Genomic DNA, 112,157 nt, shown 5'->3' with positions numbered 1-112,157 from the left:
GGGGCCACACATCCACAGCTCTGGCTGGGGATGCCAAATCGTGCCTTGTGCTTGAGAGAGAAGTTCTCTCCTCAGCGGTATTTCTCATGGAGGGCCGTCTAATATTTCTATCATCTCTGGAAAACAGGACTGATTGGGCCATTTCAGCGCAATTAACAGAACTGTTTCCATGTCCACTCGGACTTTGCTGATGACAGAATGAAGGAGGCGCACCGGGAAATGCATACTTGCGTTTCACCCAACAGGCCATGGTACATGGAGTACCAAAAGGGACAGTGGGCATTCCCTGCGGAGGCGAATAGGTCGTCTTTGGGAATATTTCCCAAATCTTCATCACTGTCTGAGGATGAAGTTACCCTGGTAATGCTCCTTGGCGTGACAACAGATCCGCTCCGAAATTCAGACGACACGGGACATGTGTTGCATGCAATGAGAGTCTTCCACAGTGTTGACAAAGAGACCGTCAGGCAACACCGGGGTCTCGAGGAGGGCGGCTTTCTCTGCATCACGCATCTCTGTGAGAGTTAGCCAAATATGCCGGTCCAAATCCACCAGGTTGCTCATCGCTTTACCGATGGCCTGAGAGGTAGCTTTCATGGCTCACAGCGCCAAATCTGTTGTGGTGCGGAGCTCATGAACAGCTCTGGATTGGGGCCTTGCTCATTCTTTTGTTTGAGGAGCTTAGCTTGATAAACCTGGAAAACCCACATGCTGTGGAGTGCTGAACCAGATTGGCCCATGCTGTATAAGCTCTTCCAGCCAGTGTGGACATCATTAGACATGGCTTGGAGGGGTGGGCAGGGTGGGATTTCCATCCCATGGCAGTATTATGGCAGAGGTAAGCTACGACTGCCTGTTCCAACGAGGGAAGCTTTGAGTAGCCTTTATCCTCTGTGTGGTCCACTTTAGTGAGGACTGCAGCACCTCCAACCTGATGAAGAGTAGGGCACACGGCAGGTCTTTTTGAGCTCCACCTGGACCTCAGGGAAGAATGGTGTGCTACTCCGGACCACGGTCTGTTGAAGACATCTAGTTTTCAAAACCCATTCATCCAGGCGAGACTTTTTTGGCTCTTCTGGAGGGGACCACTCAAGACTGAGCTCTTCAACTGCCCTTGCGAGGATGCAAAAAAGCTCCTTGTTTGTGGCATGTGCACGTTATTCACCCTCGCTGGGGGAAGGGGCGGCAACATCTTCCATGGACCACTCACCTGAAGCTGTGAGTAACACAGCATCATCCCCATCGTCAGAGCCGCCAAACGTTATGAGGCCGTGCACTCAAATAGAGGGCCGGAGCTCGTCACGCTCATATTGCACAGGTGAGGACGTTAGATCGGAGGTTCGGGGGACTCGCAGGGCTTGCGCTGGCACAAGATCCTCTAATTCTTCCAGCTCAACCTCACTGCCCCGCCGTGCCTCCTCATGTGGTCCCTTTGGACTTAACACAGAAGAAGCAGGTGGGAGGGCGCGAGAGGCTGAATCTTCCCACAGAACGAGGTCAATCCTAGGGCACAACATCTGGAGATTCATGCTGTCGCAGTGAGGGCAATCTGTCTCCAAGAGAGCTGCTTGTGAGTGGGCCCAGGCAGTGAACACAGCTCTTGTGCTCATCAGGCGGCGGGATGTGCCTTTCGTTATAAAGATGCGTCTCACGCAAACGGCTCTTTAGTGTATATATTGTACACTGGCAGCCAAAAGTTTGGAATAATGTATTTTGCTCTTATGGAAAGAAATTGGTACTTTTATTTACCAAAGTGGCATTCTTCCATGTGTATATATATATTTACATTTATGCATTTGGCAGATGCTTTTATCCAAAGCAACTTACAGTGCACTTATTACAGGGACAGTCCCCCCCCAGAGCAACCTGGAGTTAAGTGCCTTCCTCAATGACACAATGGTGGTGGCTGTGGGGATTGAACCTGCAATGGTCTACTTACCAGTTCTGTGCTTTAGCCCACTACACCACCACCAGATTGCTGTGGGAAGCAGGTAGGAGTTTCGCTGAAGTGCTGCATTGATCAACGACGAGCATCTGAAGCGAAGAATGCATTCACCGAGAGCGTCTTTGACGGCGATGTGGAGAACTCCTCACCAGACCACACAGGGGAGCAGTAAGTCTCTCGGTGCAGGAGCTGAGCACAGGTGACGAGTCATCCTGTTTGCGTTTGGCTGAGAAGTTCTGTCCACTGTAAGTGTATCTCGATGGCGAAGCAGAGAGGGTTCCAAGACGAAGATGAAGTTCGCAGTCTTAAAGGAAAAAAATTCAGAAGAAATGGTGACTGATCGCCTGCTTATATAGGCTAACTGCGTGCCTGAAGGGGCGGGGCTCAGTCACCATTGCCAATCAAAAGACTGGCATGATTGTATAAGGGTTTCAGCAAGGTCATGGAGAAGGACACTCCCCATAGTGCTTACAGCAATGTTGAGTGAACTGAATCGAAAGGGAATATGACACTGCAGAGGAAGTGATGATGTTTTTCGTAGCTGTCTAAATATGCAAATTCTGGTTGGCATCCGACTAGCCATGTTAAACCAACCACTATGTTAAGGCTCAGTGCTTTGACTACAGTGTAAAAAGTAAAACTATGCAGCTGTTACCTTAAAGGGGTTGTTTACCCAATTCTGTCATTATCCAGCCACCCTCATATTGTTCCAAACCCATCTGACTTTGTTCAGTAAAACACAAAAAGGAGATGTTAGGCACAATGTTAGCATCAGTTTCCATTCACTTCTTATAGCATCTTTTTTTTTTCATAGAGTGAAAGTGAATGGTGACTTTGGCTAACTATCCCCTTTTGTGTTGCACAGAAGAAAGAAAGTGATATGGGTATGAAAAAATATGACAGTGAGAAAATAATGGCCGAATTTTCATTTTTGTGTGAACTATACATTTAAGGACCTATTTCTACCTGTTCTGACCCTTAAAAATTACTTTTATTAGCGTAACCTAAGATAGTTTGATTAATATACTATTTTTGCCTTGAACAAAGCCATTTAATTTAGTTGTTACAACATGAAGCACATTTTAAACATAAAAAAAGTCACCAAAACATAAACGTTACTAGATATTTACATTTTCTGAAGAAAATTTTAGCGATGCAAAACTTGATGCTAGGATGTTCTGAGTGGTTGCAAAGACGTTGCTATGCAGTTGTTAAAGTGTTCCAGTGTTTTTAGCGCATTGCTATGAGTGGTTGCTAGGGTATCTAATGCAATGACATTCACATATTTTTAAGTGTAACATAGCGTACATAGACTTTTGGGGCCACTGTAACAGGTAATGGAGTAAGCACCAATAATTACTCAAAGAGACATGTAATGTGTTTTTGAGATACTGTGAAATTCTTTGTATATTAATTGTAAAAAATAAAAAATAGACAGTTTAAATAGACAATAATAATAATTTAAAAACATTACAACTAATACAAATAGCATATTTCCTTTTACCTTGTTGCTGTGGTCCTCTGCTCTCATGCACAGAAGCGAGCCACCTGTTTGAAAGCAGCACATAGAGATCCAGGCTTATTTGCAAGTCTCGGGTCTGTCATGCAAATGTACAAGTTTTAAATGCACATAAAACAGTTGGCCATCTAATGCATGATGCACCATAGGAGGCGTAGCACTTAATTGACAGCAGAGTTTTCAATACTTCTTTTAGGCTGTGAGCTTCCTCCCTTTCTCTCTCTTTCTCCAACCATGCCTCCATATCTAAGGGCAACAATAACCTGGCAACCATTACATGAGGCGCTTGATCCTCTGGTTTAAAGCACTTGGCTAACCATGGACTCATTGTTCTACTTCCTTTAGAACCGTGTATCAAGTGGACAGCAGTCTTGCAAGATTGACCAGATCTTGTGATGCTCATGATCAATAAAGTTCAATTAATGCTCAGAATTTACCCACGAGACAAATCCAAGAAATGACCAGCTTTCATAATTCATGGCATGGGTTAAAGCCAGGTCATGCTAAAAAAGGAGCCCCTTCACTGCCATTCAACATTAACCATAGACGTCTCCACTTTTAGTGCTTTAAGAGAGAAAACAAGCTGAAGGATTTATGGAAGAGTCTGTTAGATATTTAGAGTGTTGTTAGAAGAGCTCTTTAGTATGATAAATACCGACTCCTTATTATGGACTACACAATTAACAGACTGAACAACTGGCTGGTTGACATCATTATGATGATATAATGCCCTGATATGATGACTTTTCATAATTTCATTGACTGCAATGGTGCTCTATTATACCATCTTTCTTTTACATTACTTCAATTATGTCTTAGCCTGATGAGGTACAAATGCTTCCAATTGTATAATGTCAAACATTTTTGGTACCTGACCCAGACAAAGTACTTTTGAGAGCCAAAGCTGAACAAAAGAAATCGAATATAATACTACATTGCCTGTTTTCAAAAAGAAAAACTTTCATCAAAGATTACAAAATGGTTTTAAACAGACCACAAGACCGAAATGCTTGCTCAAATGCAAATGTGCTCTTATGGGAACAGGCTTTTCTGTAAGGTGAAATAATCAAATAAATGCTTTGCATAAACCTTTCAACCCATAAAAGTTTTATTCTTTAGAATCTTGTTGAATTTTGTGTATGCACTACATAAAGCAATATTTGCAAGCTATAAAAACACAAAACACCCATTGAGAGAGAAACATGAAAAGTAATAATAATGGTAATACTTTACAATAAGGTTTCATTTGTTTACATTATTTAATGCATTAGGTATCATGAAAGCCATCTCTACCTGATCTGACCCTTAACTTATTTATTTTTTTATTGGTGTAATTTAATGTTGTCATGTTGATTCAGTATATTAAATAATACTTTTTACATTAATCAATGAATTTAGATTTAATCACATTTAGTATACCTGACAAAACATGCAGTGTGAAAGAAAGTTATTATAAGGCTTTATATTATTATTGTTATTATTTATTTATTTTTACTAGCTTTTTAGTTTTACTCAAGCAAACAAGTTAATTTCTGATACCAAAAAAAAAAAAAAAAACATTTAATTAGATCATGAAAAAAATAATCTACTGAGTCTGATCAAAATTATGCTGGAATTTTTATAATTACAAAAACTATTTAAAATATTTAAATGGATAGTACACCCAAAAATGAAAATGCTCTCATCATTTACTCACCCTCATGCCATCCCAGATGTGTATGTCTTTGTTTATTCTGCAGAACACAAACAAAGATTTTTAGAAGAATATTTCAGCTCTGTAGGTCCTCACAATGCAAGTGAATGGTGACCAAAATTTGAAGCTCCAAAAAGAACATAAAGGAAGCATAAAAGTAATCCAATTTTTACTATCAATCTCCACTTTTACTTTTAATTTCTTCTTTTGTTTTTGGCAATTTGCATTCTTCATGCATATCACCACCTACTTGGCAGGGAGAAGAATTTATAGTAAAAAAAAAAAGATCTGTTTCTCACCCACATCTATCATATCACTTCTATGGATTTAACCTCTGGACTCTTATGGATTACATGTATGCTGCCTTTATGTGCTTTTTGGAGCTTGAACATTTTGGTACCCATTCACTTTGATTGTGAGGATCCACAGAGCTGACATATTCTTTTAAAAATCATTGTTTGTGTTCACCAGAAGAAAGAAAGTCATACACATCTGGGATTGTGAGTAAATGATGAGAGAATTTTCATTTTTGGGTGAACTATCCCTTTAACTTTGAAGTTAAAATTATCAAGTAGATTATTTCACATAATGGAGGATTATGATTTTTTGTTGAGAGAGTGGGATTAAAAGTATTGTTTTAGAAACCTTCTGTACCTACATTTGATGCTATCACAATGAAATGGTTATCAAGATAAGCCATAGAAAAGTATATTAGAGGCGACCAGGATGTTCAGTCATATTATTGCATGTCTGTTTCACCTCGCTGTGGACTACTTATTTGATAAGCAAATGAACACTATTTAGCACCCGGGAAATTAGCAGAGAGAAGAAGGGCAATAAGATAAACTGGAAAAACACTGTTTGTATCAAATATGCACACATACACAAACAAAAAACAAAAAACTAACACAGCAACTCCAGCATTTTCACCAACGTGATTTAAGGGATAGTTTACCCAAAAATGAGAATTCTGACATAATTTACTCACACTCATATTATTCCAACTCAAATTACTTTCTTACCACTAGGCAGTCCAAGCTGCTTTACCCCAGGCCACCATTCACTGCCATGGTCATTCCATGATCAGAGACAAAGCAGCTATGACATTCTGCAAGATAACTTCTTTTGTGTTATACAAAAGAAAGAAAGTCATACTGCTTTGGAACGCCATGAATGCAAGTAAATGATGACAGAATTAAAATTTTTGGGTGAAGTGTCCTTTTAAGCTCCTTTCGTGTAAACTGAGCATCTCTATTTCCTAAAACTGCAAGCAGCACAAGAAGCAGCTGCACTTGGGCCAAAGCCACAGAGCTCCCTATAGACACTGCAGGAAGAACATTACACCACTGGACAACCCATACACTACACATGTAAAAACGTTAAGAACTCATTCACTGTTACAGTGCGAGCAGATGCCATTGTGTACACAATACACTAATAATTTTAATAATTCTTAAAACTATTTTTACTACTTAAGGGAATAGTTCACCCAAAAATGAAAATTTTATTAGAATGTATTCACCCTCATGTCATTGAATACCTGTATGACTTTTTTTTCTAATGAAAAACACAAAAGGGCATGTTTTAATGAATATTATGGTCTGTTTTAGTGTTAAACAACACAAGTTCTCAAGTAAACATGCACGAACATGCAATAGACGTCAAGATTTTCACAAAAAGACTACCACCCCTGGAGTCGCGAGTTCGAATCCAGGGCGTGCTGAGTGACTCCAGCCAGGTCTCCTAAGCAACCAAATTGGCCCGGTTGCTAGGGAGGGTAGAGTCACTTGGGGTAACCTCCTCGTGGTCGCCATAATGTGTGGTTCTCGCTCTCGGTGGGGCATGTGGTGAGTTGTGCGTGGATGCCGCGGAGAATAGCGTGGGTCTCCACAAGTGCTACGTCTCCGCGGTAACGCGCTCAACAAGCCACGTGATAAGATGCGCGGATTGACGGTCTCAGACGCAGAGACAACTGAGATTCATCCTCCACCACCCGGATTGAGGTAAGTCATTAAGGATTTAGAGCGCATTGGGAATTGGGCATTCCAAATTGGGGAGAAAAGGGGAGAAAAAAAAAGATTTTCACAAAAAAGTACTTGTTGTTGACCAAAACCTAACGTGTGCCTTCAGAAGGCTTGGAATACGATGCATGAGTTGCATGGACTACTTTTATGATGGGTGCTTTAGGGTCCTTCTTAAGCTTTAACCTCCTGAGACCCAAGTGTGACTGCTGTGTGCATTTTCCATTTCCCTTTTTCAGTAGCACCTAATAAACATGCAAAAATATATACTGCATATATATTTATAGAGCAAATAGTTTTCCTAAAAATTTATGGCAACATATGTGGACAGCAGGACTAAGTGGTGAAATTTTTAATAATACTAAGCTATAGAATTTTTTTTTTATCAAATTGTCAATTATGTTTCCAGCAATGTTGCTCATGTTTCATGTTATTCATGTTTTTGAGACATTACAGACATTACATCAGAAATTAGCATAATTAATTCTGATTCAAAGTAATGGTGAGCATCATCCAATCACTGCCAACCATGTTAAAATTAAATTATAAATTATAAATTCTGAATCTACGTACATACTGATTACTACTTGTCCCATGTCTGCCAAATATGTTGAGTGGTCCAAACATCATCTGCAGTCTGAAACTGAACTTTTGATAGAAAATTTGGATTGAATGCACTTAGCTTCATAGAGAGCTATAGGTTGCTCCCTTGCTCCCTATTTAGTGAATGAGTTAACCTCCAGTGTGCTGTCTGTCTGCACTGGTCTCAGAACAGTTCGAAATGCACCTTATTTTCATCCTAACTCCATATAAAGCCTTTGAAAGCTACATTTTTCAGCTTTTACATGAACCCATTGATTCTTAATGTGATAATGCACAGTAAATAAAGGATTTCTAAGGAAAAAATGCGCTGAAGTACACATTAGTGTACATTGTGTTTAGCAGCATGGCATTTCGCTAAAATCGCTCAAATTTAAAAAATGGTATGTCAGATTAAACTAGAAAATCTAATCTTCAAACAGGTTTCAATGTAAAAACTTAATTAGGTTTCTTACCAGATGTAGTTTTGTTGGCATTTCTTCCAAAGACAAACTCTGCTGTGGTCAGCGCCATGATTTTTGTCACATAACTCTGTGCGTCGAAAATTTAATCCTTTACTGACAGCACAGAGTCTCCTGAACTGAGATCAGTCAGTTTAAATAAATGTAAATTATGCGTTGCGTATAGCGAAGCCAAAACACAATGTCCATGCATGTGTACGCTGGGTTGCATGAGGTTAAAGTGAGGCAAAATTCACTGCCATTGTATTGAAAAAAAACAGACCAGGTAATTCGTTAAAACATCTCCTGTTGTGTTCCGCATAGCAAAGCAAGTTAAATAGGTTTAGAACGACACAAGGGTGAGTAAATTTTGACAGAATTTTCATTTTTAGGTGAAGTATCCGTTAAAAGTTAAATGAAGATGACATGCCTCTGAGAGTGTAGTTTTTTAATTGCAGAGGTAATCAAACGATACCTTTTACTGATAAAAATGGAGCAACGCCGCTTTCTATTATTTTATTTATTTTTTATTTTACCTTTATTTTACCAGGAAGTCCCATTGAGATAAATAAATGACCTGGCCAAGGTAGCAGCCATACAAACTCACAACATATTAAAATGTAACCTATAAACATCAACATGAACAGCTCTTTAAACAGAGTGGTCTCTCACGAAAAACAGTCACATGCCTCCTTCAAAATATTCTTTATGATGCCCTCAAATTCATCAATGGATAAGTTTTATTTTAGATCTTTCCAAACATGTCCAAGGAGCATAGTAGGAAAATGCAGTTTTCCCCAGATCAGTCACAACACATGGTACATTAAAAAGCAACCACTTGGATAAGTGCAGTTGATAATTACCAATGCTGAGACAGAGAAGGGTACAGAGGGAGACTGGATGTTTACCTGGTATAGCTTTATAGATAAAAATATATCAGTGCTGTTGTCTGCGATTGGTCAGTGATGTCTAACCCACTAAATTATAAAGAATACAATGGTGAGTAAGAGACTTTGCATTTGTAATGAAACGTAGAGATGCATGGTACATTGAATCAAGGCTTTGTAACTTCGAGGAGGCTGCATGCAAATACAATATATCACCGTAAACAATCACTGGCAGAAACGTGGCTTCCACAAGTTTTTCTTGGCATTAAAAGTAAAGCAAGATTTATTTCTAAAATAAAAGCCAATCTTTACTTTGAGTTTCCTAACTAGATTAGCAATATGTACATTAAATAAAAGCATAAACTTTTTTTTTTTTTTTTTTTTTTTTTTTTTTTTAGCATTCAAAACCAATTTTAAACTCTGCAGAGAAGTTTGTAATGACTGAAGTGCAGTCTGAAGCTCTTGCACTGCCTGCATTATGGAGGGAGCATATGTATAAATGACAGTGTCATCTGCATATAGGTGTAATTTTGCTTGAATGTCGTTACCCAATTCATTTATAAAAATGGAAAACAAAATAGGTTCCAAAATGGAACCCTGGGTGATACCTTTAGTTATCTCAAGAAAAACAGATTTATGGTCCTATGCATAGACACACTGAGTTCAATCTACAAAATAATTTCTGAACCAATTAACAGCCTTAGTGTAATGTATGCTGGCAATGACAGGCAGACGATGATGATGTGAGGAACCCAAGTGCAGTTTTTACATGAAGAGTGAAATCCAAAAACATGAATACAAAACAAACATAAATGACTTGACTTGACTTGACTTAGCTTAAACAACATTACACCAAACAATACCTGACAAAAGACAATGGCAAACATGAGGGCTTAAATACATGGACACGGGTAACTAGACAACCAACCAACAGACAGAACTGTAAACGAGATAACAAGACTAATAAACAAGATAATTAAACAATGAACCAATGAAAACAAGACACATGAACAGGGGAAACACATGACAGGATCACATGAGGGAACAGTAATTCACATGACAACAAAACAGGAACTAAACTTCCAAAATAAAAGACATGAACACAAAACATGAACAAAAACACATTATAACATAACATATATCCCCCCCCCCCCCCCAAGGGGCGGCTCCTGATGACCAAACATAAACACAGAGTTAAATAGGGAGTGGGGGGGGCAGGATAGCGGGGTCCTTGAGGCGTGGCCTGGCAAGACAGGGCGTGGGGCGTGGCCTGGTGAGACAGGGCGTAGGGCATGAGACCAGGGCAGAACCAGTGGAAGGTGGAGCCATGAGAGCCTCGAGGGGCGAAGCCAGGGAAGGTGGAGCCGTGAGAGGCTTGAGGGGCTAAACTGGAAAACTGGGAGCCCGGAGAGTAGCTGAAGGCTCAAAGGGCCAGGGTGGGGCCGGAGGCTCGGAGGACCAAGGCAGCGCCGGAGGTTCGGAGGACCGAGGTGGAGCTGGGGGATTGGAAGACTGAGGTGGAGCCAGTGGGGCTGAGGACCAAGGCACAGCCGGAGGATCAGAGAGCCAAGGCAGAGCCAGGTGACCGACAGACCAAGGAGGAGCTGGAGGGACGAGGAACCCCGGTAGAGCCGATAGGCTGGAGGACCATGGTGGAGCCGAGGGATCGTAGAGCTGAGGTGATGTCGAAGGATTGAAGGGCCAAGGTGGAGTCCAGGGCTCGGAGGGTCTAGATGGAGTCAGAGGGTCGGAAGTTCTCCTTATCTAGGATGTCACAGGGGGTGATGGTCGAGCCGGTGACTTGGGGGGAACCGGCTGACCAGGAGAACTCAGGGTGGGCACAAGGGCGGGAACCAATGCAATCTAATAGCCCAGTGAGAGCTGGCTCTGGGATGGACGAGGCTTGCAACGCTGGCTCATTGGCCGTGGCAGGCATGGGCGTTGGCTCGTGGACCAGAGGCGAGCCTGTGACATGTCATGGAACAGACTCAGGCGTGGCTGTGACATGGCATGGAGCAGACTCGGGATCCGGCTCATCAGTATATATAGCTATAATATGTATTGGTGGAGCTTCAAAGTTTTGGTCACCACTCACTTGCATTGTATGGACCTACAGAGCTGAAATATTCTTCTAAAAATCTGTTTATGTTCTTCAGAAGAAAGAAAGTTATACAGATCTAGGATGGCATGGGGGTGAGTAAATAATGAGAGAATTTTCATTTTTGGGTGAACTATTCTTTTAAGCACAAATTTAAAATTTGCATTAAAATAGTTATATGGAAACCAGATTAACATTTAATGCAACTTACCAGTTATATGTTTTTTTAAGGTGGATCCTGATGCCTGATTGTTATCCTCAGGACCTCTGAAAGGCAATGTTTAATGCACTTAATAAAATCTCCCCTTTCAATTAGTTATGCACTAACCCTATATATTGTTTTATAAAATTACCATTTATGCATTTAGCAGCCACTTTTATTCTAATCTACAGCCATTTTAAATAATTGATATTATTTTTAAAGTATAAGAACAGTAACTGAAATATAGGGGCCCTTGTTTCTCTCACCTATATTGGCAACACCGTGCAATCCACTATCTCATGGTGGCATGGAACATATCCCTGCTAACAGGGGGTCTCGTTTCTCTGGCTCCAGCATGTGTCTCAGATTGGTCAGCTTTTCCTGGCCAGAACTTTGGAGAGTCATGGCCTGGAGATACTACACCACAGTGGAGGCCAGCACTTCTCCTGTAGGCATAAAAGAGAAGTATATGGTGTGCATTCAAGTCTGCATTTGCATATTTACAACTACAGAAAGAGAAAATTGTACCTTTGCCAGTGGTATCACATGCTTCAAAAGTTATGTTTAGGAGTTCTTTCTCTGAAAAGCCACTTGTGTCAGCACAATCACACAGAGCCCTGTTATCGGATATAAAATCTGTGGCAATGTAAAACTGTGGTGAGTTGATGATAATGACAGAGCAACCTGATAACAATACTAATAAAGTCTTTAGGAAAACATGATATCAGGACTTCACCTTCACTGCTCTCAAGCATCTGGCAAGGCTCCACAGAGTAGGTTTCAGAATCATCTGAAAGTCTTGGGACTCTGCATCCATGATGTTGTGATATATGATGGAGAAAGTGGAGATGGGGCTCAGTGTCCTCCTCTGAAGAACTCTGGCTCCCAATCAGCTTCTCTGAGACCATTGCCACTGTAGAACAAAGAAGAAATTCAGATAACACTGCACTCCTCTGATAATGTTACTCTAATCATATCTTTCATTACAATTCCATATAAACTTCATTAAAAACTGAACAACAATGTACTTACATTTTGCTGAACTACTAATATTTACATACTTCAGAGAAGATCAAATGATGTGTTATGGGTTTAACTTGGGTACTGGGTAATCTTCAACACAAAAAAATACAATGCAATACTAAAAAGCAATACAAATGAGACATAAGAAATGATAGTATGAAGAATATGTATTTACACTCCTTATTGGACATGAAATGCAAAGATAAATGACGTACCTTTTTAGATGAACATAATCCATTAAAATGACTCAAGAATGTCATGTTTAAAACAACATGAATGATCTGTGCACAATCAAACATGTAATGTATTCTTGGTCGTGTTTACACTGTCATTTAGGCTATGTATGTACAACATCCTTGTTGCTTGTAGATCTCAATGCATCTAAAAGCAACAGCTGATCTTCAGAGAGTGTTTGCCTCTTTTCATCACTGAACACACAGCAACACATCAAAACCAGACATACAGTAGCTACCTCCCCCTAACGCCCTCCATTCAATGCCTGTGTGCTTCTAACAGGACAGAACAATGTTGTAATGGGCAATTTTATTTAACATTCAGCAGTTTTCCATATCAAATGATTTAGGCCAGTACTCATCATCACTAGTAGCAACTGTCCTTGTGCGGCTCTCCAAATATGTCCAGGTTAGATGGTCCAAACTCCAGAGCATTTGTTCTGAATAGAAGTGAACTGATTTCAAGAATAAAATAACTGATTCAAGTTTCTTTTAGTTCTAATAAATAATTCGTTTAATTGGCATTCAAATGTTCCAGCTTTTTTCTATTATTGTCAATATATTATTTTTATTATTAATTAAAATAAAAATCAAGGTTTAAATAAAATGTTGAAAATGTTCAATCCTATAGCTAGGAATATAGAGACAACCTCATTGTTTGGTATACAAAGTAGCAAAGCTATCTCTTCCAAGAGTCCTTGACTCGTTATGTTATGAACTTTCTTAAAGGAATAGTTCACCCAAAAATGAAAATTCTCTCAATATTTACTCACCCTCATGCCATCCCAGATGTGTATGACTTTCTTTCTTCTGCAGAAAACAAAGATTTTTAGAAGAATATCTCAGCTCTGTAGGTGCATTCAATGCAACTGAATGGTGGCCAGAACTTTAAAGGTCCAAAAAGCACATAAAGGCAGCATACAAGTAATCCATATGGCTCCAATTGTTTAATCCATGTCTTCAGAAATGATATGATAGGTGTGTGTAGGAAACAGAACAATATTACTATAAATCTCCACTTTCACATTCTTCTTTTTTTGTTTTCGGCAATTAGCATTCTTCATGCATATCGACACCTACTGGACAAGGAAGATAATTTATTTAAAGAATTTTTAGAATTTATCAAATCTAAAAATTACTATTCTTTCATCATGTATCACCGTAATTTTCCTAGCATTTTTATTGTGGTCAACAGTCATAAATATTTCCTACTGGTCATGAAACAGTATTTTGCATACTTCTTTATTAAAATATATTTTTGCCCCTGTGACGATGAAATTATTTGTTTGCTTTGTTGATTATTTGTGACAAGCAACAAAGGTCATAATGTCTGTGTCGGTCACAAAATTATATTTATATAATTATATATTATACAAATATTTGTGATTTGCGGTTTTGTCTCTAATATTTGTGTTTTGATGGCTTAATAAGTGGGATTTTCCACATTTATGTCACCAAAGGGGGGAAAACCTTTAGGCATACTAGACATTTTCCACTGAGGTTAAAGATTTCCGAAGCCATGTGCGAGTTGGAAGAGATGTTTACCGTTTGAACTGAATCGCCCACGTCATCTACATTAGTGACATAGACTGGCAGTTCTAACGAAGTAACTGGCATTTGACGTTATTCACTCAATTTTTTATTCGTTTTATGCAGTGTTTGGTGTAATGCATTACTAAGTAATTAATTACTGTAATTAAATTACTTTCTCATTGGAAAAAAGTAAAGTAAGGGATTACTCTTAATTTTTCAGTAATTTAATTACAGTTACTTCTGATGTAATACTGTATAGACTCTATAACAATTCTATATAAAACAATAGTGAATTTAAAATAGAAATGTAACATCTAATGTTAAAATGTGTTTTCTAATTTAATGCTGCCCCCTTAAATTCTTTGGCCAGTTCATGAATAATTTCTTTGATTTTATATGATTTATTTGAAAGAATTAAAAGAACAGTGTCAGGTCTATCCTTGTATTTTTCATCTGGTCGAGGTTAATCAGGGTTTTAGAAGGTAATTAGTAATAAGTAATGCAATTACTTTTCAGGCAGAGTAATTAGTAATCTAATTACAATGTAGAAGATGTAATTAGTAGTTAGTAATTAATTATTGAGTAACCTACCCAAAACTGGTTTTATGTTTCAAAGACAATGTTTACTAGCATTTGATTTGGCGCTTGGCCTCACTGATCGCGATTCGCGGCACTTCTCGTACTATTAAATGAATCGCTCCTTTTTGTAAACAGTGAACAGTGTTGGGTAAGTTAATTAATCTAAAAAGTAATTAATTACCAGGGTTGGGGAGTAACGGAATACATGTAACTGGATTACGTATTTAAAATACAAAATATAAGTAACTGAACTCCACTACAGTTACAATTTAAATCAATGGTAATTAGAATACAGTTACATTCAAAAAGTATTTTGATTACTGAAGAGATTACTTTGTATTTTATTGTCATTTGTTTCATTTAATATTTAGTCCTTTCAGATGGAAAACATTTATACATATAAATGATGTGATCCAAAGTGCATTTGAACAGCAGTGAAACGCTTTCTTATGATGTGTTACATTCATACGAGCAGACAGAGAAGTAAGTTTGAAGTAAGTTTGGAGCAGAAGAAATATAAATAAACCTTGTGTAAATTGTCAGCTTTACACTAAGCTAAAATGCTATTTCTAGCCATTTTACATGCACGTTACCAGACATGATCATATTTCTTTATCAAGAAAATTCACGTTGGATCATAATTTATTTTTTCTAGTAAGACCTGGCTTGCTGAGCGTGTTACCGTGGAGATATAGTGCGCGTGGAGGCCCACGCTATTCTCTGTGGCATCCACGCACAACTCACCACATGCCCCACCGAGAGTGAGAACCACATTATAGCGACCACGAGGAGGTTAACCCAATGTGACTCTACCCACCCTAGCAACCAGGCCAATATGGTTGCTTAGGAGACCTGGCTGGAGTCACTCAGCATGCCCTGGATTTGAACTTGCGAGTCCAGGTATGGTAGTCAGCGTCTTTACTCGCTGGCCCCAAAAAATTTATTCTTGATAATAATTGTTGTATTGTTTTCCTGTAAAAATATCTAAAAATCCTTAAAACAAGATCAATTTGATTGATCTTGTTTTAGAAACAACACTGCATAAGATATTTAGATGTTTCAGAGAATGTATTTTTAACATGTGTATTTTGTCTTACTGGACTTACTGGAGTTTTTCTAGTCAAAACAAGTGAAATAATCTACCAGTGCTGAAGAAGTAATCCAAAGTATTTAGATTACGTTACTGACCTTGAGTAATCTAACAGAATACATTACAAATCACATTTTACAGCATGTACTCTGTAATCTGTAGTGGATTACATTTCAAAAGTAACCCTCCCAACCCTGTTGATTACTAACTACTAATTACATCTTCTACAGTGTAATTAGAATACTGTACTAATTACTCTGTCTCAAAATAATTGCATTACTTATTACTAATTACTTTCTAAAACCTGATTAACCTTAACCAGATGAAAAATACAAGGATAGACTTGACACTGTTCTTTTAATTCTTTCAAATAAATAATATGAAATCTAATAAATTATTCATGAACTGGCCAAAGAATTTAAAGGGGCAGCGTTAAATAAAAAAAACATACATTTTAACATCTGAAGTTAAATTTCGACTTTAAATTCACTGTTGTTTTATATAGAATTTTTCTATAGTCTATACAGTAACACAATTACAACAGAAGTAACAGTAATTAAATTACTGAAAAATGAAGAGTAATCCCTTACTTTACTCTTTTCAAGGCAAAGGTAAATTAATTACAGTAATTAATTACTTAGTAATGCATTACACACAACACTGACAGTGAATAATATGATTGTGGAAAATATTTCATTGTACTGTCACCAATAAACACCGTCCTCAATTAGACGTCACAATACATTTAGGTGACACCTCTACAGAACAGTTTTTGAGGACTTTTAATTTGAAGCGCTGGGAATTGTATATTATTGTTCATGTTCAACGTGTGTGAGGCAGATGCTGCTTTTGAACATCGTCACTGGACACGAGCAAATACAAACTAAAAACTGCGACATTGGATTTGAGGTCTGAGTCGCCACCATGTCTCGGGGCTCCATTGAAATCCCCCTACGGGACACAGATGAGGTACGGGCTCGTTTTGTCTATGTGTGGTGCTCAGTATGGTTTTACAGTTTCTAGCTAACGTCTGCTAACATGCTATCACTCGCGCGGTCTTGATAAGAGTGCATAAAATAAACGAACTAAACGAAGGTGAATGACAGAACTGCTTCTGGGAACCATGAACAACCTAGTCAAATCACAAAGGGGATGTTTCTGAACATGGTTCACGCGATAAAGTAGCGTGGAAATAGTTTTGTTGATGGTGGGTCACCTGTCCTGCCAAGTGACATCACAGAAGTTTCTCATTCGTCAACACTCCTGCTGTCGAAGTGTATTTATGAAATGCACAACAATACAGCATGCAGCAGCAATTGCTGGCAATATAGAGGAAGCCAATGCAATGCCAGGTCGTCGGTCTTATTTAAACGTTGCGATCACTCTGCAATGCATGAGTATAATTTTTATTTTGCCATTTAACAAGTTCCTTCTAATGAACTTTTTAGCCAGTGACTGGTTTGGCATTTTGACTCTCATTCATTTTCTCACTGGATGGTTTGTACTTTCTGAATGTGCTTCTGTTTCAGGTTATCGAGCTTGATTTTGACCAGCTTCCTGAAGGAGATGAGGTCATCAGTATCCTCAAACAGGAACATACACAGCTGCACATATGGATTGCACTTGCTGTAAGTGATATACAAACTTGTGCATAGTAATATTCAGGGTCCAAAATTAACTTGTTGCCACATCCTCCAGTGGATTTTTTTCTTCCCTGACAGCACGGGCATACTCCAGGACGTCAGTGCCAAGATTCTTCGTGCTCAAATTGTGAAAGAGTGGTTCAAGGAGCATGAGAAATCATTTTCACACATGAATTGGCCACCACAGAGTCCTGACCCTTAACCCTATTGAAAGTCTTTGGGATGTGCTGGAGAAGACTTTACGGAGTGGTTCGACTCAACACCGTCAGTACCACCTTTAGCTTTGATTATGGCACCTATTCGTTGTGGCATTGTTTCGACAACCTCAAGCAACGTCACGACATTTATTTCCGTCCATAGTAGCAGTCATTTTTGGCCGAGATCTTGTATTGATGACAGGAGAGTCGAACAACTCCGTAAGGTCCTCTCCAGCACATCCCAAATACTTTCAATAGGGTTAAGGGTCAGGACTCTGTGGTGGCCAATTCATGTGTGAAAATGATTCCTCATGCTCCCTGAACCACTCTTTCACAATTTGAGCCCGACGAATCTTGGCATTGTCGTCCTGGAATATGCCCGTGCTGTCAGGGAAGGAAAAAATCCATTGATGGGATAACATGGTCATACAGTACATTCAGGTAAGTTTTGAGCTAATTGTTTGTTTCTTATGCTGAAAAATCTAAATATTTGATAATGTTTCTGTTCAGTTGGAGTACTACAAACAAGGAAAGACGGAAGATTTTGTCAAATTGCTGGAGGCGGCACGCATCGATGGAAACCTGGATTACAGAGATCACGAGAAGGACCAGATGACCTGTCTGGACACACTAGCTGCTTACTATGTCCAGCAGGCTCGTAAAGAGAAGAACAAAGATGCAAAGAAGGACCTCATCAACCAGTCCACTCTCCTGTACACCATGGCAGACAAGATCATCATGTATGATCAGGTAAATGAACAGTAGAGTTTGTAATGCCTCTGAAATATAACTTCACACTCTACTCACAGAGATCTTTTTAACTGAGTGATGTTCGCTATTATGATTATTTCAAATTTTCACAGAATCATCTGCTGGGAAGAGCTTGCTTTTGTCTCCTGGAAGGAGATAAGATGGATCAAGCAGATGCTCAGTTCCAGTTTGTACTTAACCAGTCAACAAACAACATACCTGCACTCTTGGGTAAACAAAATGAGATATCACTTACCTAGAACAACTTATTTAAAGTCAATGTGAAATCAAAATGGACACTCTTTAATTTCTTAATACACATACCATGTTTTCTTGTGCACAATTCAACAGTGCACATTATTCTAGAGAAGATAAACATTTATGTACATAATCTTTCTCTTTTTGACCAAAGTTACCTAGGCCTACCCATTGGTTAGTGTCAATCAATAGCCAAATAGCCGTTTAGGCTACTGTTGTAGGTAATTCAGACTTTCTAAAATCTTTCCAATAGTTAACACAGTCATTTAGTGCCAGTTAATGTAGTAAAGGCCATGGCAAGAATAGCAAATAACAAAAATATTTTAAGAAGAAGTGCAGTGTTTGCCGTAGGATTTTTTTTGGCAGTGGTGGTGGTGTGCGCGTGTCCACGAGACTGCAACGCCGGAGCTGTATTTATGCGCAATGATGGAGGAATAGCTTATAACGACCTTAGAATCATTATAGATGGGTCATTCATGTTCACCTTGTCATTTGTGTGTTTATTTACTGGGAGCTTTTGACAATTAAAGGGCTCTGGAAGCCCCGATGTAGTAATAACTGTCAAATAATGAAATGCCTCAATGCAGAAAATTACGTACACTATTTTTATTAAACGTAAATACAAATAGATAATATAAACCGGGGCGATTCTAGGAGTTCAATCTTAGGCAGGCTCAGCCCCCAATGACACTATAAGATGTGCATATTTAATGTATTCTACTCTGTTGCATAGATGTTGTTTTGTTTTTTTACATCAATTATGCTAGCTAGCTAAGATTCATTCAGAATATTGTCATTTTATTATAATAAACATTTATAAAAGTTATAAAAAAATAACCAAAATTGCTTGAAGAATACAGACAAACCATATACTACTGTCTAGTCCTTGAGAGTACATTTCAACTGTCGTAATCATTTTTTTTTTTCTCTCCGGTTATTAAGAAAAATGATTGTGAAATGCTGTGCATGACTATAATAAAAGACAACAATATTAGCAATAATAGATGATTCAAATACATCCTGATGTCATTATGTCATCGGTCACTTTTACTCATAATTCATCCAGCCACTTTCTCTACTTGTTGAACAAAGTCAACAAGTATGGAGCATATGGAAGTGAACGAGAACAATTTGTTCACTTCAAAGATTCATTCAAAAAGACTGATTTGTTTATGAACAAAACATCACTACTGCGCACAGTGTAGAAAGCTCACAGTTGACTGGGGCTAGCAAGTGTTGCGCTGCGTGAAGAATATTAATGGACCATATGAAATTTCATTTAGCAGGTGCGCTGCTGCTGATTACATTTAGGGGAAACACTGAAGCGTTTGTCATTGGGATATGTCACAGTGCTCTTGATGAACTTGACCTTTAGCATATACTGTGCATCCTGGGCCTCATACCTTTTATGTTGACTTTTCAGAACTATGTATTAATGTATATTGTCTCTAATAATTGACCTATTATGTCCATGCTGCACAGGTAAGGCGTGTATCTCCTTCAACAAAAAGGATTACAGGGGAGCTCTGGCTTACTACAAAAAAGCCCTTCGCACTAACCCTGGCTGTCCAGGTGAGCTTGCCCAATGTGTTGAAAATAGTTTATTTTTTCCTTTAATTAATGAAGACTTGCTGAGCTCATTTCTGGGTAAATTGTCTCATTGTAGCTGAGGTGAGGCTTGGCATGGGCCACTGCTTTGTAAAGCTCAACAAGCTGGAGAAAGCTCGCTTGGCTTTTGGCCGAGCCCTGGAGCTGAATTCCAAATGTGTGGGAGCGTTGGTGGGTTTGGCTGTGCTAGAACTCAACAATAAAGAAGCCGACTCCATCAAGAACGGAGTGCAGCTGCTGTCCAGAGCCTACACCATTGACCCAAGCAACCCTATGGTGCTCAATCACCTCGCCAATCATTTCTTTTTCAAAAAGGTAAATCTAGATCCTAATCCTGAATAAGAGCCACAATTTAGAATTGGAGCTCTTGATCTTTATCTATATATTTGTTTTTCAGGACTATAGCAAAGTGCAGCATCTGGCTCTTCATGCTTTTCACAACACAGAGGTTGAAGCTATGCAAGCAGAGAGCTGCTATCAGTTAGCTCGTTCCTTCCATGTCCAGGTAAGAGAGAAATATCTCTTGGTTGAAACAGTTGTTTCAGTGGCTGATGCTGATATCTAGAGCAGTGGTTCTCAACTTGGTTTGCTTCGGGACCCAGATTTTACATTGGACATCATGTGGCAACCCAACATAATAAAAAAAAAGTAATCTGTATTTAATGTAGCATGGGTCACTTTTTTAAATCTTGCAGTTTTATTAATGGTTTAAGTATAAGGGCATGTGTCAAGTGACATATTTTTTTATTAGTGATATTTGTGATATAAGTGATATTTTGTTTTGTTGATGTCATAAGTCTTGGAGGTCCAGATTTTAAAGCCATTTATATACTTGCCCTTAAATTTACAGTGCAATACCATATAAGCATATATAAAACCATGGATGGCTCCTCATTACTGTGGTTAGGTTAGTGTAGGCAGTCTTTCTAAAAAATAATAATAATATTAATAAGTTATAGTGTTGTTTATGAAAAAATAGTAGCCTATACACATTTAGAAACTTAACCTACAACTGCCACAGTTAAAATGAGGTTTAATAGATTCTACCCAATAGATTTAATATGAAACTATAATATTTTTGTTAAAATACCACAGTTACTGTTACTACTGTAAAATCTGGATAAATTTGATTAAGGATGATGATGTGTAATTTTGTAAAAACCTTTATGCGCATGGCACAATGTTGTATCTTTTCCTCAGTGCTATTTAACATGTATACCTGTCTACTTCTTAAGAGGTTTAACTTCCTCCATTGCAAATGGGTCGCATCAGTTTTGTGATCTGCACTGTGACATCAAGGGAAGCCTGGTTGATGCAGGAGCTGTGTAGCATATTCAGACAGGAAAGGTCTGATTTTCCTGATGTTGTAAAGCGCGAATCTGCAAGACCGGGCGGTTGATGAGATGTGGGCAGTGAAATTAAGCTGGTCATCTACCACCACTCCCAGGTTCTGGGCTGTTCTGGTTGGTGTTAGTGTAGTTGAACCAAGATGAAAAGGGAGGTTGTGGTCAACCGATGGGTTGGCTGGGATCAGGAGGAGTTCTGTCTTGGCAAGGTTGAGCTGAAGGTGTTGTTCCTTCGTTGGCATTTTGTCCTGGAGATACGAGCTGAAACAGTAGGGTCATCAGGCTGGAACGACAGGTTGAGCTGTGTATCATCTGCGTAGCATTGGTAGGAAAAGCCATGTGCCTGAATGACCGGTCCGAGGGATGATGTGTACATCGAGAAGAGGGGTCCAAGCACTGATCCTTGAGGAACCCCAGTAGTCAGCTGGTGTGTCTTGGACACCATTCCTCTACAGGAGACCTTGAACTATCTGCCAGTGAGATATGACTCAGACAATACAAGTGCAGTTCCTGTGATGACCAGGTCAGAGAGGGTGGACAGAAGGATCTTGTGGTTCACTGTGTCAAAGGCAGCAGACAAGTCAAGGAGGATGAAGACGGATGATTTAGAGTTAGCTCTCACCAGTCACAGAGTTTCAGCTACTGACAAGAGGGTAGTCTCTGTTGAGTGACCTTTCTTGAAGCCAGACTGATGTCTGTCGAGTAGGTTGTTCTGTGAGAGAAAAGCAGACAACTGGCTGAATACGAACCTTTAAAGAGTTTTAGACAGGAAGGGTAGGAGAGAGACCGGTCTGTAGTTGTCAACTACTGTGGGGTTATGTGTTGTATTTTTAAGCAGTGGGGTTACTTGAGCCTTCTTGAATGTATTGGGAAAGTTTCCAGTTGTGAAAGATGTGTTGGTAATGTGTGTGAGTGCGGGTAAGATCGATGGAGAGGCAGCTTGCATAAGATGGGAGGGGATAAAGTCAAGTGGACAGGTGGTAGGACAGTTAGAAAGAAGCACTGGGATGGGATGTTGGAAGAGAGTAGCTGTGGGTGTTAGGTGTAGAGAACTGGCTGTTGATGCTCACTACCTTTCAGTAAAAAACATGGCAAAGTCATCAGCAGTCAGAGAAGAAGTAGGATGTGGTGGAGGAAGATGGAGAAGAGATGAGAGTTGAAATAGTTTACGTGAATCTGAAGTGTTACTGATCTTGTTCTGGTAGTAATCAATTTTAGCACCAGAAACTCTAGTGGAAAAAGAGGAGAGAAGTGATTGATACTTGCACAGGTTAGTGCCACTTTCTCTCCGCAGCCCTCAACTTGGTTTGGTGATCACAAAGTGTCTTCAAAATCAGGGGCTGGAGGGTGTGGCATGTGCTGGCCTGGAGGTAAGAGGACAGACACTATCAAGGCAAGAAGTTAATGTTGAACAAAGAGCATTTGTAGCTTCATTTAAATCAAGAAAAATGGTTAGTAGTAAAGAAAAATGGTTAGTATGAAAAAAGATGCAGAGACTATGGAAGAGAAGCGAGTGGGTGAGAGAGAGCAATGGTTGTGGCGGAAGGAGACCATAGGTGGAGTAAGAGGTAAAGAAGAAGAGAGAGTAACAGAAAACTGGATGAAGAAACGGTCAGAGATTTGTAGAGGGGTAACAAGGGGATTATTGGTAATAAAATTACGTGTAAGTATGAGATCTAGCTGTTTCCCTGCTCTGAGTTGCTGGGGTGTGCAGTCTTGTAAGGTCAAATGAGGTCAGAAAAGCTAGAAAGTCAGCCGGCAGTTCCACTGACTGGCAGTTCCACTGACTGGCAGTTCCACAGTCCAACAGAGATGGAGAGGGGCTGTGGAGAGGCAGTGCTAAGTGACCTAAAGTGCTCTGGAGTGCATAGTTTACAGCATGTGCATGTAGATTTTCACCTACATGAAACAACAGGAATGTACTGAAAACATATTACGTAAAAAAACAAAAATAAATGGGCATTAAATATTCCAGAGAGCTGCATAATATAACAAACAGAATTTCATGATAGCATACAAGATTTACACTATTTATTTATTCAGAAATATTTGATGACAGCCAATGTGGACTGAGATGAAACATAGGCCGAATCGTCCTGGCTGATATATTGTTCAATATTTTGAAATTCCCTGTACTAATTTCAATAGCAATAACCAGCACATGTCTCTTTGTTTAGGAGGACTACGACCAAGCCTTCCAGTACTACTATCAGGCCACTCAGTTTGCCTCATCTACTTTTGTACTGCCCTTTTTTGGTCTGGGCCAGATGTATGTGTATCGTAGAGACAAGGAGAATGCTGCACAGTGCTTCGAAAAGGTCCTGAAAGCGTATCCCAATAATTATGAAACCATGAAAATCCTTGGGTCACTTTATGCCACATCGGATGACCAGGAGAAGAGAGACATTGCTAAAGTAAGACATAGTAAATAAAAAAATTCAGATATGATTTATTTATTTATTTATTTTAACATTGATTACATTGATTTTTTGGTGTCATAGGAACATCTGAAAAAAGTCACAGTACAGTATTCCGATGATGTGGAAGCCTGGATTGAGCTTGCCCAAATTTTGGAACAAACAGACATTCAGGTAACAGTGGTGCCTCTTTGAGACAATGTTGGAGGTGTTTTGATTTGCACAACTAACCCCAAGGCCCATGTCTCCTGCAGGGTGCTCTGTCTGCATATGGCACTGCCACTCGCATCCTCCAGGAGAAGGTTCAAGCTGATGTTCCTCCTGAGATCCTCAATAATTTAGGGGCTTTACACTTCAGATTGGGAAACCTAGGCGAGGCCAAGGTACAGTGGAATTTTTAAAGATAGCCAAGCAAATTTGGACCATATTTACTTTCTTCATTCACATTTCTGGTCTTATTGTGAACGATTTATCAGTTCACATTATTCCAAAGAAAAGAAAAAAAAAGGTTTTCGTATTGTTTCTTCAAAATTGTATCATTTGCTCTGCCTCTGAAAAAGCTTTCCTTTTTGGCTGGCATCACCTTAGCTGTTAAATAATGTTAGCCAATAGCCAAGTAACTATTTACACTATACTAACAGTACACTAATTTCTAATTGGATGAGCTATTGTTGTTAAATGCACATTATTATTATTATTATTATAAATAAATGCTTCTTTTTATAGAACAACAGTGTCTTTATTATGTTACTGTTGCCGCCCTTTTATCAAAGCAATAAGCCACCCCTATGAATAAAATCAAGTCGTGCCCTTAATGTTTTCATGTTTAATATCCTGATTCACTTGGAAATAAGTCACATTATGGACATAAAGTGTGTTGCGAATGTTGGGTTTTCTCTCAAATTGAATGAAACTGAACGTATTTGTTAATTAATGATTATATACACCGTCCTTTTCCTTTTAGAAATACTTCCTGGCTTCTTTGGAGAGGGCCAAAGCTGAGGGCGAGCATGATGAGCACTACTACAATGCCATCTCTGTCACAACCTCCTATAACCTGGCTAGACTCTATGAGGCCATGTGCGAGTTCCATGAGGCTGAGAAACTCTACAAGAACATCCTGAGAGAGCATCCCAATTATGTGGACTGTATGCATCATCAGGATATTAGTTTTGTGGCTATGTGGACTTTTGTCTAGAAACTTTGTTAATTTGCTTTTATATTAATTGGTTACAGGTTATTTGCGTCTTGGAGCAATGGCACGTGACAAGGGAAATTTTTATGAAGCTTCTGATTGGTTTAAAGAAGCCCTTCAGATCAATCAGGTGGATAGTTCTTGCATCACAACTATCTTAACATTTATTTTAATTCTCCTAGAGCCTTTTTAATAAAATGTGTGTTTTGTAGGATCACCCTGATGCCTGGTCGCTGATTGGTAACCTCCATCTGGCCAAGCAAGAATGGGGTCCCGGCCAGAAGAAGTTTGAACGCATCCTTAAGCAGCCCTCCACTCAAAATGACACCTACTCTATGCTGGCGCTGGGTAACGTGTGGCTTCAAACGCTGCATCAGCCCACTAGAGATCGCGAAAAGGTTAGTTGTCAAAAAAAGCAATGTTGATAGTGTGACACTCTATGCTCTCAGAATTTGTTGTCTGATCTGCTCTTTTGCTTTTTGCAGGAAAAGCGGCACCAGGATCGAGCACTGGCGATCTACAAACAAGTCCTGAGGAATGATGCCAAAAATCTATATGCTGCCAATGGCATAGGTGCCTAATCTACTGTTTAACTAGTCTCTCTTAGTCAGACTCTCATAGTCTTAACCTAAGAATAAACTCTTGCCATTTTTGAGTGTAATATGCATCATATGCATAATCGGAGGCTAGTAGTACTGATTGTCTATCACAATGGTTTGGTTTTAATTTTTTAGAACATCACCATTCCTCTCTTCTGTCCACCGCAGGTGCTGTATTGGCACATAAGGGTTATTTCCGAGAGGCAAGAGATGTTTTTGCTCAGGTCAGAGAGGCCACAGCAGAGATCAGTGATGTCTGGCTGAACCTTGCACATATCTATGTGGAGCAGAAGCAGTACATCAGTGCTGTGCAGATGGTGAGACATTGAACAAACTCAAGAGGTCCAACTTTATATTAGGTGTCTTTAGGTACCATGTACTAATATTAAAATACATACAATACAATGTACTTATTGTGTAACTACATGTTGTTCTGCAAAATTTTCACAAGATGTCGCACATTTGCTGCCACTGAGGTTGAAGTTTAGGGGTAGGGTTAGGGTTTCCAATGAACATGCCGGGTTTTGTGTTGGATCGAAACTCACGTTATGTTATTCTGTGTCTCTCCAGTATGAAAACTGCTTGAAAAAATTCTACAAACATCAGAACACAGAGGTGCTGTTGTATCTGGCCCGAGCGCTCTTTAAATGTGGCAAGCTGCAGGATTGTAAACAGACTCTTCTGAGGGTGAGTACATTTTAATGCAACTTTTGTCATTTTTATTTTTATTTTTTGTCTGCGGACGGAAACGCCTTGTTGATGAGAGAGGTCAACGGAGAATGGCCAGAGTGGTTCGAGCTGACAGAAAGACTATGGTAACTCAGATACCCCCTCTGTACAATTATGTTGAGCAGAATAGGATCTCAGAATGCACAACACCTCAAACCTTGAGGCGGATGGGTTGCAACAGCAGAAGACCACATCGGGTTTTGGTGAGTCTTTGCCCATTGCAGCCTCAGCTTTTTGTTCTTAGCTGACAGAAGTGGAACCCGATGTGGTCTTCTACTGTTGTCCAGTACAACATCAGGGGTCTTGTAGAGTCCATGCCTCTGCGGGTTGGCGCTGTTTTGGCGGCACATGGAGGACGTGCTTAGGGAGGACCATATTAGGCAGGTGGTCATAATGCTCATAAGTGTATACATATATACAAATGTCAGAAAATGATTATCCATTATATTTTAGTCTGTTGACAGCCTAAATTATAAATGTTTATGCCTATTTCACATTCTCTGATTTTCTTTTCTTTTGGTCTCTTTGTGGATTCTCAGGCTCGTCATGTAGCTCCCAGTGACACAGTGCTGATGTTTAATGTGGCACTTGTGCTGCAGAGGTTGGCCACACTTGTTTTGAAGGATGAAAAGAGTAATCTGAAGGCTGTACTGAGTGCAGTGAAAGAGCTGGAGCTGGCTCACAGGTGAGTGAGCTTCGCGACCCTACTGTTGACCTAGAGCCTATAAAGCACAGCCTCTGAAGCTCTCAAATGTGTCTTTTATAACTTCCTGTTATTTCTTTACAGATCTTTCAGCTACCTCAGTAAGGCTGGAGACAAAATGAGATTTGACCTTGCACTGGCCGCAAGTGAAGCCAGGTTAGTAATCTCCAGATCTGTAATCTTCATTCTAAAGTTTCCTTTTAAAGTGTGTCCTTACCATTACCATGTGTGATGTGACAAATAATCTTTCAATCCACACTGAAAGCGAAAATGCCGTGCGAAAGAACTGCCAAGAATTCAAGCCTTTTCATGGGGTCTTTAAGCAACAGTCTTGCACATGTAATGCGTAAATTGTGGAAATACAGTAAACTCATCTGTATGTGTTTGCTTTCTCAGGCAGTGCTCTGACTTGCTAAGCCAGGCTCAGTACCATGTGGCCCGAGCTCGTAAACAAGATGAGGAGGAGAAGGAGCACCGTGCTAAACAGGAGCAGGAGAGAGACCTGTTGCGACAGCAAATGAGGAAAGAACAAGAGGAGAAGAAGAACAGGGAGGCTGAGGAGCAGAAGAAGCTTCTCGAGCAGAGAGCTCAGTATGTGGAGAAGACTAAGAACCTTCTCTCCTTTGCAGAAGGAATGAAAGAATCAAAGGAGAAGAAGAAAGGGGGCAGTGGAAGAGTGAGTTTGAGATTACATTTGAATATCACTGAGCTCCAGAATACAGGCTGTTTTAATAATTTCATTTAAAACTGGTGTAATTTCTGCACCATTAGCATCACCTAATGGAATTGCGAAAATAATGATTTTTTTTTAAACCGTTTCCTGAATCCAGCTGCCATTGGTTGTTCAAATGGATAGTACCAAGTGAGTCCCAAACTCACGCCATTGGTTAAGCGAATGTTGCTGTGTCGGGCTAGTCAGGATGCTCAAACAGAGCAGTGTTTTGATAGTGGCAGTGTTTACAGTTTTCAGGGGAATCGGCATGTTTAACTTGGATATGAAAAGGTATTTTAACCCTCTCTAGAAGCTAGAAGCATGCAATAAGTTTATGCTTAAATGGTAAAAGTCCCCAGATACATTAGTCACTCATATTTGGTACCATATGAACTTTTCAAAGAATACCATAACTTTTGCATTTACTTAAAATAGCAAAATATGCGTTTCAATTAAGCGCCACCTAAAGGTGTAGAAATGCGTATGAACAGATTTGTTTTCTTTCACATAGAATAAATATGCAAGTCATATATCAAATGAAAGCTCTCATTCTCAGGAATGTGACTGTATTTTGTCGCCCTAACACCACAGTTCGAATTATCAAATTGTGATTATCAATGAATCTGATCTATGAAATATGATCTCTGTAAGACAATGACAAATGTCTCATGTCTGCTCTGATCACCTGCTTCTGTAAGCCCCAAAAGTAGCCAAAACTCCATATCAGCTCTTACCTTCATTTGTTTTCTTCAAAATAAGCCATTTTTTACTTGTCTGTGAGCTTGTTTGGTAAAATAATCCAATGTTATATATCAGATGTCCAGAAAAAATTGCAGTCCAGCAGAAAAAGCATGATAAACAAATTATCTGCAAAATATGTTATTAACTATTGATGAAGAATTTGTCAACACAAAACTAAGGATCTTGGCATTCCAACGACCCCTAGATTGAGCTTCTAGTCCATTCAGAGGCCGAGATATTCGATGAAACAATGGGGAATATGCATGTGACTGGATGTCTGTGGTGTGAGTGCTCAGCTGCGTTAGAGTGCCACATACATTTCAGATCTGTATTTTGTGAAGGAAAAAAATTCCTAGTGCTTTCTGCCATCTAGTGGAATTAAATAATACTTTTTGTAGGGAGATACAGCAAACAGAACCTGAATTACATGCTTACAAATTTAGGACAACAACAACAAAAAGAGATTTTTATTTTAGTACATTTTTTTATTTTTTGTTCATCAAAAGATTGTAAACGTATACAGTATCTATTAATTTTTTTTATTTGAGGGTTTTTCTATAAAATGACACATTTTTTGCAATTAGTTCTCCGTATGTGTGCAAGATGAGCTTTAAACTTGGGAGTGAAAAATTGCAGATGGCAGCTAAAAAAGCACCAGAGTTAAAGAGGTTAACTTAGAAATGTATGTGTATTACATTTTATGTTTTATTCATTGTTTTACTAGCGCAAGAAAGGTGGTGACTTTGATGACTTTGTCAATGATGACTCTGATGAGGATCTGCCACTCAAGAAGAAGAAGAAGAAGAAAGCTGGGAGCGGCAGTGAAGTTGAGGATGAAGGGGGAGAGGAGGGAGAGAAGAAACCCCGCAAGAAACGAAGAAGGTAAACAGTTCTAAGAAAATTTCTTTTGAAGTATTAAAAAGCGTACACAAAAAAAGTAAAGCTAACCCTAGTTGAAAGGGGTCTGGTTGAAACCTGATTTCAATCTGTTCCTCTTGTTTCCTCAGACCAGCTAAAAGAGATGATGAAGGTTCAGATGATGGAGGCTCAAGGCCCAAGAAACAAAGAAAATCCAGAGAGCGCAAGCAGATTGAGAGGGTACTGATGTTTTGAGCACAGAACTCATTTTCTCGGAGAGATTACCTTGACGATTATTGTAATTACATTTTCTCTTTTTTTCAGCCTAAGCCAGAGCGCATGCCACCGTCTCTTAAAGGAAAGATCAAATCAAAAGCAATCATTTCATCCTCTGATTCCTCCTCTGATGAGGATGGACTAAAAATAGCAGATGACAGGTAAGACATAACCCTTGAGATTGCTTGCGTTTATGTAGGTGTTGATTTTCTTGCTAACGTTGTCATTTTTATGTCCAGAAACCCCCGGGACAGCGGCTCGGGCTCTGACAATGACGAAGGCCACAGGAATCGTATTGCTTCTGACAGCGATTCCAACGAGGAGCGGAACCAGTCGGCCAGTGAGGCCGGCAGCCCCCAGCGCTCTGGAAACTCAGATGATGATGACTCTGGCAGTGAACGACCAATGAAAAGGAGACCGCAGCAGCAATCCGACTCCGAACAGTCGGATAATGAGAGCAAAAAGAGCCGCTCTGAGGAATCTGACAATGTTTCACCGGCTGGATCTCCAGCCGGATCTCCTGCCGCTGCGTCAGACCGGGGGTCAGACAACGAGGGGTCTCCACAGAGGTCTGATAATGATTCTGAGCCTGAGGGGTCCAATAATGAAGCTTCTAACAGAGGCTCTGATGATGATAGTGACTGAATTTACTAAATCGCCCGTCTGTCATATCTGTTGAGGAAAGCCTTCATACTTTTCGTCATCACATACATTCTTGCATACGTTTCTCAGATTCTTATGTTTGGTCTTTTGAATATGAAATGTTCAAAGCCTCTCTTGCTCAAGTTTTTTGTTGTCAACATATTTTGAGCTCAGTAGCCTTAAGGGACTATCACAAGCTGTCATGAGTTGGTGTACATTATAAAATACCTTTTGAATAAAAAGTATTCTGAAAAAGTTCTCTTCTGGAGTATGTTCTGAATTCTCGCTTGTTTATGTGCTTTACACTTTAGTGATTTTTTTTTTTTTGCAGCTCTACTAAAAGCATAACTAAATGTTCATATGAAGTGCTCTCAAACAGTTTAAACTTACTAAACATCCGTGATCCTCGAAGAAATTCCTTAACAATAGGTTTGTGGACAGAACATCACCACACCATCTTATTTCCCTTTATTTGGAAATTTTGCATGGCATCAACAATACAATAAATAGCCAACTTTTGATGGAAAGGTCCAAATACAAATGAGATAAGAACAACACAAAAAGGAATTAAATATGTAAATATTGAGACATCTCATGGCCTGAGAGTAAATTGACAATTTTTCTTTACAATTAAGGATTTTAAGAATGGTTTCTGTTCATTGGTGAATGAGGAACCTTTTATTGTAAAGGTTATTACAAAGAAGCTGCAGAAATCCAGATTACGGTCGTAAATTTATTGCTAGCCAGTTTACTTAAAATTTTTGTTTTTAAAGTGCAAATTAAATTTACACTTTTAAATAAGTAACATTTGAAAACATGTGAAAAGACCAAATTTAAGCAAACAAATATGAATGCACTTAAAGGCTTGTTTTAAACATGAAGACCAGATTAAAAAGACGCATTTTGACCATAAAAATAAATTTGATAAAAAAAAAAATTGCACATTAACAATGCACCAATACGCTTCTCAAAATATTTGAATATTCTATTAAAGTTTAGTCCATTAGTTTGATACAGGTTTGTCATTTTGCACATTATCATTCAATAAAAAAAAAAACATTGACTGAAATTAAATGTCATTCATTAAAATTAAGTCCATTTAAAGGTACTAGAAAATAAAACAAGCACTGTTCATTCTTCAAGATTTAAACTCTAAATTGGTGGAGAATCGTCTGGCAATAAAAACATAAATGTTTAATGAAATTACTAATACTCCCCATATATGCATGCCCAAGCACACATTAAATAAAGGCCAAATAAATGCTGGTGTGTAACTTTATTGAAAGCAACAGTGGTACACTGAACATTCAGAGCTCTTACACCTTTACAGTAACACTTTTAAATAGCAAGTCATTGTACAGGATGCCACACGAGTGAGTCACCATTTGTCCTAGCTATTGCTAAAGTGTTGTTTTCCCCTCATGATTCAATAAATATCTTGAATATCCATATTAGACATAATGGGAAAGCACACTGTTAGGTTATAAAAACAATGATTTGTAAATTGAACATTCATACCAATTTTTCATCTTGTTTCAACTTTATTTTACCAATTAAAAATGTAAAAAAAAAAATCTAATTTCTGTTTGGATCAAATCATTGCATCTAAACAGGCCATGTTTGCCAGTCCCTGAACATGCTGTGAATAAAATAAAATTCAAGTATCAGCTCATCAAATCGAGGTGTGGGACATTCACGGGTTGGGGAAAAGGAAAAGGCAGCATCATTTCATCTCTCCCACATGTCTTTGTTCATATAGTTACAAAAGACAGGAGGGAAATTTAAAAATACTGAATTTAGAGCATGAAGTCTTACAATCAGATAATGAGCGGAAAGTAAACAATTTTTTCCCTGTTTCACAGACTCGAGCACCTCTGGAGTAGTCATTTTGAAGGACCCGATTACACTACTACTGCAACAGTGAGGTATAAACAAAAGCAACAACTAAAAGTGTTATGGTAACCAATGATTACAATTGAGGATTCTCTGTAACAAACAAAAAATAATATTTTGCAGCAACTTAATGACACGGAGCAAAAAGTGCATTTCTATTGTTTTGTGCTGAAATGAACAGCAAAAGGCCCTTGCAAATACATGTTGTTAAAAGCAAAAAAATATATATATTGGTTCTTTAGTCAGCTTCTTCCTCAGACTCCTCCTCTTCTGCCGTCTCCAGCCAGGTGAGCCACTGGTTGACCTAAATAATGAAGAAAATAAAATTCTCACGTAAATGGCGTGTCTTCCAAGGAAAAGGTGAATCATTGTTTACTGCATTAAACTGCATCACTGTGCATATTACCTGGAACAAGGCTTTTCCTTTCCCTGGAAATTCCTGGGTAATATCTTCTTTCCATGCTAGGAAGGCCTCTTCTTCAATTATCTCCATATCGTAAAAGTTAACAAAGTAGCGTAGTAACATTCCTAAAGAGATAAGGGAAGATTAAAACAGGAAAACAAGCATTTTCTCTAATTAACTAAATTTCTTTATCAGTAAACAAACTTCAGGTTCCCACATCTTTTGACTTTTCCAGTCTTTCCTAATTTTTGGAGAAATCACAGAAAAGGACATAAAAATAATTTTTAATGAGACTTCTCTTTTGTGAGTGCACTTTCTAGCAAATGAAATAGTCTTAGTATTTAAGAGCATAAATAGAAAAACATGCACTATAGAAATTTCCAAGACCAAAGATCTTATAGATCCTTTAATGTCAGATGGGCCGAGAGAAATCAATTATCAAAATATTAATAACTACAGTCTTAAACACAAAATAGGTATCGTTCAGAAGCTCTACTTACAATGCATGTAGGCATTTTGACAATTTAAAGACAAATAAAGTGTTCCATTTTGATTATTAATAAATTTAAACTGTACATATTATTGTAATCGGTAAAATCATCAAACTCAAATAGCCATGTATCATATTGTTGGAAAGCTCTCAAAGACTAGAATACAACTAGCCTATTTGTTTTATTCACAGACAAAAATATAACAAGTAATAGCCAGGTATATGTCTCTGACATTGTTTCATGTGAACACGTGTTGCTTATATGCCGCATTTCCACATATAACTCCATGAAAAATAAACGGAACATAAAAGATCACATTCCATTACTTAAAGGCAGCAATTAGCTTTGAAAACGAGCCTGAACAAGCTAATCGGATGCAAAGATCATTAGATAATTCACACAAAGCACAATGTGCACACAGCATTAGGCAATCTGGCTGAAAACACGTTGGCCTTCCGGGATCAGATGACGTCATCGGAAATGTAGCGTTATAGAATGCTAAACCAATCGGATTGGGTTCAGATTGGTGCAAAAAGTCATCCATAATTGGGCAGAGAGACGTGATTGATGACTGTAATATATGGCCACCATGAGATGGCGCCAAGTACATAACACAGACTCAATGACTAAAATGGCACAGAATGGATCTCATTCTGTGAAATCTCATTACTAATTACTTTTGGACACTAGGATAACTTATTTTTGTAATGCTATAACTGTTGATTGCTTCGTCGTATCAGCACAAAATTTTAACTCTGTTGATATGATTGTGATTTTGTTTGTGATTTCAGTCTCTTAGGCCGAGTCTCAGAATTGATCAATCTATCATTATTTACGTTTTCTTAAATTATACCAAACACTTGACCCTCTTTTTTTTTTTTCTGTTTTGTTTCAAGCCTTTACATTTTGTGTATGCCACTGAAACAGGAAATCTTTAAAAACACCCTCAGAGCTAAAATGGTTAATTTCCATGACTTTTACAAGCCTGGAAAATCACAATTTTAAAATTCCCTTTTATTTCCTCTCATTACTTACATTTCTATCTTAGTAAATAAAACTCCAGCAGTCACACACCTTTTGACCAATGATTTTCCATAATTTTTCTCTTTTATAATTATTGGGATAAGGACTTTTAAGATCATTTTACAGAGAATGAACAAAGAGAAATATTTAGACTTCTTGATATCAACATCTTTTCCATGACTGTGGGAACCCAGAAGCTCAGATAGGATTTGTCAGTTTTACTGCATTTGTTTTTTAGACATACCTTTGGGAAAAGCATGGGCATTGCAGTGGACTTGCAGCGCATACAGCGAACTGACTTGCAGTTCCACGTGATCATGCAGGAACTTTTGCATCACCGGTTTGAAGGCAAGCAGCAGCTGATTCTCCTGGTCGAGCTGTTCTTTCGTTGGTGCAGATAATTGGTCTTCTTCCTCAGTGGAATACATCTCGTGGAAAATGTACTGCAAAAAGCTACAATTGTTTGGGGGAAATGGTTTAGGTTTATTAAAAGAACAGATGTGTATATCTTTCTTCTGCACAAAACAAAGTTTTTTTTGAGAATATCTCAGCTCTGTAAGCCCACACAATGCAAGTGAATTGTGACCAAAACTTTTAATATCCAAAAAGCACATAAGTAATCCATATGACTCCAGTGGTTCAATCCATGTCTTCTGAAGTGATCCAGTTGGTTTTGGGTGAGAACAGACCAAAATGTAATTAACTTTTTGTTGTACATCTTGCCATTGCAGTCTCTAGGCACAATCATGATTTCAAGCTTGATTACACTTCCTGGTGCTTGACGCATGCGCAAAGTGCAAGATGGCGCTAGGAAGTGTAATAGAGCTTGAAATCTGGCCACTGCAGTCTCCTTGGCGATCATGTTATAAATTAGTTACTTTTTGGTCTGTTCTCACCCAAAACCAATTGGATCACTTCAGAAGACATGGATTAAACCACTGGAGTCGTATGGACTTCTTTAAAGCTCTAAAAAGCACATAAAAGGCAGCATAAAAGATTGTCACCATTCACTTGCATTGTATGGACCTACAGAGCTGAGATATTCTTCTAAAAATCTTTGTGTTCTGCAGAAAAAGTCACATATCTGGGATGGAATGATGGTACGTAAATGAGAGAATTTTCATTTTTGGTTTAACTATTTCTTTCAAGAGGTAGACATGTGAAAGCACTTATTTTGAATGTTGCAGACAGCCAGTCCACGTCCATACCTGGTTATCAGGATGTTAACAAAACCCTTATCGGTGTGCAGTTTTGGAGAAATGTTGTCCTTGATCCACTTGTAGATGGTTTGCGGGGCTGGATCAGCTTTAATTTGCTTCAGCAGTTCCTTCTCCAGCTTCATAAGGGGAAATAAAAAGCTCAGGCCCTTCCCCTCCAGAATCTCCAACATGCGGTCCTTATTCTGATCAATTTCTGTGGGCAAAGGCAGGGATATGGCAAGTGAACAACTGTCCATACGTTAAAAAAAAAAAAAAAAAAAAAATTATATATATATATCACACAACACAAAAAACTAACACCTGATACCAACTTTTCCTACAGGTTATTGCATTTAGATTTAACAATACTACATTTTTCTAAATGCATTAAATAAAATTCTAAATACAAAACAAAAATCCTTTATTATGAAGATGACTTTTTGGCCATGCCCCAGTCCCATTTCCATCTCTTTAATGTATTAGCATATTATGTACATTGATTAAATTAAATTAGAGAATCTAATTCGAGAATCTTTCGATTTTAGTTGAGAATGCATTAAAGACGAAGTTGTGCCCCCAGGTTATGAATCAACTTGGTTACCACTCTATAGAGTTTAACAGTCTGGTTCCAGAAGTAAAAATCCCATTAACTTTTTCCATAGACAAATTGATTTAAACCTTTTAACACCAACCTAACGTGAGCTCCGAGGTCGTTCATCGATAGTATAGGGCCTTAAAGCCATTAGTCCACATTATTTCAAATTCATTGTTTTAATTGTTTAATAGCATAATTCCTGGCGAACAACTACACTACCCATGGTCCAGCACAGACAGATCCACCAATGAAAGACCCGCAGCCAAACAAGTTAAGCAGCGAGCTGAACTTGAGGAAAATACATACAAATACTTCCAGAACCCAGACAGCGGTAAAAGTGGGTGGGCACCGTTTTGCTCCATTATATTTCCCATTAAGTACGGTTTTCTGGAAATTAAGTAAAAAATTAAGCCGCTTAGCAGCATGTCAAGATGTCATGCAGTATTTGGCCTCGTTTTAAACAGAAGCACCTGCTTTTAAAGCCACGATCCGTTTATAAACTGTGACTATGCTGTATATGAAAAAAAAACAGCTTTAGGTTTGACAGTGCGCAAACTCATGAGTGGTGAAAAAGTCATAGCAGATGTTCCAGATGTATAATTTATATTGATTTGTTTGTTGTATTCAAAGCTTTAAGTGTTTAAGCTTAGTGACCCTTTCAAGTGATTTTAATAAAGAAAAATGTAGAAAATTTTACCGAACAATTTGGGGAAATTAGCTTCAGAAAAGGTGACTTTGGCTGAAAAGTGAGTGGTTTGCATGCGTGCTGACACAATGTTGGACACAACGTCTGGTGAAAATATTAACGATGCGTCAGCAACCCCTTCAGTCGATGCCACAAGCGTACAGCAAGATGCCATGGAGGTTTAAATGTTCCGGAATCTTGCAGAAACCTAATTCTCGACTACAGCGTTGTATTCCGCACACTGGCAAAAGCAGTCTGCGATATTCCCGTTTCACGTGACCGCATTTAGAAGCTTCTCATTTCAGAATCACATTAAAACAGCCTTGCATTGCCATCTTGTGGTGAGAAGGACACCAGGATTATGTGAATCTCAAATTGTAGGGAAACACTGGACATATTTGACTTCACTTTGGCAGCAAAACGATTTTGTGCTATGAAAAACAGAGGAACATTCACTGACTGAATGTTTTTACTATGAGTGTGATGAAACATTGTGTGCATATGAGGAGTTGTTTTTGACAACGGTCTAGAGTTTGTTAGAACAATATCGTGATGGGACAAAATATTCACACTGGTTGCATGAAGTACTTTGTAAAGCAAAACACTGCGTATAGGCTACTTAAAACGCTATTACCATCTCTATAAATTATGCTTTCATATGTCTGAAGCAAGCATATGCATTTTGGTTTGCAGCGTGTTCGACCAGCTGATATCATTAAGTTCTAAATCACGTAAAACGAGTTACTTCGGACTCAAGTTGCAGGAGTAAATGGATTATTCAAATTGAACACAAGATGCTATTTATTTTCTAATACATTTATCATATGATTGTCAGGAGAGGACAATGTTAAATGTCAACCCTGTTATTTTGTATAGTACACAATAGACAAAAATAAAAATAAACTAAAACAGCTCTCTAATAGGCATCTTGTAGTTTCATTAAATGTCAAATTCAACTAAACAAAATCAAAAAAAAATTTTTTTTATTCTGACAAAATACCTGGAAGCATCTTCTGCATGTTGACCTTGCTCTGTTGGAACAGGTCAGTCAGCCACTCCCGATCTTTCAGTTTGGCCATCTGCTGCAAGCAGAGGAGGAAAAGAGGGAAATGGGTGCCGTTCTCCAGAGGGTGGGCCAACTCTGCCATGCTCACTAGGTCAGCAATGATTGCCCGGGCAGCAAACTGAGCCAGGTAGGACTTCACCAAGGGAATGTCCACCTCGATCTTGGGACACTGGTCCAGAACATTAAGGAACGCCTGTGAAATGGGTAATACGATAAGATTTGATGAGTCCCAATTTGAGCAAAGATGCATCAGGGTGACTTTGAGCCAAAACGTGCAAGCACCTGCATGAAGTTTTCCCCAGTGACCAGTCCCTCCATACGGAGCGTGTTGATCAGAGTGCTGACATGCTCGCGGTCGTCATCTGGACTCACCAGTGAGCAAATGATCATCTTACTCAACATCTCAGGCAGGAAGTGTTTAGGAGCTCTCATCTCCCTCACTCCGTTCACTGCATCATTCATGTTCTTGCTGCTCAGGTAAGTCGTCACAACCGTTTCCTAAAAGACAATTCTTGATGAGCGCCAAGTCACTCCAACACAAGTAATGGATTTTATGAAACACTGAGTGGTACGCACAGTCATCTTAAGCAGTTCCTCTTTAGCTGGAGGTGGTTTCTTACTAGTCTTCTGTGGCTTCTCCTGGATGGGAGGCGGGTTGGTTTTCAGGCCAAGCTGCGGTGGCTGCACAGAAACAGTAGTATAAAATGCCATTTAAAACTAAAGGAAAGCTTCTTGTGTTCCTATATGAAAAATATAGTACTGCTTACCTGTCCCAGTGGTGGAGTGGATGTGCGTGGAGGCTGAGCACTGGGAGGAATCATGGTAGGTATCTGTGGCTGCAACTTTGGCATTTGGTTTTTGTTCAGAATAAATGACTGAGCCGGTCTCAGGCTTATCTGAAAGATGAAGGGAGAATTTTTTTATTCTGGCAACTTTAATTTAAAATTTTATTTACCCCTCCCCCTTTCCATTATTTTTTTGGTGGTCATGTGTTAATGCGTTTATCTCTGTTTTTGCAGCTTGTATTCAATAAATGCCCTATTCCCTTTGGAATATGGAAGTTGTGAGCTTTTAAAGTTACACTATTTTAGGCAAAAATGGGACAATACAAATCACCAATTTTATGTGCTTTGACAGTGCAACACAAAAGCTGTGCTCTGCAATCGGTTAAAAAGCATTCAAAGCCGGTTTTGGTTAATAATGATCTGATGGATGAACTCGCACCTCATTTGGACTCATTCATTTAATAACGCAGCATGTGAGACGACATGCCGGTGTTATGGACATCACAATCACTGATATTTACGTAGTCACTGTCACTATGGTTTCATATGTTATACTTTGAGCTTGACTTCGGTTGTTCGTTCATATGGACAGTATTCAAGCCGCTATTGTAAACTGTTGTATGCACAGGACATTTCAAGACTCACACCTGTAAGTAAATGCGGTTGTCAATCCCAAACACTGACTGTGTGAACGTAGCGCAAATATGTTCAGTATGCGAACTGAAAACCGTTTATACCTCATCAGCATTGAGCTGTCCTTTCTTAATAAAACGTGGCGGCATATCCTTGGACTGAGCTTGCTGTTGAGATGAATGAGTCTGGTTCTGGAAAAGCAGATTCTGCCCCTTTTAAAAAACGATACACATTAATCTATGTAATTCAGGCAATTTCAATGGCTTAAAAAGTAAAATCCTCAGGCAGTTGGTATTTACCTGGTTAGATTTCATGAAAGGCTGGGGTGCAGGGGCCATGTGCCCACCATGTCCATTAAAAAGCGGGTTTGTACGACGGCCCATGGTAGGGGAATATCTGTCCTGAATGACCCCAGGGCCAGTACCAATCCCACTACCTGCAACCAAACAAAAGTTCATACATCTGGTAATGAACCATAGGGCAATTTAAGTCATGCACCACCTGGTCCACAAATGTCAATGCACTTCAGGACATACCTGGCATCTGCCCAAACATATCCGCTAATCCCCCAAGAGTCTCTCGATCAGGTTTAATTCTCGTTGGCAAGAAAGGGTTTTCTTGAAAGAAGTCGGTCCTCATTCCTTGAGTCATTGGTGGAATAAAAACACCCAAATCCTGCAAAGAAAGAAAATGCAGATGAAAGTCTATGGGGATAAATAAAATTAAAAAAAAAAAAAAAAAAAAAAAAAAAAAGTTTAATTAAGATGGGTTCACCCAACCACAATCAGATGACTTTTAGGCGGCGCTTACAAAACATTCCCCCGTTGAGAAAAAAAAAAAGCTACATGGCGCACAAAACTGAACAGAATTCAAGGGTCTTGACACGTTCTTAAAAGTTGGACTTTCTTTAAGGGGCTGTTCATAAATGCATTTTGCATCCGTCTGTGTGCAATTGATATATACGTATGTGTATATATGTATATGTATATATCAATTTTATTTTTCCAGAATTCCATGTTTTAAGTTTCATTTAATTTCATCATCAAAATGGTGTCTAATCAAGTTCATTCTTAAAACTTTCAAAAACTAAGTAAAAAAGAACAATTACTTTAACATACCATTGCATTTTTACAAACTTTTCAGTACAACAGCACTCTTGCTTGTGATATATTGCTTAACTTGTATTATTAATTTACTATTATTGTTCTTATTAGGCTTTTACTACAGTGTATTACATTTTACTATACAGTTGTAAAATAGATCTTGCAATTTCTTTTCATGCGTGTAGCTTTTATTTTGAATCTTGCTTATATTTTGACAGGTGGTTTTGGTGGAAGCTTCACTACTTCTGATGGATAAACACTCCACTACATGGCCCAGTGTGATCATTTAAGCGCCAATGCTGTGATTTAACTATATAAATAGTCTACATATGCTGTGAGGTTCAGTGGATTAGTGCTCCGGCTCATACAACACAAATTATTCTCCATGTCTTGAGTTTACAGTGTACGAGCGGTCTGCTTCACACATTCAATTAAAGCACACAGCTCATGCAGACAAGGGCTGTGTCTCGTTTGAAAGGATGCCTCCTCTGGAGGTTGCATTTGTCTGCCACATACGTCAGAGGCGGTCTCGTTTCAGAAAAGCGAGTAGGACACTTCGAATGCAGCCTTCTGAAAAAAATTACGCCAATTTGGCCGTAAACATGATGTTCAAACGCAAGGAATGTTAATTCCCAAGTTGAAGCACCTCAGTAGATGGGTGCAGAGTATATAATATATAATTATATTACTATATAATTAAAATAAAGTATAAGACTAAAAGTACACCTGTAAAATCTATTTTCTTTTCTCTTTACATCATTATATCTCTCCTAAAATGTACCTCATACATTTCCTTCCAAAGGGAATTTGTTACCTTCTCACTCAAAGCACTGGCGCTTATTAAAGAGTGGCGTGCTGTCATAGCAACCGTGTTACGTTACGTTTGTCCTACGAAGGCAGTCTCGTTTAAATGAGACTTGTTTAAAGGAGGATGCTCGGTATACCGCAGCCTTCAAAGGATGTGTCCTACCTAGCATGCAGCCTTCCAAATAAGACAGCCAAAGATTTCAGCCTTTCACAGTTTCATAATTACACAAGGACAGATCACGATTTTTTTTTATCAAGGTCTTTTTATTGATAAAAGAAAAATGTAACAGATGTATCATAACTCTTGTACTTAGAGAGAGAGAGAGAGAGAGAGAGAGAGAGAGAGAGAGAGAGAGAGAGAGAGAGAGGAAAAAAAAGGCGATAACATCAGACTGGGATCTGCTTAAGTTAGCATCCTGACTAATTACTCCAAATACTGCGGTAGACATTGTTGGAGCAATCGATTGACCAAACATTTGTAGGGCTTTACTGGTTGTTTAGATCAGTGTTACTATCAGAAATAATTAATTATTTCTGTAGTTATTAATCAATATTTAAATTAATTAATTGTATCTAACTCATTAAAACCTCATATGGGACTCCAGTAAATGTAGTGTGCCAGGTTTAGGAGCAAGTTTGGTTATTAGCAATAATTAATAATTATCAAAGATAATTATTAATTATTAAAATCAATAGAACATTGATGAGAATCAATGTTAGCTTTTTTAATCCTTTAAATCAACAGTTATCAAAGATAATCGTTAATTGTTAACGTCGATGAAACATTAAAATTAACACTCTTATTGATCATTCAAATTCAATCAAAGATAATTATCAATTATCAAAAATCAACAGAATATTAACAAGGATTAACATTGACGGGGCACCACCCTGGAATCAGGACTAATAACCGAATATTAAAACGGTCTCAATATTAGATTGTTTTCTTAGGAAAATCGGCATCCAAAGAAAATCGATTTTCGGGAAAAAAAAACAAAAACAATGAAGGTTTGAATCCGAGCACTGACATCCCGTCAGCGTGACACAGGCGTATGCAAAACAAACCAAAACACGTCTCTTTGTAATATAAACGAAGTTTATTTATGCAGTAATATCAATTAATAATTAATACAATGCAGTCAATGAACTTCCGACTTACAACTACAAACTAAACAGTGATATGATTAGATATGGAAATCAAAATAATCCTATAACACATAAGGTGTGTGTGTGACAGTGTGTGTGTGTCAGTGTGGTTAGTGAGAGAGAGAGAGAGAGATGATTAAGTGACAGCCCGAAAGCTGATTTCGCGATAGCTGGAGATAAAGCAGCCGTGTTCATCACTCAGAGACGCGGTTTTACGAGCAGGGCTCGTAAAAGTCCCTTGTTATTTGACTCTTTAATGGATGAACTCAGTTGCTGTCTCACCCGCGATGGCGAAAATGCACAACAGTCCAATTTGGTTGGACCACAATACAGCAAAACAAATTCGTGATAATTAATACCCTGAGTATTAATAATTAGCGGACATGGCGGTCTGTAAACTGTACAAGCAAAAACCTTGAAACACAAGAATAACACACTATAATATTCTGTCTCTGCCCAGACGTAAACCTCTTACTTGAATCGCATGAGGACACAGGTAGAATGTGTTTTCCTCCATCCTTTAACTTTGACCCGGTTCCTTGAGGCTCGGGTGATGACGGGGGCAGTTTCCTCGCGCTGTCGGCGGGCGGTACGGCTGTTGATTCTCGGCGGGCTGGCGGAGAACTCAGACATGTCGACTTGATTGAAGATGGAAGAGAAATCTTTAATCTCTTCACTTCTGTAGGCCAACGGATGAAGATGCGAATTGCTCGGCGGTCTCCTTCGGATCCGTTAGAGTGTTCGGTTGAACACAGATTAATCTCAACTCGTCCAGCGAGATGGAGATTGTATGGCTACAGTTTCAAGTCGGACATTACTTCCTTAAGCCACGAGGTTGCACCAGAGAGCAGCAAAAAGCTACGTCCGTATTCGGTGAACGAAGTCGCTGGAAGCCACTTTGGAAGCATTTCAGAATTATTTGAAGTCCTGATGATGTCATGTTTGAGGGATGTTCTGTTGTGTGCCTCATCCAATAGGAGTTGAGCGCTCGATCCTTTAGTGAGCAAGGCTTCATGGATCTGTAGTCTGTTTTGGACTCCCTTTGTTTGATTTTGGTGCGATTTTTATCAGTAAAATTTACGACTTAGGAGGGGGCTTGAGGAATGTTTTTATGACTGTTAGGCCTGCCTTTGTCTTCTATCTGAATACATGAGGCCCAACACATTTTAGAAAACATCTCAAAAGATCGAACCCCAGTAGTTTAATAGCTTCGGACATGACCAGAACATATGATATAAAGTGGCTGCCGATTGTTTGCATCAGTCACATGTAGGATCAAGATCGCTCCTGATCTTAGCCAATCTAGCCTTAGACCAATGGAGGCGATGTATAATTTTGAACTGAATATCCGTTTGCCCAAGACTGATGGAGGATGAATATATTCTTTGGATTGCTAAGTGCCATGCATAATCTAATATTTGCGCTTACATTTCTTTTTCCCATTTTTGTTTTAAAGAGTCTAAACTGCGATATTAAGAAGTTCATAAATTTTATGCTCCAGAACAGAGTCTACGAGAGATTGGGTAGGGCAAGAGGGGAAGCAACTGGAATGAGAGGTCACAAAGCTTCGAAGTTGTAAATATCTATAGAAGTGTGTCTTAGGGATAGCAAATTTCTGAACCAACTGCTCAAACGAGGCAAATGCTCCTTCCATATAGAGGTCATATAGTGACATGATGCTGTTTTAGACCATATATCAAATGCTGCATCTATTATGGATGGGGTGAACATATGGTTTTTCCATTACTGGTGTGGCAAATGGAAGGTTAAGTGCAAAATGATGCCTGAATTGGTACCAAATCTTAATAGAGTGCAACACAACTGGACAGGATGTGAAACTAGACACAGAATGTGCCAATAGCAGCTTAGTACATAATACTGATAAAGGGTTGAAATGAATGGATGTTCTTTCCATTATTGCCCAGCTGGCTGTAGTATCTTTTATCCAGTAGAGTATTGCCCTAATATTCGCTGACCAGCAATAATAAAAAAAAAAATTGGAAGTGCCATACCCCCGAATTTGCGAGGTCTTCGTAATATTCTGTCCGTTACCCTGGGGCGCTTTTTATTCCAGACAAAATTTGTAATCTGAGCATTTAGATTATTAAAAAGAGACTTGGTGAGAAAGACTGGAAGACACTGGAAAAGATAAAAATTTGGGCAAAACACTTTAATCCTTCTGCCTAGGGAGAGACACAAGGAGTTCCATCTTTCAAAATCCTGTTTTATATGAGACAGAAGAGGCTGGTAGTTAGCTTTGTAAAGATATTTGTAATTGTGTGTAATCCAAACCCCCAAATATTTGAGTTTAGTAGCAATCTTGAAAGGGATTGGGGAGAGGGAAATATTTGGAATTGCGGTCCCAATTGATATTAATTCACTTTGACAATTGACTTTATAGCCGGATAGCTGGCCAAATTCATTGAGTAGATCTACTAAGTTTGGAAGACTTGAGGATGGGTCACAAAAATATACAGTAACATATTGTCAGCATAAAGTGATACTTTATGCTAAGTTTCCCCTCCACACACCCTTGATATTGGTGGATGTCCTCAAGGCTATGGCAAGTGGTTCGACTGCCACAGCAAAAAGAAGTGGGGATAAAAGGACATCCCTGTCTTGTGCCGCGCTGTAATTCAAAGAAGGGTGATGTTATTGTTAGCACAGCAGCCATTGGGGATGCATAGAGGATTTCAATCCATGATATAAATTTAGGACCAAAACCAAAGAGTCTAGAAAAGAAAATCCCATTTGAACCAATCAAATGCTTTTTCAGCATCTAGCGATAGGACCACTTCTGAGGTACTGGATGCAGAAGAGCCATAAATGACATTTGCAAGACATCTAATTTAAAAGAAAGAGTATCGGTTCTTAATAAAAAAAAAAAAAAAAAAAAAAAAAAGAGTTTGGTCAGGCGAGATAACCAATGCGAGGATTCCCTCCATTTGCCGAGCCAGGACTTTTGCTAGGATTTTAGCATCAGTATTCAAAAGTGAGATCGGGCCATATAAGCTACATTCAAGAGGATCTTTGTCCTTTTTTAAAATTAAAGAGATGACGCATGCTTGACGCATAGTTTGAGGTAAAGATTGAGATAGATGAGATTCTTCAAAAACTGATAGTAATAATGGGGAAAGTTGAGTATAGAATTTAAACAATTCAGAGGGGTATCCATCTGGACCTGGACATTTACCATTCTGCATACTTCTGACTGCTGAATTTATCTCAGGGATCGTAATTGACAAATCCAGGTCAGCAGCTATTTCTGGGTCTATGGATGGAACATTTAATTATTTTTTTTTAAATCATCTAGAGCTAATAAACTAGAAGGCAGGCTTGAGGAATATAACGATTGATAAAATCTATGAAAATATGAATTAATCTCTGCATTGTCTGTATGCTTCAAGGCTTGGGCATCACGTATCTCAGATATAACCTGATGAGCTGTTTTTTGACGCAGTTGAAGAGCTAAGAGTTTTCCAGCTTTTGCTCCGTGCTAAAAAAAAATACACTGCAATTTGGAGACAAGATATTCTGCGTGTTTAGTTGTCAAGGTTGTATTCAGTTTGTAACAACAGATGCTGTTTAAGTATTGCTGGTGATGGTGAGTAACTAATCAAGCTCCAAAATCTGATCCGTCAACTGCAGGAGTCAATCACTCCTATCTTTTCTCTAGCTTGCAAAGAACGAGATGATTTGACCACTTAAGTATGCATTCAGTGCCTCACAAGGATTCTATCTCAGATGCAACATAGTTCACAAACACTTCGTCTGAGAGAAGAGTTGGATTATGCCTCCAAGGACGATAACTCAGCTGTTTGGCGTGGATATGTAACATTACGGTCAGTGGGCTATTGTCCGATATGACTATAGCTTCGTAATTGCATTCTATAACCGATGAAAGGAGGCTTGTCCATAAATATGTAATTTATTTGTGAATATGAGTTATGTACCAGGGTGAAAATAGAATAGCCTCGGGCAGTAAGATTACGAAATCGCCATACATCAGCTATTCCATATGCTTTGAGGAAATACTGAATAGTATGTGCCGACTTGGAGGCAGGAACAATCCTGGGTGAGCTACAGTCTAAGACAGGAGAAAGGACACAGTTGAAATCACCTCCAAGGGTCAGACTCCATGCTTGTTGCGACAAATGGTGTATTCTTACTAATTATTATAGCCGCCCCTCTAGCATTTGATTGAAAATTAGAATGGTAAGCCTGGCCTACCCATCCTCCCTTAAGTCAACTGTGATCTCCTGAAGAAATGCAATGTCGGTCCTAAGGCGTTTCAAGTGAGTAAATATCTTTGTGTTTTACAGGATGATTGAGAGATTTAACATTCCAACTCACCAATTTAACTGAGCAACCATTTGCCTGAAATGAAGTATTAACGTTGATCATGTGGAGCTGAGAACAGTGATGTGTTACATAAGCATCTCCTGATGTACACGGAGTTTGATATTAGTACACACAGATATGGAAAAACTAGTCTGGCATTTCCCCTACCCTTGTCATCAAGATGAACATGATGAACCAGGAACCCCTTACAGATGTATCCACACATGTGCTTATTTGGGTAACATCTACACTAATCCAAGTTGAGCTCCCACCCAATTTGTCTTAAATGAAACCGCAATATATAACAATAACCCCAGTTTTTCATAAACTTAAAGACTAAGTAGTAGCCTCATTAGATTAGGCAACAAGAGCAAGTGAGTGTTTTTAAATCCAGTATATTTTGCCCTCACGCTTCTATTGACCGATAGGCATCTAGCCTGCAACTGATAGGATACCTAGATTCACTTGCAGTTTCAAATCAGATTAATTTGAGACTTAAAATATTTAAGTCTTATTGCTAACTTGGAAATCTTCCGTCCGCTTAAATATAGTTAGTTTTATGTCTTTGCTATCCAAACATAAAATAAATCTGAATATTCACCCACTGATGTATTAGGTACACTGTTTTATACAAAGTCTATACTTTAGATGGGAGTGAGAGAATAGCTTCCTATCTTTCCTTTTAAAGGTCTAAAATAAACATTACATTGGATCGGAATAACCTTTAAGACGAAAACAAACGCAGTTAAATAGAGTAATTAATATAACATAACACCGTCTTTGTAGGTAATTGTGAACATCCCACCGGATTTGTATTAGAGACTAACAGAATGTTGACGTCCTCAATTATGCCCCGTTTTCTCCTGCCGTGATGATGTGCTTGTTAACTAAGCCTTGGCTTTGTCCGGGTCCAGGAATTTATGTCTGTACCGTAGTGAGTAATACGCAATCGAGAAGGAAACCGTATGCCGTATCGGATGCCTCGTTGCTCTCGCAGTAATTTCCTGACATCTGTGAATGCGGCTCGTGCCTTGGCGACACTGGCAGTATAGTCTGGGAAGATGGCGATGGGATCATCCTTGAACCTGAGTGGAGCTTGATTACATGGTTGACGTAAAACCTCAATAGTCCTGATAGTAGTGCAGCTTTGCTACAATTACACATGGTTTACCACCATGGGTCCTTGGCCTTCGGCTGTGATGAGAGCGGTTCACAATAATGTCTTTATCCAGTTTAAGCACCTCTGACAGCAGCCTAGAAATTGACTCAGTGGAGGCGGATCCAGGCCCCTCTGAAACCCCCAAAATCCGAATGTTGCATCTCCGCATCCTTCCTTCCATGTCCTCACATTTATCTCGTAGCTCCATTAGCTCAACCTTCAAGGTGGTCACGGTACTTTGTAGTTCTCAGTCCATGTTGACATGCCGCTCTCCATGTCCTTAATTGTAGCCTTCATTTGATCAATCTGTCCACGTTAGCGCCGTGTTATTGGCTTGCTCCGTTCTGACTGCCTAGAGCTCACTTTTTAGGTAGATAAAATCTTCTGTGAGGGAATTCTTAAGTTCTGTCCTTATAACAGAGGAGATGTCTGCTTTTAAGGCCAATAGGATCTGGGATTTTAAATCTTCCATATCCGTTTCACCTGGGTCCGTGTTGGGAGGAGTCAACAGTTGAACTCTGCATCGAAGGTGTTGGGCCTGGAGTTAAAGGATCCGCTGTATTTGTATTTTCGAAGATTAGAAGCCATTACTCTAAATGAAAATAGCCATCACTTTCGCTGGGTGTATGAGTATATTTTGTGATGTTTTGATAATTTACAAAAAAAGCACCGATTCAATAACGATATAAAATAGATTAGGCAGGAGCTCAGCCGGACACGTTCTACTCCATCACCTGCTCTCTAGTGCCCCTAAACCGATATATCACGATTTTAATTTGATTAATTCCGCATTTGTTTAAAAAGGAGTAACCAAGAACACGCGAGCATTTGAAAGCTGTCGTGTGTCAGTCTGGCAGGGTGCGGGTATCGGATCGAGTCTGTGCTTGGTACTACCGATTCTGGAGAACCGCTGGTATCGTTACATATTTTTTTTTTATTTTAGAACCGACTTGGTATCGAAGTACCTGTACTTTTGACAACAACAGTATGGCTGTAGCATCAGTGCTTTAAAGGGGGATGAAATTAGTTTTACAGTGTAAACCAACAGCCAATGAAGAGAGAGAAAAAACAAAAAACAAAACAAAATGACAAACATGTCTGCCTCACTAATCGAATAGTTGACCGTTGTGACCCATTTCTATTAGGGGTTTTACCTTTACTGCATCCTGACGGATCTGGTTGATAGTCTTCGGTCCATTATCAATAAAAGCTTTCCGAGGTACCCAGTTGTTCTCGCGCAACTCCACTGTATCCTGAAGCAGGAAACGAATCCTAGCAGGCAATTCCTTGTTGTTCATTAAGGATCGCATACGGCCAAAGTACTGACCCATTAAAGACTGCAAAAGAAGGGGGTGTTAGGAAATACCATTGTGCCTGAATGCATTAAAAATCCCAATAGCAGTCTTAAAGCAGCTTACCTTGGCTTTCTCATGATCAAGTCTCGGCCCCACAGTTCTCATTATCTGACAGAGGCACTCCAAATCCTCCCCCATATCCTTGAGTTGGACTCTTTTCTTCTTTTCCAGAAGCTTTAACAATTAAACATTAGGATGGCCATTGAGTAATTACCATAAAGACAATATTTTTATGCATGATGTAGGCCTGAGCGGTATGACTGTGTATATACACACACCAGTAAAAAGCAACCAGTAGAGATTGTTATACTGCTTATAACACGGCATATGTATTTACACGTTTGAAAGTGAATAGATCAATCAGAACTGATCATCGTTTTGTTGGTTTTGCGTCCAGATTTTTACTCAAATCAAGTGTTACATTATGTGAAACCATTTTAAGCTGATACCAGACTTTATTATTCATATGAAGTATAACTACTGCAATATAAAATTATCCATACTGTATGCCAGTGGTTCCCAACCCTGTTCCTGGAGGCCCACCAACACTGCACATTTTGTATATCTCCCTTTTCTGACACACCCAGTTCAGGTCTTGGAGTCTCCAGTAGGTTTTGATTAGGGAGATATCCAAAAAGTGTAGTGTTGGGGGGCCTCCAGGAATAGGGTTAGGAACCACTGCTCTATACGATTTTGGTCGTACCACCCTCCCTTAGTTGGATGTATTAATAACTCACTGTTTTGATGCATTTATGAAGAATAGACTCATGAATGAGATCAAGTTTGCCGAGTTCTCCAATGAATTTGATGTTGCCCAGCATTTTGATCTTAGCAATGGCACGTTGCTCTTCCTCCTCAGAGGTAAGAGGGCTGTCATTTTTATCATAGACTAATAAAAAGAGAAGAGAAAAGCACACGAGTAAACATCTAGCAATTTGTAACAGTCAAATTAATTTCATTAGCATATTTCACAGTCTACTTACGGTCAACATTTCTGGTGCGGTTTTCAAATTCATCTTGAAGCTTGGATATCAGAAGTCTCCTGAATGTCTGTAAGAATAAGATACAAGAACACATTAAATCTAGACACCAAATATTATATAATTGTGCTTTTTGTGAATGAACAACTGAAACTCTTAGTTGCAATCTTACAGTGCTCTGCTTTTGTGATAATTGGATCTCTGTTGATGGGCCATCAAAGTTTGGAGCATCCTCTGCCAAACGCAGACATAGCTGAGCATATAGCGAGCTATACTTGGGCTCTTCGAGGGCTTTGTCTACAATCTGGTTGATGAGAGTGCGCACAGAAAAAAAAAATTAAAAAAAATGAACATTTGACACACTAAAGTGTTTTTTTCCGAGTAAGCAGCAAGCAAATGTCTGCATGAACACTGAACAAAATCCTCACCAGCAAGATGATTCCTTTAAGGACGAGCTTTGAATCTACGCCCACATTCAGGAGCTCAAGGCATAGCTTGTCAAACTTCTCAGGGGTCAGTTTATTCAGTATGCTACACACACACAGAAAACACAGCTTCTATTTTCAGTCTTATTCACTCAAATCCAAAACCGCTAAATTGAACTACCAAGTTGAAAGTTAAATTAACTAGTAAGCTTAAAGACCTTACCCTCTCACTTTCCTGAAGATTGCATCATGTCGTTCTTTTTCATTGGAGGAGTTGACATCTCGTCTAGTGCTTCGTGAAGGAACCCATCTCTGAATGCTAGGCCCTGGGGTTTTCCCCAGGAACTCGCTATAAAACATTTTTATGAAACTTCTTTTTAAAAAGCAACATAAGAGACACTTTATGTATAGGCCTTTGTGACCTACTAATGTCAGTGACTAAGGACAGTTCACCCAAAAATGGTTACTTAAATACTGATCCTTTTCTCACCCACACCCATCATATTGCTTCTGAAGATATGGATTTAACCACTGGAGTCATATGGATTACTGTTATGCCGCCATTGTGCATTTCGGACCTTCAAAGTTCTGGCCACCATTAATTTGCATTGTATGGACCTACAGAGCGGATACATTCTTCTCAAAATCTTTGTGTTTGTGCGAAAAGAAAGCCATGCATCTGGGATGGCATAAATGAGGGTGAGTAAATGAGAGGAAAAAAATAATTTGGTGAACTATCCCTTTAAATATTTTAATACCCGTGTTTTATTACGTGACTTTTGACACACAAAAACAGTCAACATGAAATCAAAATGGACCTCACTTTTTTTTTATTTTTTTTTTTTTTTAAAATGGGGATTCCAGGTCTTTATAAAATGAAAATGTACTAAGAGGTGGAGCAAGTTAAACACCTTTCATTTTAGGATGACATCACCAATCCCTTACAAATCTGGTATGTAACACCCACTTTATCAATTCTTTATCAATTTACAACAAAAGTCAATTAAGTAAATTAGTCAAGACTATCATTAATACGATATGGCTGAATTACATCTGTTAATATTAATATTTGTGCATACGTCCATTTATGTATCCAAACTCCATCTTCCCAAAATAGTATCCGAGATTAGAATAAGGGGGTCGTGTTCAGAATGGTAGACTATCATACAACTCTGGCATGCATAGATATTACAAAAGCAGTAAGAGTAGTATGCCATTCCAAACTCGCCTAGGGTGTTCCAAATCAAAGTACGCTGAAATGAGTGTCCCAAAGTTGCCTGGATGGTCTACTATTTCCAGCAGATTTTCAAAGTGTGGATCAGTGAACACTTTTTCGGATAATACTGGCCACAATCCCTTGCTTGAAGAGTAGTTTGGCCATTTGCTTCAGAACTACAATTGTCATGTATAAAACAAGGCGGTGAGACCATCAGTTCGTCACGCTTTATACAACATAAAACGTTACACAAGTTTGGTTGAACGCTGTTAAGAGAAACTTTTGTTCTCGCTGTAGGACAAAGACGCTGATTTGCTCATTAAATCGCAAACGGTCAAGCGGCTCCATTTACAATGATCATAAAAGGCTACGAGAGATTAGTAATCCTCATTTTACCATCACGCATCTACAAATACAGTCCATCTACTTTATTTGTACTGCTTATTGTGGATGCTCGTGTTCTTAAGAGATTCTTTCTCAAAAATATTCTTTAAGGAAAAGTGTCAGCACACCATATCGTTAAAAAGAGCAATATCACAAACATATATAGCGGAGGTCAAAATAAAAAAAAAAAAAGTTCAGAGTGCAAAGCAAAAAACTACATTGCAATTTGCCACATCTTTTAGTTTATGAAGAAAAATTTAAATAAATCATTAGGTTATGTCATAATTTCTCACCTTGGCAAATTTCCTTGGCTCTTTATTTTTATGACTATTTTCCTCAGATTTTTCATGGCACAAAAGCGTTTTGCTGCCGAAGTGAAGTTAAATATGTCCAGTGTTTCAATACAACTTGACATTCACATAAGCCTGGTGTCCTTCTCCAAAAGACGGCAACGCAAGGCTGTTTTAATGTGATTCTGAAGAAAAAAAACACTCACTGTTGGCCGTCAAGATGCGACTCGGTCAGAAAGCAGCTCTCAATAGCGACGTAATTTCCCAGCAACGCTTGTGTAAATAACAAACATGGCATTCAAGAAAGATTCCGTTAATTTATTATCTGTTGCTTCGCTTTATTTCCAGATACTCCCGAGACATTGCTGTGTTGCCGTTTCCTTAACTTTTGATATTTTACATTGGTGTGTATAAATGGGTATGGTTTATAGTGCACTTTCCCTACTGTTCTCCCAGAAATATTAAATTCTTGTTGTTGGGCTCCATCCCATGACGATGTTATCCAGCCTGTTCACGCACATGCGCACTCCTCAAAAACCTGTCAGAACAGCGCTTGTTTACATGGCCAGATAAGCCGCGTTCTCCGGGAGAAACCTACGTGTTAAACCGCTTTCTCTTAATGCATTAAACGGTGTAATAAAACCAGCATTCTCATTAACAATGGTATTTCAGAACGCCACTTTCTGCAAAAACCCTGGAATAAATGGTTTTAAGCGCATTTAGGGTGTGTTCACACTTGTAGTTCGGTTCTATTGGTCCGGACCAAAAAAAGAAAATGATACATTTAGTCCTGGTTCGCTTAGCATTCACACTGGCATTTTTAACATCGAACCTAAAGCTACAAAACAAAAGGCATCAGGAAAGTCACAACCCGATTAGACAGCTTTTATGATGTATATTTTGCGACGAAACTTGCCGAAGATCCAAAAAAATGCTGGCTGCTGGGCAAAATGCGCTCGTTAGATTTATATATGGTGGTATTTTTACCAGCTGAGAACAAACGAAGTGCTATCCTCTAATAAAGGAAGTCAATTCCTCCGTTGCGCACACACAAACGAAGATATGCTGCAAGGTTGGCTGACGGCAGTTCTGACGCCTGTACTGAACTGTAATGGGCAACATAGCTCCTATGATGAGAAGCAGGTATGCTTGAGGTCAGTATTAGGCAAATGACTTCCCGTTTTTGGTCCATGTTGCATTCATGTATCAATCAAACTGCACCAGAGTTCCTTTGGAAGCGGACCGAGACCCACTATTCCGGCGGTCTCGGTCCGCTTGTTTGGTGCGCACCAAGGTTCAGATGGCAGTGTTCACACTTGTTCAAATGAACTGCACTAACAGAACAATCGCACCAGAGTTCGTCTTAATTGAACCAAACCTGCCAAGTGTGAACACACCCTTAAACACGGTCAATTATAATAAAAAAAATAAAAACAAATCTTTAAAGAGGACTCATGTGAACACCCTACAGACCAACTCTTATATTGGCAGTAAAGCAAGTCAAAAGGAATAATTTACTAGTTTGTAAATTTTTACACCTTGTTCAACATGCGAGCTGCTGTTAAATTTTATTATTTTTCTCTTTTAAAACTGATTTCAAAGCAGTGGCAACATTGATATTTGTTGTTCTCCAAATCGTGCAAACCTGTAAGTAGGTTAATCAATTACAAGTATGACACGTGAAATGTATTTATTGCTTTATTAACATTTGCACTCACCCAGGGCTTAGAAACAAATGCTGACTGCATTAGGGTAATGCACATACCTGTAAATAAACTCTACATAAAAGGCCATCACATTTGATAATTTCACTTATTTTAGAAAAAGTGGTGAAAGTTGGCTTTTTATAAAAAGTGCTCTTCCAGTGTTCAGAGATTTGACACACATACTGGTGAGTTTCTTGTACCGCTTAACGTTTTCTTTCCACCATCAAAGCAGATGCTCGTTCGCTGATTTGCATGACTCCAACAAGAAACAAATATCAAGAATAGAATTAAGAATCAAAATATTACAAATATTGGTAGTGCTACACTAGGCTTTGCTTTCAAAAGCACAGATGACATAATTACTTCTCTCACCAAACACCGATACACATCCACAGCACCCCCTGTGGACTTAATTGTAACTGCCAGATTTGGTGAGATTCAGAGGGAAAGAACAGTACTCAAGCACTGCTCACAACAGGCAAATGGGCACAGAAAAATCTATTTGTAATTGAGTAGTGTTTTTTAAGTCTACTAGCTGGTGCAGAACGAAAACTCAATTAGTCGATTACTCGTGCATATCCCTACAAGTAATTTAAAAGGATATATATTTCTCAAGTGACAGAATAATCGTGATTAAAATTGAGCAAAATAATCCCAATTATTATTTTAACCATTGTCGTGCAGCCCAAGTGTGACAAACACAGAACATCAAAAACCCTTCCAAATAATCAAGTACTCTTGGAACATACCTGTTGCCAACAGACTTGGGATAGTGCTGAGGTGCACCCCGACCTCCTCCTCCACCCGAAGAAGCACTACAAAAACCCCAAAAAGTTGAGTTTAGATAAGTGGTCGACCAATATAGTCGCCGCGGCCAAGAAATCGGCCAATATTTTGTATTTTTAAATTATCGCCTGCTATAGTTTACCATTTGGATGATTAGTTTAGCAATTTGCACCACCACCGAGAATCACTTGTTTGCATGTGATGCAGTTGTTTGCTTTTACGTGCTATCACGTTACAACAATAGACCGGCGTGCAACACAGTCTCTTTTAAACAGTAACATCGGCTCAGGAGACGTGCACAAGCTCGTGATCGTAAGTGCGCTCGCATTCATTCTCCCCCCTTCTCCTTATTAGTTCCCTATAACTTAACTGCCTTGTCCAATGACAAAAAGGCTAATAGTACCAAAACCTATATTATAGACAAATGTAATTCACAAACCTTATAATACTTGCACATACCCAGCGATTTCTTCCTGTGGAGCGCTCATAGACCTTCCTCTGAAACATGCATAACATCAGCCTAGAACAAAACTGTGTCCCTCTGACTTACAAATTTGCATTACGGTCAGTCCGTGACAAAAGCAGGCCATGATCCGGGTTGTTTAAATTGGAAACGGTTCGTTGCAGACGCTGAATCTGCACGAGAGAGCAACTTTAAAAATCAAAGGGTTTCAAATGCACTATTTGTAAATAGCCGCTATGGGTCATATTTAGGGCTGGACGACTAATCAAAATCAATGACATATTAATTGCAATTATTAAACTGCAAGGGCTGCAATTATATGAATAAATATTCTGCACGTGCTACGCTTAATGTACGTGTGCAGATCGGTTCTCTGTAGTGTATTACACATACTCAGAGCATACATGAGGCTCATGATAGTGTTATAAAAGCAGTTCTGAGCTTTAAAACACAAATTCCTTCTCGTGCTCAGAGTTAACGGAAGTGCTGGAGTTCAGTGTGGTGTGCCAACAGGCACGGAGAGCATTATAAATACAGTGCTCTAGATTCAATAATTGCACATTTGCATAACTCAATATGTTTGGTCGCTAAAACTATCCAAATCTAAAATAAACCCATAACACCAGTTTTTGTGGATAGAAGAATGAACGAACATTTCACTGCATTAAAAGGCCACCATCAACTCTGCTAAAAACAGAAACTCAAAAATATTTCCCTCAGTTTTCAGAAAGAGGCCTGAGTTTACCCGGACTGCATAGCAATGCCACATGCAAGTTATTGTGTCAAAATATTATTATTAGCCATTTTCATCATTGTATTAAGGCTGTCAAATTAAAATGATTATTCGTTGAATTTAAGATAAAAACGCACAAATGCTCCAAAGAGCATGTGTGTGTGTCTCGAGACTTATTTTAAAGGCACAGTCCAAAAAAAATAAATAAATAAAAAAAAAGCATTGTTACTACACGAGACGTTAAAAAAAAAAAAAAAAACCAGCAAGACACGACGCAAAGGTCAAAGACATCCGTCTAGCGTATACATGCATAAGACGTATGCGTTTGAAGTGAACAAGAAATATATAGCTGGCCGCAGGCCAAACTCCAAAAAGGGGTGCAAGCTCCAAACCGTCAGCAATGATATATGCTGCGTCCGAAACCAAAGTAGCAGTCTTGTTGCCTCGCTGCCCTATTAGTCAACAGGTGTGTTCGAATTCATGCAGCACTGTGCGCATACCGATCGGCGCTGGACTTGATGCATGCCGGTTAGAAATTTTGTCTGACTTGAACCGGCGCCACCGCCGCGTCACCTTTACATATGCCATCAAAGTACCGCAAGAGCGATTCGAGAGCAGCCGGCTGGTGCAGCCTCTGAAGTTGCTCCAGAAGCTGCACAGGCTCTGATGACGACACAGCTCATTCATGATTGTCCAGACTCACAACGTGACAACAGTTACGTGTTTCACGTGCTGCGTTCGCAATTTAATACTTTACATACTACTCTTTCAACTTCTGCTACACTATATTGCCAAAAGTATTCGCTCACCTGCCTTTACTGCCATATGAGCTTAAGTGACATCCCATTCTTAATCCATAGGGTTTAATATGACGTCGGCCCACCCTTTGCAGCTATAACAGCTTCAACTCTTCTGGGAAGGCTTTCCACAAGGTTTAGGAGTGTGTTTATGGGAATTTTTGACCATTCTTCCAGAAGCGCATTTGTGAGGTCAGACACTGATGTTGGACGAGAAGGCCTGGCTCGCAGTCTTCGCTCTAATTCATCCCAAAGGTGCTCTATCGGGTTGAGGTCAGGACTCTGTGCAGGCCAGTCAAGTTCTTCCACACCAAACTCGCTCATCCATGTCTTTATGGACCTTGCTTTGTGCACTGGTGCGCAGTCATGTTGGAACAGGAAGGGGCCATCCCCAAACTGTTCCCACAAAGTTGGGAGCATGGAATTGTCCAAAATCTCTTGGTATGCTGAAGCATTCAGAGTTCCTTTCACTGGAACTAAGGGGCCAAGCCCAGCTCCTGAAAAACGACCCCACACCATAATCCCCCCTCCACCAAACTTCACAGTTGGCACAATGCAGTCAGACAAGTACCGTTCTCCTGGCAACTGCCAAACCCAGACTCGTCCATCAGACTGCCAGATGGAGAAGCGTGATTCGTCACTCCAGAGAACGCGTCTCCACTGCTCTAAAGTCCAGTGGCGGCGTGCTTTACACCACTGCATCCGACGCTTTGCATTGCACTTGGTGATGTATGGCTTGGATGCAGCTGCTCGGCCATGGAAACCCATTCCATGAAGCTCTCTACGCACTGTTCTTGAGCTAATCTGAAGGCCACATGAACTTTGGAGGTCTGTAGCGATTGACTCTGCAGAAAGTTGGCGACCTCTGCGCACTATGCGCCTCAGCATCCGCTGACCCCGCTCTGTAATTTTACGTGGCCTACCACTTCGTGGCTGAGTTGTTGTCATTCCCAATCCCTTCCACTTATTTATAATACCACTGACAGTTGACTGTGGAATATTTAGTAGCGAGGAAATTTCACGACTGGACTTGTTGCACAGGTGGCATCCTATCACAGTACCACGCTGGAATTCACTGAGCTCCTGAGAGCAGCCCATTCTTTCACAAATGTTTGTAGAAGCAGTCTGCATGCCTAGGTGCTTCATTTTATACACCTGTGGCCATGGAAGTGATTGGAACACCTGAATTCAATTATTTGGATGGGTGAGCGAACACTTTTGGCAATATAGTGCATGTCAGTCTATGGCGGAAATAAGAGTATATTAGTATGCCATTACCATGGGGTTTATTCTGGCACCTTCAGTTCGGCGAAAACTCACAACTCCGTGTTTTTATAACCGTACATCATGTTTATATCGTGCTATATAAATATTATGTTTATTCATTAAAAACCATTCAAAATGATTACAAATACTGACTCCTTTATTGGTATTAAAATACAGGCTTTTATTGTACTTGTACAACCAACAGGCACTGTATTAAGCAGCACAAACATTTCAAATGAATAATGTTTCTGATTATTTTGTATAAAATTCAAGCATCCGTCTATCTGAATCACATTTTGTCTGCAAACATCGCATGGTGATCTCTGACTGATGTAGATTCAGCAAACGACGGGAAGAGCAAAGTGTCCAGCTTGGCTGCTGTCTTTTCAACTCCACCCCCGACTGCAAACAGCAAATCTCGCCAATCGGTAAGACAAGCCGCAGTCTAACTCGAACACACCTAATGACTCAGACAGCGTTTGCATATGAAAGTACCTCCAGAAACTGGTTTTGGACAGGCTACGGAGGCAGCATAACATCACATTGTTTGCTAGGATACCAGCAACTGATTATTACCATCTGGCGTACACTAAAGTTAACGCATCTGCTTCATTCAGTCCAACCGAACCACAAAGGTCAAATAATCTAGAACAAAATCAAGAGAGTTTTGTCTATAACCAAGTGTATTTAATAACTACTACTTTCTCACTAGAAATGGTATAGCTGGAAAAGTGAATAAAAAATAAAGTCATTTTATGCACAAATTGCGGGCGGATGACACGTGTGCATTCAGTGCTCGCAAACTCTGTTGACGAGATTTAGCGTTCGCGTCTGACCAAAGTATACTTTGGGTTTCAACGTGTGTGGAAGTGTCGGACCCTTTTGGAGTTGGCCAAACCCCCTTCTGGAGTTACCACACCCTCTTCAGTAATTTTCACTCCCGCTTGGAGATCTCAGGGCTGCAGCAATACCTACTTGGAGTGAATGGCCCTCAGAGGTGGAAGTTTTATCTTTGGTGGTTGGGTCTTTACTACGCCTTGCTGTTATCAGCATATTTAATAAAAATAAAAAACACTGATACCACCGGTATTATGAAGCTTGGTTCTGTGGTTGTACTATACACCGGTATAGGCTAATGTGCAACACTAAGTTAACACAGAACCGTCTACTAAAGCGTTTTTCTAGTTTTACTTAATATAATATGAACCCATTTTACGCACGTTAACAGTCAGATATGTTCTTTGCAGTAGACAAATCGCTACACTATGCTGATTGGTTTATATTGATGTTATGCCCTCTTGTGAATGTAGGGCACAACGTAGATATAAAAATCATCTGTCTTTTCCACCCCAAAATTTGAATGTAGCTTTTCAGCCCTGTTGGCAGCCCTAGATTGTTTTAGGTCTTTTTGTGAGAAAATGTGACTGCGCACATACCGTCCATGGTGACTGGATTACTGTGCACTGTTGTTTTTGCCTTCTTCCTTTTATGTTGTAACAATTTCTTCATGTATATGCGATGACTAAACAGAAACCAAGAGAAGCTGCTATCAACTATATAAAAGCACAAACTTTAAAATAATTAAATTATTTTAAAGTTCGTGAAATTGAATAAATATTATGTTAAAATAAAGTTAACTTAATTTGTTAGCAATCATATGTACATGTCATTTACTGTGCGTGATATATCAGCATTGGCCATTGAAAAACAAATCAGTTGATCACTAGTTTACATTAGGTTGGGATTTTGATGGGTGAAATAATAGAAACACCTTTTTAAGCTAGATCCCACAGATGCTCACAAACATCAAAACCTGAATCTGCAATACATTTTATTTCAGATTAGGGCTGGGCGATATATCGAATATTAACGATATGATCTAGATCATTTTGTTGATGATGATGAGATAAAAAAAATGGACAAATATTAAGAATATCATGATGATTTTAATGTGCTTTCATTTGGTCATTAAGTTTCATAAAGAGCACATCAGTAAACTAATTTCATGATCCTTCAGTGCTGCACAATTAAACAAAATAACATCAAAATTGCAAGTTGGTAATATGCGATTATTAATCCACAAAAGGCTGTGATTTAAAACCGGATAAACATGATCCGTGTATGATTCAGAACAAACCAATGATGCATGTCCAAGCATTCACGCAATTCCAAACATTAGTAAAAGTTACAAGTTATTATACAAATCTACAAACACGGCACAGAAGAGGAGATTATGGCGTTTCAGGAAATGCAGAACATTGTAAACGGTCAAATACACATTGCCTTTTGTGTCAAAATAAAAGCTCCTTGTGAAGTTGAAGTAAACAGGACAGAATGTATTACTTTTGTATAAAGCAAATCTAATAATCAGATTAATAATGATAATTCAGCATTATATTATAATCAACCTGACGTGTCCCACAGTAATAATTTAGTACTATGCAATGTTCAACTGGGGTTTCAAAAATAAGTCAGTGAAATAGCTTTGCGCAGTAAAAACATTTGAAGGTAAATAATGCTTATTAAGCTACTATGTATCATTGCGTATGAAATATAAAAAGCGCATATCAATGAAAATGATTGGATTTGATTCTCCCTTGTGTTTATTTAATGAAAACCTAATTATTAGATTTGTATTTCCTGTCTTTAAAATATTGAATCTACTCGGCTACAATGGCTGTTTGGATGAAATGATGGTTCCTCTGATTAAAAAAACATGTTTGAGCCATTTTAGAGCAAATACATAACTATCGAGGTATATATCGAATACCGTCAATAGGCCTGAACAACATCGAGGTATAATTTAAGACATATCGCCCAGTCCTATTTCAGACCAACACCTAATTTGACAAAGCCATTAAAAAGGCTCACATATGTATTTGCACCTCAACTGAACATGCCAACTTCCTCAAATGGCCTAAGGTCCAGCAAAACCGTGTTTGGTAAATACGTAAATAAATTCAGAAGTATACCTGAAACGAGAAGCACCCCCCTCTGCGATCACACTCTCCACTTTGGCGGCTTGACAATGAAAGATCCTCGAAAAGAATGAGACTGAAAGGGTGGGGGGTGTAGAAAAATCGGCCTAGGAGAAGAAAGGAAGAAATAACAGAGGTTAGTCATCTCACATGCATAATAAAAATCACATCTGGCTTAAAGTCATCTTTACTTCCTGACATGTATATGGAAAGCCTATCATGAGGACTGCTATCAAATCTGAACAAAGCACAAGGCCTCTCTGCCTTTGGCTCGGATTTCACAAGAGCCTTGATTAAAAAAAAACAAAAAAACAATGTGGTTTGGCATTATAATTCATTTATTTTAAGGTTTAGAGTAAAATGATAGGAGTCAGAATCTACACAGTCTAAAAAGCTGTATATTTAGGCATAATAATGAGCAATAATAACAACACACACTCAGTTGTTGTCATAAAGCTCATTCCATGCATTGGCATTCGGGCTAATTATCTGACACAGGAAAACAGCGGCTATCGGGACACTTAACATTTTGATTCAACTAAATAAGAAAGTAGAAAACAAAAATCATAACGGATTACTTGTTGTAAGATTGTGGACAAATGTGCCATTTACCGGCAGGGTGGAGCGACCGAACAGCTGATCTAATAACCAGACGCCATTTTCTCTTAAGGAGAATAAAGCGAGTCAGTCCATCCACATATAAACCACACAATATCTCAGAATCAGTATCGATCTTCTGGGTTTAACTCTGTAAGGCCCGTCAACACAACAGGATAACGGACTGTAAGACGTTATGGACTTAGTAAACAGTACAACGCAAGAACATGCTAGCAATTGGAGCCATTTTACAGACGTCCACGGTCTAATGCAAGTCAGATAAGAATAATCTTACCTTTTCTAAAAGAACTTCAGCTTTGGTTGTGTTTTGGTACCACAGAAGAAAAGAAAAAGACGAGAAAAGTTCGCGATTTTTCGGAGAATGTTGTTAGTAATGATGCGATTGAAGAACAGTGCGCCTTGAGGTTTACACTGGCCGCACCGGTAAGGAGGAGAACTCTGATCTGACGTCACGGCCAGCCGCATCTTTATTCGCTGGAAACGCCAAACATGCTGGATGTGACGTCATCATCAAGTTTCACTGCACTTGCACTGAAGAGAGAGAAATGATTTTTTCTTTTTTCTTTTTTTTTTTGATGGCCATCGCATCTATGAGATCACCTGGAAGACATTGGCTATCACAAAGGGTAATGTAAATTTTACTTTTAACAAATTATGTTTTTTTTGGGGGGTGGGCTGGGTAGCTCTGAGTAATGACACTGACTACCACGCCTGGAGTCGCCCGAATCCAGGGCGCGTTGAGTGACTCCAGCCAGGTCTCCTAAGCAACCAAATTGGCCCAGTTGCTAGGGAAGATAGAGTCACATGGGGTAACCTCTTTGTGGTCGTGATTAGTGGTTCTCGCTCTCAATGGGGCACGTGGTAAGTTGTGCATGGATCGTGGAGAATAGCATGAACCTCCACATGCGGCGTCTCTGCAGTGTCATGCACAACAAGCCACGTGATAAGATGCGTGGATTGACGGTCTCAGAAGCGGAGGCAACTGAGACTTGTCCTCTGCCACCCGGATTGAGGTGAGTTACCGCGCCACCACGAGGACCTACTAAGTAGTGGGAATTGGGCATTCCAAATTGGGAGAAAAGGGGATACAAAAAAAAAAAAAAATGATGGTTTGTCTAAAAACATCAGGACACTAGCTAACATTAAAGCTGCCGTAAGTGGTCAGGACTGTTTCCAAACAGGTGTCCCGATCTGTCTCCCATTAATCGGCAAACAGGTAGCCCCGCCCCAAAATATGCCATTGGCATAGAGTCGCCTTTGTGTTTTCTGATTGGCTAACACATCAGAGATTTGTTGTTTACAAAGACTAGCTTGAGGATGTCACAGGGACAAGTGTGATTTCACAGGATACCTGTTTCAGTGTTATGTTTAAAGGTGCATTCAGTAATTTTTACGTCATTAAAAAGTTGAACTCCTAAAGATATTAAAGGTGCACTCAGCTGCCAAAACAAACACACCTCCTTTGGAAGGTGTGCTCCTTTGGAAGCTCCGCTCCCCAAATTCATGCACGCGAGACGGTTTTACGCACACCAGCTCCAGACACTCACAACTCTCCTGCTACTAAATCTAACATCACAACAACAGCATATATGGGTTCTATGAAACATAGCAAAATTTATGTTACCTACCTATTGTGAAGAAAAAGAGCAACTTCTGCATTCGTCTTCAAGCCTTTTACCTCTCGGCGGTCTCTCCACTGCTGAAAAGCCTCACCGATGTTGACGCAGCTCTTAGCCCTCGACTTAGCCATCATAATCCATCTTTTTTAGTTTATATTCGTCTGACCTTTTTCTCTTGGTCTGTTTCTCAGCCATTTGTCCTCCTTGGAGTTTAGAAAGTTTGCATCAGCTAGATTTGCCATCACTCTTCTAATGAATTTCCCTCTCGCTCTGCCCCCACCCCCCATCCTGTGCACGTGCAAGAACCACCCCCTGTTGATGATTGGCTGGAGTAGTGTTGTGTAGATCAGTCTGATCCACTTTGTTTTTGTCCCATTTACAGTGCCAGGGCTGTGTACAAATACTAGATTTTTTTTCAGCCCACCCACAGAACAGACAGCTAGCAGACTGTGAGGAGATATTTGCAAAATTTGACAAAATGTGTATTGGATTCGAATGACTGAGTGCACCTTTAACTGTAATTTTGCAATATATGTATGAAATCATGACCACTCAAATTAAAATTAAGACTTTAATCATATCAGTAAACCTTCTAAAAGCTGTTTTATTTTACATGGACAGGGTTCAACCATGGGGGTTGGCTGATGTATTTATGTTGGAATATGTTAGATGAATAAGGTCTTGTAAACATGATTACTTGATTGTACTTGCTTTATGACTATGTGTTCCCCTGTTAAATATAATTTTTTTTTAAAAACCATGGGGGCTGCCATGTTCGAATCACATGACCAGCCTAATACAACTCGCTTAAAGGGATAGTTCACCCAAAAATTTAAATTCAAAATCATTGTTTACTCATCTTTGTGTTGTTATAACCCTATATGACTTTCTTTCCACGTGAACTTAATTGTGAAAAAAAATTTGCACAGTGATGTCATACAATGACAATTTATGGTGACCACCTCTTCAAGCTTCAAAAGAACGCAAAAGTATAATTCAGAAGTCTAATAAATTATTCCATGTGACTCCTGATTGTTATGAAAGCATACGATAATGTTTGGTGAGAAACAAACCGAAATCTAATGTATTATGTAGTGAAAATGTTCACTGACCGTTGATTTCCCGTGAAAGTTTATGATAGGGCATGAGAGCAACAGTTTACGCAGCCCCTTCGCAACACTGGGGGGGGGGTTCAAGCGAAAACTTGTTTATCTAAAAACAGGTCCTCCACAGCACAACAGAACATACTAAGCATTTCTGAAGAGTTTGTAGTTGAAGAATTGATGCATTTCTATGCCCAGCCTTATTTTTTTGAAAGTTTTTGGACCAGTGCCAGTTCACACTTGAAAATATAAAACAAGCGATCGATAGAATGTACCATCGCTCATCACGGCTGGTTAGGACAAAAACTCTGATTACCATAGAAAATAATCCTTTTATCGCGTGTCGTTTGCCGTCATGTTTGGACACAGTGTGACTGTGGCTGCCTGTAGCCTCCTCTATGTTTCTCTTTGATTTCCGAGTACTCCATTAAAAAAAATAAGGCTGGGCGTTGAAATGCATAAATTCTTCGACTACAAACTCTTCAGACATGTTTAATAAGTTCTGTTCTCTGTTTTGTGTGCAGCTGTGTGGGTGTTCTGTTGTCGCTATCGCTGTGGAGGCCTGTTTTTTAAACAAAAAATTAATCGCCCTAATGTTGCGAGAGGGCTGCGTGAACTGTTGCTTTCGTGCCCTATCATAAACACGCAAAATATCAATGGTCATTGAACAATTTAACTAAATAATACATTAGATTTTGGGTTGTTTCTCACCAAACCTTATCATATGCTTTCATAACAATCATGAGTCTAATAGAATCATTTATTAGACTTCTGAATTATACTTTTGCATTCTTTTGAATCTTGAAGACGTGGACAACATAAACTGCCATTGTAGGACATCACTGAGCACAACATTTTTTCACAATTTTCTCCATTTGTGTTGAAAAGAAAGAAAGTCTTATAGGGTTATAACAACACAGGGATAAGTCAGTCAAAAATAGTTCATTTTTGGGTGAACTAATCCTTTAAGGAAAACATGCTTTTTTCTGGTCACAAAATGTATATCAACATTGAAAAATATATTTACTTCTATTTAATATTGATTGAGTAACATCATTTGTGTGAAAATAAATATTAACGGAAGGTTGTTTTTTTTATTAATTTTTTTTTTTTTTTTTTTTTTTTAAGTGGCGAGGGAGACTTTTACCCTACACTTGGGGTAAATGGGCCACTGAGGGGTTAAAATTATATTGTGTAAATATAGGGACAATAGTTGTAGAGCAAAATTTGTCAACTTAATAATTTTGAGACAGCAAGATGCTTTTTTGAGTCACAAATTAAGATAATACTTATTCAGAATAAACACTTCAGAAAGGGGTTTACCATTTTCTGTTAATTTCAATCGCATTTGGCATTTCACAATATCTCATATATTCTTTAAACAAATGAATCTCCATTGTGATTGGATCAATCAATGTGAGCCCACTTTGAAAAATTTTCATAACAAATCTATTCACCACACTTAAGAAAAACAATGTGTTTAATAGGGGCCTTTAGCCCCTGCAACAGGGGGATTTTTACACCAAATACTACCCTTTCACATATTGGATAGTTATTAAGAAACGTTTGAATTAATGACCTTGAAATAAATGAAAAATGACAAATAAGGATTTTAACCCAAAATAAATTTGATAATTTCAGGGATTTTCATTAGCTTCATAAATTTGCAAGTTTTTAAAAACTATTAAATATTAAATATTAAATATTATCAAATGATCTCTAAATCAAACTTTATGCATTGCATGCAATGATCTCATGGATCAGGAATATTTTGTAGTGTAGTGTATAGAGACAAACAGGTGTTAATGAAAGTACTGTGGAAGTTTTTGTTGCTGTTTAGAGTTTTGGGAGAAAATTAAATAAAAAATGCCTTTTTCCCTGGGGGAACTTTAGCCATGTTGTACCCTATATTATTTATATAATTTTGGATTTTGAGGACAGGTTCGAAAAAGTATATTGCATAATATGATTTAGGACATGTTCCTGCATCAAAATCCTTCTTGGTCTGGGAACCACATTCTTATTAGCCAGTCAGATTGTTGTGTTAGGTTTAGTGCTGGAGTTAAAGACCTAAAAAACATTCTTTTAACACTAATCCTTTGCCTGTCATTTTATGGGTTAGGTTAGGTTAGGATCCAGGACCAAAAAAAGGATGTTGATCCAGGAATATGTCCTACTTGAGTAAATATGCTGTGCTGCCTGTATGTAACGTATAGGCAGGCGAGCAGGACAAGAAAGATGAAGAAGAACCCAAATGCAGTTTATTAACTAAAAACATGAAAGCATACAAAAAAACATAAAAGAAACAGAATCTAAACATGAACCAAACAGGACTAGACTATGACTTGACTGAACTTGACTAATGAAACCAAAGACTATGACACACCATTACAGGATAAGACAATCATAATACTTGACAAAGGACAAAGGCAAACATGAGGGCTTAAATACATAGACTAGGGTTAACAAGGTAACAAAACCACCAATGACAAGACTAAACTAATAACAAGATAACAAGTCTAATAAACATGAACCAATGAAAAGACAAGACTAATAAACCAAGAACCAGTAAGAACAAGACACATAAGACATGAGGGAAACAGGAAACCACATGACTAAACACACATAAACAAAAACAGGAGGTAAACCAATTTCAAAATAAAAGACATGAAATCAATACATGATTCAAAACATGAACAAAACACACATAAATGTGACAGATCCCCCCCTCGATGGGTGGCTCCCGATGCCCAACAATAAACAAAAACAGGAGTTCAATAGGGAGCTGGGGGGGGGGGGGGGGCTTTGGGAATCAGACAAGGCTGCAGACCACGGGGGACCAGATGGGGCTGGAGACCACGTGGGGACAGAGGGCGCTGTAAACCATGGCGGAGCAGAGGGCAGAGCCGGCGAAAGACCTATACACATCTTCTTCCTGAGATGGCTGAGGAAGTTTGGAATGAACCGCCACATCCTCACACGGTTCTACACCTGCACTGTAGAGAGCATCCTGACTGGCTGCATCTACGGCAATAGCACCCCCCACAACCGCAAAGCCCTGCAAAGGGTAGTGCGAACTGCCAGACACATCATCGGAGGTGAGCTTCCCTCCCTCCAGGACATATATACCAGGCGGTGTGTGAAAAAATCTCGGAGGATCATCAGAGACTCCAGCCACCCGAGTCATGGGCTGTTCTCACTGCTACCATCAGGCAGGCGGTATCGCAGCATCAGGACCCGCACCAGACTCCATGACAGCTTCTTCCCCCAAGCAATCAGACTTTTGAACTCTTGATCTCCCACGATCAAAATACATCAGCACTGCACTTTATTACTCTTACTCTTATATCTCACACTGGACTGTCATAAATTATATTATTATTATATTATATTCTCTTAACAACTTACTATCAACCGACAGCCTGAATGTCAATACAGTACAATACAACCTACTGTACATTCTATTTATACTACTATATATACTTTTTTATATATTTTTTATTTTTATTGAATAATGTGTATCTATATTGTGTGTATTGTACTGTACAGTGTATGTTATTATTTGTATATTGTGTTTTGTGTAATTATGTGTATATTGGACTTTAAATTGTGTTGTGTTAATTTGATGTTGTTATAAATTGGTATATGTCTCATCACTGTCACGACTGCTATGTTGAACGGAACTGCACCCAAGAATTTCACACACCATTGCACTTGTGTATATGGCTGTGTGACAATAAAGTGATTTGATTTGATTTGATTTGATGTGAGGATTTTGTTTGGTCAAGAAGCCAACTTGGACAAGCGTTGGATTCGACTCGACGGATCTGTTTGGGATTATATTTCTTCCTGCTTGCTGGATTCGTTGCTGGACTAAGGCTGTGCGCTCGACTGGACATTAAAGAACTGGTCTGATCAACTGGATTATAGGTACGTTTGCTGTTTGAATACTAAAATGGCCATATGATATTATGTGTGCACACAGTTGGGTTAAGCGTAATTCCAATGCATTGGTTGTCAAAGACTGACTGATGTTGCTTATGGGTATAATTACAGTTGTGCTCAAAAGTTTGCATACCCTTGGAGAATTGGTAATATATGTACAATTTTTAAAGAAAACAGTGAGCAGCCAAAACTAATTTCTTTTATTTCTTATGGGATTCATATTCAACTGTAGGTTATAACAGAATGGCACAATCATAAAACAAAACATGGCAACAAAGAAAAAAATGAAATGACCCCTGTTCAAAAGTTTGCATACCCTTAGTTCTTAATACTGTATATTGCCCCCTTTAGCATCAATGACAGCATGCAGTCTTTTGTAATAGTTGTCTATGAGGCCCCAAATTCTTGCAGGTGGTATAGCTGCCCATTCGTCGTGGCAAAATGCCTTCAGGTCACGCAAAGTCTTTGGTCATCTTGCATGAACCGCATGTTTGAGATCTCCCCAGAGTGGCTCGATGATATTAAGGTCAGGAGACTGTGATGGCCACTCCAGAACCTTCACCTTTTTCTGCTGTAACCACTGAAGGGTCAACTTGGACTTATGCTTAGGGTCTTTGTCATGCTGGAAAGTCCAAGAGCGTCCCATCCGCAGCTGTCATGCAGAAGAATGCAAATTGTCTGCCAGTATTTTCTAATAACATGCTGTATTCATCTTGTCATCAATTTTCACAAGATTCCCCATGCCTTTAGAGCTCACACACCCCCAAAACATCAGTAAGCCACCACCATGCTTCACAGTGGGGATGGTATTCTTTTCACTATAGTCCTTGTTGACCCCTCTCCAAACATAGCGCTTATGGTTGTGACCATAAAGCTTTATTTTGGACTCATCACTCCAAATTACAGTGTGCCAGAAGCTGTGAGGCGTGTCAAGGTGTTGTCGGGCATATTGTATCCGGGCTTTTTTGTGGCATTGGTGCAGTAAATGCTTCTTTCTGGCAACTCGACCATGCAGCTCATTTTTGTTCAAGTATCGTCGTATTGTGCTCCTTGAAACAACCACACCGTCTTTTTCCAGAGCAGCCTGTATTTCTCCTGAGGTTACCTGTGGGTTTTTCTTTGTATCCCGAACAATTCTTCTGGCAGCTGTGGCTGAAATCTTTCTTGGTCTACCTGACCTTAGCTTGGTATCAAGAGATCCCCGAATTTTCCACTTCTTAATAAGTGATTCAACAGTACTGACTGGCATTTTCAAGGCTTTGGATATCTTTTTATACCCTTTTCCATCTTTATAAAGTTCCATTACCTTGTTACGCAGGTCTTTTGATAGTTCTTTTCTGCTCCCCATGGCTCAGTATCTAGCCTGCTCAGTGCATCCACGTGAGAGCTAACAAACTCACTGACTATTTATACACAGACACTAATTGCAATTTAAAAAGCCACAGGTGTGGGAAATTAACCTTTAATTGCCATTTAAACCTGTGTGTGTCACCTTGTGTGTCTGTAACAAGGCTAAACATTCAAGGGTATGTAAACTTTTGATCAGGGTCATTTATGTGATTTCTGTTATCATTATGATTTAAAAAGGAGCCAAACAACTATGTGATAATAAATTGCTTCATATGATCACTATCCTTAAATAAAAGACCGTTTTTTTTGCATGATCTGTCATATTTTCAAAATCAATGCCAAAATTTCACAATTTCTGCCAGGGTATGCAAACGTTTGAGCACAACTCTATATGTTTGTCCATAATTGTTTGCAAAATGTAAAAGTGTATGAATGCTGAAGGGTTTGAGTTAAATCAAAGCCTGCCTGACTTGTGGAAGACGAGTCTGAAAGAGGAAAAAGACCCGTTAAATTAACAGCTAAATCTTTGGTGGAAAAACCTAGCCTTTCTTAACTTTTGCAAAGTGTCAAGTTAAACAAAGCTCAGAAACTAATAGAGTCTATTAACAGGTTAATATACTGTATGACGACAAAGAATACAAACCTGAGGTACGTTTGATCTTTGAAGATTTTATGAAGGTACACTACCGGTCAAAAGTTTTGAAACACTTATTCATTCTTTATTATAATTTTTTTCATATTTTAGAATAATAGTAAAGTCATCAAAACTATGGAATAACATAAATGGAACTATGGGAATTATGTTGTGACTAAACAAAATCCAAAATAAATCAAAACTGTGTTATATTTTAGCATCTTCAAAGTAGTCACCCTTTGCCTAGAATTTGCAGACATGTACTCTTGACATTTTCTCAACCAACTTCTTGAGGTATCACGCTGGGATGCTTTTTAAACATTATTGGAGTTCCCATCTATGTTGGGCACTTATTGGCTGCTTTTCTTTATTATTTGGTCCAAGTCATCAATTTCAAAAACTTTTTTTTAAATTCCATTTTAGTTTTATAATGAAATAAATGAATATGGTAGCACAATTATATTTTTTTCAAACATTTAAGTATACACCTTAAGATCAAAAGATTTTTAAGATCATGAGAAACATTTCAGTCAAGTGTTTCAAAACTTTTGACCGGTAGTGTATGTTCAGAGGTTAAAGAAACACATGAATCATTGTTGATTATTTTACCTGTTGATGAAGCTGAAAAACACGAAATATGGTTTCAAGCAAAGATGATACTAATGAATGAGTTCAGTGAACGTGTCAATAGATGGTTATCAGACACAGCTAAAGGTCAAAAAGGCTCTAAAATGAGTGATGTTGATCCTAAAGACAGCATCTCAAATGTGTCTTATACTACCTCCAAATGTAGTAAACACAGCTCATGCAGCAGTAGGAGTAAATCCATTGCATCTGCATGTATTCAGGCAGAAGCAGAGAAAGCCACGCTCATGGCACGCGCTGCTGCATTAAAACCTAAACATGCTATTGAGGCTCAGGAGGAGGAATTGAGATGGAAAAGGGAACAATTGGAAGTGGATGCTGAAATAGCAGCTTCAACTGCAATGATCGCTGTGTTGCAATCTTTTGATAATCAAAGTGAATGTTCACAGAGTGGAAGTTCAAGTTCAGACTCAAAGCAGAGTGAACAAAGGGTGACTAATGTAACTGATGACCTCAATTTTGATTCTTCAGGGTCAAAGGGTTTGAATCCCAATGCAAATGAATATGTGCAAGTGAATTCAATGAATAGAGCTGGAGCAGCTGGTGTCTCTACATCACAAGTCATAACAGAGAAACAGAGAAAAGGATGGAAAGATCAAAAAATATTCCACACATTAAAACATCCTGAATTCCATTATTCGGCTCAAATGCAACAAGGCAATAGAGGAGTCCATCAAGTGACACACATATCACCTCCGCAGGGTGATCCTTTGCTTGAAGTCTTGAGAAGGCAAGAGGAATTAACAACTTATCATCTTCAACAGCAAGCAAATCCTCATATCTTACCAAAAAAGGAGATTCCAGTCTTTGATGGTGACCCATTGCAGTATATTCCATTCATCAGAGCATTTGAACATGGCATTGAGGAAAACACTACCAATGAAAAGAATCATTTGTATTTCCTCAAGCAGGAAGATGTTTACTAGGGGACAGTCTAAAGAACTGGTCTGAAGTTGCCAGCATCTGACCTCAGGCAGAGGTTATGCAATGGCTAAAGGTTTATTAAGGAAACATTTTTGTAATGAGTTCAAAGTATCTATTGCCTATTTGGAGAAAGCCTTGGGCTGGCCCATTTTAAAGGCTGAGGATGTGCAAGGTTTACAGGCTTATGCTTTGTTTCTGCATACATGTTGTAATAGATGAACTTTCATATATTCAAAAACTCAACATGCCCATCAACATGAAAGTTGTTGTAACGAAATTACCCTACAAGTTAAGAGAGCAATGGAGAGCAAAGGCTTGTGAGATTATGGAAACCAGTCAAGGCAGAGCAAAGTTCTGTTGAGTTTGTTGTAAAACAGGTTAAGATGGCATCTGATCCTGTGTTTGGAGATATCCAGGAAAAAAGAGGCAATAATAAATCCAACAGCCAGGTATGCAAAACTTTTAGAGGGAATATTTTTGCCACTGATGTTGTTGTTTCAGTTCTGGCTAAGAAAACCAGCAATGTATTAGCACAATAAGGATACAGCTCTGTATTTAAGTCTAATGGAAACTGTTTGTTCTGTGCAAATCAACATCCATTGGAAAGGTGTTTTGCTTTGAAGAAAAGGACTCAACGAGACAAAACCGAATTCCTGAAATCCACGGGAACTAGTTTTGGTTGTCTAAAGACAGGACATTTGAGTAAGGAATGTGACAATTGTTTGATTTGTAATGTTTGTGGAGAAACACATCCAAATATTCTTCACATATATCGTAAGAGGGTAATTGTGAAGGAGCTAGAGGAGAAGCGCAAAGTAGTGTCTGCTCAAACTTGTGGTATTACAGGGGCCTGGAATGAGAGAACACTAATGCCAATCATACCGGTTCAAGTGAGATCTATTAAAGGTAACAAATTGATGCAGACATATGCTTTTCTGGACCCAGGAAGCTCAGGTACTTTTTGTTCAGAACATTTAATGAAAGAACTGAATATGAGTGGTAAGATGGTCAATATTCTTCTTTGTACTATGGGTCAGGAACAGTCTGTGTCCTGCAATGTTATTGATGGACTAGAAATCAGTGGTATCAACACCAATCATTTCTTCTCACTTTCTGCTGTATACACGCAGCAGAAGATGCCTGTTAACTCAGAAAACGTAATTACTCGAGGAGTTATCTAAATGGTCATACTTGTACAAGGTTAAGATACCATACATTCAAGCAGGTATTGATTTGCTGATTGGAAGTAATGCTTACAATGTGATGGAACCATAGAAAGTATAAACAGTCATGGTAACGGGCCATTCGCCATTAAAACCTAATTGGGATGGGTTGTTAATGGGGCCACGGAAGGAAATGGTGACCACAAGAATGAAATTGGTCATTCTGCTGTTACTGTTAACAGAATTTCTATTGTTAAATTGGAGGAGCTGCTTAACAATCAGTTCAATTATGATTTCAGTGAAAGGACTGCTGATAAAAGAGAAATGTCAAGGGAATATCTTCGGTTCATGGACATAATGAACAATACAATCAAGCTTTAGGATGACATTATACAGCCTAAAATTACTGATGATGTCATGTTACCTGACAACCATTGCATTGCTAAGCAACGAATTAATGGTTTGAAAAGGAAATTGGAAAGAAACCAAGGGTTTCATGAGAAGTATACTAATTTTCTTACTGATGTTGTACATAAAGGTTATGCAGAGAAGGTGCCAGCTCACCAAAAAGAGCCTGTGGATGGCAGAGTTTGGTATATTCCTCATCACGGGGTGTTTCATCCTAAGAAGGGATCATTGAGAGTCGTGTTCGACTGTGGAGCAACATATAAAGGGACATCACTTAATAGTCAAATGTTGCAAGGCCCTAACCTTACTAATTCTTTGGTAGGTGTATTACTGAGATTCAGGCAAAAACCAGTAGCCTTCATAGCTGACACTGAAGCAATGTTTCATCAAGTCAAAGTGGCTGAGGAAGATGTGGATTTTTAAATCAAAGATGTGGATTTTCATTTTTTGTGGTGGCCTGATGGAAAATTGACTAGAGAACTCCTGGATGATGGTTCATCTTTTTGGAGCTGTGTCTTCTCCAAGTTGTGCTTGCTATGCCTTGAAACAGACAGCGAAGGACAACCAAGCAGACTTTCCAGCAGAGGTAATTGAAACCATCAACAACTTTTATGTGGATGACTGTTTAAAGAGCGTCTGTTCTGAGGAAGTGGCCATCTCTATGATTAAAAATCTCACTGCTCTCTGTCAGAAAGGAGGTTTCCGTTTGACAAAATGGATCAGCAACAGTCGCAAAGTTTTGCAGTCAGTTTCTGAGGAGCACCAATCTAAGGATATACAGCAGCTAGATCTGGATCAAGATAAATTGCCTGTTGAAAGAGTTTTAGGTCTTCAGTGGAGTGTGGAGACCAACACCTTTCAATTTAAGATTTCTTTGAAAAATCAACCATGTACAAGGAGGGGTATTCTACCTGTAGTAAGCTCTGTCTATGATCCTATGGGATTTTTAGCACTGCTTATTCTGCCTGTTAAAGTGCTTTTGCAGGAGTTGTGCAGACAGAACTTGGGCTGGGATGATGCCATATCATCAGTCCTCCAGAAGCAATGGAAACACTGGATTTTCAAATTGGACAAAGTTGCAGAGTTCCAGGTGAGCAGATGTTTTAAACACATGGATTTTGGACTACCCACTCATGCTTGTCTACATCACTTTGTTTATGCTTGTGAAGTTGGATATGGTACAGTCACCTATCTTAGGTGCAAAATAGTGCAAGCATGGTACATGTAGCTTTCTTGTTGGGAAAGGTTAGAGTAACACCGTTGAAACCGGTGACCATACCTCATTTGAAACTAACAGCGGCTGTCTTGGCAGTCAAGGTTGACATCATGTTGAAGGAGTTGCAACTCAGATTCAGTCTTTTTGGACTGAGAGCATGACTGTCCTTAACTACATTAGGAACCAGAGCAAATGGTTTCATAAATTCATTGCTAATAGAATATCTTTCATAGGAGACGCGACACAACCACAACAGTGGAGATATGTTCCTACTAAAGAAAATCCAGCAGACGATGCATCTCGTGGATTGAAGGTGGAACATTTTCTGAATAATTGATGGGTTGATGGTCCTAGCTTTCTCTGGAAGCCAAGCGAAACTTTGTTTCTCACAAGTGATCAGACTTTGAATGATGATGACCCAGAGGTTAAAAAGGAGTTGAAGGTAAATGCTATGATCTTGCAGAATGGACAGAACGCCACAAGTCAACTTATCAATTACTTCTCAGAATGGAAACATCTAAAGGTTGCAGTTGCCTGGTACTTGAAACTGCAGAAACTTCTGATGGAGTTGTAAAAGAAAGGAGATATCTTTAGAGCAGATTAACAACGTTGCTGTAGATGCAAAATTACAGGAATTTAAAGCATCTCTGGGAAGACAAGGTTTGTCTGTAGAGGATCTGTCTAAGGCTGAGATTAACATCGTTCATTTCAGTCAACAGGAACAATTCCAAGAGGAAATTGCTGAACTCAAGGATGGAAGGATTGTTGTCAAAAGAAATAGTACTGTTTACAGTTTGGATACTGTATTACACGTTGGATTGTTAGTAGTTGGAGGAAGACTTGATAAGTCAGCCATGCCCATTGAAATGAAAAATCCCATCTTGTTATCTAAAGATCAGTATGTGTCATCTCTCATACTTCAAGACATTCATGAACAATTGGGTCATGGTGGCAGAAAACAGATGCTTTCCAAGCTCCGGTACAAGTATTGGATTACAAATGCTAATTATGTTGCAAGAAAGATCAATTCCAAGTGTGTTATCTGTAAACAATATAAAGGGAAATTGGGTGAACAAAAGATGGCAGACCTTCCATGGGAAAGGATTAACCCTGATCTACCAACTTTTACCAACATAGGAGTGGATTTCTTTGGCCCCATCGAAGTAAAAAGAGGAAGGAGTAAAGTGAAACGCTACGGAATGATATATACTTTTATGGCAAGTAGAGCAGTCCATTTGGAAATGGTGTACTCACTAGATACGGATTCATGTATCAATGCTTTTCGCAGATTTGTCTGTTGTCATGGACAGGTGTCTCATATGAGGTCTGATAATGGAACGAATTTCATCGCTGCTGAGCGGGAGTTAAAGGAGGCTCTCATTGGATTAAACAACGAAAAGATTCGAAGCACCTTACTGCAAAAGGGAGTTCAGTGGAGCTTTAACCCTCCAACAGGTGCTCATTACAGAGGAGTATGGGAGTGTATGATTCAAATGGTGAGACAAATTCTTTGTGCAGTCCTTCGACAACAAACATTGGATGACGAAGCACTGCAAACTGTCTTGTGCGAAGCAGAAGCTATTTTGAATGATAGACCTTTTTCTAAACTATCCAATGATCCTAGTGATCTGGAAGCCCTCACTCCAAATCACATCCTGCTTATGAGAGGAAATCCAGCATTGCCACCTGGCTTGTATGAAAGATCCGATCTTTATGCCTAAAGGAGATGGAAACAAGTGCAGTACATTTCCGATCTCTTCTGGTACGAGAATACCTACCCTTGTTGCAAAAACGACAAAAGTGGAATAAGGAATGTAGAAGCTTTAATCCTGGAGACATCATGATTATTGCTGATTCTATGGCAACACGTGGCTCATGGCTACATGGCAGAGTTGTGGAGACTTACCCAGACAACAAAGGTTTAGTACCTTCAGTAAAGGTTCAAACCAAAAATAACATTTGGGAACATCCAATTAACAAACTTTGCCTTCTATTAGAAGCAACAGACTAAACTAGGGCATACAGTATTTTGTTTGGTGTTTGAATTTACTGTTACCTATATGCATTTGTACAAAATATTGAATGGGTATGTATGGATCCAATTTGTATGATTTTGTAATTGTTATGTCAATGTGCCATAAGCAATTAAGGGGCCGGTGTGTAGGAGCCATTTTGCTGTATATTGAAATGTATAAATAGGTACACATGGGTTGGAAGGGCAAGTGTTTCTGGGAATGGAGGAAGCACACAGTTTTTGATTGTGACCGTGCTTGTAAACGTGAACAGGTGTGACCAGGAGTGAAACATGCTTGAACATGTGCTTTACCATGTGTGTGACCATGAACGTGAACTTAAGCGTGTATGTATTTCACTGTGTTTGATTTGGATTGTATTCTACTCGATTGTATTCAACGATGTAAAGTTCGGGGTTGGCTTGAACATACTGGAATTGTGGAACTAACAAATGACGACTTCAAACTACTGGTGAGATACATTGTAAACGGTTCCTTTCTACAAATAAAAGACAAACAAAGAGTAATGAAGAGAACATTTGCTTTATTGACACGAATCAATTACTTGCTCACTCTTCGAACCCAATTCACCTCTGGCTTTAATGGAAAGCCATTACAACCACCAATGACAAGACTGAACTAATAACAAGATAACAAGACTAATAAACACAAACCAATGAAAAGACAACACTAATAAACCAAGAAAAAATAAGAACAAGACGCATAAAACATGAGGGAAACAGGAAACCACATGACTAACACACATGGCCAGAAACAGGAGGTAAACTAATTTCAAAATAAAAGACATAAAATCAAAAACATTATTCAAAACAAGAACAAATCACACATAAACGTGACATTGTATGCATATCACAAATTGTGCACATGCCAAGAATAAATGCCTTTTTCAAATCCAGTCAGTATTTCTACATGCTAATCGTTTTAATGGAATTATCCCTCCTAATCTAATGCAGTTTTACTCCTCTATATTCATTTAAATTGCACATGTCATTGCCAATACTGTAATTATTGCAGTAATAACACTGATTTGAAATGACTGAAATTTATTGTGGATAGAAAGATGTGGGCAGCAAATTCAAAAGCGCAGGGGACATAATTTTAATAAGAGATTGTCCATGGATTATTTCCTCGCTGACGGCCCTTGCCTGGCAGATTCACAGATCACATCTACTAAGCTTTAAAGTTTCTCCCTTTGATGTGATAGCACTTCACTATTATGTCATGAAAGTCTCCTCAATAAAAGCATAACGATGCCCATTGCATTGCATTTGAAAAAACACATTAATAGTTGTATTCACATCGATTCAGTGCAGACCGATTAGATGTACCCTTAAAATGAAAAGAGTTGCAGAGTACATTTCTGCTATTTCTATTAAAAGGAAATACACAGACGCCATATGTTTTACTAAAGCTAATGCCTTGGAATTGTTTTCAGATCATCTGAAGCTAGAGCAGTGATGTCCAGGGGTGTATTCCAGAAAGCAGGGTTAATTTACCATCACATATACCCTGAACTCTCGGTTGATTAACCCATTCCTTGCTTACTCTGGGTATGTTGGTTCCAGAACACCTGCGCGGGGTTAGTTCACTCAACCAAGAGTTTGAAACTCAGAGTTTGTGTACGTTCACGGTGAACTCAGATAGGCATTCTCAGCACATCGACGAATCCACGAGTCACCATGGAAACAGATGCTAAGAAGAATTTAATGACTGCAAACGAGCATTACTTCATCTTCACTCGTAATAGCGATAGAAGCTGCTTCAATTTAGGTCTGAGAGTTTGCTTGACAGAAATTATACGGAGTCATTGCATTAATTTTTAAATTAATAAAACTATAAAGTTATACCGTACATATAAATGCTTAATTCAACATTAATATTAGACCTCTCTCAACAACATTGTTTAATAGGTCGACTGTTACTTTATTTGTTTGCACTGAACTTCATTATAAGTATTAACATTCATATTCTATTAATATTATGATAATAGGCTATAGGTTTTATATATATTTTATTTTAAGATTCATTTTAATGGTATTTACCATGATCTGTGCATGCTAATTTTATTTTAATGTAATGTGAACTGAATGTATTTCCTTTTATTTGTAATACCATTTGATGTACCCAGTTGGGGTTTCTAAAAACTTAGAATCATATCACCTTTAATTTCCCATAGTTGCTGATGGTCTCATTGTATTAATAGACCCTCTTTCAATTGTAGGATCTCCCACAGTTGTCATAATTTTCCATTTATTTAATGTAATGTTTTTTAGTAGGCCACAAATGATTATTCATGTGCATTATAAGATGAAGATCTGCTGTAACAGAGGTGGACAGTGATAGGAGTTACATGTCCATTGTGTTCTTTTCTCATTTGATGTGGCATTAAAACTTGTCATGTTGTGTTGTCATGTACAGTAGGGTCCATCTGCCTCCACCAACTTGGTACATAATGAAATTATGTTGTTTTAATTGAAGATCATGTGTCTGACTATACATTATAGATGTTCATGATCTCAGCATTAGGGAAAAGTAACTCATCTCTTCCTTGTTAATAGGAAGCTGTAAAAGGTCCCTATTGAAATGCAGAACAAAAATTTAATTTAGAGATGGACCATGTACAGTTTCTGATGGAGTAGAGGAGGCTGAGCATCAGAAAGATACATCTTTTCATTGAATCACTTGACCACAAGCTAAATGAGGGCACTGTGGGTGACTCTAAATGACAGCATGTCTCATTTATATTTTCAGATAATAGAGTAATATACAAGTCTGGAAATGTGTGCATTTATATGTACCGTAGCCTACATGAATTAGAGTGCTAAGAAATAAAACCTCTAATCTGTGGTCTAGAAATGATCACATATTATCTAGTTAGTGAAGAAGAATAATGTGTGATTAATTGATTAAGCTTTTAATTGGCAGACATTACCTACATAATGATACTATGGAATGTCATTTTATAAATAACATTAATATTCATTGACTGAAGGAACTGTAAATAGAATGTGGGTGCTATAATAATTTTATTCTATGAAATGTATTGAATAGAAATGATTTATCAGAAGGGATAAATATAAATGCATAAAGCCCTCTCTTCACAGTGAAGAGTGTAGGGGACTTTCCAGTGTGATCTGCGTTAAAAATATTACAGTATTAAAACCTTCCCATTAAAAGTTAAAGCACAATGTACACAATTTGTTCACTTTTGAATGCAAATCTGCGGTGTGAGTCTAGAAATGCCAGAGTAAAGGTAAAGATTGCAGTTTACCGTAATATTGCTTTAAAAGTATAATATTGTGCGTAATCTGAACTTTCTCGCCCACTGTGCCGCTATTAAACGGGCACGCATGCGCTGACAGCCTCTGAAAAATACTAACATCTACCTGAAATAAACTAACTCTGGAACATAACCTACTCCGGAGCAGGTTATGATCAAAGAGTAAGTTGCTATGGCTACTAACATACCCTGAAAGTTACCTCCATTTTTGGAACCGAAATCTGAGTCTATCCGTTAACTTATCCGTAAACGTACACAGGTATGTTGCATAACCTGCTTTCTGGAATACACCCAAGACACCTGTTTTTTTTTTTTTTGTTTGTTTCCTGTCACTGTTTTGAGTTTTATCTCCCACCTTATGCTGATGAGAAGCTGTGAAACATTTGTGATGTGTTACTTGGCTGCCCCTGTTCTGCTTTAAGTGCTGTAATGAGGTGTTTGGGGAACAGCTTACTTTCAGATTTGCAACTTTTAATTTGACACTTGTTAGTGGTGAATGGAAATAAGCCCCGATATCAGATGCCGCAATATGAAGTAATATGTTCAAATTACTTTGATGAAAGCAACTTATTTGACCTACTGTGATTGTTTGCCATTACTTTTTAGTGTATTGTGTGCATTTGAACTTGATAAGGTGATTAATGGAAAAAGAAAAGTTAGACCACCTGAACTCATGCTGCACAGGTTTACATAAAATTCTCCATATTTACATGGGTTCAAAAGCCTGAGTTTACTTGTCAAAATGCTTTAAAGGGCTCATGACATGAGGAATACAATTTTTCTTGATCTTTTGAGATATAAGAGGTCATTGCACTATAAAAACATTGTGTAAGTTTCAGAACTCAAAACTTCCTCCTCACTGCAAAAAGAGCATTTGTTGAAACTAAGCTGCTAAAATGACTTTTTCTCTAATTCCTACACATTGTGATGTCGCACTTTGGTAGACATTTGCTTCTGACCACCTCCACAACAAATCAACGCCTACTTTACCTTTAATCACTTCCACAGCCCACCCAGCAGCGGTGAGCAATGAGATGGAAAATAGAGAGAGCAGGTCAGTCAAGAGTAGAGAGCCAGAACAGTGGGCATTTACTGTCAAGTCTTAAAGGAGAAGCAGCACCAAAACTGAGCGTTTCTGACAGAGGGTCAGAATGAGGGTGGAAAATGATCAAGTTTTACAAATATATTTTTGTGCAAAAAACTTTACTAATAGTATAAGTGTACCTCAAGGAACATATTAAAATAATAATTAAAAAAAGGCATGTCATGACCACCTTAACATTGTCAATTTCACAAATGTGCTTATTTTACCTGGAAAATGTGCAGAATGTTATATTTGTTTTACATAAAAATCCTAAAACTTTGTTTATTTCCAGGTTTAAATTAGATTTGAACTCTATAAGAATTAGATGCTTGAACCCCGCTGTATATATGTAGTCCATATCTGTCCTAAGTGCTGAACTGAAAGAGGTAGTATCATACTAAACCAGCAGATGGGGTAAGTGACACTTTAAAGATTAGCTGCTCCTTTTTTTTTTTTTTTTTTTTTTTTTTTTTTTCTTCTTCCAAATAAGGATGACAGATAAACTTAACAATGATTCTCTAAAAGCATCTTAATATCAAAATATCATTGTTAAGTTTATCAGTCATCCTTATTTGGGCAAAAAAACAACAACAACAACAAAAAAAAAAACAAAAAAAAACTGTGAAGACAATCTAAATACATGGTTTTTCTAAATGTAATTTGTATGAATGACTCTGTAACTGTTTGAGTCCGAATATCAGTATAATGGAAGCTTGAGTATCATTTTGAATTTCTGTTGTGGCTTTTAAGAGTTTCAAGGGCTTATGATTGATGGATAGCTAGTATTCAGAGAGATGGTCCATCTATCTCTACGGTAATGCTCTGTCAACAAGCTTACAAAGTCACCCTCCCTTTAATTCAAGGCAGAAAGAGGCTATTACAAGCCCATACATACAATTAGAAACTAGGGTTTATTGGTTTTGTGTCACAGCAGAGGACAAAAGAGCTCATATCCAGTTAAATTAGTCTTGGTGGAGAATCGATGGAAACAGTTATGCATTACAGTAAATCTTTTATTACTTTCCTATGCAAACATAAACTGTACTCACAGCTGCTTGCAAGAATTATACTCGCCTCAAATGCTTGCTATTATGACTACTTAATATATTCAGCTGTATGGATAAAACTCTAAATCCCACACTTAGTCAAATATGATTTCCAATGACCTGACAAATTAGTAAATGGAGCTCTATGCCAAAAGATCCACAACACACAGTTTGCCAGTACATAGGTGACTTGCTTGGAACTTTACTGAAAAACATCGGAAAATCAACACACATCAGCTTTTAGGTAACAACTACACATGACTATTTACACTGTGTCTGTCTGAACCGTTGAACTGCAGAACTTTGCTTCAGTCTCTTCTCTCACTATAATGACAACCCGCAGGGAGAGTTTCTGGTTTGAACATACTGTATGAAAGGTTAAAAGAGGGGAACCATCTTGTAACAGGTAAAGGATGGGCAAGGAGGAGGCGGGAACTGGCTGAACAGTTAACAAAGTTTAATGTAAAACTCAACATAAAACAACCATAAACACACACACATGCAGCGCGGCCGCATGTGTCTCTCTCTCTCTCTCTCTCTCAAACTGGCGTCTCTGGCTCCCCTTTATCTCCCTCTCCCACTGATCATCTGATTCAGCGCCGTGCACCCTCACTGCCCAGCTACGCCCTCCTCTTCGTCACACTCCTCCCCGTCACACTCCTCCCCCGCCTGATTCAGGGGCGCCATCGGACTGACTATTCTGGAGGGGAGACGCTGCCCTTCCGGCTGTTCTGTCAGCCGGTGGAGAGGGAAAGGGCGAGCAGGAGACACTCAGAGTGTGTGAGAGAGAGGAGAGAGAGAAAGAAAAACTTGCTCGCCGGTCCCCGGACCTGCTCTCGCCCGGTCCTCAACCACTCCTCCGCCCTCTGGCAGATGACAGCTCGCTCCTCCCAGCGGACGGCAGTGGTTCCTCCAGCTCTCGGCGGCCGGCAACTACCCCTCCATCCCCAGGCAGACGGCCGCGGCTCCCCTCCGGCAGATGGCAGTGGCGAGGACTCCATGACAGCGCATCCCTCCTCCCTCCCAGGTTTCGGCACCACTGAAACAGGTAAAGGACGGGCAAGGAGGAGGCGGGAACCGGCTGAGCAGCCAACATAAAGTTTAATGTAAAACTCAACATAAAACAAACACAAACAAACACACGCATGTGCAGCGCGGCCGCGTGTGCCACTCTCTTTCTCTCTCAAACTGGTGTCTCCGGCTCCCCTTTATCTCGCTCTCCTGTTGATCATCTGACTCAAAACTGGCCATACACACTCATGGCCCAGCCACGCCCTCTTCCTTGACACACATCTATTTTATACTAAAGGGAATTAAGAAATGGGCAGTAAGGACATTATTTTGTAAGTTTTTAAAGGGAAAGCCACTTTGAAATAAGCATACTATGAACTATGTAGGAAACTAGAGTCAATCATGAAAAATGTGCATATGAGTTTGGAGCTAATGCAAATGCACAGGGAGTGTAAAATCAGTATGACTGAAAATTGCTCTTGGCTCTGAGAAAATATAATAAATCTGTGTATCAAGGGTGCCAAAAAATACTAAAATTGATGGTGGCACTGTACCGTTTCAGAACTAATAGCTGCCCTGCCTTTATCATATTTTGTTCTGTTGGCTCCACAAATGGATTTTGCTCAAATGTGTTGATATGTGCATTGGTGCCTAGCTGCACAAAATGTAAAATATCATGCGATTATCATTTGCTTTCATTTTATTATTCTGTAAAGAGTACTAATGCTAGCTATTTGAGACAAACATATGAGTTTTTGCCACCATACTGCAGGGGTCGTGAAACAGAGCTAGATCAATATCGGCCACAGACTGCATATTATAGCTGAAGCCATAATTGCTGTTATTGACTGAGGGTGACTAGCTGTGGACGGAATACTGAGTTGAGGTCTGTGAGTCATTTATTGTAACTTAACCTACAATATTTTGCAAAAGTATTTTGGTGTCTGCATTAGAGTGTCTAATATCAGTTTATGTGATGGAAACATTATAGGAAAGATGTATATTCTTCATCAAATTAGCAACTTGAAATTCTTGTGCCTATTAAGCCGAACAAAGCAAATTAGCCTGTATTTTGGCATTAATATGTTATAAAACATTATTTAAAAGGATAGCTCACTAAATTGTTACTATAATTGTTTATTGCAGAGCCACGTTCCCACCAGAAGCCTGCGGTCAGCTAATGAGCGGTGCCTTGTTGTACCTTGTGGCACCAAAATACTTTCTCGTACTTTCGGTTTCACAGTACCTCGTTGGTGGAATGACATTCCCAACTCCATCCGTAAAGCAGACTCACTCTCTGTCTTTAAAAAATGTCTAAAAACACATATTTTCCATGAGCATTTAACCATGCACTCATTAAAAAAAAATAATAATAAAAAAAAAAAAAAACATTATATAAAAAGAAACATCCCTTTTTCAGGACACTGTATTTTAAAGATCATTTTGTAAAAATCCACATACCTTTACAGATCTTTATTGTAAAGGGTTTAAACAATGTTTTCACATGCACCTGTGGAACGGTCGTTAAGAGACTAACAGCTTACAGACGGTAGACAATTAAGGTCACAGTTATAAAAACTTAGGACAATAAAGAGACCTTTCTACTGACTCTGAAAAACACCAAAAGAAAGATGCCCAGGGTCCCTGCTCATCTGCATGAACGTGCCTTAGGCATGCTGCATGGAGGCATGAGGACTGCAGATGTGGCCAGGGCAATAAATTGCAATGTCCGTACTGTGAGATGCCAAAGACAGCGCTACAGGGAGACAGGAAGGACAGCTGTTCTCAGTGATGTCATTCAATGACAGTTTCAAAAGAACACAAAAGTATAATTCAGAAGTCTAATAAATGATTCCACGAGACTCATGATTGTTATGAAAGCATATGATAAGGTTTGGTGAGAAACAAACCGAAATCTAATGTATGATTTAGTGAATATGTTCACTGACTGTTGATCTCCTGTGCACATTCATGATAGGGCACGAGAGCAATGGTTCACAAAGCCCCGTCGTGACATAGGGGTCTTCAAGCGGAAGGGACCATCTGACTGACGTGTTAAACCATTAATTCAGTACCTGAATGGGAGACCTCCTGGGGAAAACTAAGGTTGTTGCTGGAAAAGGTATTAGGGAGGCCAGCATGGGGTGCTCACCCTGCGGCCTGTGTGGGTCCTAATGCCCCAGTATAGTTATGGGGACACTATACTGTAAAAAAGGGCACTGTCCTTTGGATGAGACATTAAACCAAGGTCCTGACTGTCTGTGGTCATTAAAAATCCCAGGACACTTCTCAAAAAGAGTAGGGGTGTAATCCTGGTGTCCTGGTGTCCTGGCCCAATTCCCCCCATTGTCCCTTATCAATTATGGCCTCCTAATAATCCCCATCCCTGAGTTGGCTATATAACTGTTCTCTCTCCTCTCCACCAACAGCTGGTGTGTGGTGAGCATACTGGTGCACTATGGCTGCCGCCGCATCATCCAGGTAGATGCTGCACACTGGTGGTGGTTGAGGAGAGTCCCCTGTTCACTGTGTGAAGTGCTTTGAGTGTAGTGTCAGAAAAGCTCTATATAAATGTAGTTCATTAATCCATCTAGTCCCTTTCTTGAAATCACAATAAATAACAAATTAAATAATAAAATGCAACTTACCATATGATCATATAGTTAGAATAGCTAAATAAATAGGCTTGTCAACCTTTAAAAGGGAAGAGGATACGCGTCCAATATCATTTTTTTTTTCACATCAAAAACCAATTAACTCTATAGTGCAAATTCATCTGTCACTTGGTAATTTGGCTTGTACTTATACAATATTTAGCCCACTGTTTCTTCAGTGTGTTAGGCTGAAATCACACTTCTGCTATTGTAGATGCATTTATAAATGATACATTTTTCTTTCAGATCAGAAATTGTTAATGACATTTTGTAAAATAAACAGTTTTGGTATTATTGGGTCGCCACTTTGTCCAATGTGAAATCTGGGTCATGAAGCAAAACAAGGTGAGAATCGTCAGATCAGATACACTTACATTTTTCTTTGTTAGACTTATTCAGTATATACTATATGTCCAAGGGAGACTAGGCATGTACAGTTTGGCCAATTTACATTTATCTTCAGAGTTTTATGGCTAATAACTAATATACTTATATGTAATTGTACTATTTGCTGGTTTAGAGGGGATTTGGACACCTATGATTTTGGGAGACCAGTGTAGACCAACAAACCACCTTAGGCAGGTTTAAGCTGCTTTGTCAGCAGTGTAGGGCTGTGGGACTTGCATCCAGATTTTGTGTTACAGACTTAATGGTCGTGAGCTATGGTTGCTCAGAAAGAATGACTTTGTGTATAAAGAATAGACAGTGTCACTGGGTCTGTTTGATTCCAAAGAATAGATGATATTTTGCTTATATGTGTGCATAATGTTCCAGAATCCTTGAAACTGTATTTAACATAATGGGACATAATGTTTTAAATATCTTAAACCAGGCCAGTTTTTATGTTGAATGCAACATTCTGTGTGCTAAAATCTGAATTCTGCATTAAGACATCATTGATTTTCGAAATGCTTAAAAGAATATTCCGGGTTCAATTCAAGTTAAGATCAATCGACAGCATTTGTGGCATAATGCTGATTACCACAAAAAATAATTTAGACTCGTCCGTCCTGTTTATTACAAAAATCACTTACAATGGAAGTGAATGGGGCCAATGTTTGGAGGCTTTAATAGGGTGGCCATACATCCCATTTTTCCTGGGACAGTCCCGTATTCAAGCACTTTTTCTAGTGTCCTGACTTATTCTTAAAAAATTGTGCTTTGTCCCGTATTTCCCCTCTCCTAAAATATCTCTATTGCCTATGCGGCTTTCTCAGTCAAGTGAGTATTCTGATCAAAGGTAGCCAAGGATATGGTTTGTAAAACCAATAAAATCACACTGTGTTATTTGAAGTACATGATTGGATTAAACTATCCAATCACAATCCCCTATTAATAGACGTCCAGTTGTGAACTGATTGAAGAGACAGTTTGAAATAGCACACGGATGAAATTGCGGCTGGTAAAATGTCAAGGAAATGTGCATGTGCATTTAATGAGGATCTTCAAAAAGAGTTTACATTTCTAAAAAAAGGAGTCACAGACAGAGCCTAGTAAAGTGAGGTGTAAGATTTGTGGAACCCGCTTTGCCATCGGCCATGGAGGCCGCACCGACATCACGCAGCACGTTCATACAAAAAAGCATGTGGATGCTGCTAAAAGTAAGTGTGCCAAAACCAAGTGTTAGCGATTTTTTGTTCTTTTTTTTAAATTTATTTTTTTAAGTTCCGCATCTGACAAGGTGCAAGTGAGGGACTTTTTGCTTATCATTCTGTTGTGTACGGCTATAGCTTTGCTCATTTATGACCTGAGAAAAGTCTTGCAGGGCAGGCTGGAGGAATCATTCATACCCTCTGACATTAAAAAGCAGTTGGATGCCCTGGTTGAAGCTGGTGACATTCGAGTGGATGATTTCTTTTGTGCAGTGAGAAACTTTTATTCAGCATCGGTGGATTACCTCCAAAATTGGAGCCGCTCATTGGAGAACAAAGAAAAATCTGAGTGGGCCCTACTGAAAGACATTCAAGAGTGGAAAGACATTCAGAGCAGCCTCGAACACTTCTACTCCAGAATCCCCGCTCTCAGTTTGATTGACGAAACCACGCTCTTTGATTAGTGGGCTTCATGAAAAATATTGTCACTCGTCGCATCACTGAATGGAACATGAACAAGACGGCCGTGTCTGAGAGATGGACAGACATTTTTCGTGAGCTGGAGAGCAAGACCATCAACTTCGGTGTCTTAGCCGAGGTCGTGGAGTTCGTTTTATGCTTGCTTGGGACATCTGCATCTGTGGAGCATGTGTTTTCATTAATGAACGCAGCATGGACACCAGATAAATCTTGACTCAGTGTAACAGTCATGAAGGCCATGATTTTCATACGTCTTAATTTTGGACTGGACTGCTCTGCATTTTACGATAAACTCTTGAAAGACAAGCGCACACTGAGAAAAACTGCTGCCAGCGAAAAATACAAGGTGACAACAGTTACAGATACGGATGCACCCTCTATTTTGCATTGATCTGCGCCTAGATAAGGATACGTCAATTTCATTTTTGATTGGAGGGGGCTGTCCCATTTTCCACAAGCAGGAATCTGGTCACCCTAGTCTTTAAAGACAGAAATGTGTAGCTTCTAATTTTATAAAAGCATTTACATTAATTCTTTTGTTAAAACTCATGTATTATTTGAGCTGTAAAGTTGTTTAAATTGTTATTTTTATAGTCATTTTAGAGTTTTAGGGTTTGTTGACATTACATCGTCAACAAAATTGGATATAACTTTACACAGAAAAGGTTAGTAAGCGATTTTATCTCACAGAAATCACATTAACACACATATTGTTTATGTCTACAGTGAGTATTTTAATGTTTACAGATTGGCCCCATTAACTTCCATTTTAAGTGCCTCACTGTTACCCAGATTTTTTTTCAAAATAATTTTTAGTAGTAATAAATATTATTCCACAAATACTGTCGATTGAGCTTAACTTGTATTGAACTCGGAATATTCCTTAAATTTTTTTATGCATAAAAAGACATTCAAATACTTATACAGTACTTTATTCCATTTGTTGTTTCTTTGTACTTTGTGACCAATTTTTGAGTTATATCAAAGTCTTTCTAGCAAGTCAGTCCACTGCCGGCCACTTTTGGAACGCTTCCGGGAAGCTATTTCCAGTCATGAAACTGCAGCTTCTATCTACTTAAATGGGGAAAGACCAAAATGTCCAAAATGGTTGGTCAATATTAGGATCAAAGAACATTTTCCAAATCAGCAGTAAACTCTGGCAATGCACGGTATCACGGTACCTCAGATTACGCTAAAATTTTCCCGGCTTGTATAGCTAATGCGCTTGCGCATTCTCGAGTTAATTGACAGGCGATATCTGTATCTAAAAGGTGATTGGGTCTTTTATCTGTAAGGTAGGACTTCCTTTCTACATCCGTTGGCCACTGGGTGTCCCAATTTTTCCCATTAATTTGAATACAAATGGCCCGTGTCTGCTAAATACTCTCTGGTTATATTAAATATTAAATAGGCGTTGGGGATGGATTGGCCACACCCTCCGCAGGTCCGCATCCAACACAGCAATGCAAGCTCTCACCTGGAACCCACAGGGAAAAAGGAAAAGATGCCGGCCAAGGAACACCTGGTGCTGCGATCTGGAGGAGGACATGATGAAAATGGGACTCGCCTGGGGACAGCTGGAGCGACTGGCCCAGGATCGAGATGCCTGGAGAACCCTCGTAGGCGGCCTATGCCCCGCTAGGGGCCACAGGCGAAAGTGAAGTGAAGAAGTGAAGTGATATTAAATAATGTAATGGCCTGGTGTGGGTTTGTTTACATTTCAATTTTTGACAATTGGAGTTTGAAAAGTCTTGGTCCATTTGAACCCGTCAATGTAATTCATATTTGCAGTGCGTTTTAGTGCACAGGAACGTTTTTGAGATTGAGCCCTAGAAATGGCCAACTCCCTGATCAGTGCTCTGACTACTGAACTAGGGAGCTGATTGAGATGCACCCTATGGGATTTTTTACATTTTTGATTGTCCGCTGTGCAAAAACCATAATTCAAAACAGTTGGAAAATATATAGCACACTAATGCTGCCTTCATGTGTTATCGGAATTATCCTACTTCCCGCTTCTGAAGTGGTAATCAAGAGTTCTAGTGCTTTGATGTCAGAAAGAACAGGAAACATGGACGGCACTAGGTTCAGGAGTCATACACATTACTTGAGGAATTATTTTGACACCATAATACATATTAATCAGTTACAGTAACTTGCTGTAGATAATGACATTTTGGTAAAATACAAGCTATTTTCACAGTGTAAAAATGTACAACATGCATCAAATGGTTGCTGATATACATAAATGAATATGACCGAAATGGCAAGCGCTAACAGTTAGCTGTATTTAGGAAAGTGAATAAAACCTGTCATTCACAATAGAAACTGTACTCTCCTCCGCTATGTTGAAAGTTTACGACTCTTCCCATCTCGGAAACTCGAGTATCAAAATTATCAAGTTTCCCATGTGTAAGTACGACTTGAGGGGTCGTTCATGTGCAACTTCCAAGTGGGAAACTCCTATTTATGGTAATTCTGATAGCACAGGAATTCAGCATTAGTCAGAACAGACTAAAGGTATGTGCTGAGTTAGGTGGATGTAACTTTAAAGCTCAAGGAGTAGGGGCCTGTGTAGCTCAGCGAGTAAAGATGCTGACTACCACCCCTGGAGTAGCCAGTTTGAATCCAGGGCATGCTGAGTGACTCCAGCCAGGACTCCTAAGCAACCAAATTGGCCCGGTTGCTAGGGAGGGTAGAGTCACATGGGGTAACCACCTCATGGTCGCTTTAATGTGGTACGCTCTCAGCATGGTGAATTGTGTGTGGATGCAGCGCAGAATAGCATGAAGCCTCCACACGCGCAATGTCTCAGCGGTAACGCACTCAACAAGCCACATGATAAGATGCGCAGATTGACAGTCTCAGAAGTTGAGACAGCTGAGATTCGTCCTCCGCCACGTCCTCCGAGGCAAGTCACTACGCTACCACGAGGATCTAGAGCACATTGGGCATGGGTTTTTTTTTCATTCATGGCAATGGATGAAAATAATTGTTCAAAAGTGAGTAGGTATGTTATTTTAATATATTAGATAATTTAAATCTGACACCTTTTGTCAGATGGTGGCCAATAAAATACCAGAATGTGTTGTAAAAAAAAGAAAGAAAAAGATAACAAAACTTTGTTTTGTCATCTGTGCAATTACACACAGTTTTCAACGTACTAATTTGTCAAAGAACTACATAGCCACCCACTCTTTTTACACACCTAGTTATGTGAGGTATGACAGACTGATCTCACTGTGAATTCAGCACCAGTAGAAAATCGGTTTGTGGTTACTGAAATTCAAACCACTGCCCTCAGTGGCTGAATCTGGAACTGTTGTTGATCGTATGGGCACGTTTGAGCTTCAGTTTCTGGGTGAAATATCCAAAGAGCGGTGCCAAAGTGATTTCTAAAGTGAGTCTTAGAGGGCCCATCATTGATTATGTGAATGTGATTACTTCTTGGTTTCCACTGGACCAGAATCTGTGCCTCTGAGGCTGCTCACGTAACGTGCTATCAGTTGCACCACAGGATAAGATTAACACAATTTGAATTGATGCAAAAATGTCTGTTGGGAGATGATGCTTGTCAGTAATTTGGCACAAAGGGGTTGATGTCAGGGTACTTTAAACTTTAAACCCCTGTCTCTCTTTACCTTTCTAGCAAGCAATTAAACTGAGCCACCTGGCACTCCAAAGCTGTCATGCTTCTATTACTTTGACACAGGAGAACACCTGCATTGGGACACTTACCCTGGATTTCCATGATGCACCAGATATACTACAGTTATATATAAATGAGGACTGTGCATGCCTTATAGAGTGCCACCAACCATCCTTGAAAAACTCTACATGCTGAGGTACTAGAACCATAAATGTGTACTTGTCTCACAGCCAACACTTCAAAAGACATAATAACAGATTGGGTGATTTCGCCTGAGCTATTGTTTTCTAATTCAAGGACCTGGATATTATTACCAGCCCTTCACACAAATTCCACATACCTGTATGTTGTTAGTGCTCACTTAAACACTTGAGATGGTTAGCATTGTGAATTGCCTACCAGTGCAGGCAGTATGCGGCCATCATCCTGCAACTGTCGAGAGCACTTTATAAATACTAGGAGGTACAGATTACTGAATCATGTTCTCTGTTTATAAAGATTTACAAAGATTGCCTACAAAAATTGTTCAGGAAGATTGTGAGATGTAATCAGCAGAGGAGTGTGGTGCACAAACATTTTCATTTATTTTCTCTATCTTAGGGCAGGGGTGTCCAGACTTTTTCTTCTGGGTGCCAGATGCAAAAAGAAATAAGGTGTTGTGGGCCGCATCATTGTTAAAAAAAAAAAAAAAAAAAAAAAAAAAAAAAAAGAAAAAAGTTTGATACAACTAGATTGCCACTATGGCATTATGTTTATATTCTATGCTTAACATTATGCAAGTTTTAATCACATTGTGTATTAATAAATGTTATTTCTCTCACGAAGAACACTTGCAATAGAACAGTGGTGGAGGGTCAGAAATGAAGCGGGGCTCGGGGCAAAAATACCCCCAAGAGTGGCAAAAAATGACTTTAAGTTCAAAATGTTGGCGCAAAAAATGCCCTGGTTTCTGTTTATTATTATTATTATTATTATTATTATTATTTATACCATCTAATATAGTCCTTAAAATTCTACTTTAAGAGTAGCATTACACATTATGACATAAAATATGTTTTTAATAAAAAAATGACACAGTACATTTTTATATGTTTAGGAAAAAAATGCCCTCATAAACATAAAAATTGCCCCTGAAAATTGAATCCAGTCTGCAATTATTGGCCCCTTTATGGAAAAGTTAATTTCTGACAATGCAGTAATGTAACATTATTATACGAAATATTATACTGGGTAATAGCTTGTTACTTTCAATGCACTTGGATTTTGTGTTTTTATTTTTTAAAGCACATAGAGCTGCTTCTAAGCAGTTTGGTTGTGACGCACCATAATAATCAGAGTATTTCACTGCAATGACTTGATTCAAGGAATTACTCTCTATATATTAGTAATTCACTCATAGTTTCTTTTCTGTTGTTACTTCTGTTACAAATACAGTTTACATTTTTTATTTTTTATTTTATCAAAATGATTGCGCACCCTTGAGCCTGTGCAGTACTGGGAGAGATGCTTGAGTTTCTCTCGCTCTCTTTTATGTCCTAACTGTCAAATGGTGCTGGGAGTTCTGTGAATAATTTTTCATGTTTCAATGAAACATCAGAACAAACCAAATCACTACAATGAATTAAACTTTCCAGCGCTATAGAGGATGCTATAGGAAATTGTGCTCAGCTCGCACGTCACTGTGCACGCTAAATAAACTCGGTGCGGTCACTTGCGCTGCATGACAACAGCTCTACACAGCTTCATGATGTGTGGTAGTATCGGGACATTTTATCAAGAATGAGTACACGAGCAAAGTATCTAACCTGATAGCAATCCTTTCACAAATGCATAATTATTTTTGCGTGGCGCTTCATCTGTTCATTCCAAACTCCTGAACTCTTCCAATGGATGAAGCTGGTGGCAACTAAAGAGAATGCACTAGTGGAGACGATGCGCTGTGAAATGTGGCAGCACTTGATAGCGACACACAGTGTTAAGAATATTCATTTCATAAAATGTCTCAGTAGCGAACCAAAATCTGTTCAATATCTAAAATCTCTTGCAGGCCGCACCAGAGCAGTCGGCGGGCAGCAGTTTGGACACCCCTGATTTAGGGGTACTCGTGAAAAACTTTAGATAGAATTTAAAGGTGAAGTGTATGATTTTGGCGGAACTAGTATCACTAAATGGAACTGCAAAAATGAACAGTTTTCAAACAGTTTTCCTGAACATTCTCCTGTATCCCATTAGTCAGACTCAGACATAAAGATATTCCCACCCTCAACTCACAACCACGGTTGTAACCAGCTATGAGGTCAGCAAGGTCCAGACCCCTGATGCAGCTTCTGTGCCACCTTTGCAGTGTAAAGGTGGCTTAAAGTATCATGGGCAATACTAAGCAATCATATAGTGTGTTGTTTGAATTATTTATGTTTTTGTATAGACGATAATCCTTTAAGAGGACCTTGGCAGAATGGTCTCTCCACTGCCTATTGATTTTCTTCTTAAGCTATTTATTTTGGCTGAACCACAATGTGCTGCCCATTTGGAGCCCAAATTGGACTCATCAAGTTGCAGTGAGAGCAGTGCCAGACTAAAATTAATCTGGAGTGGTACATTTGTCCCACTGAGTGTAATTTACTGTGCCACTGATTTTCATTATTGTATGTATGATAACTCTATGTAATACACTCTCTGAGCACTTTATTAGGAAAATCTGTACACCTAGTTATACATGCGATTATCTAATCAGCCAATCATGTGGCAGCAGTGCAATGCATAAATTCACGCAGATACGGGTCAGCAGCTTCAGTTAATGTTCACAACAACCATCAGAATGGGGGAAAAATGTGATCTCAGTTATTTTGACTGTGACATGATTTGAGTATTTCTATAATTGCTGATCTCCTGGAATTTTTCACACTATAGAGTTTACATTCTATAGAGTTTACTCAGAATGGTGCCAAAAACAGAAAACATACAGGATGGAAAAGCCTTGTTGATGAGAGAGGTCAACGCAGAATGGCCAGACTGGTTCAAGCTGACAGAAAGGCTATGGTAACCCTTCTGTACAATTGTCGAACCTTGAGGCAGATGGGCTACAACAGCAGAAGACCACATCAGGCACTTTATTAGGACCATAGTGTTCCTAACAAAGTGCTCAATAAGTGTATATTCCTCTTGTGTTCCACAGAAGAAGAAAAAAAATATGGTTTTGGAACAACATGAGTGTGAGTAAATGATGACAGAAATTTTATTTGCCAGTCACATGCAACATGATGAGGTCATGTAGCAACAATACTACTGTCTGAAATGTTTAGAACAAACCCTAATAAGCTTGTTTAAGGAATATCAAGACATTGTTACATTGCAAGAACTGTAAAAATATCTTAAGTCTTCCGTTATGTGACTATTAAGTGAGATTTACATTTAGTCATGTATTTGAGGTTCAATGAAGTTCTGGGTCGCTCCCTGCTGACAGTTAATGTATAACACAGTGACAAGTAATCTAAGTATATTGTTTGCAATATGAAAATGAACATGTAGACATTTTGACTCATTACCCTTTGCTGTGTGATGAAGACTGAAGTTCAGGCTCCACCATCCATCATCTGAGCTTCATGTCAGAGCAAAAAAGCTCCACCCTACATGTGAATCTACTTTGATAAAGGTCTGGGCCATGAAATTATCCTTGTGATGGATTACATTTCCCAAACCGGTTCCCCGGTCCCATGGGCCATTCATCCTATTAGCTTCACCTAACCCTCTCCGCTGTCCCCCACAGGCTAGTGAATCTGCTACCACGGGTGTGGGTGTGAAGTCTGGGCCAGTCTGCTGGAGCTGCGGGAACCTGGGCATTTCCAGGACCGATGCCCCACGATGTAGGTGGAGACATTGGTCCGGGTCCCTGACGTGCCACAGGCCGCCCGAGCAGGAGCATACCGGATACCTGTGAGTATAAAGGGGGGTACATATCAAGCCTTGGTGGATTCAGGTTGTAATCAAACCTCCATTCACCAAAGCTTGACTCAATCCGAGGCTTTGGATACAAGCCGGCAGGTGAAGGTAAGGTGTGTGCACTGGGATATTCACAATTACCTGTGACGGTCATCATTCAATTTCGGGGAAAAAAGCATATGTCAAGGCTGCGGTTAGTCCCTGCCTCACACATCCACTATTCTTGGGTATGAATTGGCCGGCATTTACTACGTTATTGAGGGAAATTTGTGTGGATGGGTCCTGTAATAAAGTGTCTCGGTGTGTGGTTTGTGATTCACCGGCTGGGGAGGTGGAGCTGGGGCCATCTATGTCAGCTCTGCATCAGGAAGTCTCGGCTTCCCCAGCCCTTAGAGGATTCCATGCTGGGGATTTCCTTCTGGAGCAGATGCAAGATGAGACCCTTAGGCACGCCTTTGACCAAGTGAAAGTGATTGATGGTCAACGCCTCCAGCCAGACGTTGCACTTGCATATCCGTATTGTTCAGTTATCAAGGATTGGTTGTATCGAGTGACGCAGGACGCTCAGACAAAGGAAGATACAACCCAATTGTTAGTACCGAAGAGCCGTCGGAAAATGTTATTCCAGACGGCTCATTATAATCCGATGGCGGGTCACTTAGGGCAGGAAAAAACACTGAACCGTATAATGGCCTGTTTCTATTGGCTGGGCATTCACAGGGATGTCTGCAGGTGATGTGCGGCATGCTGTAAATGTCAGCTGGTGAATCCGCTGGCCACTCCAAGAGCGCCATTGTGCCCCTTTTCATTGATCGAGGTCCCCTTCGAAGTAATTGGTATGGACCTCGTCGGGCCATTAGAGCAGACGGCACGCGGGCATCATTTTGTGTTGGTTCTGGTGGACTACGCAATGCGATATCCGGAAACAGTGCCTCTGCGCAACATCTCAGCACGTAGTGTTGCGGAGGCACTCTTCAGAATAATCTCCCGAGTGGGGATTCCGAAAGAAATCCTCACTGATCAAGGCACGATGTTTATATCATGCACATTACGCAAACTGTGCGAATTATTGGGGATTTAATCGATTCGAACCAGCGTTTATCACCCCCAAATGGATGGCTTGGTCGAACAATTTAATCAGACACTAAAAAATATGATTTGGAAGTTCATGCATGAAGATGCTAGAAATTGGGACATGTGGCTCGAGCCCATATTATTTGCAGTTCGAGAGGTCCCGCAAGCCTCCATGAGGTTCTCCCCATTTGAATTACTGTACGGGCGTCAACCGCGTGGCGTGCTTGACATCCTATGGGAAAATTGGGAAGAGGGACCTTCAAACAGCAAAAATGAAATTTAAGACGTTCTTGATCTGAGAGCAAAATTCCACACACTGGGGCAATTAACACCAGAGAATTTGCTCCAGGCTCAAGAACGTCAAAGCTGGCTGTATAATAGGGGTACTCGGCTATGGGAATTTGCACCGGGAGATAAAGTTCTTGTATTACTCCCCGCATCGGGCGCTAAATTACTAGCCAAGTGGCAAGGGCCCTTTGAGGTCACACGGCGAGTCGGGGAAATCGATTATGAGGTAAAACGAACGGATAGAGGTAGAGCTTGTCAGATTTACCTCCTAAATCTCCTAAAACCATGGAGAGAAGCGGTCCCCATGACTTTGATGATGGTGGTTCCGGAGAGGGAGGAGCTCTAACTGGAGGTGAACTTAAAAGCCACCAATCGAGTCACACTTGCAGAGACAACCTCTCACTGTCACAAGTCACGGAGGTTGCCAGGTTGCAAGGAGAATTCTCCGAAGTGTTCTCGCCTCTTCCCAGTCATATGAATCCCATATCAAAACGACCCCAGGGGTAGTGGTAGTCATACCTACTGATTACCCGAACACAAAACAGTGGTTCGGAAAGAATAAAAGGCCATGCTGGATATGGGGGTAATAGAAGAATCTCACAGTGACTGGGCCAGCCCAGTCATTTCAATATTCTAATATGCAAAGGAGACTCGGGATTTTGGATGATCAATTCACTGAGCTGTCATTACATCTTTTGGAGTAAAAGACACATTTTGATTCCATTCCACGCCGTGACAAAGCATAAAAATAATTCAGCAAATATGAATTAAGGTTTAAGCCAAGGATAAGCCAGAAGAGCATGCGTGCCATCTAATCAGCATGAGCTGTGCAAATGGGCATCATTTGTCAGATTTCAATATGTTTAGGCCTACCAGATTTTTCATTTTCTCTGCAATCTGTTTTTTTTTTTTTTTTTTTGTATTTGTATTACAACAAATACTTATTTTTTCATTCTTTTTCTTCCTTCCTTCCTTTCTATTTTCTTTCTTTCTTTTTTCTGACTATAAGTTATTATTTCATATATTCCAATTCTTGCTGTACAAAGATTCCTTTCATGCCCCGTTTCTTGGTTATTCCCCACAGCGCTGTCAGACATACATAACTTCATTCTTATTTTGCACAAATTTAATGAAAAAATAATTATGTTTCTTGCTGATTTTCTTGCTGAGGCAGAATTGCATTAAGCACCAAAAAGTCAATCGGCAGATAAAGATGGAGAACAGTTGAAAATCAGTTTATTCATCCATTCTCTTTATAATTTTGTGTGCCAGACACAATTTAAACAGACAAAAGACTCTGGAGGAGATATAGCATATAAATTAAAAATTCCCTCTTTTTTCTTAAGCAGATATTTTGATTAATTGATAATCATTATTCAATGATTTACCATTGTCAATTATTGTATTATCATTAACCACATTTGTCGTATGCCATAAGTTTAACCATGATATTTGTAGTAAAACCACATTAAACACAAAATTAACCATGGTTACGCCAGTCATGGTTACTCCAATATTACTATAGTTAAACCACGAATACTACAGTATAACTCTAGTATAACCATAGTTAATTGTATCAAAACCATGGTTTCCACTAAAAACATGGTTACTACAATATTACTATAGTAAAACAATCATTAATTTTTGTAAGGGTTTAACAAAGAGGGTCACAACATTAAATTGAATGTAGATGTATATTTTATATGAAGTATAGGCTACATAGAGTTGTTCAGGTGTGACGTTGGAAGTCTACTTCACCATGGGATTTTTCTACGGGTTTTTATAATGGGTTTTTTTCAACTTATGAGTTAAATAAGGTCTGTGGTAAACATTACTTGACAATACGTGGATGATTTGTTCTACAAATACGGCTTCAAAATTTACGGTTGAGGTATGAAAGTGTGTAATTCATGTTGTAGAACAAAACATCCACGTATCGTCAAGCAATGTTTACCAAAGACCTTATCTTACACATAAGTTCAAACCCCCATTATAAAAACCCATAGGAAAACCCAGAGGGAACCCATGGCGAATTCTCTTCCGGGTTTTTGGACTACAAGCTGAACAGCTCTATTTACGTTCAATTTAATTTAGTGACCCTCTTTGTTTAACCCTTTTTATTTTCTAGTTTAATAGTGTACAGTTAATATAAACTAATAAAACTAGGAAACACCCTCTTTTATATAACTAAATCGAAATATAGAGATAAACATCAGAACTTAACTAAATATTTCGATTTAAAAAAGAACGCAAAGTCCCTTAGGCTGTGCGAGGCTCAAGTGAATCAGTGAATCATATATGTGAACTAGTTCATGTACTACATGAACCAATCAAAAGAACCGAATCGGAGTTCCCAATGCTAAATATAAGGTAATTGTTTATTTTCATTACATTAACAGTCTGAAAGAACGATTCACTTAAAAAAAAAAATTTCTCTCCCAATTTGGAATGCCCAATTCCCAATGTGCTTTTTAAGTCCTCGTGGTCACGTAGTGATTTGCCTCAATCCGAGTGGTGGAGGATGAATCTCAGTTACCTCTGCATCTGAGACCATCAACCTGTGCATCTTATCACGTGGCTTGTTGAGCGCGTTGCCACGGAGACATAGTGCGTGTGGAGGCTTCACGCCATCCACCGTGGCATCCACGCTCAACTCACCACGCGCCCCACCGAGAACGAACCACATTATAGCGGCCATGAGGAAGTTACCCCATGTGACTCTACCCTCCCTAGCAACCGGGCCAATTTGGTTGCTTAGGACACCTGGCTGGAGTCACTCAGCACACCCTGAGATTAGAACTAGCGAACTCCAGGGGTGGTAGCCAGCGTCTTTTACCACTGAGCTACCCAGGCCCCGATTCACTTAAATTATTTGTTTTTTTCAGCGCTACATGAGAGAGGAATTTGAGGTAAGTGTGTTTGATATTCCTTGGCTGCTGTGTTCGCAATTGCCTACAATGTGATAAATACCACTATTCGATGGAAAATGTAGATTTTCCTGGAAAAGCTAGACTATTGTGAAAATATCTAAACTACTGTCATGCTACTGAAAAAATTTAGTTAAATTAGTAGCTTAAAGTTTTACTTAACTACTCCCCAGCACTAATAATCAACACAATTCACCTTTAATAAATGAAGGGTGTCAACTCTCATGATTCACTGTTGTTTGCCTTGTGTTTCTCCCCTGTCATCTGTTCATCCCGGACTACATTTCCCATAATTCCCTGCTCTCATCACTGCCAGCTGTCCTTGATTGTCCTCACCTGTGTTTCATTACCTCATTAGTCTTTGTGTATATAATGCCCTGTTGTTTGCTTGTTCTTTGTCAGTTGTTATATGTTTTGACCTCCTGTGTATGACCAGTGTCTGTTGTGAATGTTTTTTTGTTCCTGGTTTCTCATAGTGGATGTTTCTTTTGTTCATGTGTTTACCCCGTTATTTTGTACTTTGTTTACTTCATTTCATTAAACTCTGTTTAGCCGCACTTAGATCCAGCTCTCATGACTTCCTAATGTTACGTCAAACGTTACAGTCAACAATGGTAGAACATTTATGCTAGCATTAAACAAGTGCCTGAGTCAAAACATAAGCTCCAATAACAAATGGCTCTTAATCTGGGAAGCATTACTATGCAAAGCATGCCTCTGAGAACTGCCTATAAAATGAGAATTATTCTGTCCTTGAAAAAGTCCTCAAATTTGAATAAGCATTTTATGCACCGTTTCATTGTTCGGGAAGAACAGAGGAAAACCACATCTCAAATTAATGTATTCAGTGGATGCAAAGGCAAATATCCCTTTATTGTTCTGAGCTATTTGTTAAAGCAAGCAGGCAACTAGGCTTCAATTGATTAATTCTGTATAGGGATCACACTGTGTCTGAGGTGCCCCCAAGGGCCTCATGTGCAGCTTCCAGTTTCTAGAAATGGCAAAGCCATAAATGATTGCAGAATCAACAACATCCTTACATACAATTGCAATCAGTGCAAAGGGTTTTTTTGTGCCTGGAAATGGGTAGAAGTGAGGGATGGAGCTAATTTTTTCTCTGGCTTCTCTTGCCCTGCTAAAAAAAGAATCTGTTTAAACCATCTTATGCTGGTTCACTGGTCTTAGCTGGTTGAAACTGGTCTAGCTGGTTTCCCAGCCTGGCCAAGCAGGTGCTCAGCTGGTTTAGCTGGTCGGCAAACTGGTCTCTTAGACTGAACAGCCCAAAACCCATCTTAAACCAGCCAACAGACCAGCCTGACTAGGCTGTGAGACCACATAACACCAGCAGACAATCTCAGCAGACAAAATTTTTTGGCATCTCTCATTGTCAAAATCATTTCAGTGTACTGAAACACAAATTCCTCAAAAATCCCCACAATTCTCCATAAAAACGAGTGAGCATCAGGTAATAAAAGCGCAGATAATTGAGTAATCAGTGTCCAAATGTTTCAATTTATGGCCCATACTAGTGAATATTTGGGTTTACAATATGTGCTACTGATTCGTCTCAAACAGGGAACTAGGGAGTGGAAGAAGATACAGCCTTGGACCAAAGTCAGGCTCTTATCACGAGTTTGCCATACAGATGAACCAAACACCCAAAAGATTTTTTTTTAAAGGTGAATCATTATTGAGCATTGATTTTGCAATCCAGTCAAGGACTGGGCTTAATCTGTGCACATGATCCATCATTTCTTCATTCCTGCTGTGAATCTGTAATCCACCACCACAGGTCACTGAAAAAGAGGTCAAAGCCGATCTGGATGATTGGCGCTGTGTCTTAGAAAGTTTGATAAATGAGTTGGAAAAGATAATGAGTCTGTTTCAGTACATAGTGAGCTGCTGCTTCTGACACAAAGGCTCAAAAAGGTAGCACAATCCATTGTGATCTCATGAGAATTCGTATGTATTTGTTACATTAACTGTGGTTCTAGCAAACGTACATTTGCTTAAGTTTGAATAAACAACGAAATGTACAAAATTGACAGCATCTAAAATGTAATCTGTTTAGATTACTTCTTAATTAAACATTCAATGCCATCACATTTATTTAACACAGTTAATGCATTTAGTTTCAGTTTCAGTTTTAAGGTGCTTTATTGGCATGACACATTTTTACATTCATATTGCCAAAGCGTTTACATCTGAGCTGCATACAAATAAAACAGTGCAAAACAAAGACATTGCAAAACAATGTACATTATATATATATATATATATATATATATATATATATATATATATATATATATATATATATATATATAAAACTACATATACAATGTATTCTTAACAAATAAGGTTAAAAGGATAATGTTAAATAATAAAAATGTACACAAGTTTAAAGTTACACATAAAGGAAAAATTAAATATGACTAAAAAACTAGAAAGAGACAAAGTAAAGTTTGTTGGAGTTGAAGACTTGGGTCAGTTCACTCACTGTCCCTCATTCTGTGGCAGACAGACACATATTGTACTGCTATCACACAGCAGTCCTTGTATTCACCTAATAAGAAGGCTATTTTTTATTGTTTGTTAAATGGTCAAATGTGCTGTGAATATGTTTAATTTTGTGGTAAAAATGTTCCTGGATGGCTGTGTATTTTGTGCATTCTGTTTGAAAATGTAGCTCTGTCTCGATTTTGATCACAGTGTGAACACAACCTTTCTTCCTGTGGCAGCCATGTTTTCCTGTGTCTGCCCATTTCTATAGTGAGGTTGTGTCCACTGAGTCTGTACCTTGTCAAGATGGCTCTCACTTTTTTATCTGTCACTGTGTACAGATAGTCTGCCATGGTATATTCTCTTTTTAGGGCCAGATAGCATTGCATTTTACTCTGTTGTTGTATTTGAGTTTCCCAATAAGTGATATAATTATGTTTTATTTGTGCTGTAATTTGGCTGTATCTAATTAGTTTAGCAGTATTGTTCTGGCCCAGGTCTCCAGTGTGATGAGGGTTAGTAGATGTTGGTGAAGCATCAGGACTAAAGCTCCGGACAAGCTGAGAGAGGGGATTGGTTTCTTTGCTCAACTCTTGGAATTGCAGGGCTTTATAATGGTATGAGTGGGGGTCACTGAGTTTAAATGTTTCCAGAATTTCATTGGCCATTTTTTATTTTTTTTATAAGTGGATATTTGCCTAATTCTGCCCTGCATGCATTATTTGTTATGTGCCATTGTACTTGTAGAATATTTTTACAGAATTCTGTATGCAAGGTCTCAACTGGATGTTTTTCCCATTTGGTCAATTCTTGATTTGGATTTGTCAGTGGACTGCCACACAGGGCAATCAGCTCAATCACTGATTCTAAAAATTTTAACCAAATTCTAATAGGTATCTCTATAGGACATTGTCTTTTATGGCACAGAAGGCCCTGTAAGCTTTATCTCTGTTCATTCACTGCAGGGTTGAAGTTTCCAGTGGAAGTGATTTTTAGTCCCAGATAATTGTAGTGTGATGAGTGTGTTATTTGGTTATTTCCTAATGTGAATATTTGTTGCGTTCCCTGAGATCTGGATCTTTTCTGGAAGGTCATGATTTTAGTTTTATTGAGGTTTACTGTCAGGGCCCAGGTCTGATAGTATTGCTCTAGCAGGTCCAGTTTCTGCTGCAGACCCTTTTCAGTGGGAGACAACAGAACCAGGTCATCTGCGTACAGCAGGCATTTGATTTCTGAGTCGTGTAGAGTGAGACCAGGAGCTGTAGATTGCTCCAGGCTGGTTGCTAGTTCGTTGATGTAAATGTTAAACAATGTTGGGCTTAAACAGCAACCCTGTCTCACTCCATGCTCCTGGGAAGAATTCTTGATTTTTACACCACATTTGCTTTCAGAATACATTAATTTAATGAGGTCATAGGTTTTACCTCCTAAGCCACTTTCAATAAGTTTGTAAAATAATCCATTGTGCCAGATTGAATCAAATGCTTTTTAAAGTCAATAAAGCATGCAAAAAAAAAAAAAAAAAAAAAAAAAAATTCCTTTATTTTGGACAACATGCTTTTAAATTAAGGTTTGTAATGTGTAAATATGGTCAGATGTATGGTAATTTGGTAAAAATCCAATTTGACTTCTGCTCAAGACGTGTGTTGTGATGAAGTCCAAAAGTCTCAAATAAATTATACTTCAAAATATTTTTCCCAGGTTGCTACTCACACAAATGCCTCTGTAATTATTTGGGTCAAATTCATCTCCCTTTTTAAAGATGGGTGTTACCAGTCCTTGATTCCAGATGTCAGGGAAATAACCTACACTCAGAATCAGCCACGGGCTGTGCATTTTAAGTCTAGGCCTTCAGTGCGAATCATGCCATTAAGAAAACACAGTTTCACAATGAATAAGACACTATCATACATTACGTGGCAGTCAACTAATAATACCAACTGGCATTTTAAATACACGTCCACGCACGAAAGCCAGAACTTGAAACGACACTTAATGCTCAAGCAAGCCTAATTTTAACTGCAGCATGACTGTTTTGTGAAATGAACGTTAAAAATCATAATGTTTCATATGAATCTACCTAGTAGGTCTATAATACCTGGAAAAATATATCTAATAATATTTGCGATTTAAATGTTGTTTGCAATAAATTTTGTTTCGTCAGGGTACACGGTAATGCTGTGTTCAATTCAGTTTGGATGAGGGATATTCCTACTTGATATCTCAGACCATGAATGCATTCCATTCCCCAATATTCGGAAGATGACGTGTAAGGAAACAAAACTGCTCCCATTAGCTTAGCATGTGTTTGACTCTCATTAGAGATGTCTCCTAGCATCCCAACTGTTAAACAAGGCTGCAGCGCTAGCATTTGTGCTTCAGGATTACGATTATCAAAAGAGATTATAATTTACTATATTTTATACACCTGTTTCTGCAGGCATTTGTTAAACAAGCTTTAATATCATGTAATGTGGAAACGAAATAATTTATCGATATTACTTAATAATATGAATGTTTATCACTTACTTTGTATATCTCCCTGAGTGTGGACATGTTTGTGCGACATCATGCCCCTGCATCTCGGCGAAATCGGAGTTGAAAATTTCTGCACGAGCCTACAAGTTGTAATTCTGACTTCAAGATGCATTCCATTGCACTTTTCCTAGTAGGAAGTTGTAAAATCCGACTTTCTGCGTTGAATGGAATGCAGCACTACTTCTCAAAATTTGATCCAACACTGAATGCTCCAGCAGCCTAATTTACACTTAGAAAACTCCCGATGTTGCTATAACAATGCAAAAAGCACTTACCAATTTACTTGAAGTGAAAATCAGTCCTCCTTTCCTGTTTAATAAATTAAGCAATCACACAGTCATGCAGAACATCTCTTGTTCTTTTAAATCCATAAGGATCTCTTTCTCAATGGCGATAGCGGCAGTGATGACGATCTCACGCTCTTTGCTTTCAAATTACGTACATCACTTAAAGCGCGATTGCGTCACTCAAGGCCGGCTAGAAGGCCTCGACCGGGACATATCCTAAAAATCACACCCACCAAGAACAAATAAATTAATCTGATTGGCTGATGAATCTGACAATCTGACTTTAGTTGCTCATTCATTTGCACTGTTGAGGGATTCTGTGGAAATTCTGAAGGCCTGATGGGGTGGAGCTCAGACTCACGTGCTGCTTCGGCATGCGATTTGTGAAACAGTTGTCACACTTCGCTTGTAAGCATCAAGGAATAAATTCTGACTGGATAAACTTTTTGTTTTTCTCTATTTGTTTGTAGATTAATTAAGAGTAGAAAGCAATTAAAAATACATAGGCAAAAAGGTGATTGAGAATGAAAGGATGAAAAATATTTATTTATTTGGCATGTTAGGCCAGCAGAGAAGGCTTTGCTGGCCCTGAGAATTCGCCACTGCACAGAATCACATTGAATAATTTTAGAATGGCTGATTGGAATTTAGTGCATATACATACATTTAACATTTCATTTATTTACCTCATTTGATATGATAACGGTTTTATTCTGTTCTGTAATTTCTGGTGCCATAATCAACTCGCTTTAAAAGATTATATTACTATAAATAAGAAAAAATGTACAGAAGAAAAAATTCTGTAATTGTTCAATCATTCATTAAGCATTTCATTTTTATTTTGTTTGCCATGGGACACAAAAGAACTTTTCAGAATATGCTGCCACCTCAAGAAAGCGTTACGACCAGCTTGATCTCATGGAAATTACATGACTGTGGCAACATTTTTGCAAAATGAAATTACATGGTTCATTACACGTTTCGCTGCAGTTTCGAGGTGAAATGTCCACTGAGGGGAGCTAAAAGCAAGTTTTATGATCTCCCAAAAAGATGAAAAAAGGGGCAGGAGCTCCAAACCGCCTTTAAAAATATAGGGAGCCCCTTACCCAACCCTTTCCCTAACCTTAACCATGAGTGGAATTGACGCCCCCTTTTGGAGTTGGCGCAACCCCCTTCTGGACTAACCTGCTCTCTTTTGGAGATTCCGCCACCATTTGGAGGTTTCCTGTGAAGGTAAACAGCAAAACTCGAGAGCTTGCATATTTGGATTTGAGAACTTGTACAATAAATATTTGTACTCGTAAGTTGAAATTTACACTCACAGCACCGATGTGATAACTTGCAAAATAAAATGTTGAAGCTGAATGTTGCAATCTGCACTCACTGACAATAATTCAAAGCTTGTGTTCTGAATTCACAATTGCAGACAAGTAGTCAAAAATGTGTAAAATGGGGGGCCTGGGTAACTCAGTGGTAAAATACGCTGGCTACCACCCCTGGAGTTCGCTAGTTCTCTAATTTGGTTGAACCAAATTGGCCCGGTTGCTAGGGAGGGTAGAGTCACGTGGGGTAACCTCCTCGTGGTCGCTATGATGTGGGGCGCGTGAGTTGGGTGCGGATGCCGCGGTGGATGGCGTGAAGCCTCCACACACGCTATGTCTCCGTGGCAACGCACTCAACAAGCCACATGATAAGATGCGCGGGTTGGCGGTCTCAGACGTGGAGGCAACTGAGATTCGTCCTCCGCCACCCGGATTGATGCGAATCACTACACGACCACGAGGACTTAAAAGCGCATAGGGAATGTGTAGCAGCTGATGTACTGGGTCCCCTTCCTATAACTGCTGAGAAGAACAAGTATATTCTGGCGGTAGGAGATATTTTTCGAAATGAACGGAGGCGTTTCCTCTCCCAAATCAAGAAGCAGCATCAGTGGCTAAGGTTCTCGTGTAGGAATGGATATGCAGGTTTGTGTAGTGTGATGAATTGGAAATGTCTGTGTACTTGGATGGTGATGAACTTGAACAGGGGCTGCCTGAAATTAATAGCTGCGGCTTCCCTGTTAAAGAGAGTGCCAGCGTGCACAGGTGGGGCTTATTTTAGAGACTATTTAAGATGTTGTGTTTAACAGGTAAGGGGGCTGGGAGAGGAAGAGAATGCTGATGTGGCGACGGGAGCTCCGATTACTCTGTGGGGAATGCTAAATGGCCGCTCAGGGCAACTAGTGTCTCCGGTGGTGAAGATAGCTAGTTAGTTGAGAGGGGAGATGTGTTAGATAGATAAAGGACTGGGCCTGGATAGGGGAGCTCCTGATTAATTCACCAAGCAAATGGGCCACTGGTGCCCAGACAGACATACAAGGGGGGTAACCTTACTGTTTTTTATATTGCTGTGTTTTAAAGGTCAATAAAGATTTGTATTTTGTATCGCTATCTCTGTGTGCTTCTCTCTGTCCCAGGGTATTCTGGTTGTTACAATACTTTATTAAATCAGCATGTCTACTAAGAGAGTTTGGCAGTGAATAAATGTCATAAGCATTTTCCCCGCAAATGACAATAAGGTATTTCATTTTGTGTACTGCTGTGCATGACCATCAAGGTATACAAACCTGACAACACAGCCTGTAAATAATTACAGGTTTTAATTACATCCTGATGTCATTGTAATATCATTTATCACTTTTACTCTTAATTAATCAAGCCCTTTTCTCTACTTGTTAAACGAGATTACTGAACTAAACAAGCAACATGCCTCTGCTTCAATTAGTCAAAAGAGGCTCGCTTATACCATGGAGCTATAAAATACCTGTTATGCGATTGTTTATGAATAGACTCTATGCACGGAGTACAGCTTACGTATTTCCACTAAAATCTCAGTGGCTACGCGAACTTCCAGTACAGTGTTCTCCGATTGCAAACTGTGGTAGTAACAAGCTTTTTTGTCATATTTCGAATAACTATTGATCGCAACTTATTTAATTAAATTATATATATATATATATATAGCATGATATATATATATATATTATAAACCTCTGTGAGGAGGTGGAGCAGCTGAAGAGACAGATGAAAGAGTTGTCTGTCCATCAAAGATTTTGTCTGGGCCGATTTGCAGCATCTGACAATGACAACATACGTTTCTACACTAGGTAAGATCTAAAACCTTTGCAATATGCTATATTTTCAAAAACATTGTAGCCTTGGTCATCTGGTTACCTAAAACTGCTGTTCTGGTCTTTAAATAATACATGTTAATAGAAATCTTTTTTCATGTTAATACCTTATAGTCCTACACTTTAAAAGGAACCCACAATACGGCATAAACACAAAATAAGCTACAACCGTTACATTTATGATGACATTTATAAGCACTCCTCACTGCTACAATATACCACTTATCTGTAATTAAATTTATTGTTACTAGACCCTGTTGTTCTTTCCACAGTTGCACTCTCTATCCACATCAATACTCACCGTAATGTGCACTATACTTAATTGTAGAGTATTGTGTTGTATATTCACGTATATTGTTCTCCACACTGTGAAGTGTATAGCCTTTTTGTACATTCTATGTATATACTGTGTATTGTATGTGTGTACATACACCGATCAGCCACAACATTAAAACCACCTGCCTAATATTGTGTAGGTCCCCTTTGTGCCGCCAAAACAGCACCAACCCATGCTATTCTTCTCACCACAATTGTACAGAGTGATTATCTGATTTACCGTAGACTTTGTCAGTTCGAACCAGTTTGGACATTCTCTGTTGACCTCTCTCATCAACAAGGTGTTTCCATCCACAGAATTGCTACTCACTGGATGTTTTTTTGATTTTAGCACCATTCTAGAGACTGTTGTGTGTGAAAATTCCGGAAGATCAGCAGTTACAGAAATACTCAAACCAGCCCTTCTGGGACCAACAATCATCCATGCCATTATCTAATCAGCCAATAGTGTGGCTGCAGTGCATACATTCATGTATATACAGGTCAGGAGCTTCAGTTAATGTTCACGTCAACCATCAGAATGGGGGAAAATGTGATCTCAGTGATTTGGAGCATGGCATGATTGTTGGTGCCAGATGGGCTGGTTTGAGTATTTCTATGACTGAAAGTCTACAGAACTGACAGAATGTCTACTGTAACTCAGATAACCACTCTGTACAATTGTATTGAGCAGAATAGCATCTCAGAATGAACAACACATCAAACTTTGACGTGGATGGGCTACAACAGCAGAAGACCACGACGAGCACTTTATTAGGACCATACCGTTCCTAATAAGGTGCTCAGTGAGTTTATATATATATATATATATCATCCTTTGTTTTGCATTTATTTTGCGATATCGACTGGCTGACTGTATACATTTTTTCTCTTATTACACAGCTCCTTACCAAAAAAATAAATCATGAAATATTGATTTTTGTTGAAATGAAAAATGAGTGTTGAATTAGGAAAAAATGAGAATATTTCTTTATTGTATAGACAGCACAGATAGCTATTAGCAATGTTGGGTCCTCGTTGACCTGCAATATTATGTGTGGCGCACTGTCCAATGACATTCCTCCCTCTTCTCTTTTTTTTATTTTGAAGTCACTGTAGGCCTCCTCACATTAGGCTGAACCCTCCGTCCAGCCTCTCTCAGGGAGAGACCATGATTCATAACATGATCAATTAGAGTGGCTCTCCACTCATTCGAGCCCCTCCGGTATCCTCTCACTCCACTCTCCTCTACTCCATCAACCTTTGCTCTTTAATCAACTCTTTCAATGGCATCCTGTCACTCTCTCTCTATCTTCCCTACCTCTTCAACCCTTCCTCATATTCTCTCCACTTGTTCTTTCTTCTCACACTTTCTTAAGGGTTCTCATTGTTTCTTTGCTCTTGATTTCCATATATGTCCCAATTTAGTAAATTGCACTTCCTGTGCTGTGCGTATTACTGACCCAGCTGATATAACTGATGCAATTAAAAAACATGCTGTGTGCATTTGAGGATATGGTTTTACTTTAGATTATGTTTTGAAAGCACAAACCTTAAACTGGAGAAATTTGTGTGTAGTGTTTTGAGAAAATGTCATATGTCGGCTAGTTTGTCATTTATATTAAATCATAATTTCCCTTAAGGGTATTAAAAATTGTAGGGGTACAACAGCTTTTCTTTGGGACAGTACTCTCAAAGGTGCAAAGGCTGTACTGTTTTTTTTACAACTTAAGGCACTAATATGTACACTTGTGGCACATATATGGTACAAACACTGTTCAAATTGAGTGCATATGGCTATAAGACATAGTGAGCAACATCTTATTTATAGCTCAACCGTACATTATGCATCTCAGCCATGGTGACCACCAGTGCTGGGTAACTTACTTAAAAATAGTAATCCATTACAAATTACTCATTATTTATGTAAAAATTGATTATTTAAATTTGACGTTACTTTCTAAAACACTTTTCCACTCAACAATTTCAAAATAATGTCTATATTTCTTCCTTATTCAAGTCATACACTCTGCACCTCACATATCTCCTACACAATGACTTGTTACGAGGCCATAATTCATGTAATCTACATAAATAATATATTAGAAATAAGCATAACCTAATAATGTACTTAAAAGTAATTACATTTATTGAAAGTCAGTAACTGTAATCTGATTACAAGAATTTAAAATGTAATGCATTACACTACTTTTTTACTTAAAAGTAGTTAGATTACAGTAAAAATTACTTTGTAATTAGATTACACCCAACATTGGTGACCACTATTTAAATGTAAAACATTATAGTTTATTATTGAGCACATATAATGTCTTGCAGTTCATTAAAATATAAAATTACACATTTAATCAATATATCAAATTATCCTGTGAATATTTGATAGGGATTCTTGGAGAGTCCTATGTGTGTCTGAGGTTAGACGAGCTGTTGTACCCCTAAGGGACAATTTAGCGAATTTTTTTTCCGACAATGTGGCTGTATTCTGTGTTTTGAGAGGATAGGCCTTAGTCTGGAGAAATGTTTAAAATCAGTTCAGAAAAACTGTATGTAACAAGAAAGAGACCGCATCATTATACGAGAGACACGAAATTAGCACAGCTACATAGGAAATTGGTTGCCTGGGACAATGGCCAATTATAGAGTTAAGTGGCCATTACACAAACATATTTGACTGCAGAGTGCTGTGATCGACCAATGATAGATATGATGAGAATAAGCATTACAGCAAAACCATCCTCCATTAGACTCATTTTATTTGATATTTTCTTGATTTTTCAACATGCCCAGAAACATTAGAATTAAAATACAGACAGAAAATCAATCTGTGTATTTTCCATTCTGAAATCAAAATCAGTTCACAAAGAGAGGTTTCGGCTTAGATTTAAATTGAGATTGGTAGCACTTAATAATATGGTTACATTTGTTAACATTAGTTGAACAATGAACAATATGCTTTTATTAATTTTTTAAAAAAGTATTTGTTAATCTTTGTTATTGTTAGTTAATAAAGATACTAGGGATGTCCAAATACATTTTTTTTAGACGAGTATGAGTACCGATACTACTTTTTTATTTCTCGCATATACCGATGCCGATACCTGTTTTTTTTTTTTAGTTCCATTTATGTGTTTTTATTTTTTTATCAAAATGCTGTTTAAAGGGGTCATGAAATGCTTGTAACAGCTCACAAATGGAAGGGAAGGAGAACACCGGGAAGCAATGCGTTACAACTTCACAAACTCGTCAGCTTCACAGGCACGTAGACTTACACTCATTAGCTTCACAAACATAACTGATTAAACGTAGCAATTCAGGAGCACCGTGGCCTTCCTTGTGCCAGACTCTCTCACTCTCTGCTGGTGTGGCTGCTCATATGCCGCTCTCCCCATGCTCACTGG

At 38.9% G+C, this 112,157-nt stretch overlaps 2 protein-coding genes across 2 annotated transcripts; one reads left to right on the top strand and one right to left on the bottom strand.

The window, feature by feature from the left end:
• The first annotated feature begins 16,668 nt into the window (after positions 1-16,668).
• On the top strand, positions 16,669-30,792 carry LOC127412656 (RNA polymerase-associated protein CTR9 homolog). The gene is made up of 23 exons (XM_051649195.1): positions 16,669-16,832; positions 17,393-17,491; positions 18,214-18,453; positions 18,567-18,684; positions 20,194-20,283; positions 20,378-20,634; positions 20,717-20,824; positions 23,843-24,079; positions 24,167-24,256; positions 24,337-24,465; positions 25,047-25,230; positions 25,319-25,407; positions 25,490-25,675; positions 25,763-25,850; positions 26,045-26,193; positions 26,447-26,563; positions 27,145-27,290; positions 27,393-27,464; positions 27,705-27,984; positions 29,486-29,643; positions 29,769-29,859; positions 29,944-30,056; positions 30,135-30,792. The coding sequence occupies exons 1-23, from the start codon at positions 16,788-16,790 to the stop codon at positions 30,538-30,540; spliced, it is 3,492 nt and encodes a 1,163-aa protein (XP_051505155.1). The 5' UTR covers positions 16,669-16,787; the 3' UTR covers positions 30,541-30,792.
• A 1,002-nt stretch (positions 30,793-31,794) lies between these two features.
• Positions 31,795-62,167, bottom strand: LOC127412694 (eukaryotic translation initiation factor 4 gamma 2-like). Its single transcript, XM_051649272.1, has 20 exons — positions 62,138-62,167; positions 61,240-61,352; positions 50,850-50,975; positions 50,630-50,732; positions 50,374-50,505; positions 50,205-50,271; positions 49,959-50,110; positions 49,285-49,395; positions 49,021-49,203; positions 39,847-39,985; positions 39,610-39,746; positions 39,415-39,522; positions 38,660-38,788; positions 38,469-38,573; positions 38,175-38,390; positions 37,827-38,085; positions 35,556-35,760; positions 34,592-34,800; positions 32,837-32,958; positions 31,795-32,734 (listed from the first exon to the last, which is right to left on the bottom strand). The coding sequence occupies exons 7-20, from the start codon at positions 50,040-50,042 to the stop codon at positions 32,669-32,671; spliced, it is 2,073 nt and encodes a 690-aa protein (XP_051505232.1). The 5' UTR covers positions 50,043-50,110; positions 50,205-50,271; positions 50,374-50,505; positions 50,630-50,732; positions 50,850-50,975; positions 61,240-61,352; positions 62,138-62,167; the 3' UTR covers positions 31,795-32,668.
• Positions 62,168-112,157: the final 49,990 nt, after the last annotated feature.

Source organism: Myxocyprinus asiaticus, chromosome 2, assembly GCF_019703515.2.
Source record: "Myxocyprinus asiaticus isolate MX2 ecotype Aquarium Trade chromosome 2, UBuf_Myxa_2, whole genome shotgun sequence".
NCBI lineage: Eukaryota > Metazoa > Chordata > Actinopteri > Cypriniformes > Catostomidae > Myxocyprinus > Myxocyprinus asiaticus.
Note: the sequence above shows the minus strand (reverse complement) of the source record. Positions and strands in the feature narration are given on the sequence as shown.

Excerpts from the sequence above, each read along its gene's own strand:
- LOC127412656 (XM_051649195.1), top strand. The coding sequence starts at position 16,788 with ATGTCTCGGGGCTCCATTGAAATCCCCCTACGGGACACAGATGAG. Across the intron at positions 18,685-20,193 it reads CAACATACCTGCACTCTTGG|GTAAGGCGTGTATCTCCTTC; the intron begins GTAAACAAAATG and ends CATGCTGCACAG. Across the intron at positions 27,291-27,392 it reads GAGCTGGAGCTGGCTCACAG|ATCTTTCAGCTACCTCAGTA; the intron begins GTGAGTGAGCTT and ends ATTTCTTTACAG.
- LOC127412694 (XM_051649272.1), bottom strand. The coding sequence starts at position 50,042 with ATGCTGGGCAACATCAAATTCATTGGAGAACTCGGCAAACTTGATCTC. Across the intron at positions 39,986-49,020 it reads TCCGTCAGGATGCAGTAAAG|GATTTGGGTGTTTTTATTCC; the intron begins GTAAAACCCCTA and ends CTTTCTTTGCAG. Across the intron at positions 32,959-34,591 it reads TGCCCATGCTTTTCCCAAAG|GAATGTTACTACGCTACTTT; the intron begins GTATGTCTAAAA and ends TTATCTCTTTAG.